This window comes from Chiroxiphia lanceolata, chromosome 25, assembly GCF_009829145.1.
Source record: "Chiroxiphia lanceolata isolate bChiLan1 chromosome 25, bChiLan1.pri, whole genome shotgun sequence".
NCBI classification, from domain to species: domain Eukaryota; kingdom Metazoa; phylum Chordata; class Aves; order Passeriformes; family Pipridae; genus Chiroxiphia; species Chiroxiphia lanceolata.
Window position 1 is genome coordinate 3,835,392 of NC_045661.1, and position 137,260 is coordinate 3,972,651.

At 52.7% G+C, this 137,260-nt stretch overlaps 7 protein-coding genes and 1 long non-coding RNA gene across 17 annotated transcripts; 4 read left to right on the forward strand and 4 right to left on the reverse strand.

Annotated features, from left to right (window-relative positions):
- The first annotated feature begins 12,053 nt into the window (after positions 1 to 12,053).
- WNT2B (Wnt family member 2B) lies at positions 12,054 to 29,580 on the forward strand. The gene is made up of 5 exons (XM_032710341.1): positions 12,054 to 12,252; positions 24,871 to 25,091; positions 26,541 to 26,818; positions 27,232 to 27,496; positions 28,510 to 29,580. The coding sequence occupies exons 1-5, from the start codon at positions 12,089 to 12,091 to the stop codon at positions 28,737 to 28,739; spliced, it is 1,158 nt and encodes a 385-aa protein (XP_032566232.1). The 5' UTR covers positions 12,054 to 12,088; the 3' UTR covers positions 28,740 to 29,580.
- Positions 28,849 to 61,558, reverse strand: ST7L (suppression of tumorigenicity 7 like). Of its 5 annotated transcripts, none has more exons than XM_032710339.1 (16): positions 60,882 to 61,241; positions 59,550 to 59,632; positions 58,262 to 58,421; positions 57,599 to 57,653; positions 57,059 to 57,174; positions 55,104 to 55,182; positions 54,132 to 54,316; positions 53,942 to 54,039; positions 53,431 to 53,545; positions 51,641 to 51,713; positions 50,805 to 50,907; positions 47,319 to 47,469; positions 47,095 to 47,187; positions 43,371 to 43,510; positions 38,115 to 38,184; positions 37,362 to 37,899 (listed from the first exon to the last, which is right to left on the reverse strand). In XM_032710339.1, exons 1-15 carry the CDS (start codon positions 61,072 to 61,074, stop codon positions 38,131 to 38,133), a joined length of 1,698 nt encoding a protein of 565 aa, XP_032566230.1. In that variant the 5' UTR covers positions 61,075 to 61,241; the 3' UTR covers positions 37,362 to 37,899; positions 38,115 to 38,130. The 5 variants fall into 5 exon arrangements, with proteins under 5 accessions (XP_032566229.1, XP_032566228.1, XP_032566227.1 ...); XM_032710340.1 differs by having other exon boundaries at positions 54,162 to 54,316; positions 60,882 to 61,233; XM_032710338.1 differs by lacking the exons at positions 37,362 to 37,899; positions 38,115 to 38,184; positions 60,882 to 61,241 and adding exons at positions 28,849 to 29,117; positions 61,401 to 61,558.
- A 104-nt stretch (positions 61,559 to 61,662) lies between these two features.
- CAPZA1 (capping actin protein of muscle Z-line subunit alpha 1) lies at positions 61,663 to 73,290 on the forward strand. Its single transcript, XM_032710342.1, has 10 exons — positions 61,663 to 61,748; positions 66,354 to 66,417; positions 66,679 to 66,730; positions 67,554 to 67,617; positions 68,893 to 69,099; positions 69,492 to 69,571; positions 69,992 to 70,070; positions 70,563 to 70,634; positions 71,176 to 71,238; positions 71,728 to 73,290. The coding sequence occupies exons 1-10, from the start codon at positions 61,710 to 61,712 to the stop codon at positions 71,866 to 71,868; spliced, it is 861 nt and encodes a 286-aa protein (XP_032566233.1). The 5' UTR covers positions 61,663 to 61,709; the 3' UTR covers positions 71,869 to 73,290.
- Positions 62,657 to 67,538, reverse strand: LOC116798171. Of its 2 annotated transcripts, none has more exons than XR_004360839.1 (3): positions 66,659 to 67,538; positions 65,512 to 65,774; positions 62,657 to 62,978 (listed from the first exon to the last, which is right to left on the reverse strand). It is a non-coding gene; the product is annotated as an uncharacterized LOC116798171 (long non-coding RNA). The 2 variants fall into 2 exon arrangements; XR_004360840.1 differs by lacking the exon at positions 62,657 to 62,978 and adding an exon at positions 65,013 to 65,373.
- Positions 73,291 to 75,401: 2,111 nt separating the features above from the next.
- MOV10 (Mov10 RISC complex RNA helicase) lies at positions 75,402 to 83,006 on the forward strand. Its single transcript, XM_032710333.1, has 22 exons — positions 75,402 to 75,694; positions 76,512 to 76,608; positions 76,704 to 76,840; positions 76,921 to 77,159; positions 77,237 to 77,477; positions 77,711 to 77,833; positions 77,922 to 78,075; positions 78,155 to 78,309; positions 78,432 to 78,608; positions 78,690 to 78,837; positions 78,928 to 79,089; positions 79,184 to 79,287; positions 79,517 to 79,614; positions 79,706 to 79,825; positions 79,913 to 80,015; positions 80,215 to 80,338; positions 80,419 to 80,610; positions 80,735 to 80,809; positions 80,917 to 81,042; positions 81,202 to 81,290; positions 81,429 to 81,550; positions 81,736 to 83,006. Exons 1-21 carry the CDS (start codon positions 75,561 to 75,563, stop codon positions 81,541 to 81,543), a joined length of 2,913 nt encoding a protein of 970 aa, XP_032566224.1. The 5' UTR covers positions 75,402 to 75,560; the 3' UTR covers positions 81,544 to 81,550; positions 81,736 to 83,006.
- A 195-nt stretch (positions 83,007 to 83,201) lies between these two features.
- Positions 83,202 to 93,589, reverse strand: RHOC (ras homolog family member C). 3 transcript variants are annotated; one of them, XM_032710345.1, is made up of 6 exons: positions 93,413 to 93,525; positions 92,073 to 92,145; positions 84,916 to 85,073; positions 84,551 to 84,671; positions 84,104 to 84,234; positions 83,202 to 83,994 (listed from the first exon to the last, which is right to left on the reverse strand). In XM_032710345.1, exons 2-6 carry the CDS (start codon positions 92,077 to 92,079, stop codon positions 83,821 to 83,823), a joined length of 591 nt encoding a protein of 196 aa, XP_032566236.1. In that variant the 5' UTR covers positions 92,080 to 92,145; positions 93,413 to 93,525; the 3' UTR covers positions 83,202 to 83,820. The 3 variants fall into 3 exon arrangements, with proteins under 3 accessions (XP_032566236.1, XP_032566234.1, XP_032566237.1); XM_032710343.1 differs by having other exon boundaries at positions 91,886 to 92,145; XM_032710346.1 differs by lacking the exon at positions 92,073 to 92,145 and having other exon boundaries at positions 93,413 to 93,589.
- A 1,726-nt stretch (positions 93,590 to 95,315) lies between these two features.
- Positions 95,316 to 104,316, reverse strand: PPM1J (protein phosphatase, Mg2+/Mn2+ dependent 1J). 3 transcript variants are annotated; one of them, XM_032710954.1, is made up of 10 exons: positions 104,060 to 104,316; positions 102,680 to 102,806; positions 101,852 to 102,163; positions 101,267 to 101,379; positions 99,643 to 99,727; positions 97,989 to 98,107; positions 97,749 to 97,812; positions 97,466 to 97,573; positions 97,186 to 97,337; positions 95,316 to 96,931 (listed from the first exon to the last, which is right to left on the reverse strand). In XM_032710954.1, the coding sequence occupies exons 1-10, from the start codon at positions 104,314 to 104,316 to the stop codon at positions 96,784 to 96,786; spliced, it is 1,485 nt and encodes a 494-aa protein (XP_032566845.1). In that variant the 3' UTR covers positions 95,316 to 96,783. The 3 variants fall into 3 exon arrangements, with proteins under 3 accessions (XP_032566845.1, XP_032566847.1, XP_032566846.1); XM_032710956.1 differs by lacking the exon at positions 104,060 to 104,316 and adding an exon at positions 103,174 to 103,223 and having other exon boundaries at positions 96,784 to 96,931; XM_032710955.1 differs by lacking the exon at positions 95,316 to 96,931 and adding an exon at positions 96,932 to 97,048.
- A 6,663-nt stretch (positions 104,317 to 110,979) lies between these two features.
- TAFA3 (TAFA chemokine like family member 3) lies at positions 110,980 to 128,970 on the forward strand. The gene is made up of 6 exons (XM_032710593.1): positions 110,980 to 111,077; positions 117,070 to 117,154; positions 117,421 to 117,539; positions 125,208 to 125,357; positions 126,256 to 126,380; positions 127,678 to 128,970. The coding sequence occupies exons 3-6, from the start codon at positions 117,422 to 117,424 to the stop codon at positions 127,687 to 127,689; spliced, it is 405 nt and encodes a 134-aa protein (XP_032566484.1). The 5' UTR covers positions 110,980 to 111,077; positions 117,070 to 117,154; position 117,421; the 3' UTR covers positions 127,690 to 128,970.
- Positions 128,971 to 137,260: the final 8,290 nt, after the last annotated feature.

The window sequence follows — 137,260 nt, forward strand, 5'->3', positions numbered from 1 at the left end:
CTCTCCCCTGGTTTGCTGAGTGGCACTAGAGGGAAGCAGGGGCTGAGGGACAGGGTGACTCGCCGGGAATGAGTCCCTGACCCCCTGCCCGCTGTCCCAGCGCGAGTTCCAGCTCGTGGGACCCCGTGAATCACGAGCCATTAACCTTCTCACAGTGACATCTCCAAAATGCTTCGGGGATAAATTGGTTGCTGGCTGATTTGCAAAGCGTTTAGGCAAAATTATCAGGAGGAGGGCTGGTGGGGAGCCAAGGGCTGGGTCCCGAGGGGGGCTGCATGCTTGTGGGTCACTTGGATGTTTCATCTCATGGCCTTGGAAAGCTCAGCCCAGGTGCTGTGGGCTTCCAGTTGTGCCACCCAGGCGACAGCGTCACTTGCCAGCCAGTAAACATGGCATAACTCTCACCCTCATAAAGGGCTTAAGTGCCCTGGCACTGTTGGATAAACAGGCCCGTGCTGAATGCACACAGCAACTTGGCAGAGGCCCTGGAGGCACCTCAGCATCTCCACAACCCTTATGTGCCCTGAGAGTGGCATCAGAAGGGACACGGAACCCAGTGCCCACTGCAGCCCTGCAAGGCATTGGCAGGCAGGATTCACACAGCCGAGGGGGAATTTGACACCCAGAAAGGGAGGCAGGAAAGACAAAAGCCCTCAGCATGTTTTGCACAGCCACAGCTTCACATATCCCTGCTTTGCCCATAAAACAAAGCAGAGGCCAATGGCACCATCAGCCTCCTCCTGCCCAGCCTGTCCTGGCCCATGTGCAGCTGAAACCTCCATGGCACAGGGGATGGTCCCTCCTGCCACAAAGGAAAAATTATTTCTGGTGTAGCAGGGCTAACCTGGTGTCACCACCTCGGCATCAAGATCTCCCTGTAAGGGATTTCCAGCAAAACCCTCAAATGTGCTCTCTGAACCAGTAATGGATTTTGTTCCAGATTAATAGTAGAGGAAAGCAAAAATGCCTTGCTCTAATGTGGGTTGTGCCTCAAAATTGGGAAGGATTTTGCAAGGGTGTCTAAGGATACCATGTTCCCACCATTATCTTCCCAAGGATGGGCAGCTCTAGGAACACCACACATGCACTTTATCCCCTTCTCTCATATGATACTCTCCCCTTTTTCACTGATTCTTGCAGGTTAAGCTACAGTCCAGCTCCACAGATTGGGTGACCTCATGGCTTGTGCTCAAACAAAACAAATAAATAAAATGAACAAACTCCTCTCTTGCAGCTCCTTCTTGAGCCTAGAGCCAAGTCAGAGCCATTCCAACCATTCCCACCTCTCCACGTGGAAATCCAACCTGCCTGCACAAGGAGCTAGGACTGGGACACAGGGGATGGGGGGAGAGAGGTTCCCATGGAGCCAAACTGGAAGAGACAAGGAAAAATAAACAGGCATCAGTGAGTTGGCAGTGGGGTGCTGGGGGCACACCTCCAGCCCAGGGTGGGGGCAGGAGCTCCTGGGGAGGAACCTGCATCTGTCCCTCATCAACAGCACTGTCAGACCCCACAGGAGACCCCAGGTGGAAAAAAAAAAAGAGCCAAGGTTCCTCGTGCTCACTTAGCTCAAGGAAAAAAAATCTTTCACGAGAGTGTCTCACCATTTCCTTCTGGAGGTGATGTGGCTGTTAGAGGGCTGGGAAGCTGTTGCTGGAAAACCTGAGCAAGGAGGAGAAGTGTCGCCCCAAATTTATTGTATTTACTTTCTCCGGTGTTTTCAGAATTTTTCAGTCTTCAATAGTTTATATTATACACATTTATCAGCTTTCCTCCAGGCTTTTAACCCCGGATTCACTGTCTCAGGTTATAGTGGAAAGTGATGAAATGGGCATTCCTGGCACGTCTGCTTCGGGGGGTGGGTTGTGGCCAAATTTAATCAAATGGCAAAAAGGAACCCAAAACAAGGGCTGCTGCACACTGAAATCTTCAGTGTGTGTCCCTGGCACTGCGGGTTTTCCGTGGATCTCCTCACCTCCTCTCAGATGTGGGACTTAGATGTGAAGTGTGTTTTACTCTCGGTGTATTCCTTATTCATCAACACTGGATTTTGTTCTTTTTTCTTTTTTTCAGGACAGAGATGGACAAAACCACTTTTTTTTTTTCTCAAGAGGCTTGCGAGTAAAATGGCGTATTTTGTAGAAATCTTATTTTTTAAAAAGCATTTACAAGCCTCCGAGAAGCCAAGGCAGCCAGCAGTGATACCAACCCCACCAGACCATGTCCTGCCCGCAAAACCCAGCCACAGCAGGAGGGTGGTGTTCCCCAAAAGAAGGGGAAATCACAGGAGTGAAGGGAGGATGTGGGCAAAAATAGCATTTTAAGCCCGGCAAATGTGTAGGTAACGAGTAAATTAACTCCCTGGCTGCGAAACCATTGAACAGCACAGCCCCGAAAGCGGACAATGGGATCAAAGCCGGGATTTCCCCGGTCTCAATGGAGCGCCCACCGGGAGCTGGGCTCCGTGCCCACCATAGCCCGGGGCACTAAGCTGCTCAGCAAAGTTCAAAGGAGCCCACACAGCCTCGCACAGCTCCCGGGGTGGCACACAATTCCCAGGTTTTCTGGGGGCTTGCTTCCCAAAGGGAGGGGAGCGGGGCTGGCAGCGGGGGCCAGAGACACCCCCGGTGACCCCGGTGCCTGGAGGGGCCGCGGGGCCGCCCCCGCAGCGGGATAATGCTCGCTCCCGCTGGCAGGATTAGCCATATAGCAGGACAGCTGAATCAGACGCTCAGCCCTTAACAGGATTACGCTCCCGGGAGCTCCAATGAAAATACAGACACCCTGCCCATGGAGTGGCCGGGCAGCCCCCCCTCCAGCCCCCCCTCACAGCGGCCCCGGGGTGTGAGAGACACTCGGGGGGGGGGGGGGTTAATGTCATAATAAAGTGTGGGGCTGAGCTCCTCATGGAATCACAGGGAATGGGCTCGGCTCTCCGCCAGCCACCGGGGATTTTACACGGGCAGATAGTGACAGGACAAGGGGGAATAGTTCTAAACTAGAAGAGATTCAGGTTTGATGTTAGGAATAAATTATTTATTATTATGATTATTTATAGAGTGCTGAGGCCCTGGCACAGGTTGCCCAGAGAAGCTGTGGCTGCCCCATCCCTGGAAGTGTCCAAGGCCAGGTTGGATGGGGCTTGGAGCAACCTGGGCTAGTGGAAGGTGTCTCTGCCCGTGGCAGGGGGTGGGTCGAGATGATATTAGAGGCTCCTTCCAACCCAAAGCATTTGAGGATTTCTAAGATTCTATGATTTGGGCTCCCCAGGGTCCATGACAATCCCAGCTTTCCAGCTGCCCCCAGAGCATCTCACCAGGCAGGAGCAGGAGGCTGTGGCACTCTGGCTGTTGGAATGTCTGGATCTGCTCCAGGACCCTGTGCCTCCCAGCAGCACACACTGCTGTCATCTTCCCCACAACACCCAGACTCCTGCTGGAACCTCTCTGAGCCACAGCCAGTGGGTTGCAGCAGGGACAGCACATGGCAGTGCCAGAGGAGCTGGATCCCATCCCAGCAGTGCCAGTGGAGCTGAGATCCCATCCCAGCTGTGCCAGTGGAGCTGGGATCCCATCCCAGCAGTGCAAGTGGAGCTGGGATCCCATCCTAGCAGTGCCACTGGGGTTGGGATCCCATCCCAGCAGTGCCACTGGAGTTGAGGTCCCATCCCAGCTGTGCCAGTGGAGCTGGGATCCCATCCCAGCAGTGCAAGTGGAGCTGGGATCCCATCCTAGCAGTGCCAATGGAGCTGGATCCCATCCCAGCAGTGCCAGAGGAGCTGGGATCCCATCCCAGCAATGCCAGTGGAGCTGGATCCCATCCCAGCATCACCAGGAATGGGTTGGAGCCCACTGGGAGCACCGTGGCTCCTCTTTGGGGCACACACAATGCAGGGTGCTGGGCAGGGAAGGGATGTCCCATCACCAGGTACCACAGCCAGACAGGGCAGGAGAGGAGCTGGCAAGTCTTCTCCACTGCCAGGGCTGACACCCCTGCTACCAAGGCAGGGGTCTTCCAACATTCTCTAGTAACTCTGGATCAAACCCTCCATTTCCATGGTAACACAGACCTTCAGGTGTCCATCCTCAGGGTTGTCACATTCCTCCAGAGAGGCTGGATGCTTCCCGAGCCACACTCCTCACCCACCAGGATTCACTGGATAACCAGGTCAAAAGCAAAGCCCGAATTCAGCTCAGCGAGAGGCCGCTCTCATTACATCTCTATTTCCTTGAACAGCAGATTTCCACCAGGCCAGACATTTTTGGGGAAGCACCAGGCCAAACAGAGCTGTACATTTTCCAGGTTAACAATGATTTTCACCTGCTCCAGTCCGGAATCTCCACAATAGCTCTCGACAGCAGCCCACAGGTTATCAGAGCAAAGGCTGAAAGCACAGCTTGCTGCCCTGACTCCTTGTTGGATTTCAGAGAGGCTGGCAACTGAAAAGCTGATCCAATTTATCCCCAGTTCATTATCCGACATAGCATGACACTGGGACACTTGCAGACATAATCCAGCTTCCTCCTGCCTTGCAAGATGTATTGACCAAAGGCAAGAAAACAGAGCATTAATAGCTCTCTGCTGTGCAGCTGAATCTGGGCAGCAGCAATGAGATTCTTTGGGCTATTTCTATCCAATCTCACACAAGAGTAAATCAGAAGCTTCTACAGACTTCCATTAAATTTCTCCCCATTAATACCAATGTAGCAGAGATCACAATTTGTCCTCTTTTTTTTTTTTCTGCTTTTCTGATATTTTAAAAAATGCTAAAACTCTTCTGCTCCTAGCTGAGCTTAAGATAAAAGTTAACCTCTGAACCACAGCAGCATCTTTCATGTAAGGCACAATGCAGAGAGGGCTTTTTACAGCAGGTTTAGCTCGGTAACGTGTGTTTCAGACAGTATTTGCCCCCATCCTCACCTGGCTCCAGTATGGTTGAAATTGCCCAGAGAAGCATCAGTTGCCCCATCCCTGGAAGTGTCCAAGGCCAGCTTGGATGGGGCTTGGAGCAACCTGGGATAGTGGAAAGTGTCCCTGCCCATGGTAGGGGGTGGAAACAAGGTGATGTTTAAAGTTCCTTCCAACCCAAATCACTCCACAATTCTATGACAAACAAGAGGAGAAAGAGGCCCTGTCCTCTACCCCCTGCCCACCTGAATCACACTTGAGAGACCATATTTTGTCCCTCCCCATGGCCACGGAGTGGCTGCCCTGGGAGATGCCCCGCGGCAGAGTGAGGGCTTTGTAATAACCTGTTATCTGATCTGAGCTCTCTGGCCTTTCCTCCCCGGCAGACAGTCCTTCAAACCCATTCAGGGACGATGAGTCACTGAAGAAGCACTTAAAATCCATCCTGGATGATAAGGTTAGAGCTATGTGCCGTGCATTTCCTGCCCTAGTTTGGAGTTATGCTTGGGCTCTCCGCACTTCCTCGCTTATTCCACCTACTTTCTCCTTCCAAATTCCCGGCCACACCAAGCTGCAAAACCTCAAGCAGCTCAGTGGAGATTCATTGGGACTCAGTGACCACGCTGGGGCTGCAACAGGGAGCAGGCAACCAGGGTGGATCGGGTCTGGGGAGGCACAGCGTCACCTGCTGCAAAGGGCAGAAGGAAAAAACGTGGGAACTTTGACCAGGAAAGCTGCTGCGAGGATGCCACCAGCCCAGGAGCAGCTCCTCGCTCACCCTGGGACCTGGCAGATGGCTCTGGGGTGGCTCAGTCCCTCAGGGCTGCAGAATGGGCTCTCAGCAGAAAAGGAAAGGCAACTCAGAGCTGCTGAGCCAGCTCTGGTCACAGCAAGGGAAGTGGATAGAATAGACTCAGAGAGTCAAAGAGTATCCACAAGGACCATCCAGTCCAACTCCTGGCCCTGCACAGGACACCCCAAAATCCCACCCTGTCCCTCAGAGTGTTGTCCAAACACTCCCTGAGCTCTGGCAGCCTTGGGGCCGTGCCCACTGCCCTGGGGAGTCTGTTCAGTGCCCAACCACCCTCTGGGGGAAGAACCTTTTCCTGAGATCCAACCTAACCCTGCTTTGGCACAGCTCCAGATTTTTCCTCAGGGTCTCTCACTGATCACCAGAGCAGAGATTGGTGCTGCCCCTCCTGAGAAAGCTGCAGACCTCGATGATGTCTGACCTCAGTTTCTCCTCTCCTCCAGCTGCACACACCAACTGAGCTCAGCCACCCCTTGTGCGGCTTCTCCTTCACGCCCTTCACCATCTTCACGTCCCTCCTTTGGATGCTCCCTAACAGCTTTACAATTTTCCTATATTGCGGTGCCCAAAACTGCACACAGGACTCGGGGTGAGGCTGCACAAGCACAGTGGGTCACCCTTGCCCAGGTGGGTCACCTCCACCCAGGAGAAGGTGACCCCGGTGTCCGGGAGCTGAGTGTGGGTTCATGACAACAGCAGTAAATCCTCATCACTGTCAGGCACTTGTCTGACTCACATCTCTGGCTCAGCAGCATCCCCCTCACTATCAGTGGTGTAGGATAAGAAATTTGCCTTACATTAGTGAGGTGATTACTCTGAATACTCAGACACCCGATCGTATTCCTGAGGAAAAGGAAACATAAATCCTTCCTTGCACTGACAGCGACAACCCGCATCCCTAGAGAGGAGAGGGCTAATTAAACCTGGTCATTCCAGCCAAAGCCCAACCAGCATGTTTGTACAAGCCTTGTGGTCAAAGCATGTGCAGGATTTGGCCCTATTTCCCCATTTTCATTAATCACAGGAAAAATTCTCCACTTAGAAACAATGCAAGAGATATACCTGATAGGGGTTTTTTTCCCCCCTTGGCCACTTCCCACTTGGCAGCAGAGATGAAGTTCTGCCTTTGCAAAACATTTTGAAACCTGTTTCTGTTCCAATTCAGAATCACCCACCCCAGAGCTTTCCAGGTTATCTGTAAAAGAAAACCCAGAGAAATGGATGGCTTGAAATGCTTCAACTGATAAACTCGAAATATATTATTTTAACTATAATTTTGGTTTGAGCCATAAAGGAGAAAGAAAATGTTAAAAAACACAGAAAAAAAAGTCATTGGAAATGGGAAAGGTTGTTTTGAAATGGAAGAAACAGAACGTTTTTGTGGCCCTAGGGACCACCTTCCCTCTCTCCCAAAGTTTGACAGAGTTTCACAAAACATTTCAAGTTTGATGTGCTGTGTTTTGGGGGGGGGGGTGGGGATGGGGGAGCTGTTCCTGCTGGGGAGGGTGAGGAGAAACTCCAGGAGCAAAGAAAACAGCTGAAATCTAGACAAAGGTGCAGTGGGACCGGTCCCTCCAGCCGGGCTTTAGTACCCTGGCACTGGTTTAGGTTTGATTTTGGTGCTCCTGAGCCCCGTTCCAGCCGCTCCAGCGACGTCCAGCGGAGGCAGAAGTGTCCCCAAAAGCGGTTACTCCGGGGACGCGGGACGTGTTGCTCCACCCCTGTCAAAACCCACCTCAAACCCCTTCCCCAGGTTATAAATAAAGCAGCCGCTGACCTCGCGGAGATTAATCAGTGGGATGGTGTCTCTGCGTGATGTCACCCCGTGTTTTTCCACAGGCCTGTCGAATTTCAGCGCCGTCTGATCCGCCGATGACAGCCGGGAATCGCGCCTGCCAGACAGCCCCGGGACGGCCGCCGTCGGTGGGAGGGAGAGGGAGCAGCCGAGAGCGGAGCCCGGCAGGATTTATGGCCGGTTTCTCCCCGTCCTGCTCTCCCCGCACACACAATACACAGATGCCTCTGGAGGATGACGGAAACCGGGGCTGCTCGGGTATTTTTAGGTGTTACTGCACCACCTCTGGCCTCCGGGGACTTTTCTGACTAGCGCGGCCGAACCTGGGTGCTCGGGAACATCGGGGCTGCTCTGGGAGGAGCCCGTCGGGCTGGTGGGCAGGGAAGGGAGGGATGGAGCCAGGTCCAAGCTGATGCCACGGTGCAGGGTGGGGTCTCGTGATGGGAAACCAGCTCTTTCCAGAGCACTTTCCTCCGGGAAGGCACAAAAACTGCTGGGTGGAAACCCGGATCTGACATCACAGTTTTAACTTCACTATTTGACCTTTACTTCTGCTCACAGTCAAACCTGCAACATGAACACCTTTCCAGGCTCCTCAGGCAGGAGCTGCTCACCTCCAGCTGGGCACACAAGGAATGGGAAGGATGTCCCCATGCTGTGTGTGCCCACATCTCCACAGAGGCCAAAGGGTTACACACACCACGTGGCTGCCAGGCCAGGCATTGCATGTCCACACAGCAATTCATCAATTAATCTGAGAAGGAACAAAGCAATTAACAGGGGAAGCAGGGGATAGACTAACAAAGCACATGCCTTCGCTCTGCTAACAGGGCTGGCTGGTGCCTGTTTGTTTGGCTCCTGTTTCTATGGTGGTGGGGCCGTAAGGAAGGGTCAATTCATCCTCCTGGTTATTTGTAGCTCTCCAAAATGTATTCTTAGCATCTCAGACCTTGGGGGTATAGCCAGGGGCTAACTGGGGACTGCTTGGCCATTGGGAGACGTGTTCTTTTGGGGAGATAAAAGGCCTTCCTTTCACAGGCAAGTGCTGGAGTTGCCAGGGCTCAGCACTCACCACGCCTTTGCTGGACAAGGTGCAGCTCGCAGAGAGCACTGGGCTCCCGTGGCTGTGATGTCCCAGTGCTGTCCCTCAGCAAGGAACCCCTTACCTGCCCCAGGAAGAGTTCCCCTGCCTGTCTCCAGCCAGCTGGAACTGCTTCTCCTGAGCATCCTTCTTGGCACAGTGGAGAATGTGGGGATCCAGGGCCAGCTCTGCCAGCAGCTGAGCCCCCAGCACGGAGCAGGACACCCTGCCTCAAGCATGGCTCTCTCCTGGGGCTCTGCTGTGTCACCCTGCTGGGTGACAATGTCCAGTACAGTGTCCCCTGCTGTGCTGTGGCTGGAGAGGAAACAAGCCTGACAGAGGTTGAGCCCCCAGAGGCACACAGCCCCCCTCAGGTCCCTTTTCCACAAGTTCAGGAGCTTGACCAAGCTAAAGTCAAAATAAGTTCCCAATCAATGTTTTAACAGGTCTTTGTTGCCCCAGAAAATGGGTTTCCCATGAGGTCAGCCAGCCTGGCACTGAGGGTTATCCCGGGACACTGATTTTTCCCCTTGGGGTTCCAGGCAGCTGTGATTATGCAAAGGCTCCGAGTTATTCCTGGGGCTGCCACGTGAAAGGTGAGCTTCCCAGCAGTGCCCAGCACGGGCATTTTGGAGGCATGGCAGCAATCCCTCTGCCACCTCCGCTCGCTCCACGCGCCTGGCACAGCCCCAGCACCTGTGCCTGCACAATCAAAGCAGGAATCCAACGGGAGGGACAGCTGGAGAGGGAGAGTGACCTCCTGCTCACACTGCCAGAGCGAGCTGGGCTCACGGGGCAGAGCACCCTCACCCACGGGGACATGGCAGGGGCAGGTGAGACCACACTGCCTCTGTGGAAAGATGGGGAGGCTTGTGCAGAGCAGGGGTGGATCTGGTACCCGTCCTTGGCTTGCAAACCCTGCCTGATGGTGCCCGGGACACGCTGCAGGCTGGATGCTGCTTGTGGAGCAGCTTTTTGGGGCAGGGAATGCCATAGACCATCCTCACCTGCGTATTTCCTTACCCTGCTCGTCTCCCAAGGGATAACACCGGCCATGGACCAACCCTCTGGCCCTTGCCACAGCTCTGTGTGTGACACTGACCCTGCAGAGGCTACCCCAACTTCCCAGCATGACCAGCCACCACCTTCAGCACCCAGAGCTGGAGCCACCGACCTGCTAAGAAAATAGAGAGCCCGTTCCTTTGAAGTTAATGAGTCGTGAAAGCCTTTGAAAGCAGAGCCTTGTTTATTTACTCACCACAGCTCACATGGACGAGGCACCCAGACACCCTGAGTGCTGCTAATTTGAATGGAAGATCAAACACCACGAGGCTCTGCCCGGCTGAGCCACAGTCAGAGGAGCAAGGGCTGCCCTGGCCTCCTCACTGCCCAGCACAGGGAGAGCCTGACACAAACCCAGGGGACAGTCCATGAGCTGTCAGTTGGGTTTTATGGAGAAGAGCATTAAGATAAGCCATCAGGTTGACAAGGAAATTCAGCATAGTGGGTGCAGAGCTCTGAAACCCAGCCTGAGCATTTCACTTCAAAATTGAGCTGTGATTCCCCCTGCAGACACTCATCACCCTCCCCTCCCAGGGCTGGCACTGCTGCCTCTTGCCCTCATCCTGAGTTTCACCCTGAGCCAGAGGTCTCCTGCCCAGCACCACGTCACAGCCAAGACCTGCACACCCACATGAACGTGGTGCTTGTCACCTCCCCCCTTCCCTCCCCATCAGAGCAAGAAACAGAGAACTCAGGCTCCTCTCTTTGTGTGAAACAACCCATTAACAGAGCAGAGCCCACGAAATGGCCTCAGCAGAGCCCCCAGCACGCTGCCCGCTAGGTTGGGTCTTCTAAACAAATTCACAGCTTTTCACAGTCTATAAATATCAGCCTTTTCAGTGCCACCACTTCAGGGATAAGCTGTAATGCAATATTCCATGTGGGCTCTCGGACAAAAGGACAGCACCCCACCAGCACCAGCTTTCTGTCACTGCAGTTTTCTGAAGTATAATTGGATTATAACCGAGTGTGAGCTTCTAGTCCCCATTTCTCTCAGGCTGGGGAAGTCGCTCTCTGATCTGAACAACAGGAATGGGAAGGAAAGAGCAGAATGAGGGGAGGGGGCAGCTGAGGGCTCTGGCAATGCGGAAAGGACTCCGGTGGATAATGAGTTTTACAATCCCAGTAAATAATTAGGCATGTTGGGAAAGTGCTGGCAATGAGAGGTTACCCAAATGCCTGCTCACCTCCATGGTGTGGAAGGACCAGCCCCACAGGGCCCACATGGGGAAGAGGCAGCTCCCAGGTAGGGCTGGTCTTCAACAGCTGCCAGCCAACATTTTTAGGGTGATAAAGGAAGGAAAGCTGAGTGTCCAGGGCAGCTCATCCACGTTTTGAAGTCACAGGTGACAGGGGCACACGGAGGTGGGGAGCACTCGCCAAACTGTCACAAAGGGCTGTGCCGGGGCTTGGACACTGACGCCGGGTGGTGACCCTCACTGGGGCCATCACCGTCCCAGGGAGAGCATGTCCATCGTGTCCCACCCCCCAACCAGCTGCCTGCGGGTCCCCGGGCACCTGTGGGGTCTGCACCACCTCCACCCCCTTGCCGAGACCCTCACGGCCGCCCAGCACCGGAGCCACCAGCTCTCTGCAAACCGACCCCCGTGCGCTGCCCACTCCCGCCCGCACCAGAGCCGCGGGCACCGCGACGGGCGGGCACAGCCCCCGACGGGGCGCGGAGCCCCGCGGAGCCCCGCGGAGCGCGGCCCACCCTGCGGTTTCCCACCCTGCAGTGACACCTGGCGGGGGGCGAGCGCGGGCGGAGCCGGCCCCGTGCCCCCGCATCCCCTCATCCCTCATCCCGCATCCCGCCGCGCCGCTGCGCCCCTTCCCCCCGGGCGGGGCCCGACGGGGCGGCCGCGACCCGCGGCTCCGCTGCGCGTCCCCCGCGGGTGCGGGCGCGGCGGTGGGAGCGGCCCCCGGTGCGGGGCGGCGGCGGGGGCAGGAGCCCGGAGGGGGCTGTCCGACGTGCCCTCGGGGAGGCGGGGGTCGGTCCGGCCGGAGCGGCGGCTCCGCGCCTCTGACTCTGCCCAATGAGAGCCCGCAGCACGGCGGGCGCCGGCAATATTTGGCCGCGGCCCCCGCGCTCCCATCCCCAGAGCGCCCTCGCCCTCCGCGCAAGGACCTCCATGGCCCGGCCCGGCCCCGCCGCCGCCCGCCCCGCGCCGCTCGGGGGGCTCCGACCCCGCTGAGCGCCCCGCAGCCCCGCGGGGAGCCCCCCCCGCAGCCCCCCCCGGCCCGGCCCGGCCCGGCCCCGCCGCCCCCCGCAGCAGCATGAGCCTGGGCGCGGGGGCCCAGCCGGGGCTCGCTCAGCAGCGCGGAGCCGGCGGACGCGCCGCGGGGCCGTGACGGGCAGTGCCCCGAGGGAAGTGCGGGCAGGACCCCCCTCCCCGGTCATTTCTCCGTCTGGACCCCGCCCCGGAGAGATATGCTCAGCCCAAACCGCCTGGAAGCGTCTCCTGGGATTGCCGTGGCCCCCGGGCGTGCGGAGTGCGGAGCCTTCCCTCGGACGGCGGGCGCGGCCCCCCGGCTTTGCCTCCCCCTCGTCCTCCTCCTGCTCGCCCTGACGCCCCGCGCCGACTCCTCGTGGTGGTGAGTGAATCCCCGCGACGGCGCCGCCGCCCCGACGGTCCCGGGGCCGCCGCCCGCGGGAGCTGCGCGGGGCGCGGTCGAGGGACGGGGATGGGGATGGGGAAGGAGATGGGGATGGAGACGGAGATAGGGATGAGGAACGGGAACTGGGACAGGATGGGGACGTGGATGGCGATGGGGACGCGGATGGCGATGGGGACGGGAAAGACCGAGCGGCGGTCGGGGCAGCGCCGGCGGGAGCGCAGCGAGCCCCGCCGTGCCGGGGCCGGCGCCCGACGTGCGGCTGTGGGAGCCGGCGGGGACCGGCCGGGGCTGTGCGGGTTCCGTATCTGTCCCCGCGGCTCCACCTGCGCGGTTCCGGCGGCGTCCCGGTGTCCCGGTGTCCGGTGTCCTGGTGTCCCGGTGTCCAGGGTGCCGGTGTCCCGGTGTCTCGGGGCAGCGCGGGGGGAGCGGAGCGGCGGGAGCGGACCTGCGCCGGAGTCGGTGCCGGTGTCGGTGCCGGGTCTTTCCCCGCGGCGCAGCCACCGCAGCACTCCGGGCACCCCGCGCCCCGAAAGTGCCGCCGCCCCTCTCCCGGGGCCGAGACTTGGGGCGGGCACCCTCCGTTCTGTCGGGCGCCGTGACCTCCCTAAAAGCCATCCCTCCCCGGGCACGGCGGGGAGCAGGGTGAGCCCCCCGGTGCGGTTTAGATCGGGGAAGCGGCAGCAGCTCCCAGCTGATCCACCCTGATCCCGCCGGAGTTCCCCCATCCCTACGGGCTGCGATGTTGCCCCGCACACTTGTATTACAGCTCTCGGGAAGCGAAGAAGTTGCTGCTCCCCCTCCTTTGGATAAAGTGGGGCTCTGTAACAGATAGAAATGATGCCACAGAAAATATGAGCCTTCTAGAAATTAAATCTCCTCCTGCCCCGCTTCCTGTAACAATGAAAATTCATGTATGCGGAATGAGAGTAATTAGGAAAACAAGGATGGCAAAGTTTTCCAAGAGAGACCTCGCGCTGCTTCAGTAGTTCAACAACACTGGAGAAAAAAAATAGTTGGCTGCAGAAAAGTTCTCAGTGTCCCCCACCCTATAAAAGTCCTCTCTAATCTTGTGGAAAACACTGTTTTCCACGCCAATCTCATCATCATTAGCAGATCGCGGTGGATGAGGCAGAACTTAATCAAATTCAACCCATCTGCCACTGCAAGGGAACGGTGGTTTCTGGAATTCCTCAGCTACCGTGGAGCACTCTGTGAGGGCCCGGGAGCACTTCACAGTCACGCCGATAGCACAAGTATTCCCGGTGTTCGAGAGCACGTCTGGGCGTGTGGCAATCGTGGCCGGGCTGGCATCCCCTGGGAGAGCGATTCCAGGGTGAGGAAGGCAGATGGAAAAGCTGTGGGGCTGGGAGGGAGCGGGTTGCTCAGGGGATGTGCCTCAGGTAGCCGGTGGCAACCAGACACAAAAGGTGGATGGCGTGAGGAGCAGCTTCTTCCAGAGAGCAGGACAGGCTTTGGGGGGCACATACTGAGCAAAGGAGCAAGAGCCGTGCCATTCCCAACCATGCCCAGAGGAGATCTCCTGCAGCCAGATCAGCCGCGGGGCACCGAGAGAGAAAATGAGTCACTGTTGGGGAGTCTCAGGTTGATACAAGCACTGGCCTGGCTTCCAGAGCCAGCTCTGCCCCCACCCAGCAGGGCAGGTGAAGGCAGGATGGTTTCTGTGGGCAAGGTGAGGTTGCTAAAATCCTAAAAGCTGAGGAAGGAAGGAAGGGACAGTGGAGAAGTTGGATTATCACCATTCTCGAGGAGGCAGGAGAAGGGGAGGCTCCTTAGAGCTGAGGAGTGGGTACCTGGGGTAAATGTGGCCGGAAAAAGAGGAGGGATGGAGCAGTCACAGCATCATCCGAGCTGGGCAGTTCTGGTAACACACGTGGACGCTGCCTGAGGGGTGAGAATTCTTTCTTTAGGAGGAGTGTAAATACCACCCATTTCCCTTGCTGTCGAACCCCACTTCGCCGCGGTCTGCCCTCATTCCAAGCACATGTCGCTTCCCAGCAAGCGGGAGGAAAACCAGCCACGTTTTAAGCCTCGGTAGCTGTGGCTTGTTTGGAGGAAGCTACATTTAGCTCCCACAGCAGTTTGTGTTCTCAGCTTGCAGACAATCCCTGCCTGGCAGCTCGAGGGGAGAGGAGAGCAGGTAGCCCTGGGGTGCTGGGGCAGGGGGGTACCTGGGCAGCCCCCCAACACACCCCTACAGCCGTGGTGCAGCCAGGCACGGTGCCTTTGGATATTTTCAGCAGGGAGAACTGGTCCCAAGGGCCTTAAATATGCTACTTTTAAACCCCCCAAAATCAAAACCTAAATATATTAAACTCTAAAATTCACACTTTCAATCGAACTTTCTCTTCTGTAAAGCAGAAAGTTCCTAAGAAAAGCCTAAACTGAACTGAGCGCTGTTGTGCTGGACGTGTCAGTTCTGACAAAACAGTGTGTTTAGATGAAATTGGGTTTTACTGAAAGTGGTTTCAACCAGCTGTGGTTTGGGAAAAAGTTATTCAGTGATTTGCATAGGTTTCCAAACACATCTTTAGCACCGCTGATATTACAGTAAATACATTTGGTGGTGCATCATCGTTCCCTATTTTAATTATTATTGCCAAATTCTTCTAGGGATTCACACACAATAAACTTGTGGAACTGGCGGAAATGCTTCTCATTTTCAGAGTCAACTTTTTAAGTAGTTTAATAGGAAAAACCGGGTCCCTTCTGATCGCAGTACACGGAAAGGAAATATCAACCAAATGCCTCTTCTAAACAACTGCAAATTATTAATTTTCGGTGACGTCAGGCACGGCTCAACCGCCCCGCAGAAACGCCAGGAATTGGTGAACTCTGGCGTCCAGAAAAGTGGCCGTGGGTGCCTGTGGGTGGCTGTGTGTGGCTGTGCACGTGCTGGGGGCATGGCATGGTGAGACCAGTGTCACAGGGGCAGGAGGGACGGGCTGGGGACACCGTGGTGGTGGCCAGTGCAGTCGTGGCCGCGCTCCCAGGCCGCCGTGACTGAGGGTGAGAGCAGGATGGCCGTGGCCGCGGGGAGCAGCACCCTCGTGTAAACCCTTCCAAAACCCCGAAGTGTTACTTAGCAACAAAATACCAGCTGAAACACAGACAGAAATTAAGAAGGAATGCAACGGGGAAAATCCCTAAATCCCGTTTACACTTGCGGTGCGCCGGGGTGGGGAGAGCAGCGCGGTCCAGGCTGGCAGGGCTGTGCCCCCGGCGCCCTGAGAGAGGCCAACGGGCCCCAAAAGCGGCCTCCGAAATTCCTTCGGAAAGATTTGGGAGAGATTAGACAAATGTTGCTTATAAACATAAACTGTGCAATAAACAAACTTGGTGTAAATAACTAAGTAGAGCTTTACTCGCTGCGGAGAGCCCCGGCGAGCTGCTCTGGTGTGGAAAAGCATCCTAAAACCGAAGGTTTGGTTAAAGAAAAATGTACACAGAGAGAGCCCCGCGCGCCCCCCTGCACCCCACCCTCACACACACGGACACCCCCAGCCCCTGGCGCACCAAGTCCTCGTTAGCTAACTTGTTTATTGCTAACCACAGCCCTTGGAAACTACAAATATTTAATTTCATCTGGCATTGGAACAGATGGGAGGCATCAGGCTCCCAAAGAGATAAAACAAATCTGTGGAAGGAAGACGAGCGCGAGTTTGGGTGCGGGTTGGGGAGCACGTGGGACCACGCGGGGCTGCCCATGGAGTCAGCAGGGTATGGGGGCTCCAAGGGAGCTGCTGAGCTCCAGGGCGTGATGCCCAGACGGGAATTTTGAGGGATGCTCCAGTCCAGAGTCAGGCAGCCACCATGGTCCAGCTGCCTTCCTTGGCCAGGGAAGGAGGAGCGTGTTCGTGGGCATGGAAAACACACAGAGGGCAAACCGTGGAGCAGGAGTGACTGTCATTGCCAGAGCAACCCCTGGACATGGTGTCAAGGCTCTGGCCAAGGGTTTGGCAAGGACACCCCACTGCTGGTGGAGAAGGGGACATTCCCACCACAATGGGATGGCAGGAGTGGTGATCCCACTGCCCTTCTTCTCTGGGGTTTGCCGTGTTTCCATTGTGACACCAGTGCTGGTTCCTGGCCCAGAAGCAGTGGATGGGCACAAGGAGTGATGGAGAAATGGAGCCACACATACATGTGGACAGAGGATATCGGAGAGAGGGGCTCATTTAAACAGGCACCACGCTGAGGTGTGTGGGAGGGGAAATAGCATCAATAGGAATGTTTGAAATTAAGCCAAGGGAAAGACAGCTGCATGGAGGAGCTCCACAGCCCGCCCTGTAACCCTCTGGGGGTGCTGCTGCCTCCCCTCCGTGCCAGTCTCAGCAGGGCAGACACGCAGCAGCCCCAGAGGGCTTCACTAGCAGAGGGTCTCTGAGCCAACGTGGGGGCTCTGAGGGCTGTGTGTCCATAGCTCTGATGCCATCCCGTGCCATGGATGAACCATTCCCTCTGTGCCAGTGCCCTCACTCATTATCCACTCAGTCTGGGCACTGCTGCAGGCAAGATAAGAATCGCAGAATCCCAGAGTGGTTTGGGCTGGAAGGGACCTCAAAGATTATCCAGTTCCAACCCCCCTGCCATGGGCAGGGACAGAGGACAAGGTCTCACCTCAAAGGGGAGAGGATGTGCAGCACTCAGGGCCCGGGGGATCCCCAGGGGTTCACCCCAGCTGTCAGTCTGTTGTTGCAGAGCACTTTGCATGGCAATAAAAGCAGGAGGTCAGTGACCGGGAAGTCTTTATCCCGAGGCGCTCCGCAGCTCCGGCTGTCCGGGCAGCCCTGCTGTGAAAAATAAGTTTTAAAGTAACGTCAGACTGATGGGGAATGAACCCTGTGGCCTTTGCAGCAGCCCTGGTGTTCTCGGTCGGGGTGGGTGGAACAGATGGGTTCTCTCAGTCGCTTCACGCCGCTACAACAATCCCAACCGTGCTGCTCAGTCCGTTTGTCACTGGGGTCATTTTCACCTATAGCAGATCTTTCTTAGGAAGAAGTGCAGAAGGAGAAAAATCCTTCTGCTCTTCCGGACTCGTTAGCTCTGACTGTTACCAACATGGAATTCAGCGGTGCCGTGAGGAGATCTGTGCTGGGCCAGATCCCGTGGAAACACAGCCTCTGCTCGGAGCAGCATCCCAACACACAGGATGTGCCCTGGACAAGAGAACTGGACATCCAGGTTAACCACCAGAGACTCCCCACCTATTAGCAAAGGGCTTTGGGATAAAAAAAAATTGATACTTAAGGATAAAGCATATTTTTGATGAGCAGCTATTATGTATTCATGCATTGCCAAGGATGCCCCGAGGACCAGCTTTCACCCAGCACCGAGTGAAGTTTTGAGACCTCAATTTCCAGGTCACTCTCATGCAAGACACCAACAGCAAACCCTCCCACATCCAGCCAGGGGACAGCAGAGCATGGCACCCATCTGCTCCATCTCCCCTGGACCACAGTGTTTCAGTCCTTCCCACAGAAACCACATCTCACTGACTGCATGGGGGTGCAGGGAAACCAGAGAGAGGGGGCTCCGGCCAGGATCCAAAGGCAGACAACTGGAAAAAGGGAATGCACAAGAAACAGAAAGATAATGGTGCCCAAAATGAAAAATATGTCCCTTGAATGGCACTGGTAGTGGTTCAGCAGGACAACGTTAAAAATTATTCAAGTGAGACTAACGCTCTCAACATGCAGAGTAGTGGCTCTAAGTGAGGAAATTAGGACTATTAATCATTCCAAGGCGTTAACAATTCCAGCAGGCCAGGATGGCCCTGTTCCCAGTGGGGCTTAATAAAATACTCAGGGTTTGTAATACTAAAATAATATCTCAGATGTCTATAGCACCTTGCAACCTGAAGTACTTGGCAGGTGGCTGTAAATTGTCTGCCACAGCCAGGGAGAACAGAGGAAGGAAGGTGCAGCATCCTTGGGAAGTATGCAAAGAACTCGAGGAGGTGAAATGCTGCCAGGTATGCTGGAATTTGCTCTTTATCAGGCAAAGAGGCAGGGATGTTGGATTTGATCCTATCTGCACCTCCAAGAGCTGCCCAGAGCTTTCCAGCCTCCCACCAAAACACGGATTTTGTGTGGACTCAATGGGATGGGAAGAGGACAGAAGCCAAGATAGTTTGGCTTCCAAGTGGATCCTTCAGGACTGTCAAAGCTGCTACAGAGCAATTGGGAGGTGAATCACTTTTCCCAGGGGATGGACTCCAACAGCCTCCGATGCCACCAAGAAGCCAGAGCACGCTCTCATCTCAGCCTCAGGGTCTTGGAGCAGAAGTTGGCAGCAATGAGGCTCTGAGCAAAACCAGCTGAGCCTGAGGAGAGGGGGACTGGGACCCCCAACAGCAGAGCCATCCTCCAGCACTTCTCCAGGAGAGGAGGCTGGAGATGTCCTCAGTGGCACGGTGGGTGGACACAGGCCAGGCTGAAGAGGCACAGCCAGACCAACACAGCCAGACCCTCTCACAGACAAGGGGAACTCCGGGGGTTTTGCAGCACTCGGTTTTCAGACAGACCTAGAGAAATCCCCAAAGCTGAAAACAACGTTGGAGCCTAAACCAGCCTCAGGTTGCCCCTCCCAGGGATGCTTCTGGGAGCAGGCATCATTCACTGTCATGGCACACGTGGGGACAAAAGCAGAAGCAGCACCGAGGGGAACGTCCTGAGCCGGTTCTGAGGCCCTGTTACAGCTCAGCTGATGGCATCAATGGGAGATGTGGAAGAGCTCCAATCTCAGCATTTCTTCCACGTGGTGCTCAGATTATTTGGCTGACTCCTATTAGGCGGGAGAGTGACACGTGCCAGGCAGTTGGTGGCCCTTGGAGGACACCAGGTCAGGACTCACACTGAGCATGGCAGGGACACCACCCAAGTGCTTCACTTACTCTTTGGTTTTGTTTTGTTTTGTTTTTCTGTTTTAAAGCTGGCCTGGTCGGGTTCAGAGCCCCCAAGTGCTGCTCTGCCTCTCTGTACTGCTGTAAGACAAGAGAGTGTTCAGAACCCCCGGGAGGAGCTGACACGGGTGGGGACCCAGGGATTCCAGGTGTCCAGGCTGCCTTACCTGAGCCGAGCACATCCTGCACTAGGTGGGGAGCAGCAGTGCCAGGAAAGGTAAATTCTCCAGCTGAAAAGCCATTCCCTGGGATGTCAGAGCCAAGCCTGCTGCCTGTGCTGAGCCCCTCTGGGCTGGAGGAGCACCCCTTGATGCTGCCGTGCTGACCGGGTTCACGGTGCTGTGTCCGGCCAGAGCCCCTCCTGCCCCTGGGTGCTGCACCTTCCCACTCTCCCGTTCCCTCCCAGCTCCAACACCAAACAGGGAGCTCTGGCAAAGCTGGCAAAGTTTTGGGATCCTCGGGTTTTCACCCATAAACTCTGAATTAACAAGTGACAGCAAAGAAGCCTTCTGTGTGCTGGGGAAGCAGCTCCTTGAGCTCACTGCATCACCAGAGCTGCTTGCATGGACATCCTTCTCCCATGTAAAGCTGTGACAGCGATTTTAGTTAAGCTCAACTTCTATTAATCTAATTTAAAACTGTACCTTTAATGGTGTTGGTGCAACCCCGATTTCCCCACAGTGGGAACTTCCGATGTTTCAGCAGCTGTTTTAATTCAGAGCTCAGAGATGTTGAGATTTTGCCTGAGAATGGCAATTCCAAAAATTTCCCTTTTGAAATCAAGTCGTGCTCAAATAGGCATTGGAATGCCATATGAAATGGTGAAAAACGAAATGTTAGGCACAGCAGCATCTACAATAAGTTTCATTAGGAACTACATTAGGGCACTCACTTATTTCTCAGGAACACCTTGCCATTATGGAGAGCAACAAGAGCAAGCTCTGATTCCATGTAATTTTACCAATTCCCATGACATGCATTCCTTTCTTCAAAACCTCATTTTCTAAGAGACGTTTCCTACCTGATATCTCCCACTGAGTGCAGAACAGTGGCATGGCCCCAGCTCAGCCTGTCCTGGAGGTATCCCAGGTCTATATTGCAGGGTTTTGTTTATATCTAAGGAAAGGGAAACTAAATTCCCTTTGGCAGTGTCCTCCTGCTCTGATCTGTGGAGTTATAGTTCCCTCAGCACCTACCCAGTGGATTTGCTCACTTGGCTGAGACATTTGGGGCTGGCTGGCCTGGGCTGCCACAGAGGTGGCCTTTCTCCAGCAGCAGAAACTCCCATCTGCCTGTTGCTGAGGTGCCTTAGGCTGTGCTCTCCATCTCCCCACTGCTGCACTTACAGAGCTTTGCCTGAGCCTTTTTGGTTTTTCCCATTAACGAGCAAAGCAACGAGGAAGCTGCATACTCCATGTCATGGCCAAAATCACAGTGTAGGGATCCAGAAAGGCTCCAGCCCAGTGAAGGTGGAGAAGGAACGAGGTGTACTGGGAGATGATCTCTGGGACAAGATGCAGCAGATCCCAGGAACTCACAGCCCACATGGAACTGCAGGGATCTCCTCCTAACCCTCAGGGAGCTGTACGAGGAGAACAGACACGGAAAGCTCTGGAACTGTTCCGAGCTCTGTCTGAGCTCAGCCTGGCAGCAGAGCAGAGGGCAGAGACATGACACTGGGGCAGAGCACCCCGCGGAGCCTGCGAGTCCTTCGGGAAGCCGGGCAGGCTCTTGTGGGAAGCACGGGAGCAGCACACATCCAGCACGGAGGCGAGCCGCGGAAGGGGGTTTAGCGCAGCCCGCACGCTGCCAAGTAAATAGATGCGTCTGCCTCTGATTTGCATGTTTATCTTAGAAGCAATTTAGGTTTCTCCTTGTTTACAAGAGCCGAAGTCAGCAGACTCTCCGCAAGAACAACAACGGGGAGCCAGCACGTGACGCTCGTCTCCTGTTCCCTCGAGCATCGGGCGCTCCGCGGGATGTTGGGAAGAGCTCGCTGCAGCTGGATGTGCATCCGTGCAACTTGCAGGGAGGAGGAAGGCTGGCAGGGAGAGGGAGAGGAGGGCTTGACCCCGCAGGCTCCGAAGGCACCTGCCTTGGGAACACAAAATCTCCATCCTCCCTTGTTGCTGCCTCGCGGGAAGGGAGGAAGGCAGGGCGGGAGGTCCCAGTGCTGTGTGTGCAGCACAGCGTGTCCCGCAGCACGGGCGGCTCACACCCGGCTCCTGGCAGCGGAATCCTGGGAGAAAGTGGGAAATACACCCAGCCGGGGACTGCACACCGATCGGCGAGAGGGAATGCTGCAGCATCAGCCAGGCAAAGGCGGCCAGAGGGGTTGTGCCAGCCCCTCACCCCAGCTGGGCAAACAACTCTACGCTTGGCAAGGGCAATGCCAAGGCTTTATGGACCTGCATGAGGAGCTCCCAAGAGGCAGCAGCCCGAGGAACCCCGCTGGAGAGGGTGGAGGATCGTTATCCCCACATGTACTTAATTATCCACTCCCTCCCTCCCTCCCAGCTCCTCCTCACTGCAGCCTGCCCGGGTCTGCCTCTCTCCTCCCAGCCGTGAGCTCCAGGCCTGAGCAGCCACCAGCATCAGGAGCAGCTCCTTCTCACAGTCTTTTCTGAACTCATGCCTTGGGTTTTGGTGCTTTGGGTTTTTTTCAGCTGGAAAAATAGAGATTCCCCTAGAGTACAGCATTGCATAGAAATGTGCCACTTCCAGCACAGCTTCATTCTTTTAAAAACGAGGTTCTGATAAGGCAGCTGGGGACTTCTCAGAACATCCATTGTCTTTCCTACTGCAGTGTTTTTAAAATGTCACAGGCTTTGAGAAATAAAATCGGAAGGGATGCTTTCATCCATCCAAAACAAATGTTTGGGTTTTTTCCCCTCCCAAAACTCTGCTTGGCAGAATTTTCTGATGTTCCCTGTCTCTCTGCATTTTAGAGTAACTGAGCCCAACTGGAGCTTTTCTCAGCAAGCCTTGCCGAGATAACCACAGCCTTCCCGGGACATGGGGGGAATTTTCCCCTTTCTGATGGAATCCTATAGGTACTGCTGTAAATACACTGCTTGTTCTCAGCCACAGGCAAAGGGAGATGCAGCCACCGACCCTGGTGGGTCTGGGACCCACACGGCGGTCGGTGCCCTTCGCCCTGCTCTCCTTCCACTTTCTCCTGCTGATAATGTTTGCTCTGATCTGGGTGTTTGGCAGGAGAATTAAGGAGAAGTAATTAGCTCCCAGTGTGAAAAAGGGAGTGCCTGGTGTTTATCTTGTCTGGAGGGTTTCCCTTGATCTCGGTCTCCCAGGGGATGGTGTTAGTCGGTGCTTTATCCGTCACTCTCCCATCCGGGAGGCAGCTCCTCTACCAGCCCAGAGACCACTGCCCCAGCTCAGGAGCACAGGGGACAGGGTCCCTGCAAGGTCCCTGGTGAGGTGGTCCGTCACAGAACATTTTACCTTCTACAGCTTCCCAAGAAAAGGGGAGCTTTGGCTCTGCTGAACTTCCATCCTGCAACCCGCTGCCTCCTGGCATCTCATCCCTGCCCTTGGCAGCACAGGCAGGGACATGCCAACCACCCCCATCCTTGCTGGGCAGAAGGAATTTCGGGCCAGGTGCCTGGCCACACTTCCCCACAGGACCTCTGCTGCCCTGCTCAAGGCCACCGTACCATTATCCAGCTGGTGGGATGCTCGTCCTCCCTGCCCCACTCACCAGCTGCTCTCACAGCCTGGCACGAGCAAGGCAACAAAATACCCTCAGTTCACATTGCTTGATGAGCTCTTGTTGGCTTTTCTTTCCTAAAAGTTTTCTGCCATGTCCCTGTCCCTCTGCTGCAGGATGAAAGGCTGGTGAGCATGCCTGGGACAATAGTGCTCGCTGCCCCTCTGAGTCTGGGCTCACAAAGCCGTGGGGAGCCGGGTTTATTATCCTCAGCTCCAGCCCGAGATGACCTTGTGCTTCTGCCAGCATTTAAACAAAATATTTTAAAAAGGGGAACAGATCCCGTTGCTTTCTGTGCTCGCAGGGCTTTCCTGAGCTTGGGAGCTCTCTCTGGGGCGGACAGAAGCGATAGAACGTGGCCAGAGAGAGACAATGAAATATTGTCCGAGCTTATTGCTTTTTATTATTATTAAAGGAAGGTTTTTACTTCCAGTCCGGGGGCTAGAAAAAATCTGATTCCCACCCAAACCTCATCCCTTCCAGCCAGAATCCCAGCTCCGTGCTCTGCAGCAAACATCGTCCTCCAGCACAAGCAGCCAGAGGGGCGAGAGGGTGGCGCAGACGGGACCTGACCGGGATGGAAAATTCCACGGTGCTGCCATTGTCCGGGATGGTGCGAGAGTGCGGGGCAGAGCTCAGGGGCCCTCCCCCGTGGCCACAGAAAACTGCCCACGGGGCTCAGCCAGGCTCTGCCAGACTGTTGTTTGTGCATTGTCTTCCTGCTCTGAGCTCCTGCTCTCTCCTGCTGCTGCAGGGGGGGGACAGGGATGCAGGTGGGACGCAGGGATGCAGGTGGGACACAGCCAGGATGGGGGACACAGTTCTCCCAGTTGTGCAACTTCAGGGCATGATCACAAGTGTTCACCAGTGCAGGAGGTGCACAGAGAGGAATCGACAGCTGGGGGATAACAGTGTGAGTGAGGACTGTAGCGACAACATGTGAAGCCTGGTCCTCTTCCTCCTTCTCTACCTGAGCATGGCACAGGTGCCATGGACACTTCCCACGGAGTGCAAGCAGGAGACAGCAGAGCCTGCACCAGCCATCCTGCTGTGCTCAGCAGGGCCAGGCAGGGCTGGGATGTAGGGAAGAGGGTGGGAGGGAGGTTTTGCACATCAGCAAGTTCCTCTGCTGCCACCCCAGGAGCTGACAGAGCCCAGGCTCGTGGGGCTCATCCCAGGACTCGCAGCACTCACAGCTGGCTGTCTCCTGGGGCAGATGTTCTCCACAGACCCCCTGCTCCTTGCCTGCACAGAGCAGAGCTTTGTCCACCCCATTATACTGAACACAAGGACCGAAGGCCAGTGGCTGTGATGGCTCAGCAGTGCCCTGTCCCTGTGTCCTGCCTGTCTGAACCACAGCCCCGGGCAGGTCTCACATGTGCTCTACAGCTTGTCCACACCATGAGGACACTGCAAGGGGGGCACACTGCTGTGGGGGGACACCCTGGGCAGAGTCCAGAGCAGCTGTGACACAGGTAGAAAGGAAAGAGGGGAAAGTGGGCTTCAATATAAGACCCCCGAGCAGGATGAGGACCTGGCATCACTCTTTGTTCAGCCTGGAGGAGACAGAGGTCAGACCTCATCAGGGTCTGCAGCTTCCTCATGAAGGGCAGCTCTGATCTCTGCTCTCTGTGAGCAGTGACAGCACCTGAGGGAATGGCTGGGGCTGTGTCAGGGCAGTTTGGGCTGGATATCAGGAGAAGGTTCTTCTCCCAGAGGGTGGTCGGGCACTGAACAGGCTCCCCAGGGCAGTGGGCACAGCCCCAAGGCTGCCAGAGCTCCAGGAGTGTTTGGACAACGCTCTCAGGGACAGGGTGGGATTTTGGAGTTGTCCTGTGCAGGGCTAGGAGTTGGACTGGATGATCCTCGTGGGTCCCTTCCAGCTCAGGAGAGTCTAAGATCCCCTGCCGGCAGGGCAGTAACGTGGCACTGCTCTCTCCCGCAGGTACATCGGGGCGCTGGGCGCGAGGGTGATCTGCGACAACATCCCCGGGCTGGTGAACAAGCAGCGGCAGCTGTGCCAGAGGTACCCCGACATCATGCAGTCGGTCGGGGAGGGAGCCAAGGAGTGGATCCGGGAGTGCCAGCACCAATTCCGGCACCACCGCTGGAACTGCAGCACCCTGGACCGGGACCACACCGTCTTCGGCCGGGTCATGCTGCGAAGTAGGTTCTGCCCCATCCCCTTCCCACCCTTGGTCTTCCTGGGAGTCTCTCCTCTCGCTGGGCTGCCGTGCCCGGTGGCTTGGATTACTCCCTTAGGAGAGCTTTGCTTTTCCCCGTAAATTAATCAAGCAGTAATGGGAGAAGAGCGCTGCGTTTGGAATAGCTGCACCAGATGAGATGGAGCAGGGGGAGCACTGGGGGAGAAGGGGGAAGGAGGAGACACCTCCGGAGAACAGGCTCATATGTAAACAGTAATGGGATATATAAATATTTGGAGAGCAGGGTTGGCCAGGACTCAGCAATTCACGTGGGAACTGGCTGTTCCCTCGCATGGCAAGGGAGGCAAGGCAGAGCCACGGCTCCAGTCCTCACTTCGGGCTCCAAGGTGGAGGAGGACCATGGATATGGGGCAGGTGCCAGCCTTGAGCAAAGGGCTGGGCACAGCCCCTGCCCAGGAGGGACCGTCCCGCTCCACATGAGGGACAGATACGACACAAGCAGGGATGTACCCAAGGAAAGGTGTGATGGGGACAGGGATGGGGCAGTTCCAGAGCAGGAGCAGCATCAGGGGCTCCAGCTGCCCCTGGGAGGGCTCCGGCAGGGAACGGGCTGCGGGAGCACCGGCACGGGCAGCGGCACTGCGGGACAGATGCTGCTGCATCCTGTGCCGTGCTGGAGCATCCAGCCATGCAGCCTCCAAATCAAAGGCAGCTGGAAGAGCCTTCCCACTCCCAGCTCATATGGAGGACATGTGAGTGCTGTGGAGGGAGTGGGGGCTTGCTCCCAGCTGGCGGGGGGATGGGGTAGCTGCCCATGGGGCGGGCAAGCAGCAGAGCCACAAGCCAGACTCCTGACAAGGACCTGGCTGGGAAGAAGGGGACTGGAATGCCAGGGTGTAGCACTCACCCTGCCGTGCTGCAGCCTGCCTGCTCTCAGCCTCTCCATCCCCACCAGGGCACCTTTCCTCCTGCTCGCATCCTCTCCTGGCAAAGGATGGGGAATGATGAAAGCTCCTCGCCACAGCCCCATCCTGCGAGGCCCAAAGAGAGCTCTGCTGCCTTTGAAGTTGCTTTCAAAGGCTCCTCGAAATGAAGACGAGCATGGTTTTGATTTGCAGCTTCTTTTACAGCGTTATAAAAACAGCTGCGAACTTGAAGCAGAGACATAAAATAGCAGGCGCAAGCTGTGCCACGCGGGGAGAGCCGGGGCTGGCGCCGGCTCCATGCTCTCCATCGCCCCGGGAGGGAGGGAGGTGGCCTTGGCTGAAGGGTGCTGGCTGGTCCTGCAGGCTCAGCACATGTGGGCATGGCTCCTGATAATTCCCCTTGGTCAGAAGGGCACCGGGGACGCCAGCAGTGGGTTTGGCTTGCCCGTGCACAGGATGGGCTGTAGACGCCTGGCACGGCCTGGCGCACTCACTCCCCGTCCCTGCTCCTCTCCCCGCTCCAGGCAGCAGGGAGGCCGCCTTTGTCTACGCCATCTCCTCGGCCGGGGTGGTCTATGCCATCACCCGGGCCTGCAGCCAGGGGGACCTCAAGGTGTGCAGCTGTGACCCGCTCAAGAGGGGCCGCTCCAAGGACGAGCGCGGGGAGTTCGACTGGGGCGGCTGCAGCGACAACATCAACTACGGGATCCGCTTCGCCAAAGCCTTCGTGGACGCCAAGGAGAAGAAGGTGAAGGATGCCCGGGCGCTGATGAACCTGCACAACAACCGCTGTGGGAGGATGGTGAGTGAACCCCCAGTGTTGCACCAGCCATCCCACCTGGACCTTCTGTAGGGAACAGCTTGGGCATAGAAGCAGGACTGTGGTATCCGTGGAGGGCAGGTCCTACTGTGGATGAGGGCTGGATGCTGCCCTGCCTTCCCAGCGCTCCCCTGCACGCTCTGCCCTGGGAATGGCCCCATGGAGGCCCTGCTTACCTTTTCCCCCAGCATTGTGTCCCTGCTGCTGCTGCATCAGTGACCTCCATACACAGCCCCCTCCATACACAGCCCCCTCCACACACAGCCCCCCTCTCCCGTTAGGAGCCCATCCAGCACAGCCAAGAGCTGATAAGCTGCACCAGGGATGAGCAGGCACCGGTGCAATGTCTGGCACCCAGGGTGACCACCAGTCCTCACACATCCCTCTTCCCACAGGCTGTGAAGCGTTTCCTGAAGCTGGAGTGCAAATGCCACGGGGTCAGCGGCTCCTGCACACTAAGGACTTGTTGGCTGGCAATGTCAGATTTTCGAAAAACAGGGGATTACCTAAGGAAGAAATACAACGGGGCCATCCAGGTGACGATGAACCAGGACGGCACCGGCTTCACAGTGGCCAACAAGAACTTCAGGAAGCCCACGAAAACAGATCTGGTGTATTTTGAGAACTCACCTGATTACTGCGTGATGGACAAGTCAGCAGGTAAAACCCAGAGCTCCAGCCATTGCCCAAAAGCAGCTCTTCCTCCCCTCCAGACAGGCCAGAAGCTCCCAGCTAGCCCAGCTTTGGGATCTCAGCTCCCCCAATGAACCCCAACCCTCGGAGAGGGGGGCAGCACCTCACACTTGCACAGGCAGAACTGTGTTTATCCAAAATCCCCAGGCTTTACACCAAAGCCCCAAGCCCCTTAGGCCTCTTGTAATGACGGTAGCTCAGCGTTTCCTCAGAGCCTGCCCCCCGCGGAGCAGAGCTCCCTTGAAGAGGCAATAAAGAGCCTGTTCCGTGCACAGGCTGCCGGCTGCTCCTCAGAACACAGCCCGGGGCTGGGATGGGAGCGGGGGAAGGGGCGTCAGGGCTGCTGGGCTCCTGCAGAGATGATCAATGGTTTCCCAGCCTGGAGCATCCCCGGGTCAGGGGTTGGCAGCAGCCGAAGGGGGCTCGGTGGGGAAGGCAGCACGTGCTCCCACCACCCTCAGCCTGAGCAAAGAGGGCATTCCCAGCTTTGCCAGCTGCAAAGCCTGGCTCAGCAGGCACGCATTGCTCTAGGGGTCCCCGGGCACAGAGGGGCTGTGCAGACCACCTCCCTGTCCCCCACTGCCCTTACACTCTGGCAGCAGTGGGCACGGGGAGGGGGCCATGCAGAGGGTCATAGAATCCCAGAATGGTTGAGGTTGGAAGAGACCTTAAAGATCATCTCTTTCCAACCTCCTGCCACGGGCAGGGACACCAACGCTGCATGCATCCCTGGCTGGGATTGCTGCATCCCATGTCCTTAGAGCACAGTGAGTGCAGACTCCAAAGTGCCCCCGCTGTGACAGAGACGATGGGGTTTCACCACTCAGGCACTCAGACCCAAGGTCCCTATCGCAGATGGGGGTGCCCAGTCTCACCAACACCTGTGGCCGGGGCGGGTGGGGGGAGAAGTGCTGTAACCCGATGGAGAAGGAACCCCCTGACCCCGTGTCCCTCCCTCCTTCCCTCCCTTCCTTCCCCAGGCTCCCTGGGCACGGCGGGCCGCGTGTGCAACAAGCTGTCCCGCGGCACGGACGGGTGCGAGGTGATGTGCTGCGGGCGCGGCTACGACACCACGCGCGTCACCCGCGTCACCAAGTGCGAGTGCAAGTTCCACTGGTGCTGCGCTGTGCGCTGCAAGGAGTGCGAGGACACTGTGGACGTGCACACCTGTAAGGCCCCCAAACGGGCCGAGTGGCTGGACCAGACCTGAGGAGACGGGCGGGAGCACCCCCGGGGGAAGAGTCCGCTGCCACCCACCCTCGCGATTTGTTTGTTTAAACCCCTGTGCCCCGAGGGCCGTGACGTTCTGGGAGCTGTAGTTCGGCTGCATGGCTTTTATTTAATGAATTCCGCGAAGCACTAAGGGAAGGACTGCGTTTCCCAGGAGGTACTGTGGGCCCTTCTGTTTGCTCAGCAAAACTAATCCCCGACCAGGGAGGAGGCTGCAATCCTTGCTTAAGACTGTGAACCTGCAGAGGTTCTCTTTGCAGAGGGACGGTGCGACCGATACGGGCTCGGAGGGCCGACAGTCGGGATGCGATGGCTGAGGAATCCTGCGCCTCCCCAGAGAATCTACGTTGCAGTAAAGCTTCACCAGCAAAAAAAAAAACCCACTAGTTCAGAATAATCCACTCTTGCAAAAGCATTCTTGCTTTTCCTTTTTTTTTTTTTTTTTGCAAGGCCAGAGGAAGGGTGTTGAGAATCCACGAGACAGTTCTGTGATCCCCGCGTTTCCCTCGAGCAGACCCGGCACGCCCCTGACCCCACTGAGCAAGAGCCACCTCTGCACGAGGCTTGTCCCCTTGTCCCCAGCACAGGGGACAAGTGGAGCTGTAAATTGGAACTGAACCTTGGAGGACTGCACAGGGACAAGGGCCACCCCTAAATGCTGGCGGGCACAGAGGGCTTGAGAGAGCAAATGAAACCTGTGAACTTACTGGTAGGTTCTGAAGTCAACGATACAACAGCATCTCTGTAAAACTCACGTGTATGTTGTGTATACTGCTTATTATTTTAAGTCAAAAATTCATTATAAACCTATATCAGAAAAAGATGTTCTTTGCTTTTTGAATTCCTACACACCCAGTCGGGCACTTCCCCAGAGCAATGTTTCTTCCCCCCTGCTGCTTGCAGCTCCCACCATCCCAAAGCACAGACCCCCCTCTCCCAGGAGTTATCTGTAGCTTCCCACAAAGCAGAGGATGGCATCCAGCATCCAAAGCCCCAGGGGAATCCTTCCTCAGCAGCAGCACACCCTAGGACATGTGGCTGCACATCCCTGGCCAGGTTGGACAGGGCTTGGAGCAACCTGGGCTAGTGGAAGGTGTCCCTGCCCAGGGCAGGGGGTGGAATGGGATGAGCTTTAAAGACCCTTCCAACCCAAACCATTCCAATGCTCTCTAGTACTGGGTTGAACAGGAGATGCTAGATAAACTTCCAAACTTTTCCCATTAAAAAAAACCCCAAACCAACCACTCTAAACATAATCATCTAAAACTGAAGCTGATGAGAGGGGGGGGGGGCAGGCAGCTGCAGAGCTGCCAGTAAATACATTACAGGGATCCACCCCTCTGATCTCTAGAAATTCCCTCAATTCTTTTCCCCCAATTTGAGCATTACAAAGATGTCTTGTTTAGTGTACAGATATTTTATAGTCTGGTCAAAAGGTCCCAGTCCACACAAACAGATGTAACGCACAACAGTTGCACCCGCAAATTTAATATCCCCAGGTAAAATAGAAAAATTACCTTCAGCATTGCAATTCCTGAGGCTGAGGATGCTTCTGGCACTTCCCCCCTGCCTAGAGCTGGGCTGCCCATTGCCCCAGGCAGGCTGTGCCTCCTCCCTGAGCCAGAAAAAAAGGGGTGAGTTTTCCTAACATTGCTCAGCATTGTGTTGATGGGCAGGTAAGGATGTTTTGCACACTCAAAGGAAATTTTCATGGACGTTCCAAGCCAACTGGAAAGGCCAAGTCAAAGGGGACATACATCTGTAAATACTTTTTTTTGCTGGGATCTGCTTTATTGCTGCCAGAGGGGCTGTGGGAGCTCTCCAGGGAGGGTTTTCTCCTGGCAGCAGCGAGATGTGTGGGCAGAGGGAGCTGAGCAGGCCTCAACAGCCAAGTCTGGAGGAAGGTCAAAGGAGCAGGATGGGATTAAGGCAAAGAAGATTATGCTGGTCCTAAACCACCCATTGGCTGCTGCACCGAGAGCATCTCTGAACGGGGATTTTACTCAATGGCCCTAGGAAATATTAGTTTAAGTGGGGAGAGAAAACCACTTTGAAAAGTGCTTTGATGGGAACTGCTCAAAGAATTTAAAGAGCCTGCCATGGGCCAGATTAGAGCACCTTCCTCTGTGCCAGACCACCGAGAGTGCTCGTGCAGAAAAGGGACCTTCAGCAGAGCTGCTGCAGAGCCACAGGCAAGCAAAAAGGTGACATTTTAACAGAAGTCTCTTAAAAAGAGTTACAGGAATCCCACCTCCCCACTACCTAATTGTTTCTTACAGAATTAAACCATCTCCCTGCTGAATCCTGTGCTGACAGCACGACAGGGCTGGGCAGCACCTTCCCTGCTCTTGCACTCGAGCTGGTGTTTACCTGGGAGCCTCCTGCTCTTCCCCCAGGCCCTTCCAAGCCCTCTGGAAACTCAGAGACCATTGTCCCATCTCGGCTGTGCTGAGGAATGCTGGCAGGTGAGCGGGAGGTCTGAGCCAGGCCAAAGGCATCCCAAGCCTGCCACAGCCATCAGGCTGATCGACCTGGAAGAGCCCCTCATTTATCTTCATTACTGCTCCACCTACCAGCAATTTACAACAGACTTGAAAAAAATGCTGCCCCCTCAGCCATCAATCCAAGCCTCCCTCCCAGGGCAGGACACTGGGAGGGATCCAGTGCCTGGGGACCTGGGGTCAGCTGTCAACAAACACTTCTTCCTCTGCAGAGGACCCCCGGGAAGTGTCTGCAGCAGATCTGTGGGCCCACCTGATGAATGACACCTTAATCAATGGCTGCTGCCAAAATACATCCTCCCTCTGAGTGCAGATGTTCATATTTTAAACCAAAGAGGGAAACTCCTGAGGACAGGTTGCCTTGGGTTTATTGGCTTCCCCCTTTCCCATGTCATCCCAGAGATGCTGAACTGGATGCCTCCAGTGCTCTGTGGAATAACCACAGCTGAGACAGAAACCCTCCATAGTCCTGTGTCCACCAGCGTGGTGGGACTCCTTGCCTGGCTGCCTTCTCCTGTCACAGCAGTGAATCAGGAGTAAAAACACTTGGAAGCAGGTACCAGTGCTCCAGAAGCACTTGGAGAAGCAACCATGGGCACGGCCTGATGAGCTCGAGTCCACCTGACAGAAGAAGGGAGAGTTTCTCCTGCAAAGGGCTATGCAAGGCTACACTCCCTTATTTATTAACAAGCAATTAGCAAAAAACCCCCCAGCAGAATGGCTGGGAATTGAAATCCACTGGTCAGCCTGAGCAGACTCCCAGTGCTTGTGCAAGATGACATCCCGCTGTGGGCTGAAGGAAATCCAGACTGGTCTGTCTTCCCACAGATGAGCCCCACCGAAGCTCCCCCCAGCACACTCATCCTGGGCAGGCAGCTGTTTTCCATCTCTAAACGTTTCTGAAGGCTGCAGTCTCGTCAGGGAACACTCAGTCCCTCTCACAAGCCCCTCTTAAGTAATCTGCCTGAAATGTGCAGGGAGCCTTTTATGCAAGATCACCTTCTAATTATCCTCCAGTCAAAAGCATGTCCGAACTTAAGGACAAGGAGCAGAATTAATTGCTTAATGAGCTTCTGAATAAATTACTTTCTCTGAAGAAGCTGGACAGGACACACAGGTAGAAGGCACTGGAAACACAGGATCATGTGCAGGGCCAGGAGCTGGACTTTGATGCTGCTTCTGGGTCCAACTCAGGAGATTCTACGATTCTGATTTTCAGTAGATCACAGGAGTGACAACAGGCCTTAACCAAGATGACACCACCATTTTTCTGCATGGATGGTAGTGGCAAGATCCTTAAGTTTTTGAGCCCAGCAAAGCAGAGTGACACCAGTGCCCAGCTACACCCCAATCCCAACACCTCCTGTGGGCCCTTTCTGTTCTCCAGGGGGTTCACAGAGGTGCAAAAGGTGCCTGTGATCAGTGTGATCATGGGGGTCACCTGCTGTTACAGACCCAGCTGGCAGGGACAGATTTACTGGGGCATTTTGACTAGAATTTGCACAGCCTGTCAAAGATCTGTGTGGGAGCTTTCACATCCCGTATTCCCGATGCCGAGTCACGGAGGGCTGCTCCAGCAAGCAGCAGGGGGTCACTGCTCTGGAATCGCAGCCAGTGAGTCAAGGCAGGAGAATGCAACAGTCACATACTGTGTCACTCTGGTTTATAACTGATGAAAGGCCACAGCCAAATTAGAAAAGGAATCAAGAGGTTGTTAAGAGAAGGGTCCGAGCCGACGGGGCCGCGCTGTGATTGCACAATTCAGCGCATCCAGAGTGAAAGGAAAATGTCACTGGCCAGGAATAACCAAAGGAGGAAGATCCCGAAGGAGGAGCACACTCATCGTGGCGGGTGCACCCTCGGTGATGCCGTAAGTGTGGGTGTGTTACCTCGCTCTCCCCAGTGAGCACACTCACCGAGCATCCCACCAAGGAGCACAGCACAGCAACCCAGGCTGGAAACCAGGAAAATTCCAAGCACATGAGCAGCATCCCTGATCCCCGGCTGTCCCTCCAGTGGAAGGGCTGGGGCAGGCAGAGCACACCCCGCCGAGGAGGCTCCAGAAGGGAGGAGGGAGCCAGGAGGCAGAGCTGGAAAATGAAGCTGCCTTTACTCTGTCTCCACCTTTGCTGTAACTTGGGTGAATTCAGAGCACAGAACACCATACACAGAAGCCCCCTGTGAGTGCTGCTGTCACCCTGGCTGATGTACAGAGATGGCAATAGCCCACATGTCACCTCTGCAGCCACCCTAATTAACTGCAGGAGAGGGACAGGAGGAGTCTGTCCCTGTTGGCAGCAACACAGGGCAAACTGGACACTGCTCAGAGGCTGGTAGAGCATGAACTCTGGAGGGGAGGTACTTCCCCCAGAGGGTGGTTGGGCACTGAACAGGCTCCCCAGGGCAGTGGGCACAGCCCCAAACCTGCCAGAGCTCCAGGAGTGTTTGGACAACACCCTCAGGCACAGGGTGGGATTTTGGGGTTGTCCTGTGCAGGGCCAGCAGTTGGACTCGATGATCCCCGTGGATCCCTTCCAGCTCAGGATATTCTGTGATTCCACGAAGCCCCTCTGCCCTTGCTGCCCACAGTGCCCTCTGTGAAGGGCTCAGCACCAGCTCACATGTGCTCCCACCCTCCCTTCCAACACCTCAGCACAGCCTCACGTGGCTCCCAACCACACACCCCATCCATTAGTGTTTGGGAGGTGCAGCTCCCGTCAGAGTCTCATCCCCGAGCAGGGGGAAGGGCAAAGTTAATTTATGTCTGGCTGAGCCCCGTTCGTTTGTCTCCCTTCCCTAAGGGAGTCTGCTCTCATATTTAACCTCTTCATTCTGCTGGCACTGGAGGTGGATGATGCAGCTTGTGGAGAGGTGCAGGCACTTCACTCTCCCCCTCCCCCTGGAATCTTCCTCTCACTTGTGGTCCTTGGGATTCACCCAATGTTTCTCAGGATAAAAAAAAAAAAAAAAGAAAAAAAGAGGACCTCAAGACAAGTATGCATTTAATAAGCAGTGAGACAAATAAGCTCCAGTTATCCCAGCAGAATTACAACACCAGAGAACAATTTTCTGCATTCCTCTGAAGGCCTGAAGGAACCCAATTGCCTGCTCTCAGCCTAAATAGGTACCAGACACCAAGTGCTCCATAAGCAAACAGAGCCCCCAAAGTGCAAAAATGAAATAAGTAAAAAGCTTCACATTACATATAAACCAGCCGTTTGCACCTTGTTATTAATGGTCTTGACTGTGACCTTTAAACCCTGCCTTGCTCAGAGTCATGGATCTACGAGCCTTGGCACCCTCACAACAATTCCAGGACGAGGAGCAGGGAATAAACATGCCTGGCCAGTGCTGGAGAGATGCAGGGAAGGAACTGGCCTGCGACAAACCAGGATGGAGAACCACTCCAGGGCCATCTCCATGTGAATCTGTCCCCATAAACTCAGTGACCAGGGTGTGTGACAGCATGAAAAGTCCTTTGGCCCCATACATACGTGCATATGAGCTACTAACACATGGATCTATCCCAAATTTCAAGGATGAGGGGCTCACAGCATGTAAATAACTGCCAGAGAGCTCATTCCCCAGCATTCTGATGTGGTTCATAAGCCCAGATGACTAGAGTTGCCTTGAGCAGACCCTGTTACCCAGAAATATTTGAGTCTAAACTGCCTCACCTCTGCTTTAAGAATTTTATCATAATAGCACCAGTGAAAGCTGGTAGCACCCACTGTACCACCATGATCCACCAGCTGAAATTCTCCTACATCAAATACCCAACAGCACGCTGATATCAGCTTCCAAACACCTCAAGTCAGACACCAGAAAGTTGTTCCAGTGATGTGTTAAATCATGTTTGTGTTGTCTCTCCAGATGCACATGCAATAAAGTCCTGATCCACAAAGATCTTTACACACTTTTTGTTAAAATCAGTGGTAAGAGGGCAAATTCACACAGGAATTCAGTCACCCAATTGCCTCACAAACAGTAGTTTTACAATGTGTGGTAACACTTCCCCCCTTCCCTCCCTGTCCTTTTTGGAAATTATTTCTGAAGAAGCAAGAGGTTGGCAGGAGGAAAGGCAGAATTCCTCTTCCTGATCAAGAACTAACCTGTCATCACATGGTGAGACACTGCGAGCATCAAAACCCACCCAACAAACCAAACCCACCCCAAACTTGAACCCTGCCTAAATTATCAAAGAGATTATAATTACCCTGGTTTATAAATATACACATTGGCCTCAGGTATAGAAATAAATGCTGATCTTCAAGATTTGACTGAATGAACTGAATGAACTGAAAATCTGACAAGTCTATTAATGCCACACAGAGCCTCATGGAAAGGCTTTTTCCATCCCAATGGCTGTAAGGTCACCACAGTGCATGTTTCCAGGAAATTACATCAATGCTTATCTGCCCTGAGTCATAATTGTAATTTTTTTAATATATATATATACACACACACACATAACTTCATTGAGATGGTATTACTAAGGTATGGGTCAGGTCTAAGTCCCTGCTCCCATGTGGCAAAGAACACTCCTAAAAAGCATGGACAACCCTGCTAGGAAATCATACAGAGCACTCCTCCTTCCTCAAGAATTGCTGGCACTTCTAGAGACAGGAAGATTTTCATTACATAGCCTGCTGCCAGCTCTCCTTTCAGCACAAGCCCATCCCCTTTCTGTTACTGTTATGTCAGGGGAGGACAGTGAGAGAAAGCAGCTCTTGGGATGATACATGGGAGGCAGAGCTTCATTTATAACCCCACACAACTGCTGGAAAAGGTTCAACTTTAAAAAGCATTAGGTTGGTTACCTTATGGGCCCCTGTGGACCAAGAAGTGAAATCACATGAACACAACAGGTCTATTAATCACCACAGTGATTCCAAAGTGAGAAACAGCCCCAGTGACACACATTCAACTGGAAAAAAAAGTTGAGAAAATCACCTACTAGTAGTTAGGTAACTCCAAAAGTATGGGTAGTACCTTTCTGTAGGGCTCCCCTTTTGATTTCTCACTGAATTAAAAGTATTTAACTTGGATTAAAGTCAGTCAACAGACACATAAATGGAGAGCAACAATGGCATTTCTACCTAAACACGTGTGTTTCCCCTCAGCCAGAGTTACAAACAAGCTACACTTACATGAGATGCAGAGGTCACTCTCAGCTTCACAGCACTTGGATTGCAAGGTACAGAAGGATTTGAAAAGAAGAAAAAAATAATTCATTTAATGGTCTTCTTTGTCAAGATGGATTCTAGGTCAACTCAAACTGACCTCATGAAGTAACTGATTGCTTTAGGAACTGTTTCAGAGAACAGAGTAGGCTACAACAAGACTCCTCCATTCACATTCAGAAACTGGAATAATTTACATGACCTTTGAAAGAAGCCATCGAAGTCACAAACCTTCACAGAGATAGTGGAGATCAAGTGTGTTAAGTTATTAGGGGTAAGTGTATGTGTTTATCTGCAAAATGTAAGATGATGGGTTTCCACGTGCCCAGAATTAGCATTTCTCCACAAGCCTCTGCTATTTTTATCACTTCCCCTCTTAAGAAGCCTGGGCTAACGTGACTCTGCTCCCTCACTGCAGAGCAGCAGATCTGCATGGGAAAAAGGAGACATTTTCTCTAATGGGAGAGTGGAAATGAGGTCACACCAATTACCCCAAAGCACTTGGCTGCCACAGCCATCTTTTCACCTCTGCAGTAAACAAACCCTTGGGGCTGGGCTGTACATGAAGCAACTCCTTTGAGGAGTTCTCCACATCTCCCTTCTCCTCAAGTCCTGGTATCAACAACCACAGTACTTCGGACTAACACTTGAAAGTTCAGGTCTCCCCAAAAAAAGCCTCCCATGCAGATATCACAACCACTTTGGGCAGATTCAGAAGCCACCCTGTCTTTCAAAATGCTTTGCCTTGAAGAATAGAAAGTGCACAGTTAAATCTAAAGGAGTAACAACATGAAACAGAGGAGTTTATACAACCATCTCCTTCAGTTATGCAGTAAAACTACCCTTAAGGACAGAGAAGAAAGAAATGTGTTTGCACACTATAATCTATATTAAACAGACGCTTAAGAAGTCAACAAATTCAATGTGTTAAGAAGCAACTTTTTAATAAAGAAAGCAAAATCATACTTTGCTGTTAACAAATATTTTGAAAAAGGCTTATAAAATTAAATCTAAGCCAAGTATCTGGTGCATCTGCAGCTGAGAAGGAAGTATCAATATTCCAAACACCTGTTCAGTTTGTGTACTCTCCTTTCTTACAGAGGAAGTATGAGCTTCCAGTTGTCCAAGTGATTTAGAGAGCAATAAACTATTGCTCAACAAAAACTATTTTCTTAGATGACTATAGACTAAGGCCAAAGAAGAAATTCATATGTTAAGCACCATCAACATGGAAGCCTGTCAAAGATGTCAGTTTGAAGAGCCCAGATTTCTTCCTTGCCTCCCAGGACTGGGGGTCAGCCAACCACCAGGGTGAGGCTCACTAGAATCAAACCAAACTATCACGGAAAACACACTCCAGTCACACTGGAGTTGGTTGATGCCACAGGCTGGGCAGCAGCAGGACCTCAGTGTGTTCCACAGTGAAGCTGAAGGGTGGAAGAAGAATCCCAAAGCACTGGAAGAAAGAGAACACAACAATAAATCAGCTCAGCTTCCAAACCAACTTCCTCCTGTAGGCTCAAAGTATGAACAAAACCCACCCCGTGTCTTCCCCTCAAGGCAACAGAACTGCAATCCCTTCACTGCTGATGACATGAAACAGGCTTGTTGTAAACACTAAGTATTAATGAAGACACACAAAAGAAGGAAAACCCCCTGGAAGCCACTCACCCCTGGCATGGTCCACTCAGCTGGAGGCCAAGACACTGGGAGCACTCACCGGCCACAGCACCCGCAGCACCTGGGCAGAGGCAGGAGGGTTAGGATGGCATTTCTCCATGCCACAACTCTTCCAGCTGCTCAGCACTGTGCCTTCAGGGCTGATCAGACAGGGGAGAAGGGTAGTTATAGAATCACAGAGTGGTTTGGGTTTGGAAGGGACCTTAAAGATCATCTCCTGTCTTGATTTACGGGTCATCGACTCAAACATGTGCAAACTGAACAGCCCATCCACCAAGAGCAGCCCGTGCTTCCAGACAGGATCCATATTCTAGGTGCCATCTAAACAGTTCCAGAAATAAAGATTAGGCTAAAACAAATGCTGCAAGCTCCCCTGCACCTTCTCAACCCATCCCCCCAAGTATTCCCCTGGGACTCGGGTTATCCTCACACAAACCCTCGTTTCGTGAGGCAGCAACGACAGGACTCATTTACTTTGAAGGTTTCACTTTGGCCCTCCTGGCTTCTATCATAACCTCAAATATTACATTAAAAAGGCTTTTAAAACATAACATTCACAGCAGTGCAGGAGCTTTTCCTTGCAGCCAGCTCTTCCCTGCCTGTTTGCGTGTGGCACCTTCCCATTAAGTGCATGAGTTAAGATGTAGATTAGCAAGGCAAGAAACCTTTGCCCTTGGCACCCACACTCAGCTCTGACAGGAAACTTCAGGCTTTTTTTTTTTCCTATCAAGTGTAGAACCACTCATTACACATTGGCAGGGAAGTGCACATCTCCAAACTATACACATTTTCTCTTAGATAAGCAAAAGACTCAAGTGTTTATAAATATGAAAAGTTCAGCAGCTGGCTAAAAACTTAATTCTCCAGTCTCACTTAATGAGCTTTGGGGAAAGTGGTAGGGGGATTTGTTCAGAAAGTAAAGCAGAGTGTCACAGAAAGCAGGACTTGCCAGGCACGGCTCTGCTTTGCCCTATTTTCTGTCCCTAGATGGCTGCTCTGGGCAAAATGGCACAGAAGGTTCTTACGGGGAGCCAGGGAACATTCAGAATGGGAAATGCTTTCTCCTAATCTTGCAATCATAAAAATTAGCCAATTTTTAATTTAAGTCCCATGACTTCTTTCTTTCTTGTGAAAATACCAAGCGATCCATATCAAACCACTTTGGAACATGGACTGTCTTAGGATTTTGTCCAATTCCCTGAACAAGGAAGTTGTTTTCAGTAGGATTCAGCAGGAACACTGCTGCATTATTTTTTCAATAATTTAATATTAACTAATACTGGTCTACTCCAGTAGCATAAGGTTTGGATTTAAGCAATTGGATTGATCTGCTTGGAATTGCCCAGAGAAGCTGTGGTTGCCCCATCCCTGGAAGTGTTCAAGGCCACTTGGTCTTGTGGAAAGTGTCCCTGCCCATGGCAGGGGGTAGAACGGGATGAGCTTTAAGGTCCCTCTCAAGCCAAAGCATTCCATGATTCTATGAAGGTGTGTTGGGTGCTTTCAGGAATCTCTGGGCAGATTGTTTACAGTGCCTGCTGTCACTCTGCATCACTGTGTCCTTGAAAGCAGACTTCTGAGTGTCTTTGTATTCCACAAGGAATTGTGCAACCCCACTTTTGCAAGATGATATACAGCCACCCAATTCTCCACCCATGTAATTAACTAAGAAATAAAAATTCATACTGAATGAAAAAGTAATCAGACCCTTTTGTCTGCAGTTACAACAGAAGTTGTTTTATGTAGCAGTGCTTTTCAGCTTGTTCAGTGAGCTGTACATATAACTGTCATCCCTTTTGTGTGCCTCCTCCCTTCTGTCACTTATTGGGATGAATTTAAGCAGCAACTGCTTGAGAAACAGAGCTGTCTGATGATCAAGAACAGTGTGATTCTCCAAGAGGTCAGAAATCTAGATGACAGAAACAGCAAGGCTGAGCTGTCACCCTCTGGGAGCACTTGCACTGGTCCTGCAGCTCATGAGGATCCTCCACCACCGCCTGTCCCACTGTCCTCACCAGCACCGGCTCAACACGGTGCATCTGCACTTATCAAATCACAGGATGGGCTGGAAGGGACCTTAAACATCATCTAATTCCAACCCCGTGCCGTGGGCAGGACCCTCTCCCACTAGACCAGGTTGCTCAGAACTCCATCCAACCTGGCCTTGGACACTTCCAGGGACGAAGAGTCCACAACCTCTGCGGGCAGCAACCTCTGCGGGCATCTCCTCTAAGTGGATCAGTAAATGCCAAACATCCCAGCACCAGTCCCCAGCACCTGCAAACCACCCCACCTGTGCCAGACACACTGAAAAGCCCCGTGGTGCCAGCCCACAGTGCTGGGAGTGTGGGGGCAGGATCCCTTCCTGCTCTGGAGGGAGCTGGTGCCAGCGCTCGGGGCCCTGCTGGTGCTGGATCCCTCTGTGTACATTGGAACCGGCCAACGCTTCCTTGTGATTTTTGGCCACTCGGAATATTTTTAGCAATTTGCCAAGGTTTACCCCGTGATTTATTGTGGAGGAAACAAACTCAAGCACTAACAAATGAAAGTATGTAAACTGCAGACTTTTCAAGTCAATAGGAAGGTATTCGGCTCCTGAAAGCCCTTCCGAGGCTGGGGGGATTCAACTGCTGGAAAAACAGTTGGATTAAGAAGCAACTGAAATGGAATCCAAGGAGCCACAGCTTGGAGATTTACAGGGAAAAATTCCAGACACAAAAATCTCCAACTGCCTTTCCTAAAATTCTGGAATTTCCAGGAAATCTAGAACAGAATTCGTCGGAAATAAATACATTTTGCATTGCTTTTTCCTAAGGCCAAAGCATTGCAGATAAACCATTCATTACCTCAAATTACTATATTTAATAAGTTAAAACACAGTAAGGTGAAAAATAACAAAATACACAGTAAAATACAACTTAAAAAGCTTAAAGCACTGGAATTACTTGAAGATGTAACACTAGATACAGCAAATAAGAACTGTTTTATTACAGTGAAGGCTGGTGTCTTTAAATAGGAGATAATATTCCATTTTTTTGTATGAAAATTCAACCAGATGCTACTCCTACAGAGCTCCAAAACACAAGAGATAATGTATGAAGTGTTAGCAACCATCACAGCATTATCTATAGTTAAAATATTGAGGCAATCTATTAATTGAATCATGGAATCACAGAATGGTTTGGGTTGGAAGGGACCTTAAAGATGATCTTGTCCCATGTATTTTATTGCCCTGTTGGCATCAAAAAAATAAAATAAAAAGAATTGCCCTGTGGGCAGTAAAATCAGAAGTGTTAGTTTGATGGTGAAGTGCAAGTTTTCTGAATGCTCTTGAAAACATCAGGAATGGGATCAAAAGTACAATCATGCAATAATTAGAATAAGGAAGAATTTTAGTCATTAGAGTATGACTGGGAGTAAACATTAAAATCAGCTAAAATAGCCAAATACTTGAAGGTGGTATTTTCTTCTCAGCTGTCAATCTTAAGAAATTAATACAGAATTCACCTCTTGCCTGATGATCTCAGTACAAAATTTCCACTTTTGCCAGTATTAAACTAGGACAGAGTGGCAAGAACCCCTCTGTCTGTGCCTCCCACCACTGTGACCTGGCTGGGGAAGGATGTGACAATGTGCCTCTTGATCATTTCAGCTGAACAGACACTATCCATCCCTTCCTATAGAAAACAAACCAAAGAAACACCCTGCCAAATGACCAAACTCTGGGAGTTTTCCCCCACACAACACACTTGGACATGTCACTTGACATCCAAACTGCCATTCTGCAAAGCCAACTCACTCATACAAAGTCCTTTTTCTTTTTTTTTTTTTGTGGTTCAAGAAACCCAGCAGAGAGAACTTCACCAAGCAATTCTTTGTTAGCATAACATTTGACCTTGTATCTCTTTGGAAATCATACAACTTTGCTAATGCAGCCCTTCCAGAATTAATCAAGCAGATAGTTAGCCCCTAGTCACCATGAACCCAGCCAATTATGAGCAGCACTGAAATTTGTCACTGGCATGTCCAACTACATTTTCCAACATAAAGATCAACAGAACTGGGTGGAAATGAGACCCCACTCTCAGACCTGCATGACTTGGACACTAGACTGGGCTCACTAGCAAAGCCAAGGCTTTTAGGAGCAAAGTATTCTTAAAATAAAGGGCTTTCCTCCTGGGTCTCCATTACCTGCTGCATTAAACCAGCCAGGAAGCAAATGCCTTTCACCCTCTATTTTGACTAGCAAAGCTACAATAAATGATTCACTGAGAGTTCACAGCTCTTTATTTGCCACTCTGCTCTACTGCATGAGATCTGCAGTTCAATCAAGGCCAAACCTACTGTGTGGATTACTTTGGGAAGCTGCCTGTGCAGTTTGTCCCTCAGCTTCCAGAGTCCAGGGAGAGATGACAAGGTTACAACCAGCAGATGTTAACAGAAGTAAGGAAGAGAAACCCTAAAAAGAGCAGGGCAGAGAGAGGGAGAAAGAGATGGGCACAGAAGACACCCATAGGAACAGACATATTTAAGATATGGCTCATTTAAGATACATATTTAAGATATGACATATTTAAGATACAAGCTCAACAACTGACACATTTAAAGCATCACAGATTATTGCCATCATCAAGTCCAATTTCTATCCCTGAACAGGTACTTAAATGACAGAACTGTGGTCACTGAGCACATTCTCCACCTAGTAACTGGAAACAGATGAGATATAAAAATACTGAAAGGTAAGTGACAGCCAAACTCACTTGTGACCCTGCTCTGAAGTTAGCAGTTACTTTACCTGTTCTCATCTGTTCCACTCACATCATGCTATGGGTTTCCAATGCTCACAAGAGACCTGTTTTTCCTGCAGCCCAGCCTGCATTTCACTCCCTTCTCAAAATCTCCAGTCAACACGTTTATTTTTGAGCCTCTCCCACTGCAGTCTTCCACTTCTTTGAGGACAAAATCCATCCTCAACACAGTGCTCTGGGGCAAAACTTCTCTGGTGCTGAAATGCTGCTCTCTCACCCTAACAGTGCAAATGAAAGCCACGGGATGTTGTAGTAAACAGTTCATCTTGTTGTCAAAACAGCCATTTTGCCCAAATCTCAACACCTGTCACTACCAAGGTTCTTAAAGAAGCAGATAAAATAATTCATGCCCCACAAACACGAGACTGACTAGAGGCTGCTCCACCCCAGACACCAAAATTGCCAGAAATCCCCCAGGATAGCTAAGCAAGGCAGTACTTACAGCTTTAGCCAAAATGACCATCAGCTCAGGGAACTGGTGGGTGAGCAGGGCCAGCATGGCTGAAAAGGAGCACAGGCCTGCTGTGAAATGGATGAAAAAGGGAAGTTCCTTCTGGGGGTAAACGGAGACCTCGTGAAATGCTGAAAGGAAAAAATGGAGAATGTTGGCACTGGACAGTCAAAGAAGGTGTTCTGAACTATTTATAGTCCTGTAACCCAGCTCTGGACCTTCAGAAGGAAGAAGTGTGGACTCAAGACTTGTGCAGCACATCTTAGGTCCCTGTACTTAAACTCTTACCCTCCTCAAAAATTTTCTATTTGTCTTCACTGCTAGTAGTTATTACACCTGTGTCTTCATTATTAACAGTTATTACACCTTTATCTTCATTTTTAAGTTATTACATCTGTCTTCATTTTTAACAGTTATTGCACCTTTATCTTCATTTTTAAGTTATTGCACCTTTGTCTTCATAATTAACAGTTATTGCACCTTTATCTTCATTTTTAAGTTATTGCACCTTTGTCTTCATAATTAACAGTTATTGCACCTTTATCTTCATTTTTAAGTTATTGCACCTTTGTCTTCATAATTAACAGTTATTGCACCTTTGTCTTCATAATTAACAGTTATTGCACCTTTATCTTCATTTTTAAGTTACTGCACCTTTGCCTTCATTATTAACAGTTATTGCACCTTTATCTTCATTTTTAACAGTTATTGCACCTTTGCCTTCATTATTAACAGTTATTGCACCTTTATCTTCATTTTTAAGTTATTGCACCTTTGTCTTCATTATTAACAGTTATTGCACCTTTATCTTCATTATTAACAGTTATTGCACCTTTGCCTTCATTATTAAGTTATTACACCTGTCTTCATTTTTAAGTTATTGCACCTTTGCCTTCATTATTAAGTTATTACACCTGTCTTCATTTTTAAGTTATTGCACCTTTGCCTTCATTATTAACAGTTATTGCACCTTTGCCTTCATTATTAACAGTTATTGCACCTTTATCTTCATTTTTAAGTTATTGCACCTTTATCTTCATTATTAACAGTTATTGCACCTTTGCCTTCATTATTAACAGTTATTGCACCTTTATCTTCATTTTTAAGTTATTGCACCTTTATCTTCATTATTAACAGTTATTGCACCTTTGCCTTCATTATTAACAGTTATTGCACCTTTATCTTCATTTTTAAGTTATTGCACCTTTATCTTCATTATTAACAGTTATTGCACCTTTGCCTTCATTATTAAGTTATTACACCTCTCTCTTCATTATTAATAATTATTACACCTGTGTCTTCATTATTAATAGTTATTACACCTTTATCTTCATTATTAATATTCTCTTTCCAGTTTTTTTTTTCACTTGGGCCTTTATTTTCAAAGCAGGCTCAGTTTTTGGTGCACAGTCTTTTAACAGGACAGAGGGAAGTAAAACTCACAAGCTGTTCAAAATTACCCAGAGCAATTAAAACAATTCTGGAGCAGTAATCCTGTCACCCTGAAGGGAACAGCACATCTCCCCACCCTGGGAGAAGCTGAGCAAGTACAAAACCACCAGCATGTTGTACATACAAGGGAGCTGCTTAATACTTCTCCAGGATTTCTGGTTGTAGGCTACAGTAAATTTGCTCAGAGCAGCTGACAGAGCAGACCCCAAAGAAAACAGCCCCAGGACTGGGTTATAAATTCTGCACATAGCAGCTCCTTGCAGTTTCCAATCTGTGGTAACCAAATCCAAAGCAGGTGATTAGCCCAGGCTAAGGGTGGCATGTGGAGCTTTCAGCACTCACAACACTACTACTGGTCACCAGCTGAGGACCTGCTCGGTGAATTTGCAATTACTGGCTTTAAAAACCTGCAGCTCTGACTCCCATCCAATGATTTGAGAGGGTTTTTAAATGAAAAGAAACAGAACAAAACAAAACAAAAGTTTCTCTAACAATATGTAATCATGAAAGGGCTGCACTTCTCGACAGGCTGTTTTTAAAATCTAACAAACCCCTCAAATTTTAAAGCCAGAAGCAAGTCCAGTTGTATTCTTTTTAAACTGAAGGTTGAAGGGGAAGAAGACACACTTTACCCTCCCAGCTTCTGGTTTTGAATGCTGGTACATGAAAGCATCATTAGAAAACAAGCCCAGCAGAAGTGCCTTTGTGCTACTGCAAATGGCAAAGTGCTTGGGGTTTCTTTTGCTTTTAAATGATATGATTTTGGAGCACAATGAAGTAGAACATTTGGAGATCCATGAATAACACCCATCAGAGATGTTAATGTTATTCAGAGATTCCTACTACCTAAAAACTCACCTCATTTTTAAAGCACGGAGCAATATAATTTAGGAAAGGTCCCAACATAACTTAGGAAAGTGTTAAAAAAAAGGAATAATTTATTTTTTTTTTTGCACTGGCTTTTCCTACACTGGGAAATTTAAACCAAATCCAAAATAGGTAAGGACAACCCAAGACAACTCCACACATTCACAGCCATTTGAGAGTTGTTACTCACAGACCAATCCAGGATTTCTGAATCCTTGATTTGGACAACGTTATTTTAAATAGATAAATTTAAAAAAATTAAGTGTCAAGACTTCTCGGGGAAGTAGTGCAATAAAAGTGTTAAGATGATTTTATTTATGGGTAGTTTTATATTTAAAACATAACAGGAATGCGTGAGTGATCCTGTTGAAATATCTGCATGTGTTGGGGTTTAATTATGCTGGGAAGTCTACAATTTAGGGTTAGTTGCTAACCAAGGAATTCCTTGTGCAATATCCTGCATAAGTGAGAAATGAGTAATTTAAAGCAGTCTGGGGGCAAATTTAAATTACACATTTTAAATATAACTTCAGGCTTTTAAATAGAAACACGTATGTGCACTTTTCCTTTCCACAGCTGTGGGCTCTGTGGGTCTGCTGGGGCTTTTGCAGTAGCTCTTTCCAGTCCCAGGGGAATTGTGTACAAGTTCAGCCCCAAAGGATTTCTATTAAGATGTACAATTAAGAGTCCAATTCTACTCTAAATTAATGGTATTTTCCTAAATATGATGAGCACAGGGTGTAGTGATTTAGTTTATTTGCCTCACTCAAAGGAAAAAAAACCAACCATGAAGGGTCATAATTGCACAAAATAACCTTGAAGCAATGAGCAGCTGGGCAAGACCTACTTTTCAGCATCAAATATTAGTGCAAATCCACAGATATATATGGATAAAAAGTTCCAGGAGGCATCCAGCAGACAAATATGGACCAATGACTTAATGACAGAAATACAGACTATAGAAATAATGACTACAGATTAACCAAGGATTCTCTTTAAGGTCACAGACAGGTTCTGATGGATACCCAAAAGCAGGACTGGAACCATGCACTGATTCTTTGCTACAACAGGAGTCAAATCCATGACTTCCCTCCAAAGTATGTAGAAAAAAATGGTCCATTTTGTTGTTCTCAAAGCTGGCCAGCCTCAGTCTGGATGTCCCACACACAGATTTGATCTCTGAAGGATTTAGGCTATTACAGCATCAAGCTGACATTTACCACACACACACGTCAAGTGCTTCAGGATCTTTTGGGAGGGACATCAACAAATAGCTGAATCCCCTTCACAGGAAGCTCCAACTAAAAAAATCACAGTAAGGTAAATACAGAATACCACAAACTGAACATGTCCTTAGCTTGTGTTTTATTATCATTACTGCTTAGAAACCACTTACTTGGCAACAGTTCTCTGTCTGCAGTTTCGGTGCAGCTCGGGTAGGGATAGAAGAGATGTCCTTTCTCCAGTGGGTATGGGATCATCCTAAATGCTGCAAAAAGAGTGGGACATCAGATCTGTATTTAACCAGCTTCTCACAAAGAGAACCAATTGTGTTTGAGGGGAATAAAAGCACACAGATTAGTCTACTGTACAGCAAACAATAAAAGGAGAGATACTTACTGCCCTCCCACGTGCAGTGCAGCAGATTTAGAGCCCCTTCTATCCTCTTCCAGTGCTGGAGGTGAAAAAAAGCATAGGCTACTGCCTCGCTGTCCCCTCGCTTCAGAATGTGCTCTGGAGGCAGCACTAAGCTCTTCATTTCTAGTAAATACTGAAAGGACAAATGCAGAGCACATTTGGTTACGTGGAACACACCAAACCCTTTAACTGTGAAATGGAAGTGACCGATGGAGGCACGAGCTGAGCAAATCCCAGGTGGAGGAAACGGCCCAACCCTGACCCAGAGCAGCCAGGATTGGGAAGGGAAAAGCAGCAAAACACACTCCTGTCTTCAACAACCTTAAATTGGGACTTTCACATATTAAAAAAAAAAAAAAAAAACCAAAACACAAACAACAAGAAAAAAATACAGCTTCAGTAAGGCAAAATAAAAATACATTCTTGTGGAACAGACATAAGTAGAATGCTGCAGGTGCAATACCAATGAGGGACAAATTTAGGCTGATAAAAAACCCCAAACCAACGGTATTTTTGCTCATTATTTCATCACTGAACGTTTCAGTGCAGGAGGCTGAGGATTTGTTAGCCCTCAAGTATGAGCAGCAAACCCAAAGTGTCAGTGTGCTAAACCAAAGGAAGAATAATAAACCAAAACCAGGGAAAAAAACCTTCTTTTAATGTGGTTTTACTGGGCTACCACAAAGCATCTCTGATTTCAGATTTTTTCAATTTCAGCTTTCTCCCTCCATCAGCAGAATATCTGATGCTCAGAAGGGTCAAAGAACCCAGGGATTAATCATTTCCCATTTCCTTTGCAACACAGGACGTGCAATTTTTTTCAGTGCACCAGGTTTTTATCGTGGCACATTAAAAAAAAAAAAAAAAAGCCAGGTATTCATTTGAACTCAGGTTTTAAAAACAGATGAGTAATTTTTACAAGAATGAAAAGACAGCTTCAGCTCTAGTATTTACCTGTGGGTTGTCCTCTCCTACCACACAGTGTCTCATCCAATAACAGCCAAAGTTAATCCACACCTTTGATCAACGTGGCAATTCCTTGGGGTGTCCCCCAAAGTGTAAGAATGCAGCAAACTCACCGATTTATTTCAGCAGATGCCACAAACTATGAGATTATTTACTAATCCAGTTTGAGGACTTAACTTTTCCCATTCAGATTCTTCAAGGAATGTAGGAGGGGTTGTGCCCCAGCCAAATAAAGCACATTTACTGCCTGGCTAGGTTCTTCTCTCAGTGCCTTGGGCCTGCACTCTGGAGGGTAATATTCTTGCTAATCCCCTCTAATCCTCTTCAATTTTTTTTTCTTTTTTTAATTTTTTTTTTTAACACAGTAAAGGATCACTGGCACACAGGGCTGCTGTGGGAAAATGGTCTCAAATATCTGACCCCTGACCTGACTCCTCCTGCTCTCCACAGTGCCCACTTTTCCATTGTGCTGACTGGGAATATAAACCCAGCAGTGGTGGGGAAGCCCCACTGCAAGTATTGCCACAACACAGCAATGCTCAGCTCCAGGCTTTGGCTCTCTCTGAGCCCATGCTACCACATAAACAGAGAAATTCCACAGTCTGGCAGGTTTTCATGTCCATGTTTAAGCATAAAACAGGCAAGGTGTCTCAGTGCTCAAAGTATCTTGGGGTTTTGAAGTCTTTATACACTATAAAAATCTCTGAGATATTCAAAATAGGATTGGAAAAGGTTGCTTCCTCCAGCACCAAAGTGCAGTTTCGGATCCCTAACTGGAAATGGTTTAAGAGGACCAGTTTTCCAGCTGGTTCTAACTTTCCAAACAAACCCCAGCCTTGTAAAAGCAGAACTGGGAACAAAGAGAAACAAACCTTATTTTATTTTCCTTATGCAAAATGATGTTATGTGCAAAGACAACCATCAGCTCCAAGAACAAAGGGATTTCTACTTTACACACTCATTTATTTTTAGTCCACGGGACAGGACAGGGTGCAAATTCAAAAATCAGATTTTCTTCCCCACTGTGACCCACTGGGTGAGTTACTTCATTTGTCTGTGCCCTTGTTCACTTGTTTGCTTTGACCATGAGCATTTCAGAGCTCTAGGCAGCCTGGATCAATAAAATTCTGCCCTGTCATCCAATAAATTGGTTTTTCAAGGCAATATTGCAATTTAAAAAAAAAAAAAAAAAGGCTGGACAGATCCACAATTAGAAGAGAAGATGAAATTACTGAAACCTGGAAACAGCTTCCATGCTGCTCTGCAGACCATATTTTGCTAAGAGCCTGTTTGAAATGATCCCTAACTTCTTTAAAAAGGTACATGAGGCTCCTGAAACAAGGGGAGGACACCCCAACTAAAAGAACTTCTCGATAATGATAATGCTTTATAATCTTCTGCCCCTCAAGGCAGGGGCTAAAGGAAAAAAAAAAAAATCTGTCTGAGACTGTCTGAAATGAACTTGCCCTGCTCTTGATCAGTCATGCAAAGAAGCAGCAATTTCTCCCAGCAATTAGCTCTCCCTGTGCACATTCTATTGGATTGGACAGGCAGACAGAAGGGAGCAGTCACATCATTCCAGCCTTCACAGCTCCAGCCACTGGGGCTCCAGCATCATTTGCAGAGGATTAGGCCCAGCACTGAGCCAACCTCCTGCATTCAAGGGTTCACACTGAACCCAGCACCAGCCCTGGGACAGTAAAAGAAAAAAAAAAGGCACTGCAAGGTTTTATTTTCACCCCTGGAATCTGTGCTTTGGCTGCTTCAGGTGATGCCAGATATTAAACACAGCCTGGGGTGGTACAGACTCTGCATCTTGTTTAGACATTTAAGTGACTGTAGAGCTCTCAGGAACTGTGGAGCCCATGCTTGGAAGCAGAGCAGAGTCAAGGTTTTTTGGAATACTAGAGTGGTTATTGTCTGGAGAACTTAATTTGGCTTCAGGGACTTGGAATGAGATGATCTTTAAGGTCCCTTCCAAGCCAAACCATTCTGTGATTCTGTGACTTTAAATACCTACATTTATTAATGCCTACAAAATCAATTAATGCCTAAAGCTCTGAAATGCTCATAGTCAAAGCAAACAAGTTAACAAGGGCACAGATAAAGGAAGTAACTCACCCAGTGGGTCACAGTGGGGAAGAAAATAATACCCTTACAGAATAAAGGGCCTTCAGTAATACCTCACTGGTATACAACTCATTTTCCAATGAGTTAGGGAATTCCAAGTTAAATTTTTTGTGCAAAAACCCCTCTTTTAACATCATCTATTGCAAAAAAAAAAAAAAAAACCAACAAAAAAACCCACCTAATTCTGGCCACCAAATATTTATGATATAAATAACAATGCATTTAACAACTCCAAGGCTGGAGTTACAACCAGTTTCAAGAAAACATGGGGCTGGAGTTATAACCAGTTCCAATAACAAAATGATATTATAACATGGTATTTTTTTTAGAATACAATCAAAGTGGTCCAATAGAAAATAAAATACTCTTTACCTTTGGAACATGAGGGTTAAATTCCACAGCTCTGTGAATTGCTTCCACAGCATTAATTTCTGCTGTACTGAGCCCTCTTTTGGAGGCAGTTTCTGGGGAGAACCTGAAGGGAAAAAACCCCACATTGAACAAAAGTAATAAATAATAAACCCTAAGCAGGTGTTTATTTGCACTGGTGAGCTTGGAGATCGTTAAGAAATTGGCTGATTTATCAAGAAGGATTAACAAATCCTTCTAGGAGAAAAATGTGCATGTTAATTCAGGTACCTTGACTGTCCCTCCATGCCCATGTGACACAGGTATGTTTGAAATTTGATGTCAACCATGTCAGGTGAGTGCCTAAATTTTCCCCTCACTGTTACAGCATCACCTGCTGGACCCAGCTTTCCACAGACCAGAACCACAGTGAAATGCCAGCACCAACTACCACAAACATCCTGCACCCACCCCAAAAAAATGGTGAAAATCCCAAGCAAGGCACTGAAAACAGAACCTTCATAAAAGCACTTGGCCAACATGTGGGCTCTTGAAAAACACCCTCACCTGTACTAACTTTGTGGATGTTTGAAAGGAGCTTTAAATCACATTTAATTACACACACATTTATGTGTATATATAAACACACTGAACTTGCTCTTAAAAATGTAACTGCTACATATTTAGGTATGAGCAGGGGTGTAGAAGAGATGAAAAAAATTAAAATAATCTTGAATGGAAGCAAAGATTTCTTTGCAGATTAGAAGTAACTTTAAAACATAAAAGATTTAGACCTTTTTACTTCATATTTTACAGAAGATCAGCAACAAACAGCTGTTTTCACACACATGGTTGCTTACCTTTCTGAAACAGCTCTGGCTTTTAGCAGGGCTGCTGTGTAACATATTGCTGCTGATTTGGGAAGACTGATATCTATGATAAAATAAAATAATTAAGCTGTAAGATTCTAAGGCAAGACAAACATTTTAAACCCACACCCTCTGAGCTTAAAGATTTTTCCTCGGGCACATGAGACAATGAATGTAACACCTGGAACATTTCAGCTGTGATTAAAAACTCTGAATTTCTTTGCACAGCCAGTCTCAGATTGAAAACTCAGTATTTAGGTGGTAAAGCATCATTTTTTTTTCTTCTAAATGTACCAAGAAACTAAAACTGAATTGAGAAATACATATATAAATACACATTTCAAATCAGATTATATTTCCTGGGCTAACCCACAAAGGTTTAAAACAAGCTTCTAATCTTTCACCTAATTTTGCAACTGTACATCAGCACAGAGTTTTACACAACACTGAGAGGCTGACTAGGAGCTGACCAAAAAAACCCAAAACAAATGACACTACAGACAGGTAGACAAATTTTAACAAAACCCCAATTTCCGCTCTTTTCCAGTTCCACGGGGAAAAATTCTATTAGTTGGAGCTTTGTGGGATATCTGAAGCCAAGTTTGAGCTGACAATTACAGATTAGAAGGTTAGCACTCCACAGCACAAGTTTACTTTAAAAGCAGACAAAGTCTGGGGTCTAATTCCCAAGTACCATGTTGTGTATAGTCAGATGGCTCTTGCTTTCTTTGTAAATCCCATCCTGGGCTTGTCCATCACTTACTACAAGTCTGGCTGTCGTGTCAAGCAAAACACAGGGGTGCTGCAGAGAGTTTGAAGCTCATATTCACTTTTCCAGATGCTCAGGGGGAAAGAAAAACATCAGCAACTCTTTCTTAAGAAAGTGTCACAGTTGCTGATGTTCGCAGAGAGAAGCACAAATGGTTGTGATAAATTAAGGAGGATCCACACAGAGGAATGTGGATGATCAGGAACAGGAGCAGGGTGTCATGCTGGCTACACACAACAGGCACAGGGATTGGGGAGAAAATATCCTACTTTTGATTCCCTGAGGCAATAAAGAACAGACACAGGAGAGGAAAAAAAAACACAACAGCTTCTGGGAATGGCTGTCATAAAATATTGCTCCACCCTGAAGGTGATTTAAGGGCCAGCTCTGACAGCAGTACTTTGTACCTCATGATGTGGGCACTGTGTAGGTGACAAAACCTCCAGGACAATAAAAAAATAAGTATATGTTTTACTAACCTTTATCTAGACTTGCACAACCCCTGAAATATATTAGCTGAGGTGGAAAGTGAAAGCAAACTACACTGTTTAATGCCCACCACTAATCTCTGGCAAGCAGCATGTCTGCACACTGCTGATCTCTGAGGAGCAACTTCAGTGTTACAGGGGCCAAGCCTGGAAGATGACAAAGGAAAATTCCCTTTTCCATCTTATTTACATCAGTTACTTACAGGGCTGTGTGCTGGCTGAAAAAGGCTGATGAATTTAGGGATGTAAAAGAGATTAATTAAAATAATCCTCGAATCAAAGCAAAGATTGCTTTACAGATTAGAAGTAACTTAAAAGCATAAAAAGGAATTTGGATGCAACTTAGCTTGCCTAAATTTGACCTCAGCAGTCAAAAGAAACACTTGACCTGCACTCAGGAAGCATCTATTTGTTACTGGTGGAGGGAATCTGGTCACCCAGCTGAGATCATGAGCAAACAACTTGCCCACCTCATTTTTACTCTCATCCAAAAACACCCACATTTCCCAACAGCCACCACTTACCATCATACTTGGCTAAAACTGCCTGGACATCTGCATAAGCCTGTAACTCCAGCAGTGCCTCCAGGAGGTTTTCATGGATATTCAGCATGCTGAGAAGTGGAAACTCTTTCATCAGCTGCAAATCAGGAAAGAGAAATGAATTACACACAGAACTGCAGTTGAATCCCTGAAATAGTTAACAGAAATCAGTACAATAATTCAGGATTTTTCTATGTTCTGTTCTTTTAGTGCTAGAAGCTGGCAGGGAAGCAGCATGAAAAGAACTGCATAATTCCATAAGATTGTGGAATGGTTTGGTTTGGAAGGGACTTTAAGGCTCATCTTGTTCCAACCCCTGCCATGGGACACCTTCCACTAGACCAGGCTGCATCCAGCCATGATGTGCAAGTCTCATTGGAAAATAATTCAGTTAAATTAATTATGAGGCCTAGAAAGGAACTTGAAACCATCAATTTGGACGGTGTGACTGAAAACAATAGTTGCTCACTTTTTTTTTTTTACTTTTACTTACATCTCTCATCATTTTTACTGCTTCCCTTATTCTCCCAAGCTTCCTGGCACACATTGCTAGTCTCCTCTTCACATAGACCAATACATTGGTGTCTCTTCCTGATGACAAAGACAAAAAATATTAGTCTATCAAGTCCCAATCCTTACCTCTCCTAACTTTACCTCAGTTTTACATTTCTGCTCACACAAACCCAAGAGTTTATGGGATTCCAAGTCCTTACTCAGCTGTGCTTCGTGCTGGGGGCTCTGGGAATGGCAGTTCTGAGACTTTCTGTAAATCATTTCTCCTGCTTTCAGAGCCTGCTTGAAATACTTCTCAGCATCCACAATTGTTGTTGCTTCTTCCTCAGCCAGGAGAACATATGCAGTGGCACAACTGAAATAAGAGAAAAACCTACTAGTTATTCTGAGGGATGAAGTTTAGTATCTTTACTAAGTGCTAGAAGCATTAAAAATGGGCAGGTTTCACTTATGTTTAAGATCTAAGCGTTAACAATAATAAAGTACCAAAATATTGACTTCAGTTAAAAGGGTAAGTGTGGGAAAAACAGAAACCTTTTTCATCTTACAGAAAAAAAAAAATCTTCTCCAAAAACATATTTGGAGAAAAGCAGCGAGTTAAATTATTTTCCTTGAAATTGTAAAAATGGTCTGTAACTGTCTGGAAAGGGGTTTTTTGTGTTTGGTTTGCTTTTCCAAACCCAGGTTTTAAAGTTTTTTACCAGACAACATAACAAAATGGATCACAATAGTGGGTGAAATTGGTTTGTGCTATAGGAGTATTTTTAAATGCCTTGCAGCAGTGGCATCTGTGAACTCCAAATACAGTTCTACCACTGTGCCACCTCTGAGATACAGGATCTCACGTTCAATTTAGGCTGTTCCACGTCTGAACAGAATTTCTCATTTGCTACTGCTGTTGATACAAAGATTTAAAAATATATTTCCCAAGAAAAGTGAAGCACAAAAGCCATTTTTAATAGAACAGCTCAATACTTCAGTGTCACTGCCCCATGTGCAACTCTCAGTCACAGGAATTGCTCTTAAGCTACTCAGAACTTTGCTAAAAGTGAATTATGAGATGAAGAAACTGCTAATGTGCTCAGTATTCCTCCACTTGGTCTTTCCCACAAGAAATACAGCAGCTGAATTTCTAAACTTACTCATTGTTCAACTCCAGAGCTTGATATGCTGCTTTAATCCGGGCCTGAGGGTTCCTCTCTCGCCAGGCTTTCTGCATAACTGTTGGAAAAACATGGAAAACATGGAAAGGCTGGTGAGAGACACCTGGGAAACACCTGGGAGCCAGTGGAGGCCACACTGCTCGATAATTAACATCCATTTCCATGCTGGAAATTCCCATTTGCCGTATGACTGTTACAAGGAAGAGCAAACAAGTGTTTTAATTCCAGCCTGTTTCTCCCACAAGCATCAAACTCTTGCAACAGCTCTTTACACCCCAAATTTAGTCTAAGAAAGCAACACCACCAGGAAGATTCTTCACTGACCATTTCAGAACTCCTACACAGAGCACAAAGACAGCTTACATAACCAGGCAGATGTACAATTTCTAAACTGCTACAGATTTTTGGAAACATTTCCCAAGACTTGTTGAAAGCTTGGCAGGAGCAATTGTTAAACACAGGTTCTTGCACGGACCTGCACAGAATTTTAATTTAAGCTTTCAAACAGAACTTCAAAGAAAACAAGTGATGGAGTAAGGGGTGTCTTGCACAGGTAGAGCTTCACACTTGAATGTTAAGTTGTGCAGAGAAGCTGTGGCTTCCCATCCCTGGAAGTGTCCAAGGCCAGCTTGGATGGGGCTTGGAGCAACCTGGAATAGTGGAAGGTGTTCCTGCCCATGGCAGGGGGTGAAACAAGATGATCTGTAAGGTCCCTTCCAACCCAAACCATTCTGGAATTCTATTCAGAAAACTGTCAGATCATAAAGGGTTAAACAATTCCTTTTTAAATTTACAAACCATATTTGAGTGGCATCACACAGCAAAGCCAATTCAAGTTATACTGTAATAATTTATCACCTAATTAGAAAGTATTCTAGGAAACAATTGAAAAGGCTGAAATTTATTCAAAAGTGTCGTTTGATTTACAGCTTGAATTCAAAATTATTTCAGTGCAATGACTCTAAACCCCTCCCCACTATGTTTCCAATTGGGAAAAATGAAAAACACAGACTGAAAACCAACTTTTAGCAGAAGAAAAACAACACTCTCAGAGCTACCATTTTCCATGCAAAACTAAGTAACTTTCACACTGAAAAACCTCCAAAACCTTACATTCATGGAGTTCCATATCTGGCCTATCTCAAGGACGATAAGAAAACCAAAGAATCTATACATGTTTCTTTTGGAACAAACCCTTCTGCTGTCCAGCAAGAATAACGTGGAAAAATGTTTGAGTTTTTCATTTGGAAACAAAATATTAGTCTTGGCTTAGCAAGCGAGACAATACACTCCCTTTTGTGAAATAAAAACACATCGTTCATATCAAGCTTGTCACAGGAGGCTGACAAGGAACACTTCCAGAACGTGACAAACTGACAATAATTCACACCCACACTGACAATAACCAGGTAAAGAACATTTGCTGCACTAAACATGTGGAACACAAGGAAAAAAAAAAAATAATTCTGGAGACTGCAGTGTTCATTGCTAAGGTTCAAATGAGAGCATATTTTGGCTGTTGGGAATACAACCCAGGTTTGTGGTATTGTGTTGATTATTGGAAATGGGTGAGATGTTAAAATACAGGATCCTGACAGGCTTAAAGTTGTAGAGAATGCACAGGGTGAGAAAACATCTTGTCACTAAATTTCACTGAATTCACTAAAGACTAAGTTTCAAGGCCAGGTTGGACAGGGCTTGGGATCACCCTGGTCTAGAGGAAGGTTTCCCTGCCCCTGGCAGGGGGGGAACCTTGATCACCTTTTAATTTCCCTTCCAACCCAAACCATTCCATGATTCTGTACGTCTATTAAACCTCTTCAGCAGTTGAGAAAGGCTGTAATCTCACAAAATATTTGACATGAAAGCTTGATCTATGCTCAAGTTCATTAAAAACACCCACTTTGCACTCTCCCCCCCCACAACACCGGTACCTGTATCTGAAGGCCGGAGGGCATCTGTGTCACAGGTGAAAAAGTTCTGATGGTCCTGAGCTGACAAATTCATGTCATAGTAAGTAAGAGGCTCCTTCCCAGTCACCCACATGTACCTTTAATAGGAGAAATTTCAGTAAGAGGCAGGTTATAAAGGTTTAAAGGTTGTAAAGTTGTAGGCAAGTTGGGAACTGGCTTCCTAGGAAGCAGCTTTTGCAATGAAAGAACACAAGGAGACTTGCAGTACAGCCATAATAATAAAAGAGAATTTAGAGTCAGAATCTCAACCTCTGAATAAAGTTTTTCTCCTACTTTACTCTCACAAGAAATACAGTTACAGTAATATTTGCATTCTTACCATTGACACTGCCAAAGACTGGCTTGGTGCCTTTTAAACACAGGATTGGCATCAATCACCCCTATAATCTTGCAGGTCTCCAGCTGTCTCCTGACATTACCAGTGCAAGTTCTGTGAACAAGTCATGTGCATGGCCCCAATTAATTTTAAAGAGATGCAATGGAAAGTAAGATAATTAATACCTGCTATACTCTGCCCCTCGGAAAAGATTGAGTGGATTTCGCCACACTTTGCACTCTGGGGAGTAAAAAAATAAAAGTACTTTTTAAATGAAGAGCACAGGAAATATTACCTTGACTTTGAAATGCAGTAATGAAATACAGTTTTGCTTTCAAAAGCTGCTTTCATGTTATTGTTATACCACTTGAGCATGATCATATAATATTCTTCATAAACTTCTGCTATTAAAAATATAAATTTATATAAAAGGTTATAGATGTACATATATTTTTTTATATATAATATTTATATGGAGAGATTTTTTTTGCTCCCCAGCATTGCTGGGGTACAAAAGCACATGGTGGGAAGATTAAACACTGCCATGTACACTCATGCAATGTTTATCTTGCACATATTTAGAATAGCAAATAATTAATGTTACTGAAACAATTTTAGCTAAATGTGTAAGATATTCCCTAAATATTTTAATAAAGAATGGTTTAGAGCAAAGATACATTATTATTCAGGGGGTTTTACCATTATTAATAAAACACTTTATAAGATGTAGGCTTTTTTTATTCTTCACAAGCACTAATGCAGAGCCAAAGCCACTAAAAGCCAGTTCAGGTGAAGCAGCCACCTTGAAGCTTAGGGAAAGCTGCTGGGATACATCAGGAATCAATCACCTGGCATGTTCTGCCTGCTGGTGTCACTGTCCCCTGCTGAGAAGGCTGCTGGGGGTGGGGGGCTGTTCTCTGCCCCCCCAATGAGGGGCCTCAGATGGCTCACAGAAACCTGCTCGATGAAGGACGTGCCGTATTTTCGGAAGTGCCACCACTCAAACACCTGTCACAGGGGAAAAAAAAGCACCAGAAACTCCCTCAGGTGACACCCTTGCAGCAAACAGGGGAGATAAGAGTGTCCACAGTGAGTAAATCCCCCTGCAAATCCACTAGAGATGGAACTTTTGTCTCCACACAAAGTAGCACTAATGATCTGGCTTGGCCTGGCTTGTCATGCAGGATCAGCCACAGAACATGAAAGAGACTGAAAGAAACTTGTAAAATTTTAGCCAAACATCTGTTCCTCCCCCTCCAGGTCACTGGGGTAACTCATAAACCCCTTCAGTAGTGCCTGTGTAGGGAAACTGGCAACAGAGGCAAAAAACCCTTAGATTCTCTTTATCTGGTGAGGATTTATCAGTCCTACCTGCAGCACCAAATTTGTACTGGGTGTAGTTTTTTTTCATTTCACAAAAATAACCTAAAAGAATAAACCATAGAATCACAGAATGGTTGTGTTGGAAGGGACCTTAAAGCCCAAATCATAGAATCATAGAATGGTTGTGTTGGAAGGGACATTAAAGCCCAAATCATAGAATCATAGAATGGTTGTGTTGGAAGGGACATTAAAGCCCAAATCATAGAATCATAGAATGGTTGTGTTGGAAGGGACATTAAAGCCCACCTCATTCCAGCTCCTTCCACTAGACCAGGTTGCTCAGAAATCTGTTAAAACAGACTTTGCACATCCTGGTAATTAGGTTTAATTGATGAGAACAGACATTTTCTTTAGCTTTTAATACTGAAAATAAAGATTAACCCAAAAAATGTATATGCAGTGCCATGGTCTGCACGAGGGTCAGATGATTGTGGTGTGCCTGCCCATGGCAGGAGGTGGATCAAGATGAGCTTTAAGGTTCCTTCTAACTCAAACCACTCTGGGATTCTATATTTATTTTTATATAGAATATATACGTATTCTAACTTATTCTAATATATATTTTAAGTTATTTCCTCAGACTTACCCCAACACACAAAGCAAAAGAGTAGTTAGAATTCATCAGAGAAGATACTAAACAAGTTCCTTCCCAGCCCAAAGGCACCCTCTAGAGTCAGATACTCATTCCCTTTACCCCTCACAAAATAATCTGAGGTGCTAAAGTTGTTTAGGAAAAAAAAATTAACTACTTACAAATATCAGCCCAGATATAAAGGACGAAGTCACTGTAAGGGCAAAGTAGAATTTTGGAGTCAAAGTGCTTAAGAACACGGTCACTGTTAAGAGAAACAAAAAAAAAAAGACTTAGCAAGCAGAACTGAAAAAGAGAAATAGCTTTTTATTAAATATATAATATACTATAGCCCTAATAGCTTCATAACACTATTTTGTTAGAGAATCCTTGCCATATATTATTTTCTGTTTGTAACCATCTCTGACAGTCAATTAGGTTTTATACCCAATCCAAAAAAAAAGCATTGTACATTTTTAGGCAAAGCAGCTTATGGTCTTACCCGTAATGTGGCTGGTGGACCAGAACAAGCTAATTTAATGTACTATTTCACTTTAACCTAAGACAAAAACAGGTTGTTTTGATGCCAGTTTATATTCAGTGCTAAGAATATACACTTTCCACAGACCTCTCCCTCCTGCTATCAACAGCACAGGGCAGGGAATGCAATTATTTAGTGGTTTGGACCCAAACTGCACATCAGCTTTGTCACCTGCCACCACCCCAGGCTGGTGGGAGGAGGGAGGGACAGGGGTGACCAGGGCAGGGCTCCAGCCTGACAGAACCCTCCTGGCTGGTCCCAGTGCCCTGGGGCTGCCCATCCCAGAGCCTGCTGTGTCCCAGCCCCAGGGCTGGGTGATGTGCTCTGTGTGTCACTGCAGGAGGCCAGGATGTGCCACAGGCCCGTGGGCACTGCTGGGACAGAACCTCAAAACCACTGAGATCACCGAGCCCAACCTGTGCTTGATCCCCACCTTGTCCCCCAGCCCAGAGCACTGAGGGCCACATCCAGTCCTTCCTTGGACACCTCCAGGGGTGGGGATTCCACCACCTCGCTGGGCAGCCCCTTCCGAGGCCTGAACACCCTTTCCATGGAGAAATACCTCCTGATGTCCAACCTGAACTTCCCCAGCACAGCTGGAGGCTGTTCCCTCTCCTCCTGTCCCTTGTTCCCCGGGAGCAGAGCCCGACACCCCCCAGCTCCCCTCTCCTGTCAGGGAGTTGCAGAGAGCGAGAAGGTCCCCCCTGAGCCTCCTTTTCTCCAGGCTGAGCCCCCCCAGCTCCCTCAGCCGCTCCTGGTGTTCCAGCCCCTTCCCCAGCTCCGTTCCCTTCCCTGGACACGCTCCAGCCCCTCAACGTCCAGAGGGCCCAGAACAGGACGCAGCACTCGCAGTGCGGCCCCACCAGCGCCCAGCACAGGGTGACAATCACCGCCCTACTGCTGACACATCCCGGGACGCCCCGCCCGCACCCCCGGCCCCACAGCGGGGTCCCGCCTCCCCCCAGCCCCTCACCGGCGGCCAGGCCGTCCCGCAGCCGCAGCGGCACCCGCAGCACCGCGTACAGGAGCCCGAGCCCCGCGGCCACGGCCAGGAGCCCGCGGGCCCAGGGAGCCGCCGCCCGCCGCCTCAGCTGCTCCCAGCGCCTCAGCGCCGCGGCAGCCCCGGGGCACGGCGGACCCCGGCCGCTCCCGCCGCTCTCCGCCATCGCCAACGACCGGGCACGCCGGGACAGGGGCGGAGCGGCCGCCGGGGCGGAGCTCCGGCGCGGGGAGGCTGCTAGCGGAGCCCGTCAGTGCTCAGAGCGGGCTCGGGGCGCGCACCGAGCGGTGCCCACACAACAGCGAGACCTCCCCGGGGGTTCTGGGGCGCGGCGGCTCCGCCACGACCGCGCTGCCAGTCACGGGCGGCCGCGCCCGCTCTTGTGATGGCGGCCGCGCGGCGTCTGCCCGCAGATAAGATGGCGCCGCCCGCGCTTCCGGCCCCCTGCCCTCAGCCATCGCCGCCAACGGGATGACCGGGGCGGGAGCCCACCAGTGCTACTGCGCCTTCGCATCCCCTACGTGACCAGCGGGAGCCTCAGAGACTCCAGGATGCGACAGCTCTGCCACTGCCGCGCTCCCGGTCCGGCGTGAACCCGCCCGCTTCCATGATGGCGGCCGCGCGGCATCTGCCCGCAGCTAAGATGGCGCTGCCCGGGTCAGCGCTCCCTGAACCCGCCAGCTCTAATGATGGCGGCCGCGCGGCGTCTGCCCGCAGTTAAGATGGCGGCAGGCGCGCTCCCGGCTGGCCGGGCGGCGCTCCCGGCATGCACCGCGCGGGGCCGGGCCCGGAGCTGCCAAGATGGCGGATCTGGAGGAGCGGGTGTCGGATGAGGAGAAGGTAAAGGCGGGGGCCGGCGGCCGCTCCGCTCTGGGCCGGCAGCGCCGCCCTCGGGAAAACAACGCGTGGGTAACGGCGGGGAGGCTCCCCCGGAGCCTCCGGGCCGGGCTGTGGCTGCCTCAAGGCGGGCCCCCGAGACCGCCGGGCCGCCGCTGCCCGGGTGAGGGACTGGCCGCGGGTCGGCTGTTTGTTACCAGAGCAGCGCTTTGCGTTTTATTTTCCTCTTTGCGTTTCCATTTCCTCGTTTCCCGGGTGCAGCTGAGGCGCCTCGGCGCGGCTTTGCGAGTGAAAACGAACACGGCCTCAGGCTGTGCCGGGGGAGGGTCAGGTTGGACATCAGGAGGAATTTCTCCCTGGAAGGGGTGCTCAGGCACTGGAAGGGGCTGCCCAGGGAGGTGGTGGAGTCCCCAGCCCTGGAGGTGTCCAAGGAAGGACTGGACGTGGCCCTCCGTGCTCTGGGCTGGGATCGGGCACAGGGTGGACTCGGTGATCCTGGAGATCGTTTCCAACCTAATCGATTCTTTGAGATTGTATTTTCTGAGCTTCGTTTCCCAAATCAGCGAAGTTCCCGGCGTGTCCGAGGTGCTGTGCGACCCCTTCGCTTCCTAAACACCCTCAGAGGGTGTCTGGGCGTTTTCTGCTCCCTCAGCTGCCGGCGGGAGCTTTGATGTAGATCCTGCAAATTGCACGGGATGGAAAGGACTAAGCAGAACCAAAGAGAGCCGTAATTATTTTAGGAAAGGGGGAAATGAGCAGATTGTTCCTCTTGTGGAGGAATGCGGGGAAATTACTGTCTGTGAGCAGCGCTGGGCTTTGTGTAACAAACGAGGAGGTCACGTTTTCTGCCAGGTAACACCAGTTACCTGCAAACAGTAGTTAAAAAATCCACTGTTGCACTTTTTTACATCATAAAAGCGTTATATTTAGTTTCTTAACGTTCAGGAGGAGCTATTCAGGCTGCTGGATCTTCCAGGATCATCTGAGTCTGGAGCCTTGCTTTCATTTTTCCCTTGAACTGCCAATTTTAGCTTTAATACAGTGACATTCATTGTGAAACAAGCAGAGCTTTAAAGGTCCAGTTCATCCTTCAGTCAGGATTTTTGATGATGTTGTTTGAAATAAGTATTCCAGAGCAGAATTGACGTGGTCTTTGTAGCAACTGAGACCTTGATTCAATTCCAAGTGGCTCCACGCCTTGCAAAGGTAGAAAAGGACATCTTAAGGGAGGATCTGAAAGAGAAACAAGCAGCCAAGATTGACTGTAGAGTCCATTTTGTGATTATTCAGATGAGTCTAGAAGTTTCATTTTCTAAGTGTGAGTTTGCCAGTGCTTTAAAGCGAAAAAAAAAAAGGCAAAAAAAATAAAAAATAAATAAATAATAAAAAAAAAAACAGTAGAGCAACAAAATTAATTCATTCAATGCTCCAAACCTCACTTCTTTATTCTCTGTGGGCATATTTTAGGTAAGAGATTCATTTCTCAGCCAGGCTGGGAGAGCTGGGGGGGGTTCACCTGGAGAAGAGAAGGCTCCAAGGAGACCTGAGAGCCCCTTCCAGGGCCTAAAGGGGCTCCAGGAGAGCTGGAGAGGGTCTTGGACAAGGGATAGAGGGACAGGACAAGGGGGAATGGCTTCCCACTGCCAGAAGGCAGGGTTAGATGGGATATTGGGAAGAAATTCTTCCTTGTGAGGGTGGTGAGGGGCTGGGATGGAATTCCCAGAGAAGCCCCTGGATCCCTGGAAGTGTCCAAGGCCAGGTTGGATGAGGCTTGGAGCAACCTGGGCTAGTGGGAGGTGTCCCTGCCAATGGTAGGGGGCGGGATGAGATGATCCTTAAAATCCCTTCCAACCCAAACCATTCCAGGACTCCACGATTTTAGTTGCAATCAACCCCGTTGCTCAAGTTCACCCCGCTGCTGTTTTGACAGTTTGAACTGATGGCTGAGCAACTTCCCTCAGCCTTTTCCCCATTTTAGAAGCAGGAAGTTCCTGTTTCAGCCTGAAATGGCACCTGAAACAGCCCCGGGGGCAGGAAATGGGGCAGGTTGCAGAAAGTCTTATTTTGGTGCTTCTGCAGGGGAACATCCTGACACCTCCCTGCTGCAAACCAGCTCTGAAACCCAACAGCCGTGCAAGGGCTTCACATTTCAAACTGATCACTCCCCACCCAGCCTGTTTCCTGCACCCCACTCCTGATTTCAAGAGTTGCACTGAAATGGTTTGTGTTTTATTGCTCCATGAGAGAGGCAGGGCGGGGGATAATTATCCAAGTGAACACTTGCAACCTTTGCTTTGTTCAGAACTGGGGTTGTAGCAGCACCTGATTGAAGTGTAGAGGCCTTTCTGTGTTGATTTGATTTTTTTTCTCAAACTTCCAAGTGAGAGAATTTGTGGAAGACTAAAAATCTCTTCTGTAACACTTGCCTTTTTTTTTTTTCCTGTTTGTTGCTTCTTTTTCCCACAAGGATTTTCTTACAAGAATCCACTGACCTAAAACTCAACCTGTTAAAACACTGACCCCTTTTACAAGGGTTTCATGTTCTGCAACCACAGCATTATTGCATAAATTTGTAAGATACTAAATTTTATGGCTTTTAGGAGCCTTATAAAGGAATATATGGAGAAATAAAAGGGAATCTGTTCATCCAGGGAGTTAATTTGTTCATCCAGTGCATGGCATGAGTGGTAGATATTTGTGAGAGCTCCAGCACAGTGATACCCTGTGCTGTACTTACACTTGCACTGCCTCAGAAAAGCACAGGGTGTCATTTCAGAAATCTTTTTTAGGGCTGGCTCTGAGCAAAGCCCACAGAGGATACAGAGCAGCAGGGTCCCTGTTAATTACTGCCAGGCTGTCTTCATCACCACCCAAATTCCTGACTAAAAATTGACAATATTATGGCAGCAGTGTGTCCTCATTGCAGCTCTTTAAATAGTGGAAGCTTTCAAACAGTGAGAGCTCCATTTTTAGAATTGCTGTACATTTACCAACCGGAAACCAGAAAATTAAGAGGAAAAAAATTGGTTTGACATTCTGTACCGTATCAATTACACAAGTTACTGTCTGTCTAATCTTTTCTTTGTATTGCTTAATTACCTCAGGCACAAAAGAATGTATCTATTTTTTGAAATAGATGCTAATTTGGAAGACGATCTATTTTTATCTGAAGCTCAGTCCAGTTAAGGCAGAGTTGTCACTTGATCCTGCTGGAATAAGGCAATTACCCTTTGTTTGGAAAGGTGTTTATTTCCCTCCACGTCTTGCTTTAAATCATTATGTGACAAACAATACAAACAGCAATTTCTACTTGAAACGGGGGGGGGGACTGTTGAGAGAAGTGAGTTATTTCCAGCTCTGGCAATAACTCAGCTGAAGCAATTGGATGCACAGGGAGAATCCTTTGTTTTGCTGCTCAAAATGAAAAGTAGAAAGTAATCAGAGTGGTAATGAGCAGCTCTGCAGTCCCTTTCAATAAATGTCTCGTTGGGTGGGAGAGGCTCATTGCTCAGCTTTGTTACTGAGCTTATCAGAGGAAATGTGACGTTTTTATTATTCTAAGGGAGAGGTTTAATTTTGTGACATTTCCTGTTTCATTTCTTCCAGGATGTTTCTATTCCCTTCGGTCCTGTAAAAGCCATAAAAGATTTGATAATGAAAACCATAAACTCTTACTAATTCCAATGGAATCAATACATGGCCCACCTAAATTCTAACAGTGCAAGACATGTATATTGGATTTCCAAACACAGTGGGGGTTTGTTACCTTTTTTAGAAGAGAATGGATTTTTCCTTCCCAGCCTCAAAGTTTCTGGACATTCAGAGTTGGCCTTTTCAGTTATTTATTGTGTCACTCCCAGTTCCACATGCCTGAATTCTTCCACTGCCCTGCCAGTTCATGGCTGGACTGCAGCAAAGCTGCGAGGATGCTCCATTTCCAGAGGGATCAGCTTCTCCCTCACACACTGTTTCCTGTGGAGCAGTGACTTCTGCAGCCAGGGCTCAGCAAAAACAGGTTGCCTCAATGACCTGCAACATGTGTCAGACACTCCTCTGTTGTGCTGGAGTTACAGTTTCACTTTTACTACCCTGGTTCCTGGTTCTTTTTAAGCCCCGGTATTCGGGTGTCTGGTTACTGGCAAGGATCAGGAAAAAACATCCACGCACAAAGAGTGGCTGGCCAGCATTCATAGTCCCTAAACAGGTCAGGACTGTGCAGGTTGGACAGTTCACGTTTCTACAGGTGCCCCTGTGAAGTTTGCAACTTGCTGAGTACATTTGGAATTATTATTACACTAAAAAAAATTCTGATCTTCACAGAAAAGCAGAATGGCTTGGGTTGGAAGGGACCTCAAAGCTCATCCAGTTCCACCCCCTGCCATGGGCAGGGACACCTTCCACTCTCCAGGTTGCTCCAAGCCCCGTCCTTGAACAGTCTTATGAGACTGTTTTTGTTTTGGCAACACATGCCCAGATTTCTCCCTACATCTGGCACCTTTTATCACTGTCAGAGCTGGTTTTGTTGGTGAATTGCTCGAGCCTGTATGAACTCAGTGAATCAACTCAGTACATTATCTTGTCTTTAATTGCTTTTCTGCTCCACTGTAGGTGCGTATAGCTGCAAAATTCATCACTCATGCACCCCCTGGGGAGTTCAATGAAGTATTCAATGGTAAGTAAATAAGGAAAAAATGATCTGTGGTGGTTTTTCATGTTTTATCTATTACAAAAATCTAAGGCTGCGTCACACTACGCTGCTTTTAAGGTTAAGAGGTGGCTAGGAAAAACATGCTGTCATCCTGGACTACATCTCCTTAATGAAGTGATTTAATCATTTCAGTGTTTGCCTTTGTACAGTTGAAAATGAAATGCATAAAGAGAAACATTTGATCAAAACAAATCCAATAACCCACCTGAACCCTCTCTTCCTCAGATGTCCGGTTATTGCTCAACAATGACAATCTTCTCAGGGAAGGAGCAGCACAGTAAGTCCTAAAATTTCAAACACAAGTCAAATTACCATCAGATATTCTTATGTTTTCTTGCACCCATCATTCTGTGACAAAGAAGGCCATTTGCTGTATTGAGAGCAATCCTCTGTACTTCCTTACCACACCTCCAACAAAATACATAATGAAAGGTGTGGATGATTCTTTTTAAAAGCCCTGAATTGGGATTTGTGCTGTATAAAACTGACAGGAAGGCACCCTGCCAAAAAGTTTAACTCTGCTGCAGCAGCAGTGTCTGCTCATGATTTGTAAAGCAAGTGAAGCCTGAAATACTGAGTAATCCATAGCCTAAATTTAGAGAAAGAACTGCCCTCAATAAAAAGCTTTCAGAAGACCTTGTTTACTTCCACAGCCTCATCAGGAGATGCTTAAAGATTACACACACAAGCTTTTTGATGCTAAGATTTGACTTCAAGCTAGGTGACATGTCAGTCAACAGGTCTTTACATAAGAAAATTGTTGTAAATATTAGTCTGCTGGTTTGTTTACCTTGCTGCTGTCTGAATTGTAGCTGGGGTGTTCCTGTTTTGCCTTGGCTTGCTCACATTCCCCCAGGCTTCCTGCTGTTCTACTTTTGAACTCTGTACTTTCCTGGTCATCACTAAACAAACCCTGCCTTTAGACCTGGGCTTTATAGCTATCAACAATAAAAGGTGTTGAAAATCCTTTGAGAGTGCTTGTGTGTGCATTATTTGCCCAATTAGGCTGAAATTTCACGTCCTGTAATCACAGAACGTTCTTAATTCTCGAGTCAGAATAAATGTACAGCTAAAGTTCCTGTTCTTTTAACCCTCCACAGTGCATTTGCACAGTACAACATGGATCAGTTCACTCCAGTGAAGATAGAAGGGTATGAGGATCAGGTAAGGGGAAGCTTTGTGCACCTGAGGTTTCTGTTGCTGCACTCTGCAAAAGCAATAAAAATGTTGTTTCATCAAGAGGTTGACTCACAGCTCCACATCAGCAGCAGCTGACTCACTCCTTCTGCTCACAAGGTACCACCTCTCCCCCTTCCCACACACATCATTATATTACCAACCTTTCTTCTCTAAGAACAAAGCATAGGTTAAATGTTCTCTTAAAGTCCTGCCTGATACTACTTAATAACTCCAATTCATTATTCCTTAGAGCTCCATGCTGAAGTCCCTGGAATTCTACTTAGAGTATGAATGATTAAAGATTACTGTCTATTTAAAGCTAACTTCCAAATCCTTATGTTGCTACTTGCTTACAGTTCCTCCTGACAGTTGATAGTAGATTCTTAATAGTTTGATTGATTTTCTGCATTTTTAATCCATTCCCAGCTACCCTAAAAAACAAGGTGTGTCTTTGATGATACCAAAGCACTGATTTGGTAAAATGATTATACCTAATACCATCCAATCTGTACCAGCAAAACAATTTTCCTTTGTTATCCTTTTTTTTTGGGAACAAGCAGCAAGGCACAGAGAAGCCAGAAAGCTGCCTGACCATCTGTTGTGTTCTCTGAGCCAAGCTCTGACCCAGCTTTTCTGGTGTCCCAGATATTCATGAGAGGCAGATATTTTTAAGAGGGCTGTCCATAGAAATAGCTCTGACAAGAGAAAGTTACAGTAGAACCTGCAAAGAAACCCAGCAAACCCCAATAAAATCAATATTTGGGAAGTCAGAGAATTATGGTGAATAAGAGAGAGGAGAGGGAAGATACAGTGCCTTGTGCTTTTTCAGAAGTAGCCACATCTATGTACCCTTCTTGATCAAAAGGAGAACTATTGCAACATGGAGCATGGCAATAAATGGTAAATTCCAGATTAAAATTCTTCGTTTCCTTTAGAAATTGAGAAGGAGAACAGCAAAAATAACTTTAAAAGCAAAACCACCTGCTTATATTGTAAGGATGCCCAACTTTAAGCTAAAAATATTCATTATTATAATACTGCACTTAGTCTTCTGACCCAGAACTGGCTGTATTAGTGTGAAAAGCAGAGAGTTACCTTCAACCTCACTACAATTACTGCTAGTTGAAATTATCACTGAAAATCTCTCTCTTTATGCAGTATTACAGAATCTATGGAAACATTGATACCCAAATAGGGAAAAACGCAAAATAACACATTTGTAGCGGCCTAAATGTATCTTCATTTCACTTCCTTTTACAGGTCTTAATCACAGAACATGGTGATCTGGGCAATGGCAGATTTTTAGACCCAAGAAACAAACTTTCCTTTAAGTTTGATCATTTAAGGAAAGAAGCAAGTGACCCCCAGCCTGAGGACACGGAGTCGGGTTTAAAGCAGTGGAGAGATGCCTGTGACAGTGCCCTGAGAGCCTACGTGAAAGATCATTATCCCAACGGCTTCTGTACTGTTGAGTATCCATCTTGTTCCCCTGAAAGTTCATTTCTCTGTGTCAGTCAGTCCTGGAGTGGGCTCTGGGCTGGGCAGAGCTGTTGGAATTCTCCATCCTCACTGGTGTTTTGGCTGCCTTTGGAATGACAAGTTCCAAAGAGGGTGCAAGTATCTTGGCACACACAGGGTGTTAAAGATGCATTAGACCTTCTTTTTCATGCTCACCACTGCCAAGCACCTTCACACCTGCAGGGAATGAAATACCTGCCAGTGGAGGTGTTGGACAGTGTAATTAGTGATACATGTTCCTATGAGGTACCACAACAGCCGCCTCCACCACGCTGCAGAACAGAGAATAAGGCTGGCTTTCCTCAGCTCTTGGGCCTTTTTAACTCTTTTTCTAAATGCAGGTTTATGGTAAATCTATAGATGGGCAGCAGACAATTATTGCCTGTATCGAGAGCCACCAGTTCCAGCCCAAAAACTTCTGGTAAGACAACTTCAATGCAGTGTGTTTTCTTCCTTTGCTAGTCCCCAAACCAACCCATCCCCTAGGTCTGACACAGTCTGAAGGGCAGGTGTTCTTGGGCTTCCCAAGAAGTTCTTCTCCTTCTGTAGTCTTGTTTTCCTTGCAGCCCCCTTGGCACTTGCCAAAACCCTTCATGTCACCTATCCAGAGGGAGAGCAGAGCTGGATAGATCCCCCTTTCCATGTTCCAGAGCACAAGCACACTGGAGCTGCTCTGTACTGAAGCTGCTTTGTGCTCAGCTGCCCTTCACAAATTTAACTCAGTGCCACGTAGAGCACTGTACTATTGGTCCTAAGACAACACCAGAAACAACTTGTTGGTTTGGTTCTTTTTGCTGTTAGAGGTTTTGGGGAATAGTTTTCATGCTTTGATTGTTTTTAGGAACGGGCGCTGGAGATCAGAATGGAAGTTCACCATCACACCACCGACAGCTCAAGTGGCTGCAGTGCTCAAAATCCAGGTGAGCTGCTCTTCCTGGCAATAACAGGAGAAGCTGCATTGTGCTTCTCTTACACAGATGCATTCAGCTCAGAATGAGATGCTGAAATGCAGCAGAGATGTCCTTCTCAGGTCAGGAGCTATTAAAGTATTCGAGAAATTAATTCTTAAATCTAATGTTTCAGACATAGTCTGCCATCTGGCCTGTGGTTTATTCTGTAGCATTACCCCACAGGCCTCCAACTGTCCTTCAGTTTATAGGGCTAAAACCTCTACCTTGAATCTTTTATAATTGCTCTTATCTCAACTCTAGGCGTTTACTGCATTAACATAATCTTGAACAAAGTCTTGACAAAGAATGAAACCTTTTAGAAAATCCATCCTGCTTTTAGTCTCCACGTAAGCAGAGAAGTCTGGCACAACGCTCTGTTGTGCCATTCTGGTAGCATTTTGGGGGCTCCAGGGATTGTGGAGTGAGGGGTCATGATAACCTGCCTTCTGTCTCTTGGTCCAGGTCCATTACTATGAAGATGGCAACGTCCAGCTGGTTAGTCATAAAGACATCCAGGACTCTGTACAGGTGTCAGTAAGTGTGCTAAAAGTTTTTCTTATGCTAAGCAGCTATTTTATTCCTTAAGCAGCTCACAAAGCATACACTGCTGTGACTGCATTCTCTTGGCTTTGAAGTAATTTTAGGGTGAATAGTCAGTGCAGTGTTTAGAATCACATGGGAATCCCAGTTTGACCTTATTAGAAAGGTTACAAGTTTGGGTTAAAGAGGACAGAATATGCTTTTCTACCACCGTGCAAGGGAAAGGAACAGTAAGAGACATACACTAAGGGAAATTAAGAAAGTTCTGTAGTACAGTAGAGGGAGCAACAGCTGCAAAATCCCTTTTGTACCACAAAGATCCACTTCCCTTTTGCTCACTAGGGTGCAGCCCTGTTCCAGTTTGGAGCACAGGCCCTACCCAGTGTGTAGCAAGTGAAAGGAGCCCAGCTACGAACACAAGCTGCTGGTGTTACCCACTTCATCTGTACTCAGCCTGTCCCTTGAGAGGAAATCTACTGGGTAGCTTTTGTGGATTGCTTTTAAACATAGGAAAATGTATTCTTCTCCTTTGCAGAGTGATGTCCAGACTGCTAAGGAGTTTATTAAGATAATAGAAAATGCAGAAAATGAGTACCAGGTAAGATCACTGGTGGTTAAATAAACCATGGAATCATATCAGTCTCCCTTTACTGCTAATGGAAAACCAACCTCTAATTCTGCTTCTGGCTGAATCTGGTGTGGACTAAGAATTAGTCAGAAAAGGACCAGTAGTAGTAGTTATTTTGAAGGGTTACAAGCAATGCCTGGAACAAGCATGGGAGGGGAGTGGGTGAGTCAAAGTATTTTCCATTGTGACAGTTAAAAATACCAAAGAGGAAATTTATGCCACAGCTTTTTACATTGTCCCAGCCTGTGTGCAAGGTGACTCGAGAGAGATAAGGCAGTGAAACACCTAAGGAGGTGCTGTTCAGTCACCCTTTTGCTTTCACACACGCTGGTGACTGCATTATTAATTTAGTTAATAGTGTGCCTTCACCTTCTAGGAAGGGGTTTGTGGCTTTACCACTGAGTTGTGCTTTCTCAGAGTATCTTGTGACTGCCCTGACCCAAGTGCTTGCCCTTGCAGACAGCAATCAGTGAGAACTACCAGACCATGTCAGACACCACTTTCAAAGCCTTACGCCGGCAGCTGCCCGTCACCCGCACCAAGATCGACTGGAACAAAATCCTCAGCTACAAGATTGGCAAGGAAATGCAGAATGCCTAAGGCAGGGAGGTTCTGTGAAATGGTGGTGTGCAAAAAAAAAAAAAAGAAAAAAAAAAACCAACAAAACAAACGTGGTCCTATGCCAAGTTAGGTGGTTCCTAAACCAGAGCAGCATTTTTTTTAGGGCTTTCAAAGTTAACAGGTTTTCTAGCCTCAGAGGGAACTGTGGAACAAATAGAGTTGTCTTTGTGTTTTGTGTTTCCTGCCACGTAAACTTCCTGTTGTAATGCATTTAATAGGTCATTTTAATTCAGCCAGTCGTGGCTCCGAGGTATAGCTGTTTTCAATCACTGGTTGGAAAACTTCCTAGCTGGAAAAGCCCTATTGTAACCCCCAGAGGAGGGTGCAGAGCATTCCCTCACCTGTATTACACCACTCCAGGTACTCCAGTGAGTCTGTCAAACCTGCCAACAGCTCACAAACGCTGCAAGACACAGTAAATGCAAGACAGTGAGTCCTTGTGTATCCTTATTCCCAACCTCCACGAAGCAGAAGGCCTGCAGGCTTAGATTTTACTGTATAAAATAAGTTTACAGGATCCTTTACAGAACTCCCTATTCACCCAGCTCTTCCAGGGATGTATTTTTTTGTTGTTGTTTTTTACTCTGAAAAATCCATGTTCCCTAAAAGTGAACATCTCTGCTCTCCCCTCTCTCGTGTCCTTACGGTTACCAAACATCTGCATTTTTACAGAACAAGTTCCTGTGTTCACTCACTGCTGGTCCACAAGGACCTGGATAGTGATTAAAAATGCAAGTGTCTACAGAATAATAGGTATGTTGTGCTTTAATGCTTTGTGGCAGGTTCATAGATTTGTATCACAGGTGTATGGATGGATAGTGTACAAACTAAATAAACTTGCACCAAAGTGAGAGAAAAAAAAAAATCCTTTCCCTTTTGTCTCAGTTGTGGCCAGTTTCTTGTCATACTTAGAGGGGATTTTGGAATGAATCTCTTCTACATGCTTGCTATGTGTTACTGTTTGGGGTTTTTCCCTGTAACATCAAGACTAGGAGTCCTACAAGTTTGTCTGAAGGGGAGGTTGAAGAGACATATATGCCTTTCTCAGAGCTCAGAACATGGATTCACTGCAAAATTAACCCCCTTTGGTGAATTCCCTTCGCTTTTGTTTGCACTTTTGTTATCACTGGGCTGCCTTGCAGGTCCTGGTTTTTAAACTGGCTCATGTCTTCCCGTTTTTAAATACACAAAGGAAGGGGTTGGGAAGAGAGGGATGGGGCTGCCTGTGCATCACACCTCAGGTTTTGCACAGTAATACCACAAAATAAGTGTGTCTATCCTTTGTGAGTTTTGTCTAAATAAAATATATTTGTATTTGCTGTTGAGACTGACCATTCATCCCTCAGGCATCCTCTGTATCAACTAGTCTAGTGCAAATACACTGGTCTTTGTTTAAAGCCATTTGTGTCTGTTCTTTCGTGGTCTCACTTCTGCTGGTGCCTGGTGAAGGCAGATGGAGAGGTGACTGCCTGAAGGCAGGAAAGTGGTGGAGTCACCATCCCTGGAACGGTTCAAAAATGTGTGGATGTGGCACCTGAGGGCATGGTTTAGTGGTCAACATGGTGTGATCTTAAAGGTGTTTTCCAGCCTTAACGGTTCCATGATTAAGGAGGGGTGGTGTCACTCCAAACCCGGGGGGTGATGCTCCCACCCTGCTACACAGACATGGCCACTGGAGGGCTGAGAGCTTCCAAATTGAAATAAAAACAGTCACAGAGCTCTAACGAAGCACCTCACCCTGGAAAACGACAGCAGACGTCATTCCACTCATCGTCTGTGCGTAACTGTAACACCTCCCTCAGCTTAGGAAACGCTCCTGGTTGGATCCTACCCGGGACAAAGCGGGGCTGTGCTGGAGGGCTGGAAAATGCCCTGCACGGAGCCACTCAAGGACAGTCTGTGGGAGAGGGTCCCTCCCTGCGGCAGCACCCGGGGAGATGAAAGGCTGTGTGTGCCAGTGCCTCACGTGCTGGGGCTGTGGCCGTGGATCCATCCAGGAAATCGCTGCAGCAATTCCAAGAATGTGGGGCTGAAGCCAGGGCCCAAGATAAGGCTGTTCACACAACACAGCTTTTATCAGCCTCAAGGCTAGTCTTCTCCTGCTCCTTAGTTACACTGAAAGTCGTTCTCTGCCCTTATTGTTCCAGCCTTAAGAGCTGCAATAATGAGAGTTTCTATCTCTCTGTCCTTCTCCAAATCTTCAGCTAATCGTTCTTTAGGCTGGCTCGGTCCCTGCCTGTCTCCTGGCCCCTATCTCCCACCAGGGTCTCAATAGCAGACTCAGCTATCTCAGTCCCACTTCCAACCCTTATTTCTCCCTTGGAAAAGCAGTGCTTGACATGTCTGACCACCCCTGGGGCACCAAGCAAGTGCCAGCCCAGGGCTGTCACATGCCCAGAGGGATTGTAACCCTGAAAGCAGTTGTCTCCTGGAGACCAGAGACTTCAGCAGAGACCAAGGCAGCTCCAGAACAGTGAATATCCTGGTCTGGCTCTGCTCTGGCTCTTCCAGGTCAAAGCCTGACCCCAGAAGAATCACAGCGGGCACTGCAGCTTAACTGATCCAAGGAAGGCAAAGCTGGCCCTGCCCAGGGCCACAGGATGGGTCCTGCCAGCCCTGAGAGCAGCCAGGCTCCCCTTCTGCCCACCTGGAAAGAGTTTTCCTCTCTGTTTACAAGACCAAAACTTAAAGCTCCAACATTCTGCCTGACAGACTTGCAAGCAATTCCTCCAAAGGCAGTGCCCCGTTTCTCAAGCCTCAGAGCCCTCCTGCAGCCAGTGAGGGGCCCTACACCGTCACAGCCTCCCAGCAACCTCAGGACAGTGGCAGGGCATTGGCAGAACTTGGGATGGAGGAAAAGACCCTGAGCTAAGGAAGAAAGAACAGGAGACTTACCCAGCACCCTTGGGCCACAGAGAGGCAAAAAGCAGCACCCAGGCAGCACCATGAGCAGCCCCAGGGGCTTGGGGTGTCTTATAGCAGCAGCTCAGCGACCACCACCGTCACCAGGCAGGCTGGAGGTGAGAGCACAGGAGACCGGAGGCAGATTTCCTCTTTATAGAGCAGCTGGAGCTCTGGGAGCCCCCCGTCCCTCCCCCTGGATCCATGGATGCGACACACCTGGGCACCTCCCCGCCCCGAGGGCAGCACAGGTGGGGGCCGGCAGCGTTTGCTGCCCACCCTGGGGGCAAACACTGCTGGGGGGCTGCAGGGGTGGGGTGACAGCCAGCCCCCACCTTTGACACTGCACAGCCCGGGCTGGGCACCTGCCCGTCACTTCTGGGGTCACCTTGCGACGGGGGGGATGCGTCCCCTCGGGCTCCCGGGCGGGTCAGCCCCCGGCACAGCCCCTCCTCACCCAGCCAGGGCAATCCCCGCGGCCGGACCCCTCCGTGGGGCGCGGGGCGATGCTGCGGGACAGGAGGCGCCGGGCGGGAGCCGCCCCCACGATCCCTCCCCATCTCCCCCCCCCGGTCTGGGCGGGCGGTCCCGAGGGCTCACGGCCCCTTTCGGTTTCGTTTCTCCCTGAACAAGCCCCGGTGAGCCCAGCCCAGCCCAGCCCAGCCCAGCTCTGCTTAACCTGGCGCAGGTCGACACGGCACGGCACAGCTCGGCACAGCTCGGCACACCTTGGCACAGCTCGGCACAGCTCGGCACAGCTCTGCTCGACCATGCCGCGGTTCAGAGTGGCTGAGGCCAGGCAGTGGGGGGATCAGTTCGTGCAGTTCCTGCAGGAGACGGGCCGGGAGCAGGAGTGTCAGCGGGAAACTCTGCGGAGTATCTACAACCTCGAGTTCCGGGGCAGGTGAGAGCCAGACCCGGGCAGTTGGGACGGTCCCCCTGGCCAGCACCTCCCGTTCCCCCCCAGCAGCGTTGCCCAGTGCCTGGCCACTGTTACTGGTCCTCAGCAGCCCCCAAGCCCCTCCGTGTTGCCACAGCCCTGCTGGGATGATCCCAGCTCTGTGGGACCCCCAGCAGCTGCCTGGGCAAGGCCTTGGATACCCACTGCCCTCCACAGTGCCCACCTGACCCTGCTGACCCCGCTCACACTGACCCTTGTGCAACATCACCGCTGTTAATCATTGGCAAAGCTGGGGCTCAGGGCACTGGTGGGCTGCAGGGTGGGCCCCGGGCTGCAGGAGGAGGTACCTGAGGAGTCATCACTGCTGGGAGTGCAGTGGCTGTGCCTTAGAGGAGCCCCCATCTGTGCCACCTCAACCCCTGGGGCTGTGCAGGGGGCTGACCCCTCTGGGTGGCATCTTCTGTCAAGGATCTGGGGACAGGGAGAAGTCCCTGCCCTGCTGCTGCTTGAGCACTGGCAGGGGCGGGGACAGGGCCTGCATGGCTGGCAGGGCCAGGCAGTGATGCCGTGGCACAGCTGGCATGGCCATGGCACAGCATGGAGTTGCTGGGGCAGCCTGCAGGGGTCTAAGATTTGCACGGGCCAGTGGGAAGCCCAAGTCCTTCTCCCTCTCCTGGCACAGAGGAGACCACTGAGAGCTCCCTCACTGCAGCCTCATTGCCCTGCTTCACCTTCCCTCTTGCCTCCCCTCAGCTGCCCGTGCCCCTGCCTGTGTCCTACCACGCTCTGTCCCTCACAAACCTCTCCCTTGTCTCTGCAGGACTGACACAAGGACTCCCAACTTCTCCTGCACTTTGAATGCCCTGAGGGTGACCCATCGGGCGCTGGTGCGGGGGCAGGTGGTGCAACTCAAGACGGTGAGAGAGGCCCCTGGCTGGGGCAATGCCCACGGGGACTGGCTCCACGGGACCCCCGGCAGGACCCCGGGGCTGACGGTGGCTGCTCCTCGCAGGTAAAGAGGCGCGTGGTGGTGGCAGACCAGTACCGGAGACCCAGAGCGGATGCACAGACATCACAGCCCACCTCTGCCTCGGGGCAGCAGCAGCCCAGCTCCACTCCACAGACGCCCCGGAGCTACGCCCAGCTGCGGTATGACCGACAGCACCCTGCCCTGGAGAGCCCCCAAACCCCCTCCCCGGCTGGCAAAGCCTGACCCTCCCTCCCCGCAGCGCCGAGCTCATCAGCGGGAAGCACGGCGTGGAGATCGTCTCGGAGTACGACCAGGGCAACGGGGAGATCCGCTTCCCGGTGGAGCGGGGCAGGCCCCGGACGGTCCCCGTGGAGGTGCAGAACCGCGGGACGCAGGAGGTGACGCTGCGGCGGGTCCAGCCACGCTACCAGTCACCGGCGCTCTCCTTCAGCGACGAGCAAGGGGTGACACAGGGACAGTCCCTGGTGCTCCACCCGGGTAGGGTCCCGTCCTGCCCCATCCCCTGCCCCGCTGGAGGGGCTGCAGGACCCAACGCTCCCCTGTCGGCCCCACAGGTGGCAGGTACCCCATCCACGTGCGGTGCCTCACCTCCTGCAACGGGCACTTCCCCGTCGTGCTGGTGTTTGAGTTCACCAAGGAGCCCAACGAGCCCTTCAGCATCTCACGCTACGTCGCTGCCGTCGCCCAGAGCCAGCTGGCCAAGGACCTGGGGCCCTCGGCACCTTACCAGCCTTACCAGGCCAACCTCCAGCGCCCTGTCACCGTCATCACCGAGGAAGGCATCCCCCCCGACAGGTATGTGGCAGAGTCACCTGCTGCCATCCCGAGCAGAGGGGCCCAGCCTGTTCTCCAGCCAGAACAAGGCTCAGCTCCTTGGGACCGAGCTGTCTGGCACCCCAGGAAAGTACTTCATCCCTGTGCAATGGCTGGTGACAGCAGGCTGGGGACACTCTGCCTGTTGGGATGGTTGTGGCCCAGGGGGAGCCTGGCCCTGCAGTCCCTGCAGCACTGCTGTCCCCTCCACCCAGCTCCCTGAGAAACGAACTGGAGAGGGAACTCCCTCTGGGCACCTACCAATACCCAAAGAACCTCAAGGACACGATCCTGCTCGGACCCAGCACCAGTGCCAGCTCCAACTGGGCTACCATGAGGTGAGTACCAAGGGTTGGGGGCAATGCCAAGCTGCCCCCCCAGAGCCAAGGTGCCTCTGGGACACAGTGACATCCCTGCTGCCCACAGCTCGCTGCTGGAAGCACCTCTGCAGGCTGACAACTACCAGCAGAAGTTCCAGCTGCTGCTGTACCTGGAGGAGATCCAGATGGAGGTGGACATCCGGCGCTACGACATGCAGGACGTGACCATGGTGCAGGAGAGGGGGCTGCTGGTCCTCGACGTGCGTAGGGGAATCCAGGGGGGTGGGAGGAGTGCTGGGGCTCCCGTGGGTCTGGCATCACAGCAGCCCTTTGGTGCAGGTGCCCGGCGTGGCCGAGAACCGCCCGTCCGTGCTGAGGGGTGACCACCTCTTTGCCAACCTGAGCAGCGAGCGGGACCATTCCCCGCTCCTCCAGTACAAGGGCTACGTGCACGACGTGGAGCTGGATAGGGTCAAGCTGGGCTTCTCCCCCAAGTGAGTGATGTCCGGCCTCAGCAGCCCCACTCGGAGGTGCTGGAGGCCGGGAGCCACTTGGGAAGGGCCGGGAGGGCGTGGGGGGAGCGACCGCCTGCCCTGCTCACACCACTCCTTCCCAGGATGCTGAGTAAGTTTGTGAAGAACCTGAAGTTCGACGTGACCTTCACCTTCAGCCGGCTGCCTCTGCAGGTCCAGCACCGGGCTGTCGTCCTGGCCATGCGCCACGGCTTGTCCAGCCTCCTCTTCCCCTCCGCCTCCTGCCACATGTCCCTCTTCCCAGGCCCCTTCCAGCCGCGGTGAGTCCCCAGTTCCGTGGGCCGGGAGGGTCCGAGGGGATGGAGGGGGCGGACCCGGCAGCGCAGCCTCTGCTCCCACAGGTGGTTCGACCGCAAACTGCAGGCGAACGAGGAGCAGTGCAGGGCCGTGACCCACATCGTGATGGGGATGTCCCGACCGGCCCCCTACCTCATCTTCGGCCCCCCCGGCACCGGCAAGACGGTCACTGTGGTGGAGGCCATCAAGCAGGTGAGCGGCCGGTGCCCAGGTCCAGCCCCGGGCATTGCTGCTGAAACTGGCATGTGGAGCTCAGTGCTGTCACCTCCTCCTGCCACCCAGGTGTGGACGTGCTTCAAGGATGCCCGGATCTTGGCCTGTGCCCCTTCCAACAGCGCCGCAGACCTGCTGTGCCAGCGCCTCATCACGGACATCCCCCCTCGGAATGTCTACAGGCTCATCGCCAGCTCCAGGAACTACAGGGAGGTGCCCGCTGATATCAGGGTAGGTCCCTGCCCCTCCAGCCCTGCATCCTGCCAGCACACCTGGGCTGGCAGCCCCCAGGAGAGCTGGACCTCACCCAATGCCTGCATTCCAGCCCTGCTGCAACTGGGACGATGAGCAGAGCAGCTACGTGTACCCGAGCAAGGAGTACCTGGGGCGCTACCGGATCCTCGTCACCACGCTGGTGACAGCAGGAAGGTCAGAGGAGCTGGGATTGTCCCCAGTACCCCAAGGGGCTGGACCCAGGGGCTGCCTTGCAGCCAGGCAGTGAGGGCAGCCCCTCAGGGATTCAGTGGGGAGAAGTGGAGGAGGGCAGGCAGCAGGGGGGACCTCTCCTCTGCAGGAGGATGAGGATGAAGGGGAGGGGAGGAAGGATGGCCAGGTGGGGCAGGGGTGCTGAGGCAGCCCCATTCCACCTCTCCTCCAGGCTGGTGTCAGCCAACTTCCCCCCTGGGTATTTCTCCCACGTCTTCATCGATGAGTGTGGCCACGCGGTAGAGCCGGAGAGTGTGGTCGCCATTGCCGGTGAGTGGTGCCCAGCTGCTGCCTGGGGGACCAGCATCTCTGCACGACCCGGGGTCCCCCCTGCCCCCCACTGAGCTCTCCCTGTTCCCAGGGCTCCTGACTCCCATGGACCAGAAGACCAACCCCACTGGGGGGCAGCTGGTGCTGGCAGGAGACCCCAAGCAGCTGGGCCCTGTCCTGACCTCCCCGCTGGCCACGGAGCACGGCTTGGGTGAGTGGGGAGAGGGGTGGGAGTGCTGCTGGAGCCAGGGGGGGCCAAGCAGCCTTACAGGGAGCCATGGGATCTTACTGGGCACAGGCACCTCGCTGCTGGAGAGGCTGATGCTGCACAACCCCCTGTACCAGAAGTCCAGTGAAGGATACGACCCACAGTTTGTCACCAAACTGCTCTGGAACTACAGGTAGGGACAGGGATGGTGCAGGCAGGGGTGAGGCTGCTCTGTGACCACAGCCCCATCCAGGATCTGTACGTCCCCCTCAGAGCCTCGTAGTGCCCCAGCTGATGTGGGAGATGGGAGTGTACCTGCTGTCCTGCACAGTGCCTGGGAGGGTGCTGGGCCCACGTGGCACCCACCCTGGTCACCATCCTGCCTCTTCCAGGTCCCACGAGGCCATCCTGAAGATCCCCAACGAGCTCTTCTATGACAGCGAGCTGAAGGCGTGCGAGAGTGATGGACTGGATGTCCGGAATTTCTATTGCAACTGGGAGGAACTTCCCAAACAAGTGAGGGGGGGCAGCAGGGAGGGGGCTGGGGGAAGCCCCGAGGAGCAGGCAGAGCAGAGACAAACGTTTTCCACCCTCAGGGCTTCCCCATAATCTTCCACGGGGTTTGTGGGGAAGACCAGAGAGAGGAGAAGAGCCCCTCGTTCTTCAACACAGCCGAAATCGAGGTGCTGGTCGACTACCTCAAGAAGCTGCTGCAGAGCCAGGGCAAGAAGGGCTGTCCCACTGTGTCCCCCAAGGAGATCGGCATCATCTCTCCCTACAGGAAGCAGGTGAGGGGCACAGCTCTGCAGGCAGGGCATGGGCAGAGACCTCCCCAGGGGACAGGGGTCACTGGAATGGGATGGGCAAGAATGGCTCTGTGGTGGCTGGACTTTGCCACGTGCCTCCCCCCAGGTGGAAAAGATTCGGAGAGCCATCACCTCCCTGGACCCTGTCCTGAAGAGGCTGGCAGACATCAGCCAGCTGAAGGTAAGTCCCGGGCATGGAGAGGAGCCCACCCTGCTGTGGGAGGAGGCAGCCCTGCCAGCCCCAGCCTGGGGGTGCTCCCAGCCCCTCACCTGCTGTCCCCGCCCCAGGTGGGCTCCGTGGAGGAGTTCCAGGGCCAGGAGCGGCGCGTGATCCTCATCTCCACCGTGCGCAGCTACAGCGCGTACCTGCAGTTCGACAGGACCTTCAGGCTGGGCTTCCTCAAGAACCCCAAGGTACTTCACTGCCCCGAGCAGACCCTTCTGCCCCCTGGTTCCCACAGGCAGGCAGGGCTGCTCTGGGTGCTCAGTGCCACACAGCAGAGCTGCCTGCACCGAGGTGGGGCTGCGAGAGGTGCTGCAGCCAGGTGACACCCCTGGGCCTGTCCTCTGCAGAGGCTCAACGTGGCCCTCACCAGGGCCAAGGCTCTGCTGATCGTGGTGGGCAACCCGGCTGTGCTCAGCAAGGACGAGCACTGGCACAGGTGAGCTGTTCCTGGCCCCTGCCACAGACTCTTGTCACCGGTGCCTGCTCTTCCCTGCTGCTGGCAACACACCAGTGCCAGGGAGCAGCAGGGCCAGTGCCACCTCCTGCCCACTCTCCCCTGGCTCTGTGCCCGCAGGTTCCTCATGTACTGCAAGGAAGAGGGTGGCTACACAGGACTCCCCTACGAGGGTGAGGGCACAGAGCAGGACAGACTCGTTGCCGACCTCCAGGGGCTGAGGCTCAACATTTAACACCCAGGTGAGCAGGGCTGGCAGCTGCCAGCGCCCTGGGGCACCAGCACAGCCAGGGTTAGGGTTAGAGGCACTGACTGGGAGGCTTCTCCTGCCCCAAATGTGACAGGGCTTAGGAGGGGTCCTCACTTAGGGGTTGCTTGTCCCTACCCTCAACTCGGGGGCCAGTTCTGCCATGAGGTTTCTCTGCAGGAAACCTACGTGGGAAAGGAGGAGAAGCCCTATGAAGCTCCAGCCCCCTCAGCCTGTCCCCTGGCCTGCAGCAGCCCTTGCACTCCCCCTGTCTCTGTGCATCCCTGCAGAGTTGGGGCTGAACCCACCGGACCAGAGGATACTGCCAAGCCTTTCCTGTCAGCCAGGAACCCTGGCACAGACCACAGGGCAGCCCCCTCCCCTTATGGAGTGGGACCACCCCAGGACTGGACTGGGACCATTCTCCATTTTAACCAGCTTTTGACACAGCTGTGGCAAAACAATTCTCTGTGACTGGTCTCACTGTTCAGTGAAAGGCTTAAGCCTTCAAAGAGCATCACTGGGTGCACAGGGGAGCCCAGTGCTGCTGTGGTGGGTGACTGGGGCAGGCAGGGACCTGGCCAGCCACAGCGTGGCTCAGCTCCTAACTGGGCAGCTGCCTGGCTTGAGAGCTGGCATGGCTGGGCAGGCACTTTGTTTCCCTGGAATAAATATTTACAGAAAAACGGTCTCGAGTCTGGGGCTCTGCCACAATGACAGGGCTGCTGGAGCAGGGACAGGCTCGCTGCAGCCCTGTCCTGACCTGCTCCAGAGCCAGGATGGCTCCAGCAGTGACAGCAGTGCCCATCATCCAGGGACTGGGTACAGCTGGGAAGCTCCTGCCCAGCCCTTCCCACATAAACTGCTTCCTGGCTCTTATCTGAAACGAGAGCCAGGCCTAAAAGAGTTAACTGAGGTCTCTTGCTCTGCTGAGAAAGCCCCCCCAACACCTGTCTGTGTTGCTAAGACTTGTTCTGTTCTGCTTACTGGACCTAAACCTAATCATAAGAAGAATGCTAGAAACAGTATACAATCAACCCAGAGGTTATAAATTAAGACAAGGTAGACATTTGAATAGGAGAAAAGGGCTTAGAGCCAAGGGTTTCTGCAAGCTTCAGTAGCTGGGACATTAACAATAGAAAGGTAAGAAGGTCAAAGTGAGAGAGAAGAGAAAAAGACCCCCAATTTGAGGTGGAAGGCTGGAATGACCACCAAAACTCAGCACCAAGAGAAGAATCTGGAAAGCACCTCCCTAAGCTCCGCCCAGGCCCCGCCTATTATTAATATGCATGATTAGATGTTGTTATCATATGACTATATATGTAATCATGTATGTAGACTGTTATAAATACCTTAATTTTGCACTGGTGCCTTTGAGCAAGCTTGACCAGCGCTAGCTGGCTTGCTCCCAACGTTGAATAAATAAACACCTTGCTACTTGTAGATAAAAAGTCTAGGAGCAGTTCATCACCCTGAAGTTGCCAAGCACACTGTGCTGAGTCCTGATGCTGCAGCAGCAGCTGGAGCAAGAGGAGCTGTGGGACGAGCAGGTCCCCACCCTGCAGCACGTGGCCTCTGTCCCCAGGCAGGAGCCTGGAGCAGCAAGGGGCTCAAAGGAGATCCGGAAGGATGCCACGCAAGCGGAGTTACAATTACTAAAATACCAGTTTGCATTTATTCTCCCAATTACACAGTTCAGTTTACTGGTGCCAAGTCCATGAAGGAGGCAGACTCGAAGGCGGCGATACCGGCAGGGCTGGGCACACATCCCGGGAGCAGAGCACTCCTGGCAGCAGCTGAGCCCGGCTCTAAACACAGACAGGGCTAAAGCTGCTCAGGCAAGTCTGTCTAACGCTGGTGTGTGCTGCCTGCACGGCAGGGGGAGCAGGCAGAGCACCTCGAGGGCCCAGCACACCCCACACACGAGGCTGTCGGCACCTCCAGCTTCTGCAGCACCTGCCCGGAGCTGGGGAGGGAGGCTGAATACCACGGCAATCCCCATGGGAAAGGCAAAACCAGGGAAATCAGTACAAAACGGGGCGACACGGGGAGCGACACAAACACCCGGCCCTCGGAGAGCAGCGGGTGCTGAAGGCACTGGCCCCTCGTGGCCCCGGAATCCCGCAGGGACACCCCGCGGGCTCGGGTGGCAGCTCCGGTGCAGAGGGTTCAGGGCAGGTACCGGCACCTCGAGGTCCCATTTGGCTGCCAGTGCTCCCTCCCCGGGCAGGGCAGGCAGTGCTGGCGCAGGGGCCGGGGGGCTGCTCAGAGCAGCGGGCAGGCTCTGCGCTTCTTGTTCTTGCGGACCTGCAGGCCGGCCCGGGTGGCCATCTCGAACACCTCCCGCACCCCTTCCTTCGTCTTGGCCGAGCACTCCAGGTACCCGAAGGCGTTGATCCTGTTGGCCATATCCCTCCCCTCCTCTGGCTTCACCGGCTCCTAAGGAAGCAGGAAAAAGAGGGTTTGGAAACATTCCCCTCGGGGCACCCGGCCCTTTGCACCAGGACCCAGCACAGGCAGAGGAGGCAGGACCCGGGGCTGTCCCCACCTGCTTCATCTTGGCCAGCTCCCGCCGCGTGTGCTCGTCGTTCCGCAGGTCCTTCTTGTTCCCCACCAGGATGATGGGCACGTTGGGGCAGAAGTGCTTCACCTCCGGCGTCCATTTCTCAGGGATGTTCTCTGCAACCAGCACATGTGGGATCCCATGAGTTGAGGGGCTGCTCTTCCCCAGCCTCCCCGCAGGGACCAGCCCCGGGGCTTTTTGCCATAGCAAGCAGGGAGAGCTTGCCCTCTCACAGCATCCTCCTCTCCCACCACCTCCACCCAGCCAGCAAGTTCCCAGCATTTTCCTGGAGTGCACACCAAGCCAGGGGATGAAGGGGAAGCTGTGGCAGCCCCAACAGGCAGAACAGAGGCTTCTCGGACCGCGGGGGGTTCAGCAGCAGCACCCAGTCCTGTGGGAGCCTCAGGTCCCCCGTCACTCCCTGGTCCCTACCGAGGCTGTCCGGGCTGTCGATGGAAAAGCACATGAGGATAACGTCTGTGTCCGGGTACGAGAGGGGCCTCAGCCTGTCATAGTCCTCCTGTCCTGCCGTGTCCCACAGGGCCAGTTCCACCTGGGAGGGGAGAGGGATAATGGCTCAGCAGCTCTGCAGGCCAGGAGTGACAGATTTATCTTCCTCAGGTATAGCTGTAGCCTTCCTCAGACTGGGGCAGGTTCAAGGTGACCCAGAAAGGCGGGAGCCGAGCGGCTCCGATCCACATGGACCAGCCCTGGTGGCAGCACTGGGTGGTGGCACTGCCAGAGTGGGACTGTGGGAGCAAGGGGAATGATGAGCAAGGAATGATGATGGCTCTTACCTGCTTCCCATCTACCTCTATGTCAGCAATGTAGTTCTCGAACACGGTGGGCACGTAGACCTCGGGGAACTGGTCCTTGCTGAACACGATCAGCAGACACGTCTTCCCGCAGGCACCGTCTCCCACGATCACCAGCTTCTTCCTGATGGCTGCCATCGCTGTGGGGACAGGAGCAGGGGAGTGGGGTAGAGCACCACAGGCAGTCCATGCTCCCAGCCCCCCCGAGTCCTGTGCACGATGCCCAGGGAGGTACCAGACACAGACGCCTGGGCACATCCCACTGGGAACAGCCAGTGATGGCCCCCACCAGCTCCTGCACACACCAGCTCATGGGCACTGCAAGAACTGGCCTGACTGGAACCACTTACACCCAGCACTGCTGCTGTGGCTGGGAGAACCATCCCAGTGATGTCCCAGCCGTGGCAGTGCTGGTGGCTGCACACAGGGACCTTGAGTGAGGTGACAGACTGCTCTGCCTTACCCACCCCATGGGGAACCCACCCCCCCAGCCATCCAACCCTCCCTGGGCTTTGCTGTGCTGCCACCCAGGTAAACAGGGTTTCAGACAACCTTGGAGTGCCACGAACACGCTGGGTTTATTTTAGATTATGAATTCCTCAGGGCAGGAACTGTGCTCCAGGTCTCACCCAGGCGCGCTCACCGGCTCCCAAATAATCCGATCAGCAGCTGGAACGCGCCAGGCTGAGCTCCTGGAGGTCCAGGCAAGCAGGACCTGTGTGCCTGGCACCCAGCACCGGGCTGGCCCCGTCCCAGCCTGTCTGACAAAGGAGCCTTTGCCACGGAACCAAGAGAGCCGACGCTGGCACCGGCGGCGGGAGAAGCTGCCAGGTATCCCTCGGCAAACACAGGCAAAACCCAGGCAGAGAGGGTGGCTTTCTGCCCCAAGGGAAAAGGATGCAGCCCTGCAAGGAAAGCTATGCCTTTGCATCCCTCGGTTTCAAAAGGAGATTACAGAGGAGCCTGGGAATCGTCCAGGACAATGCCACAAAACGCCTGGCACAGCATCTGAATGAGGCATGAGAAAATCATCCGTGGTGGGATCACATCCCTCCCAGCCTTGGGACCAAAATCTCTTTCCCATCCCCGGCTTCCCAGACGCCTCAGTTCTAAGAGCCTGACCCACTCCTTAAGTGCCTTTGGCACATCACCAGCTCCCTGTCCCAGAAGAGATCCCAGGAATGATGCAAGCTGACAGCTCAGGGTTTAATCCCTGAAAATTCACACTGCTCTGGGGGAAACTACAGGTGGCAAGAAAACTGCTCCTGAAGGCAGGGACGTGCCACATCCCTCCACCAACCCTGTCCCTCTCCACACCCCCTGCCTGGGCAACAGGATGGGAAGAGTCTGGGATGCTGGGAGCCTTGGGAAGATTCAGGGGAAAGAACCCTGTGGGAAGGCCACACACACCGATGGAACTGCAAGTGGATCACACTGGGATCATCCCAGGATCACGCTGGGATCGCCCTGGGAAGGCCAGGACATCATAAGCCTGGCATTTAACCAGAGCATTGAGCTGAGCCTTAAGGAAGGTCAGGCATCTGTCCCCACCCGGGTGACCACACCCACACCCTGAGCCAACAGAAAAGGGAGGAAAAGGGGAAAAACCCCAGTCTGGCCACACTGTAATTAGCAGCAAATGAAGGATCAAGAGGTGAGCCCGAGCAGCTGGGCCACATTCCAAAGGCAGGCTGCAGAGCTCTTCTCTCCCATGGCATGCCTGGCAGGTCACCCCTGGCACACGAAGCCTGGGGACCACCCCAGTCTCACAAATCAAACTGCCCAATGGTTTGGGCAAAAGAGAGACAGTTTTCACCCAAATCCAGGCCAGGCCCTGCTGGTAGCCGTGGATCTTTGCAGGTTCCAAGCACTTTGGCTCACAAGCCGAGGCACGAATGGTTTGTGGCTGCTGAGTGCTGTGAACTGTTAATAGAAATAGAAGGCTGGCACTTGTAAGGTGAGAAGAGAGAGGATCAAGGGCTGCATCCGGCAGGATCCAGCCCTCCTCAGCCAGGAGCTTGGGGGTCAGGCACACATCCCAGTGGAGCAGCATGTCCACAGAAAGAGTGAGCACGTTTGTGCAACACTGAAGCTGGAGAAAAAAATAAAAGGTGCCCCAAAGGGTCCCTTCTTGGGACCATGGGCACTTTTTAGGGAGGCAGCAGCTGAGCAGGAAGGGGGAACAGCTCCTATCCCTATTCCTTGTGCCCTCCTGCTCCTGCCTGTGCCAGCTGGGCCAGGGACACCCACTGTCCCAGCAGGGACTGCCAGCCAGGAGCTCATCCCAAGGAGGCACAGAGTTTGTGTTATGGAGGCAGATACAAAGGCTGGAGGAGTCTGATGGCTCCTGCCCGTTTGAGGAGGACAATATATCCCTGGGGACACAGAAATGCATCATCCTTAGAATCACAGAGTCATTAAGGTTGGAAAAGACCTCCAAGGTCATTAAGTCTGACCCTTGTCGCAAATCATGCTTCTCATCCTCCTTCCAAGCAGCATGTCCAGAGTGGGAGAAAAGGAGAGCTCAGGGGTAAAAAAGTCTGTTTACTCAGACAGGAAGCTCCTTCGCCCGCAGCAAAACATGATTTGCTGCTTTGCGACTCCCTATCTCCAAGAGGGATGGAGGAGGAACAGCAGTTTGGGCTGTGCCATTATCTCACCCACAGCACAGCACAGACGACACATCTGCAGCAGGAGGAGCAGCAGATGCCCAAGGAGACAAACACCCGCTCCCAGACAGACACCAGGACCTGCCTGTGCCCAGTCTGCAGACACTGGACAGAAACCAAAACCAACCAGAGCGGCACCACTCCTGCCCAAATGCTGCCCTGCCCGGCCAGGGGGACGGCAGGGGCTCCGAACTGAGCAGAGCCACTGCCCCCAGAGCTCCTTCCCACGGCCTCCCTCGGCCTCCCTGACCTGGGACGGCTCCGGCCCCGGCGGCTCCCGCGCCCGGCGTGATGCCGAGCGGTGACTCAGAGGGCAGAGGCACCGTCCCCACCCAAAATCTCAGCACAACTCATTCCATTACTCACGAGAGCCGTCCAGAAATAGCCCATTACTAATCCCGAGCTGGCGCGCAAAGGGGAGCAGGGCAAGGAGGCTCGGAGGGCTGCGAGCCCCAGGGGGCCGGCTGGGTGCCCCCATCCATGCCCTGCAGCCAGCAGCTGGCACGGCACCAGCACCAGAGGCCAGCAGCACTCTGCTCCAGGAGAGAGGAGCTCCTCTGCCAGGGGATGCTCTGCAGCTCAGCAGGATGAGGCCAGTCCCAGGGATGAGGAGTCTGATGCAAAGGCTTTTGCACTGTTCCCAGATGATGGACAGATATGAGTAGTAAACATGAAGACAGTTTCATGAAGACAAACAGGGCAATCCCAAGCACAGATGCAGGAGAATGGATGGAGAGCAGCCCTGAGGAGAAGGACTTGGGTGTGCTGGTGGATGAGAAGTTCAACATGACCTAGAAATGTGCATTGATAGCCCTGAACCCCTCCTGTGCCCTGGGCTGATCCCACAGCGTGGGCAGCAGGGGAGGGGGGATTCTGCCCCTCTGCCCAGCTCGGGTGAGACCCCACCTGCAGAGCTGCCTCCAGCCCCGGGAAACAACATCAGGAGGATGTGGAGCTGTTGGAGCAAGTCCAGAGGAGGACACAGAGATACCCCAAGGGCTGGAGCCCCTCTGCTCTGGAGCCAGGCTGGGAGAGCTGGGGGTGTTCACCTGGAGAAGAGAAGGCTCCAGGGAGACCTGAGAGCCCCTTCCAGGGTCTAAAGGGGCTCCAGGAGAGCTGGAGAGGGACTTGGGACAAGGGATGGAGGGACAGGATAAGGGGGAATGGCTTCCCACTGCCAGAGGGCAGGGCTAAATGGGATATTGGGAAAAAATTCTTCCCTGTGAGGGTGGTGAGGCCCTGGCACAGGTTGCCCAGAGAAGCTGTGGCTGCCCCTGGATCCCTGGAAGTGTCCAAGGCCAGGTTGGATGGGGCTTGGAGCAACCTGGGCTAGAGGAGGGTGTCCCTGCCCAAAGCAGGGGGCAGGATGGGATGAGCTTTAAGGTCTGTTCCAACACAAACTGTTGTGTGTTCCATGAGAATTTTAGGACAGTTTTACTACAACTGCCATCAGCCCAAACGATTAAAAGCACACAGTCACCCTCAACGAGCCATGGAAATTCAGATTTTAAACTCTGCCAAGTGCCAGCCACCCCCAGTTACAGCCGAGGCTGCCCAGCCACGCTGGCAACCCAACCCAGCCCAGCAGCACCCGCAGCCCTCGGGTGTGAGCAGCACCCTCAGGGCCCCACTGGAGATGCCTCCTGCTCATCCATGGAGACAACAAAAGGGAGCAGCAACCGTGGGCCAGCATCTCCCAGTGCCAAACCCCGCAGGGCCCCTGTGCCCATCCCTGCACCCGCTGCTGTGGGCAGGCTGGGGCCACGCTGGGGTGGCTGTGGGTTTAGTCTGTGCCATTGCTGCCAGCACCAGCCTAATCCTGAGCAGGCAAAGAGCTGCAACATGACCCCAAATTGCTCTGTTCTACTTTCCAAGCAGCTATTCTAAAGCCATCACCATAAAATCAGCCAGGCTCCAGGGCAGCCCTTGTGTTATTGGCCTCTCCCAGCTTCGTGCCTCAAAATGTGAAGTTCCTGCTGAGCAGGAAATGGGGAATTCCTCTGGCAGCAGGATGTGTCCATCACCCAGTGTCTGCTAAAGGATCTCAGGAATTGCAGGGAAAGATGTTAATGCTTCGAAGGACCCCAACCAGGGACAGAAATCTTTCAACAAACCTCCTGAGCCGGGCTTGAGTTCCCAGAGGTAACAGAAGGGTTTTGTTCTAATGCAGAAATTCCCAAGCACTGCTGACAGCCCCACCCCGGCCAGACCTGTCCCACCAGGAATCACAGCCCTGGCTGGAGGCACATCCCAAGGCCTGGGCAGGGCTGGGGGGGACAGAGCTGTGCTGGGAGCAGCCCCTTCACAGTCCCCATGCAAGGGACACTCCCTTTGCAGGGACACCCCCAGTGCTGCCAACGTGGCAGGGCCAGCTCTCCACAGCCCCCAGACCTGGCAAATCTCCCTCTCCAAACAAACCCTGCTCACCCAGAAGAGTGGAGCCAGGAGGAGGGCAAAGCCTTTGGGCAGTGCCCATGTGGCCACCAGCATTGCCCCCAGATCACTTTTTGGCCAGAGATGGGAGAACAGATCTAGGGCTCGTGTTCCTGCCTTGCAGAGCTGCCACCAAGCATCTCCTCACTCTTCTGCCCCAGCAACTCTGGCTGCTCCCCTTGGATGGGAGGTTCAGGGAACACCCAGCCCGTGGCACAAAGCCCCATCACCCCAGTGCCACACCACAATACAACTGCAGAAGGAAAACCACCTCCTTGGCCAGCCCGAGATATTCCTGGTGCTGCTGTGCCTTCAGCTCTGCTAAACTTTTCATCAGTTTAACAAATAAAAGCATCCAAGTGCTGGGCTGGAGTGATTTGACTCTTGTTTAGGACCAGGCTGGGTGAACACAGCACAGACCAGGCTCAAGGCTGGGTTATGAGACGAGGCTCACAACTGGATTTCAAAACCACACACCTTCGGTTCGGGCTGTGCAGCTGTGAACAGACAGGACCCTCAGCAGCTCCCAGCACCCAGAGGGAACACAGGAAAGGTTTCCTCCCCAGCATAGCCAAGGACAGGCTGTCTCCACCTCTCAACAAGTCCGTGTGTGTGCACAGAGCTGCTGCGAGTGCCAGGGGAGGGCACCTCGGGACAGGACCCTGAGAGGTGCCAGCAGGCAAACAAGAGTCACTTTGGTCAGCTCCAGGCCTCCATGGACACTGCCACAGCCCTGGGGATGGGGCACTGGTGGGGAACCCCCTCCAGAATCCCCCTGGGAGCAGCTCCTGCTCCACCAACAGCTCTGACCAGCACAGTGACAGCCACAGCTGTCTCCAAGATAAAGTCATGGGAAGGGGACTGGAGGTGTTTGGGGACAGGATGACAGCAGCACACAGGCCACTGGCACACATGCTCTGCAGGGTTGTTTCACAACAGAAACGGCTTTAGCTGGCTGGACTCACTGGTGCAATGAGAAAGTAAGTAAACTTCCAAAATAAAACCCGACAGGAATGGCCACCGAGGAGAATTTCGTTTGCTGAGACACCTAAACCATGGCCAAGGTAGCACAGGGCAAGTGTCCTGGCAGTGTCACAGGTACCAGAGGGACTCTTACACAGAATCATAGAATCATTAAGGTTAAAAAGCAGAAAAAAGTCCCCAAAAGGGCTGGAAGCAAAGAGCAATGCCAAAGGGAAACACAATGGGCAGAGCTCAGGCTCCCGGGCAGATCACAGCTCGAGGCGACCCAAGTGGTGCTGATTTTGGCACAGCAGCATCTGCAGTTTCACACCCACCCAGCCCCGAGTTTGTGCAGCACAGACCAGCCCCCAGGCAGCCAACAGCCATCACTGACACCCAGAGCACACCCACAGCCACCAGCACCCGCTGCTCCGAGCCTCCCATCCCGCCTGCCATCCCGCCTGCCTCCACTGCCAGAACTGCCCGGCGCCGAGGAAAATGTCTGTATTTACCACTGGGAGAGCTGCCTGAAACCTTCCTCAGACCTCTGGACTTCCCGTATCCAAACGACGAGCGATCATCAAAACAGGAGCTCAACTCAGTGCTCGAGTTTAGACCTTACCCGTTTTTTTGGGTGGGGGCTATTCTGTGGGCATGACCAGGCAGGCTGGGCTTTACCACACGCTCCAGTGGCCAAGGGTGACTGTGCGGACCCAGATTTGGGACAGAGCGCCCAGGCTGGCTCGTTCTCATGGCTAAACCCCACAAAAAAACCATCCACAAGCAAAACAGAGGAAGGGACTTGGAACAGAAGAATTCAAAAGCCTAAACAAAGCTCAAACCGCAAAGCGCTTGAGCTTTGTGGGGAGAAGCTGCCTGCCCCTTACCTCCTTTTCCAAAGGACATCATGCCATGTTCTTATTTTACCTCCCGCGGAAGCGACAGCCTTCCCAGCCTCCCGGCAGCACAAGTGTCTTGTGGAAAGCTCCAAATAACACGCCACAATCTCAGAGGGTGCCTGTGCAACGCCTGACTGCCCCAGCGCCGATCAATATTTGCTAATACATTCCTTACTTTTCATGTCAATACGCCTCTCCAGTGCAAACGGCAAGTTGGGAGGTGAGCCTGGTTAAACGCTCCCGACAACCTGTTGGAAGACAGTGACTTGGCTTATTTTCCACTTAAATGCTTCCCCGGAGAAGCCGTAGCTGTCAGGAACACGGATTCAAGCTAAAGCCCGTTAAAACCTCGCTCGGGCTCTACCTGGGAGCTGAGGAGGAGGAGCTGGACACAAATCGAAACTGTTTGGACCCCAAAAGCACTTGGCGAAATAGAAACAAAATGCAACTGGTCTCCGGGACACGCAGCCAGCCAAACCGCTACCTCCCGGCTCCGGTTTCCTGACCGGAACACTTTCCCAGGGATGTGAGCCCGGGCGGGGGCTCAGCCGGGCCCCGGCTCCCAGCCGGCTCCCCACGCAGATGCAGCCCGGGGGATCACTCTGCCCTTCTCACGGGGGTGTTGAGAGGCTGAGGCTGGATTTAGGGGGGGTTGGCGGCCGCTGGGAGACTTGGCTGCCAGACTTTCAGCGCTGGAAAGGGCCGCGCAGTCATGCTTTTGGAATGCTCCCCTGCTCCTAAGACATTACACAATTATTTCCCCTCCCCGCAAGCCCCCCTAATATAAATGTTTAAGAATGAGCTCAGCAGCGAGCAAAGGGAACTTTTTTCCTTTTTCTGAAGAAAACACGAAGCGGCAGCTCCGTGAGCAAGGCCGTGCATGGGGACACTGCTGGAGCGGGGGCTGTGGGGAAGGATGTGGGATGTGGCAGCAGCCCCGGGGCTCTCACCCTGGGTCGGTCACTGCCTGGGGGACCAACCGCAAGTTGGGACCCACAGCCCGAGGCCACCCTCCAGGGACAACCCACAGAGCCCGCAGTACAGCTGACCCACCCCTGCCCACACCCAGGGCCCCCCGCCCCATCCCGGGCACACCCACCCCGCCCTGTCCCGCTGCACCCCACCCAGCCCGGCTGGGGCACCCACCCCTGTGTCCCGCTCCCCCAGCAGTGCCCGGACGGCACCCAGCATTGACCCCACACCCCACCAGTAACTCCACACTTCAGTTCCCCCTGACCGCAGTAACCCCAGACCCCACACCTTACCAGTACCAGCAACCTCACACCTCAATTCCTACAAAACCCCACCAGCAACCCCAAACCTCAGCTGTCCCAGACTCCGCCAGTAACTCAGACCACATCACCACCAGTAATTCCAGACCCCAGTTCCCCTAGACCGCAGCTCTGCCCCCACTTCTTACCGGTACCCCCACACCCCACCAGCATCCCCACTCCCCAGTTGCCCCCCCGCACCCCCATCAGCGCCCTCGCCGCTCCGCTCCCCCGGACCCCGCACCTCTCTCCGCCGCTGCCCCGTCCCGCTCCCGGTGTCGGTCCCAGCTCCAGCTCCCGCTCCCGTCCCGGCTCCTCCGAGCAGCGCCGGGCACCGCCCCGTCCGGGGCCACCCGCGAGGGCGGAGCGGGAGCGCTGGGCTGTGCCGAGCCGGGCTGGGCTGTGCCGAGCCGGGCTGGGCTGTGCCGAGCTCCGCCGAGCCCCTTCCCAGTGCTACCCCCCGCCCGCCTCCGGGACACCTCGGACCCGCCGCTGTTTCCCCGCAGAGCCCCCGGGGGGGTTTCTCCCTATTCAGGTGGGGAGGGCACGACCCCAACTGCCCGAAGGAGCAGAGCTGCTGCCCTCAAACCCCCCCTGTGCCAGGCAGCACCAACAGCAAAGACCACCCGTGCTTTACCCCTCAGCCAGGGGTCCCCCACCATCAGAGCCCAAGCCCCAAACCATCCGCTGTCGGAGCATCACTCAAGGGGACGCCTTTCCCCCCATGAGCATTGTCTTCTTTCCAACCTAAGCAGGGATCCCCTGCTATTGGAGCACCCCTCGAGGACATGCCTTACCCCCATATTATTTTCTTTGCCCCCCTAAGCTGGAGATCAATCCCCAAACCACCTGCCATCAGAGTGCTGCTCAAGGGGACCCCTTCTCCCCATGAGAGCAGCACCACTTGAAGAGACACCTTCCCCCCTCTGTGCCTTATTTGTGGCAGCCCCCCAGAGGCAGTGCCAGCCAGTTTGCTCTGCCAGGGAAGGCTGATCCCAGCAGGCACCAGCAGCCAAACCCCATCACAGCCCTCTCACATCCATCCCCAGGTGCTGTCCAGGAACCCCCTCACTCCTCGAGGGACACCCCCCTTCCCACCATGACAGACACAGAGGTGGCTGAAGGTCGAGCCCTGTCCCCAGGGTCTCTGTCCCCTCCACTGGGGCACTGGCAGAGGGGGCTGTGACATGTCAGGCCCCGCATTGAGGTGACCCCAGTGCTGCTGGCCAGGGCTCTGGCTCCCCATGCCCACCAGAGTTTGTCAGGAAGGAGCTGCTCCCCCCCCAACATCCCAGCTGCAGGGCAGAGTCTCTGTCCCTGAGCCAGGGAGAGGCAGCCCCAGGGGCCTGGCCCATACCCAGGCTCATAAACTGCTGCTATTTTAAGGACTTGAAGACAATTTTTCTTAATTTATCAAGCCCCAGGCCAGGAGCTGGTTCCAAAGGAAATGTTTCCTTAGTAAAAAAGGGAACCACAGAGGAAGCTTTAAATGCAGCCTCTGCCTCCTTGCCTTATCCAGCAGCTCTCAGGCAGTGACCTGGAAAAGCAGAGCCAGTTCTCAGCCACCAGCACGAAAAGCATCGTGCCAGGGGAACAGGGCTGTGCAAACAAGAGTGGAGGGAGCATCAGGAGCACCAGGGGTACTGGATGGCTGTCAGAGGGATGTGAAGCAGCAGGGATGCTTCCAGCAGGCAGCCCACCCTCGAGGCAGAGATAGCTGCTGCTGGAGTGCCTGAACTCCCAGAGAGGGACAGTCACATTCCTGGGAGCCTCGACCTGCCAGGTTGTGCCTCCATCCACAGCCCACCCTGCTCCCTCCCCCACAGACAGGAAAACCATCATCCTTTCCATCCCTCCATTCCCTGTGTAATGTTCCCATTCCCACCAGACTGGCCATGGCCACTGCCTCCCAGCCAGAGCCAGGGAGCTGAGAAGCCCCAGGCAGCACCACACAGAGACTGGCGACAGAAGGACACTCCATGGGCTCTGACCAGTGCCAAGGGCAGAGGGACAGCAGCTCACATGGCTCTGCCTGGGCCTATTTGCCTGCCTACATAAATTAATCAGAGCTAATTGGCTTTTAGGTAAGTCTTCTTTGCAGGAGCTCTGCATAGAAAGACTTTGGAGCGGGGACTGCAAGTGGCAAAACCTTTATTTAAACACACAGTGCTACGCAAGGACAGGCTCCTGGCCCCGGTACCACTCCCTGCTCCCTTCAGCATGGATGCCAACAGGTTCAAATCTCACTGGATCACTTCCACCTCCCATTAAGTGCACCCAGTTTATTTACATCTCACTGGTTACAGGAGACAAACATTCATCGGAGGTGACACCTTACAAGAGCTGTCCGTGCCCAGTGACAGGACACAAACTCCCGGTGCCACAGAGCCTTTGCCAAACAAGGAACCATGGCCCAGCTCTTCCCACCTCCACGCTGCCAGGATGGGACAATCCCTCACAGTTTGGGAGGATAAAACACTCTGCAGAGGTGCGGGAAATGGATGCCCCGGGGGGAGATCTGTGTGATGCAAAGATCCTGCGCAGAGATCAACTGCTCCCGCTCCGCCCTACAACAGTTTTGAGATTATTAAGAAAGGGAGGGAGCTGTCTGCCCCCACCCTGGTCACACCAAGCTGCTTTTATTGTGGGTTCCCAGCCCCGGGCTAAGCAGATCCACAGCGCGCAGTTAAGCTGTTAAGCTCGCCTGAATAGGGCTGCTCTGTGTGCGGCTGCTAATTCAGAACCACTCAAAAATATGGACATACATTCATAGACTCCCCACACCAAGAAAGGATTTAGATGCTTTCCAGCTCAGCTCTCCAGTCAATACATAACTGGCTCTAGAAGCACAGCAGTGATCCAAGGCATGGGAAGGTGGGGGGGGGCAGAACCTGTGGCACAGCCAGTGCCAGTGCAATGGCTCATCCCTCTCCGGGGCTCTGGGTGCACGGCAGGGCTTGGTCACTGCTCCATCCTCCCAAACCAGAGACTGAGACAAGGTATGTGACTGGAACAGAGGTGTGAGGGGTTGGAAATTGGGAGCACAAAGCTGGGATGGCCATGGTGGGGCTCACTCACCGCCACACCACCCCCAATTGGATTTGTGCTGGGCTGAGCATCACCCAGCTGCCAGTGGGGCTTCACCCTCATCCACATCCCATCCAAGCCCCAGTGCCCAGCCCCAACAGCAGCTTCAGTGTCCCAAGGTCACAGGGCAGGGGACAGGAGGTGACTGCAGCAGGTACAAGTGCTCCACCAGCCCCACAGCCATCACACAGGGCTGGAACCAGCACAGCCAGGGCGAGGGGCAAAGAACACGCTGAGGACTCAGGGAGCCTTCAGACTTTTCACAGCATTGAGAAAGTAGCAGCACAAAAACATCCCTCAACCCCAGTCTTCACTCTCCATCCAAGGCCTCTCCACCTCCACCTGGGGCTGGGATGCAAGCAGGTGGAGGGGATGCTCTGGACAGGGGCACAGACTGAGGCTCCAGGTTTCTTACTCTTCTCGTGGTCGGCTCAGGAAAAAAGTGCTTGAGGGAGAGGTGGCCCTGAGGCAGTGCCAGTGTCCCGTTCACCTCCACCCAGGCAAGGCGAGCCCCGGGCTCTCCGGGCATCACGTGTAGTTGCCCGGGCCACCCAGAGGGATCACGAAGACGGAGATGTCATCGCCAGAGCCCAGCTTGTCGTTGGCCAGCCGCCAGCCCCGCTCCTTCAGCACCCCCCGGGACCGCACCACCAGCTCCTGGGCCACCATGGTGTACCTGGGGGCACAGCAGAGCACGGCTCAGCAGCCACCCCAGAGCCCCTGATGCAGCGTCCTGGCAAGGAAGGAGAAGCTGGAGCAGCTCGAGGGGCAGGGAAGGGTCCCTTGGAGAGATCTGAGCTCAGACAGGCACATCCAGGGGAGCACTGCGTGTGTGGAGCCCAGAAGGATGCACGGCCACAACACTGCTCCGAAGAGCCAGGCCAAGGGGAGGTGTTGGAATGCTCATCCCCCTGCCCGCTCACAGCTCACCTGCAGGGGTCGTTGGGCTCGTAGCTCGTCAGCACCTCCATCACCACACCAGCCACCTCCTTGTCGTTGGTGACATCCCAGAGCCCGTCGGTGCCCAGGACCAGAACGTCGTCGGGGCAGTGCTCGTACTGTGTGAGGTCGTAAACCCTGACCTGGCAAGCAGTGGGGCAAGATGGGAGGGTGAGGGGCAGAGAGGCAGAGGAGGCTCCCACTGCACTGGGCACACCATGGATCTGTCAGGCTGCTGCAGGAACCCCTGGGTGCTGGAAGCCAGGCTTACCTCCGGGAAGCAGGACAGGAAAGGCTTGATGTGGATGTTGGAGCTGAACACCTTGAGGTCGTGGTCTCCCAGGCCCCGTGTGACCCCGATTGTGGCCATCATCCGAGCCTGCAGGACGTTGGAATCAAAAGAGAACTTTGTTTCATCTCCACCTCCATTCCCAGCTGAGAACTGGTGGCATTGGAGCGATGGCAGCACTACCAAAACCAAGCCTGAAACCCCCAAATCACTGAGGGCAGGTGGGAAGCAACACCCACCCCCAACTCCTGCCACAGCACTTCACCTTTTTGCCTTCCCCGTAGATAAGTGGAAACTTCAGGTCATCCTCTTCTATCTTTTTGTAAGCCCTGGTTAAAACAAGCCAAAGACAAGGTGTCAGCAAGTGAAGGCTTCCAGCACCTCCCCTGCTTGCTCAGGGCCTGGGCACCCAGCATGCCAGAGCCTCCTGCCCTGTGGAATGGGATGCTGGAGCTGGGCAGCCACCTCAGCAGGACCCCAGTGCCACCAGCGGATTGGGGGTTACCAGCCATTCATGTTCTGGTCCCTGTACAGCATCTTCTTCCCCAGCTCCTTGGGCTGGATCCTGCGGGGGAACTCCAGGTGGGTGAATTCCTTCCCCAGCAGCTCAGGCCTCAGCAGTGCCTGTGGGAAGAAGGGGCAGCTCAGCCTTGGGGCTGGGAGAGTGGGATCTGTGGATCCAGCTCTGCCCAGACGTGGGACCCACCAGCCCACTGGGACCTCAGCTTTGCCATTCCACGGTGGAATCCTCTGCTCTGAAGCAACTTTAACAGGTGCTGATAAAGCAGCTTCAAACCACCCACCTGTGCTCACCCAAAGGGAGTGGAGCAGTCCCCGGGGCTGGGGACAGCCGTGCCAGCACCCAGCAAAAAGGTGAAGCTTTTGCAAAGAAGGTGAAGTTTTGGCAAATAAGGATCTCCAGAAGGAACCAAAACCTAGCAAATTCCAGGAGAAGCTGGAATTTGCCCAGGAGGAGCCACAGCTGCAAACCCCCCAGGATGCCAGGCTCAGCACAGGGCATGGCACTCGCCAAGGAAAAGAGGGATGGGTCTTTTCCAAACCAGTGTCCCGGCTGCAGCCATGAAAAGGGACAAAGAGCAGCACAGAGCCCTTTCCATGGCAGCCCCAAGCCCTCCTGGAGCACAGCGTGCAGGGGACCAGGAACAGGGAGAGCTGGAAAATGCAGATGGGGAAAGAAAGAGCCAAAAGAGAGGAGGAGATCCTTTGGGAAGACGGCGTGGAGGGGGTTTGGTGCAGAGGCATGGAGACCCCCATCCCACTCCAGAGGAGCCCTGACCACAGCCTGGGCATCATGTGGCAGAGCACCATGTGCCTGTCCCCAGCCTGTGCCCTGCCCCTCACAGCCAGCTGGAGAGGATCCCACTCACACCAGTTTCCTCCTCTTGGTCATTCAAAAATAGATTCAAGAAAAAACGCCTCAGTGTTTTTCCAAGTACGTTGCAAGCCAGGAAATCACATCCAGCAAGACCTTCTCCAACACAAACGCCTCCTCCCCTCTGCTGCCCTCAGAGAGGTCTTTATAACCTTAAAAAGTCTCCCTGGGTGGCACTGGAGGGTTTGTCCAGGACAGGGACAGGGAGCAAGCCAGAAACCCGCTGGCACACGTCAGCTCTGACTCCTCAGGGAGCAGCCAGGGAAGAAAGTAGGACTCAGCAGGAGCACTGTGACTCCTGTGACCGTGGGAGGGGGTACAGCGGGTGGAGGGAGCAGAGCCACACTCCTCCTGGTCACAGCAGCTCGGGCAGGGGATGCTCCCTGTCCCCTGGGCAGGAGCAGGGCAAGATGGACCAAACTGGCTCCATGTGACCGTCCCGATCCGGCCCCACGCCAAAAGCCCGGGATCTCCAGCTCCTGGCTAGGCCAGGCTTGCAGTCACAGCCCCTCACACTGACCCTGCAGCAAACCAGGGCTCTGCCAGCCACGAGATGCCCCCATGCCAGCTCCCTGCATCCCAGAGCCTCTCCTCATCCCAGTGAGCAGGCTGGGATGGATAAATGCCATCAGCAGGTCCCAGCCACGGGGCTCCTTTAGCTCCAGGGCCCCACCATGGCAGCAGCCCAGCAGGCAGAGTGGGGGGGCTGGGAAGGGACCAGGAGGTGGTTCAGCAGGAATGAGGTTAAAAGAAAGGTCTTTCTTACTAAAAACTGCAGCCTCTGCCTCTCTGTCTCTGGAGTAAACTCCCTGGACATTGGAATGATTTCCCCGTTACGGATGATAATGGCCCTGCAATGAAACATGGAAGGATGAGATTAGAGAGGAGAAGAGGAGACATGGTGGGGAGCTGAGCCCAGCCCTCAAGGGCTGATCCCAAGAGTGGTGCAACCCCTCGCCCTGCTCTGCCTGCCCTCTTCCCAGCCTGAGCTGGGAGCTGCTTCCTGGCTCCAGTGTCCCCCTGGGCAGGGCATGGCATCCCTCCCCCCTGCACAGGACAGGGGCAGGGAGGAAGGGAAAATGGGAGAGAAGCATGGGGCAGAGGGGAATGAAGCAGAGCAAACCAAAGGACAGGATATGGTCAGAGAAGGAGCAGCACAAAGGTGGGGCACCCTCCTTTTGTGGTGCTGCCCCTCCAGCACACGGGAGGGGCAGAAATCACCTGTAGCAGGACGTGGGTGCACATGTCTCACCCACACTGCACTGTCACTCACTGCTGGGGCTGCTCTGATGGTTTGATGTGTTAAAATAACATAAAAGTCTGATTATGAGATGTTTCTGGATATCGTGGGGGGCTCGAGGATCTGTCCCACCTGCTGTCCCAGCTCTGGCAGTGTCTGATGCCCGAGGAGAGAACACAGACCCTCGCCCAGAAGCACAGTTACAGCCTCAGGACCCCATGCACGCTGCCATCCTGCACAGCTGGTGCCTGTCTGCTGCTGCCATGGAGGGGGCCTGCACCCAAAAGCAGAGGCATGAAGGATCTCCTTGTCCTCTGTCCCAGAGCTGGAAGCACGTCCAGCCTCAGAAAACCGACCAGAGCTTGTATTTGCTGGCCTGACACTGCTGAGGACAAGGTAACCTGCAGTAAATACCCAGAGAAGCTGTGGATTCCCCCTCCCTGGGAGTGTTCGAGGCCAGGTTGGACAGGGCTTGGAGCAACCTGGTCTAGTTTAAGGTCCCTTCCAACCCAACCCATTCTGTGATCCTGTGATTAATACAGGGCAATTCAAACCAGCTTCACCCTCACCATAAGGTGGACCTGCCTTCCTGCCACTGCCTGGGGATATGAGCACACCCAGGTGTGTAACCCACTCCAGGAAATGCACGTGGCAGTCAAAATTCTTGAGCTCCCAGCTCCCACTTCACTTGTCTGCACACAGATTTGCATGCCCTTCTCCCAAAACAGGTCACTGGTGTGACATGTGCCCTAAAACGACTTCTTGCAGATTTTTGAAAGCTTTGCTGAGGGTAATTTTCACTCCCCAGCTTGCAGCCTGGGTCAGCACCAGCAGCAGGGGCTGTGGTGTGATCCAGAGCCATCTGGGAAAGCAGACAGGATGCTGTTGGGAAGGAAGGGAGCAAGTCCCAGATTTTGGGAGGTGATTCTGCAGCCCTACCTGTGCACCAGGCAAACACAGAGATCACATCAGGGCACATTGTCCCCAAGGCATGCAGCAGGCTCTGCCCAGCCCTGCCACCTCTGCCCTCCCCAAGGCAGGGATGGAGGTGGGTGCTCCTCACCAGCCAGGCCTCCAGCACCACCCTGCTCTACCAGAGTGCTCCCCAATCACCAGGAGAAAGGTGAGGGCTGCCCTGGGGGGGCTGTACCTGCTGTCACCAGCGTTGGCCACGTAGAACTTGCCCATGAGGTAGATGGCAGCCAGGGCACAGCAGCCCCCAGCGAGGTGCTGGGCCCCCCGCTCCCGCTCGATCTGGTCGTCCTGTGGAGACAGAGAGTGGCTGCAGGCAGGGTGGGTGGGGGGCCTCAAATAATACCAACTGCTCCAGCAGCAGCTCAGCTCCAGATGGGGAGCAGCAGCCAGCCAGGGTATGTTTCTGCACAGAGCTCAGGGGTGGATGTAGGGTTTGGGGCGGTCAGGGGTCCCATGAGGCAGCTGGGAATGTGACTTCACTGGGGCAGTGGAGTGGGCAAGAAAGAGCAAGACAAGAGGGGAACAGGAGGGACTGCTGGAACAAAGTGCAACAAAACCCTCAGCACCCACACAGGCCTGGGCTCCAAAGCCTCTGCGTCCTGAACCCCCAAAATATGGGGCGTCACAGTGCCCTCTCCAAGACCATCCCTCCAGCCCCCTCCTCGCTCCAGAGCTGCCTTTTGCCAGAGGGGACAAGCTGATGCAGACACAGACAGCAAAGGGATGCCCTGGACGACCCCCCCAGGCAGAGGTTCCTCACCATGTGCTTGAAGGCGTTCTCAATGGCGCCGATCACCAGGCTCTCGTGGGACACGGCTTTCTCCAGGTGAAACCGTGGCACAGCATCGTTGGGGACCTCCCCGTCATCCTCTGCGACTGACACCCGGGTTGGATCCCCAGGGCCATGTGGGAGGCAGATGGGAGGAGGGGAGGGGTCCTGTAGGATGTCCACGAGGTCCCGGAGCTGCTCACAGATGTGCACGTGGAGCTTCTCAGATGCCATGACAGCAGCACCACTGCCTGCATGGCCGTCAAACAGGGCCCAGTAGTGGAAATAAAAACCCTTCCTGCCCTGCAGGGAGAAGAGGGAAGGTTAAACAAGCCTGGGAGGAAGCAGATGGGACGGGGAATTCAGAGCAGCTGGGGCCACCAGCTGACAGTGACACAAGGCCCTGCCTCGGTCTCGCAGGTCCCAGAGCGGGCAGGAGCAACGTGGGCAGCTGACCAAGGGTGTCTGGGCATGGCTGGTCCCTGGCTGGAGCCCAGCCCTGCATCAGACACCTCGTTCTGCCAGCAGCACTCCTCCAGCAGCCAGCTCCTCCAGAGGGGAGGCACCGCGGGGCCACCACTGCAGCCACCTCTGCAGCCCCCCGGGGCACGTGGGCCAGTGGTTTCCCTGGGCCAGCCAGCCCTGGGGCAGTCCCATGGGGATGGAGGATGGTAGAAGCTGGCAGGGAGCAGGGGCAGCCAGTCTGGGAACCAAGGGAACCCCCAGGGCACACATATCCCCACATGCTCCATCCCGTGCCCTGCTGCCGGGCACCCTCCCTGTCGCGTCCCTGCCTGGCCACACCTCCGCGGCTCTCACCCCGTCCAGCTCCCCGCCGCCCTCCCGGGACATCAGCCGGCCCCTCGGGCTGGGCCTCCTCTCCACAAACACCACCTCGCAGCACGCCTGGTCCTCATTGTGCTGGCTCTTCCCTGCATTTATCACCCTGCCGGGAGGAAACAAGGTGTAAAGGCTCTTTCTTTTCACATCATGTTCCAGCAAAGGTCACCCCGTAGCATCTCATCCCCCCCCAACCCTCCACTCGTGCCCCCGTGTCCCTGGGGATGCTCTCCACAGGTGCTCCTGTCCTGTCCCAGCTGTCCCAGAGCAGTTGTGTGGGTTGATCTGGGGCCAGCAGCAGTACTGGGTCCCACCCACAGCGGGGTCCAGGGAGGAGCAGTTGTCTGGGCACCCACCAAGGGAGGTGACCAAAAACAAGCTGTGTTTGCTGCCACAAGCAGTTGCCCAAAAACCTGAACCAGCCTCACACACACTCCCCCATCCAGGACTCATGGGCAGGATCACAGCCTCACCCACATCCCATCTCTTCTAGGGAGGGAGCAGGGACCTCTGGGAAGGAGGGGAGAAGGTGACGATGACGAAACCAGCAGGACTTTTGCAAAGAGATTCACACTGACTTTTCCCAGCCTGTGCTGACACAGCAGATTCAGGTCTAGATTGCAGAACCTGCTCAAGGGAGGAAGCTGTAAATATGCACAACAGGGTGACTGTGCTTAGGGCACAGACTTTTCAAGTAGTTTGCAGAAAGAAGTCTTGGGAGACCGAAAAGGGTAGTTTTTGCTCTGGGTACTCCTACCCCAGTATCTCCTGGGGCAAATTAACATCTCAAAAAGCTCTCCAGGGTATCGGGAAGATCAGCTTAAGGAAGGGGTGCAGGACTGGGCTGACAGCACTGAGCGGCAAAAGCCCTCAAACCCTGACCTTCCCCACCTGCTTTCTGTTAGGGGTGAAACTCGCAGCGAGTGAAAGGAGGAGAGAATCAGACCCTTGAAGGGGAAGTCGCAATCAGTCCCTCTCCCAAGGGAAAGGCCCCAGCTCCCTGCTCCCCCTCGAGTCCTGCCAGAGCCGCCGCAGCTCCTTCGCCCTCGGTGTCAGTTCCCCATCGGTGACACCGCGCGTTGCGCGAAAAGTGCAGAAAACAGAAAAGGACAGAAGAGTCCTGAACCACCCCCCCCGGGGGATGGGTGAGAGCACAGCGCCCCGCCGATGCTCTCCCACCGCGGGCATCCACAGCGCTGCTGGAAAAGGGACACACACAGCTCACCGCGCGTCGCGACCCACTTTTGTCCCCAGGGCCCCCGCTCCGGTGCCGAGCGGTGCCACCTCGCCCTCCTCGGGCTGCAAACCGCCTCCGGTGCCGCTCCCAGTCCCAGTCCCGCTCCCAGTCCCGGTCCTTACTCGGCGTATCCCGTCCTCCAGGGCAGGCGGCGGCGGCCGTCGCGGGGGCTCTGCACGGCCCGCCCGGTGTGATCGTCGGCGCGGCGCAGCTCCTCGGGCGTCAGCTGGAGGAAGGCCGGCCGGCAGAACGCGGCCGCGGGCGGCGATGCCCCGCTCCCGGCCCCGCCGCCCCGGGGCTCGGCGGGGGGCTGCGCGCCCGCCCCCGCGCCCAGCCCCGCCGCCAGCTGCGCCACGGCGGCGCGCACCCGCAGCAGCATCCCGAGCCGAGCGGGGCCAAACCGAGCCCAGCGGGGCCGAGCCGAGCCCGCCGCCCCGCCCCGCCTCCCGCCCCGCCGCGGTGCGGTGCGGTGCGGTGCGGGGGGGGGGGGACACCAGGCGCGGCAGCTCAGCGCCGCAGCGCGTACGCGCATCGCCCGCCGTCATCCCGCAGTCGGGAGGGGGGAGAGCCCTCCCGGGGAATGACACCCGCCCCCGCCGTTATCCCGCAGTCGGGAGGGGGGAGAGCCCTCCCGGGGAATGGAATGATCCCCCTCCGCCGTTATCCCACAGCCGGGAGGGGAGAGAGCCCTCCCGGGGAATGGAATGATCCCCCTCCGCCGTTATCCCACAGCCGGGAGGAGGGAGAGCCCTCCTGGGGAATGGAATGATCCCCCTCCGCCGTTATCCCACAGCCGGGAGGAGGGAGAGCCCTCCTGGAGAATGGAATGATCCCTCTCCGCCGTTATCCCGCAGCCGAGAAGAGGGCGAGCGGGACACACACACACCCCCCGCCTCTACCCCTCAGCAGGCGGAGAACGAGAGAACGAGCCCTCCCTGGGAATCCCCCCGCCGTTTTCCCGCAGCCGGGAGGAGGTCGAGCCCTCCCTGGGAATGACTCCCACGCCGTTATTCCGCAGCCGGGCGGAGGGCGAGCTCCCCCCGGGGAGGGACCGGGCATCCCGCTGGAAGCACCGGGGACACGAGCCATCGCTGCGCAGCAAAGGCTCCGGGAAAGTCTTTTTTTCCCGGCTGGAGGTGCGGCTGCGGGGGCACAGGCTCGCCCTGCCCACGCGTGGCTGGCTCCCCTCGCAGGTGGGTTTCCCGGCTGGATCGTCCCAGGGCTCCCGCAGAGCCACCTACTCCGGTACAACATCCCCGTCCAGCGCCGGGCGCTTTGTCACCCCCCCTGCGCTCATCAGCCCACGCGCGGCCATGCCGGGCTATTAATAACCAGCAGCCTGCGGAGGAGCGGGGAGGTACCGTGAGAGGGCTCAGAGCTGAACCTCTCCCTCCCTCCCTTTCACCCAGGATGCTGCGCTCCAGCGTGAGCAGGATGCGGATTTAGCTGACCCAGAACAACACATCCTCCCTGGCTGGGAGGGGAAGAGCCGGCAGCGTAAACACCATCGCTCTCACAGCCTGACCTCAGCACCTCCCTGCCTTCTGGGCTCCTGTGACAGCAAAAAAAAAAAAAAAAAAACCTGCTGAAAAAACTCAGTACTTGCCTGCTCTAAAGTAAAATTGAGGCTGTTTCTTACACTTTGTGTGCCCCAGTGCTCTGAGCACCACAGAGGAACCACTTATTCCTGTCCACGCAGGGCTTTTGCACTGTAAGTTCTGAGCAGAAGCAGCTCTGTTGAGCCCTCTAGGCTTTAGCCATCTTCAGCCAGAGCTCTTCAAACTGTACCAGACTATTAGGATCACACTGTAGAAGTTGTTCAGTACTCCCTGTATTCCCATCTTCTAATCCCAAACTTTAAGGTCTTCAGTACCCTTTTAAGCTCTTTCTGAACCCTTCAGGACCTGAAGGGGGTGGTGTTGGAACTAGGTGACCTTTAAAGTCCCTTCCAACACGACCTCTCCAGTCTGAGGCCAGCAGCCCTCTGCTGCCTCTCCAGCAGCCCTGAGTCCTTTCCTCAGCTCCTTCCCCCTCATCCCCATCTTGCTGCTGGTTACACAGGGAAGCTCTCAGATACTCTGAGTGCACTAATTCTTGTGTTATTAAGGCTGAAAATCATGGGATTCTCCGGGGAATGTGTCTCCCCTCTGTGGGACCACCAATCTGCCCTGTCCTGCTGAGTCACCAGGATGCTTTCCTTGGAAAGAAGGAAATGGCAGTTTCCAGAATGACTTCTCTGACCCTGTTTGATATTTGTTGTTTCCGTTACACTGAGCACGAACTGAGAGAATGGTCTGACATGTAAACACTCTGCAGGAAGCCTCCCTGAAACAATGCAGTGCTAACAACTGTTTTCCAAGAAAGAGGGCTCCGTTTCCTCCTATTCATCTTACCTGCCAGCTCCATGTGAAGGTTCCTCCTTGTCTGTGAGGCTGGTGCTCCCCTTCACAAGGCTGCCTGGCACAAGGCCTGGGGATGCAGATGACTGAGTCAGACTAAGAGTGTGGGGAGACCAGTGCCAGTAAATGACCACTTTGGATGCCAGCAGCTCTGCCCTTCGCTCTTCCCATCCCTCTGGGAGTCCTGCCTGGGATGCTCATGCTTCCCATGCCAGCCCATCTCACCCTGCCTCCCTGAACAGGGAGGTTCAGGCACTCACTTTACATGGGCACAGCTCCAAGTGATCCTTCAATAGCACTGTTTCAGCAGCAACACTCCTCAAGTGGCTGCAAAGCCAGGGAGACTTTCTCCTGCAGCCCCCAGAGCTGGTGGGATTCCTCAGGCTGATCTAAATCCGAGGATTCTCTGTAGCTCAGCATCATCTGAGCGTTTCTGATGGACCTGGACGTGGGTATTTCCTCCTCTTCTTCAGCCAATGCCTCCCTGCCCCACAGCTCCAGGGGGAGCAGGAATTCCCATATTCTCCCTTCCCTCCTTAACAGCTGAGGGTTTGCCTATGCAGAAGGGAGGAGATGTAAGGTTATGACATCATCTTTGCTTCTGGACCAAGCCTCGTGAAAACGGATAATGAAAATAACTCCTTTTAATTTCTGCGGGGGAACTGGAGGAACAATTTTCCAAAGCCCCCTTTAAATGAAAAGCTTTATTTCAAAGAAGCAGGGATTTAAATTACTTTCAGAAACCCATTTTCTTTGAGAAGAGCAGCCCTTCTGCTGCTTCTACCTGTGTCTGGGCAGGGCAAGAGGAGCTGAGCTGAGCAGGGCAGCAGCCACGTGTCCATGGGGAGCACTGGCACCAGTGCCAGTAATCACCTGCCAGCCTGCTGCCATGGTAAACAGTGATTTAAAAACTACTAACACAGGAATTAGTCTTAAGTTATGCTGTTTTGCTTAATTTCTCATGCAACTGCTTAGCATTGGAAAAGCCTTTCTAAGTTTCATCCTTCATCTATGTTGCTGAGCCCAAAAGGAGGTAGGATGGAGCCAAGGATATTTCTTTGTGGAAGAATGACATGTTGGTGGCATTTAAGGCAGAACAGAAGTAAATTAAACATCTAGATCATAAAAGTACCAGAGGATGTTTTAAAACGGGCTCTTTGCAGCAGTGCATTAGTTGACTGTACAGCCTGACTGTGTAATGAGCAATATATTAATTTATAATTAGTGTAATACAGTGAAGCTCAGCAAATAGCTCTGTGCACTCTGGATAATTCATCAGCAGAAGAAGCAGCTCTTAATGGTTTCCAAGGTTTGCCTGTCCCCTGTAATTGGGAAGTTCGGAATTTATTGTTATTTCTTTGAAGGGATAATTTGATTGCAGCCACACATCTTTATTCCCTGTCTGCTTCTGCTGGAGTGCAGAGAAGCCTTTGGAGCGTTGCTGCTCCGGGTACTGTGTGACCTCTCTGCAGGTAATGCCTCAGTGTTTTGCAGAGCAGATGACCTGGATTTGGTGCAGATTCCCAGAGGGTTTTACCCTCTGCTCTCCCTGCTGCAGAGCAGAGGGAGGGCGGCACGTTAACCTCCTTGGATCATTTGGCTTTTCCTCCTCTGCTGCTTCAAAATCTTCCGTACCCCTTGCACATCTCCCAGGGGATCTTCATTCTTAATTCTGCTCTCAAAGTCTTCAGGAGCTCCTGGTCCCATATAACATCACCTGACAGTAGAAATACAGAAGGACAATAATAAGTGTGTGATAACAAGGCTATTCAGAATTTGTGGAGCCTTTGGGGAACTTATTTTTCAGGTGGTGAGCTCAGACCCACATCTTGGAGGGTGAAAGGAGCAGGACTGCTCCCTGCCTGTGCAGCAGTGCCCAGGCTCCTGGGAGATCCTCCCTCCTGGGCTGCCGTGTTGGCAGGCTGGGAATCTGCACTGAAATTCCCTGTTGTCAGCAGAGTCTTCTGAAAAGGGAACAAAACCCTCAGAGCTGGGTGCTTGGTGCTGAGACAGCCTGGAGGCGCCGGGGCCTCCTCAGAGGAAGGGGGTAAATAAACCTGAACCTGAATTCAGAGCCCCACTGAAAAGAGGGCGTGATAAAATGTCAGTTCTGATTTTTCTCACTTTAATAAAATAATTTGGATGCCTCTGCCTATTAGCAGCTGCAGATAAGTTGATTGCACTGAGGATTTGAAGTCTTCTGGTGTGTCCACCTGCTTTTGCATAACCATCTGCCCCAAACACTTGCCTTGTACCCCAAGCCCCAATCCATGAGTTTTCTTCATCTGGAGGGCACAGAAGGGTTCCAGGCATGTGACAGACACCTGGTCTAAGGGGAAACGATTTCTTGCATGGGAGCAGGATCCCTCACTAAGGATTCATCAGGAACCATTGCTGAGATTTTCTAGTGATGTTCCTTTCCTTGCCAAATTTATCTTTTCATGGTTACTAAAAACTTGGGTCCCTCCATCCTTGAAATCACAGCCAGAGAAGAGAGTGAGGCTGAAGGCTGCTGCTGGACACTCAGTAGGAAGTCAGGATGATGAGGAGGAGGAATTACTGTGTTTACTTCCTGCAGAATTTAAATTAAACCAGTTTTACTGAAGTCTTAATTCTTCCCCTGCATTTAAATGCTGTGATCTGGAAAGCAGCAAGTTTGTATTTCTATATCATTGCATCAATAAAGAGCTGGGGTTTTGTAGGCTTCCTTAATAAATAATCTGGCCTAATTTAATTGGAATTTGGCTGGTGTGAAAAATAGTTTTGATTGCATTTGCTCTTGATCATTCCACTAAAACTTTGTGATGTGAAAGTAGCGTGTTTGTATTTACTTATCACAGCACTAGAGACCTGAATTGGCAGCCTCTCGATCAAATTACCTGATGAATATAAACAGCAGATTTAATTTAGTTTCGTATTGATTTTTGTCATTATTATTAAAACCCTCTGATCTGAAAAATGAGATGCTTGTATTTCCTTAATATCTTATTACTGGGGCTTGGGTTAATCTTGTAGAGCTTTTCCTTTTTTCTTTTGAGCAACCAAGTCTAACTAATTGGAATTCAACATATGGCAATTTTGACTCTATAAAAGGGGAAAAAGGAGCTCGGTTTCTTTAGATAAAACAGCAAAGGAACCTAATCTTTTCATGGGCTGGGGTCCTCTCCCCTGGATCCCTGTGTGCATTTCGGGGTGATTATTCCCCTGGGGAAGAAGTCAAGGCTGTGGGTCCCCCAGGGGGGACCTCAAGGCATCTACCTGGGCATGGGGTGGCAATGCCAGGAGGGACAGTGCCCAGGGGAGGCTGCCAGGGGCTTGAACACGGCCAGGGCTCTCAGCAGAGTCCTTTCTAAGGGCTGCTTTCCTGGGAAGGGAGGGGGGCTGCACAAAGGCTTCAGGGATCCCATGGAAAGCAAATGGCTGGGAGATTTGCAAACTGCCCACGTGTGATTTGTCTGAACAGCTGCCGTTGATCTGTAACTCAGATTGGCCTTGGAAATCATTCCGTGCTTCCAGCTGAGTGGTGGGTTGGAAGGTCCAGGAGTAAGCAGTGAGCTGTCTTCAGAAACCAAAGGCTTTCATCCATGTGCAGATGGGTTTGAACAAAGCAAAGAAAATGAGAGTATGTAACTCCAGCCTCTGCCTCAGCTGTCTTGAGGCTGCTGGTCTAACTCCTGGCAGCAATTGTGAAAATTCAACCTTTGCTCTTGCTGTTTGTTGGCGTTTTAAAGCCTGTTGCTGCCTGTTGTGACCGGAGCCGTGTGAGCTGTGTCCTGGGGGGCGCCGGGAGGGGTTTGCTGGCCCGGCCTGGAGCTGCTCTGGGGAAGGAAGTGGCCCAGTTGGGACGTTGGGGTCCCCAGTGTCAGAGCGAGTCTCCTGCAGAGCCACAGCCAGGTATTTCAGCAGTCCTTGGTTCCAGGGAAACTGTGAGTTTTGGTGGGTTGACACCAAAGTCAGGCTCCCCCTCGAGGAGGAGAGGGCTGCAAGAGTCCGTCCATCTGTCCGTCCATCCCCACGCCATTCAGTACCCCCGTAGTTTCTGGGTAAATGAGCTCTGACCAGGCTCATGCTTTCAGAGTGCCACAGGAGCAGGGCCAGCAGTCAGTCAGTCAATCTGTCTGTCTGTGTGTCTGTCTGTCCACCCGTCCGTCCATCCCCGCACCACCCCGTGCCCCTCGTTGCTCACAGGGCCAGCATCACCCCGTGATTTTTTTTCCGGTAAATTCTCTCTCTGTCTGCCCGTTCCTCCCCTCCCCGGCCGCCTTGACGGGCACCGGGGCTGACCGGGGCGGGGCAGCCGCCCTTGCAGGCGGGGGCGGTGGCGGCTGGGAGCGCAGCCGGTGCCGGTGCCAGCCCGGGCATCGCGGGGCCGGTCCCGGGGGCGGCGGCAGCAGCCGGTGCCGGTGCCGGGCAGGGATTGCGGGGCCGGTCCCGGGGCGGCGGCAGCAGCCGGTGCCGGTGCCGGGCGAGGATCGCGGGGCCGGTCCCGGGGCGGCGGCAGCAGCAGGCGGCGCTGCGCCCCTTCTCGCCGGCACCGGGGCCGCCGGGCTCCGCTCGGCTCCGCGCCCGCCGCCCCCGCCCAGCCCCGCACAGCCCCGCGCCGCCGCCGCCGCCGCCGCCGCCCGGCGATGCCCGCGGCCCCCGGGCGCACCGGCCCGCGGAGGCGGCGCTGACCCGGCGGAGCGGCCCCCCGGCCATGGGCAGCGGCGACCCCGGCCCGCACCGAGGGCAGCACCGGCAGGTACGTGCGGAAAGTTTGGGGAAGGGGAGCGCGAAGGGACCCCCGGGGCGGCTCCCGCCGCGCTGCCGAACGCCGTCGGGGCCCCGCGCCCCGGCCCGGTGCCGCTCCGAGGGGACGCTGAGCCCCGGAGAGGGAGCCGGGGTCGGGGGAGCCGCCGGAATCGGTGTTGCCAGCGGGCAGCGGAGGCACCTCGGTGCCGGTTCGGGGCTCCCGGCTCGGCCCGGCCGCCGCACGTCGCTGCCCGGTCCCCGACTGCCCCGGTCCCGTGTCGCCTCCCGGGGCTCCCCGTAGCCCGTGCGGGGCTCGGAAGGGTCCCCGCGGTGAGTTTCTCGCGGCCGGCGCTGCCCTGAGCCCCGAGCCCCGTTAGCGTTGGCTCCGGCAGCAGCGGCGCCCCCGGTCCCTGCCCGCCCTGTGGCGGGGGATCTGCCGCGGAGGGGGCTCGGACCCGGCGGGGCCCGGTCCGACCACTGGCTGCGGGGGTGGGCTTTGACCAGGGGGGCTGTTTGCCCCGATGAAACGGTTCTGCCCACCCTGCGAAATCGCTCGCCGTTCTGAGAGGCGAAACACCGCTGGAGAGACCCCAAGCTCTGCAGCCAAAGATGCTCCTTCTCCCTGGAAGGGACCGTGAATCCCAACCGCTGCTGCCTTCGGTGCAAGCTGTCTGTGTGACCAAAGCCTCGGGCAGGACAGAATGGGATGGTGGCTTCCATCTTCCTCTGCTTCCTTCCTCTCTGCCACAGCTCCTCTAGTCCATTGCCCGGCTGGAGTGGGGAAGGGGCGCTGGGGTTCTGCTGCCTCGTGGGGTGGCTCGAGGGGCACAGGATGGGCACAGGATAGGTCCCCCTCACCCACGAGTGGAGGCTCAACGGCCCAGAGGAGAGTGTGAGCTGTGCCAGTCCCATTCTGGAGTGGGGCACGAGTTGGTCCATGCAGTGGTGCCGGGCAGGGAAGCAGGAGTCTCCTCCTCCTGCCCGTTAGCCATCCCTTTTGCTGCAGTGTGAGGCTTGGGGGGCTGTTCAGTGTGTGGGTGCTCTTACCCTGAGAGAGCTGATCTGCACTGGGGCACCCACACCCCAGCAAGGAGCCTGCACAGGTGAGATGTTGTAACTCCTGGGGAACAATCCTGGCACTGGACGAAGCAGAGGTTCTGGCTTTCAGCAGAGCTGACCTTCAAGATGCCAGTGGCAGTGGCGTGGTGGGATCCACTGAGTGAGGGAGCAGGAACAGGCCCGTGCTTGGGTGGAATTAAAAACTCTTCCGCTCACCTTGGCTGGGAAGGAAATGCTGCAGACGCTGGAGGAATGAGCAAGAAGCTGGAAATAAATCAGCGTGGAGAAGAGGATGAGAGAGCACATTTGGGGGAAGGAGTCCTCTGCCTCTCTTTGTGCTCCCCTGACACCTCTTTGCCTGGCCAGAGGGTACGTGCTTCCTGCTGCCCTCACAAACACAGCTGTGGGGCTGGACTGCTGTCAGTGTGACCTGAGTAAGAGCTAAAATGAAGTGTGCAAAACGACTTGGCTCAACCTGGAGCTCCGGGGCTGGGCCAGGCTCCCCTGCAGTGGGGTTTTCCTTTCGGGGAGGAGCAGTACAGCCTTTGGGCAGCTCAGAGCATGGCAGGGTGTGGGAGATGCTCCCATCAGTGGTGCTCCAAGGGGCCATCCAGCTCCCTCAGCGCTCCCCCAGCTCTGTGACCATGGGAGCTCCAACTTCCCAGCTCTGCCTCTAACGGAGCATCCTCAGCGCTGCAGAGGGAGCAGGGATTGAGCCAGGCTGCTGACCATACCAGAGCCTGTGCTGTGCCTTCCCAGGTGTTTCCTTGCTTGTCAGGATCTTCCAAGGAGGCACCAGATTCCCTGAAAACCCAGCAGCCTCTCCACACCACTGCCTTGGGCTGTTGTGCAGCCACGGAGCTGTGCCTGGGGGTGAGGGAAGGACACGTTCCCTTGGGCAGCACCTGCAGACACGGAGCAGGCAGAGAGCTCTGGGGGTCCAGCCCTTCTTTTGCGTGGAGGGATCAGCCACTGCTGTCCTGAGGTTTTCCAGCTATGGACAGGGATGCTCAGGGTGGTCCCAGGCTGGGTGTGCAGCCTGTCCCCATGTCCTGCCCAGTGGGACATTTGCTTCAGGGAAATACTAAAATAAAATCCCCCTCTCCAATGGGCAGCATAACATCCCCAGTGGTGTGGGAGGATTTCTGTGCCCATGGGCTCTGGCCAGGTTTTCCTTTCTGCTCTGTGGCCGGGGTGTGGAGCTGCCTGGCACTGCCGACCTTCAGGTTGTGCTCTGTTGGGTCAAAGCTTCAAACAAAGGTGCCCAAGTTCCAAGAAATGCTGAAACAGCAGGAGTATGGAAATAGCTCTCGGAAAACTGGCAGGACTGCAGGGCCAGAGGTGCACAGAGGTTGACAGGGTTGGGGCTGCAGCAAGGAGGGTTCGTGTCACTCGGTACAGAACCCGGCCAATGCAGCAGCCTCCCCCACCTCTCTCGTTCTTCTTTTTGGGTGGAATTCTGCCTTCTCTAATTATTCAGCTCACATGGACCTTTGCAAACAATGCTCCAGACCGGCAGGACTTGGAGCATAATTTGGCATGACAGAGTCCCTCATTAGCACCGTGGGGCGCGGGCTGTGCTCCAGCGAGCTGCGCACGGAGCAGTCCTGGCTGGGGGGTGGCAGTTCCACGTGTGGATTTAATGAAGGAAGAGGAAAAAATCCAGAGGTGCTGTGACAGGTGGAATGGTCAGGGTCTGGGAGGACAGCATGGAGCTGCTCCCAGGATGTCTCTGTGTTGGGAGACCTCAGTATGTCTCCGGTGTGGGTGGTTGCCTGTGCCCACGTGTGCCCATGGGGAGGGACACTGGCCTACACAAAGGAAATATCATCTCTTGCCACCCTGGTTACAGCTGAGTTTGATCTTCTGAGAGATTTGGGCACTTGGTAGTTACCTCAGGCCCCAGCTCAGACCTGCAAGGCAAAATCATCTAAAAAATCTTAATGAAAAATCCCACAAAATTCCAAACGGAACGTAACAGAATGGAGAATATTGATACTTTCAATCAAAATTAAGTGCTTTGACGTGCCAGAACACCGCTCTTCATTTCAAACTGACACTCCAGGCTGAAAAATTTCAAGTCAGACCAAACATTTGTAGTTGGAATCTCACGACGCCGGGGGTTGACAACTGTCAAAACAGCAGTTTCTGCGGAGATGTGTTTTCTGACGGGAGTTTGGGCATGAGTGGGAGCCCTGAGTGCCTGTGCCAGGGTGGAACACCGGGATGGCACCTCTCAGCCTCGTGTTCCCCTGAGCCCCCTGCGCTCTCCCGGCCGCCGGAGCGGCTCCTTCCTCTCAGCGCGGCAGCTTCCCTTTGGAATGTGCTGTGGACAGTGCAGGCTGCATTATTGATAACGTGATTTATTTATGCTTCCTTGGCTACAACAAACAGCTCAGCCTTTCCGAGCTAAATATAGTTTGCTCTGGGAGCGTGTCCCTGTCCTGTGTGGGATGGGAGCAGCCAGAGGGGCGCTTGGTTTTTGTCCGGCTGAGAGGTTTAGGGATATCCCCTGGAGACCTCACGTGGCCTGGAGGGTCCCATGGAGCCAGGCTCTCCAGAGGGGCTCTGGTGTGGGCTGTGGGGCTCGGGGCTGTGCTCTCTGCATGAAGGGGCAGCCAGAGCTGGAGCAGCAGCCAGGAGAGCGGGGTGTCCTGGTGTGAGCCCGGCTCCTCTGCTGAAAGGCACGTGGGGTGTTCGTCGGGGACTCGCCGCCACAAGAAATGCAGAGGCTGGCTGGCAGCCCTCACATCTGGGCTGCCAGATGTGCCCCAGGGTGGGGCAGGACAGCTGTGTGCACATCCCAGCTGGGGCACAGCTCCTCCCTGATGCAGCGTGGCCGGGGGGGTGCCCACAGGGTGAGGGGACACATGCCCTGATCCCGGCTGGATGCAGCGGAGCTGCCTCTGGATTCACATGGAGGGCTGAGCAGCTCCAGGAGAGCTGTTTACTTTGTCATTGAGCAAATAGTGCACACTTTAAGCTGGCATCAATATTTACACAGTAGGCTGTTGTGTCTCCAAAGGAACTCCAACAGTGCTGGCTGTTGTGTGATCCCCTCTGAGAAGCCTCATGCAGAGAAGACTCTGCTGGAGTGCAGGAGATCACCTAAATATGGGTTTACCTGAGGGAGTCTCACAGTCTCATCACATCACCTCAAGGTTTTCTTGCATATTGACCCATCCTGGGTTCATTCTGGCAACGGAGGGGCTGGAGCAGGATCAGTCCCTTGTCACCCAGTGGGCAGGGATGGAGCCAGGACAGTGAGCAAGATGCTCCCAGCCACTCTCCCGTTTGCTCCTGGCCAAGCTGACCATCCCACAGCATTAATTAGGAACATTTCCTTACCTCTAAATTCTTTTTTAGCATAAAATATGTTTTTTTGCCAAAATACCTTTCCTTTTTTTTTTTCTGGGCAAATGTCAGCATTTTTGATGACATTTTCAGATTATTTTTTTTTCCAGATGGGAGAATCAAAGAGGAAAATATCACTTTAAATCAACAATTTAGAATGAAGCATTTTTCATTTTGAAATGTCAGTTTAAAACAGGACAATTCATTTTGAAATGCTTCAAAACAAGAAATGCCCTTTTTACCACCTCGAATCACTTTGTTTTGATTAAAAATGTCAGCGCTTTGTGTTCTGGCTCTTCATTAGAGCTACTGTTTCACTGTCTCGTGGTCCAGAGTGGATAGAAATTTAGAAGATGGTTCAAAAATGAAGATTTCTTCCCTCAGAGGTGTGGGTTTGTCTGCTGCACTGCTAGAACCCTGTGCTGCCCGTGGAGGGGACCGTGGGTGCGAGGTTGGCAGGGCAGGGGCTGCTGGTCCTGGCAGCTCTCCCCAGGCTGAGCATCATCCCCTTCATGTTATGAGTTATGCTCCAGCACTAAAGTTTTATGGAGGACTCAGTTTGCTCTGGACCTGGTTAGATCCCAGCAGGTAATAACCAAGGCCACGAGGTCACCACGTCACTTGGCAGACGCCGAGCGGTGACGTCGCTGTCAAGTGCTTCTGCCTGTGGAGCCCCAGAGCTGTTCCCACCTGCAGGGCTGTGGCTGTAAATAGTGCAGAAAACATATTTAGAGCAGTCGACAGTAAAATACCAACTCTTTGGGGATTTACATTTTTCCCTAAGGGCTCCAAATGATGTAAAACTCGGCTCCTTCCCGGCGCGCCCTGTGTGGGGTGGGAGGGGGTGCCTGTGCAGCGCCCTGGTGTGCACAGAGGTGCCAAGGGAGGTTGTTGGTGTGCCCAGAGGTAATGGATGCAGTGTGAGTGTGTGGTTGCATGCACTTGGCAGCTGTGCTGAGAGGAGGAGCAGCCCCAGAAGAAGATAATGTGCTGGGAGAGGAGAGCACTGGGCTGCAGGTTCTGGAGCTGCTGCGGGCTGTGTGTATCCAACCAGGCATCAGCTGCCCTATTTCTCAGATCCCTGAGTGGTGCTGACCCCAGGAGATCCAGCATGATCAGTCCATCCATCTGTCTGTCAGCAAGTGGTTTGCAAGTGCCAAACCTTGGGCATCACTGCAAGGGACCTGGGTGACACGAGGGCAGTGGGGGTGTGTAACCACGCACGGAAAAGGCGGAGCCTGGAACTGCTCGCTGCTGATTTTACTCTGGCTCTTCCCACACACTCGGGGTCTGTGTGGAGTGTTTGTCATCTGCGTTAATAACCTACTACAAAGGGCCTGATTTTGTGCTTTCAGCAGGAAAAACCTGGAGCAGCTCTGCTGCAGTGGATGGGTCCTGCTGCTGCTGTTCAGAGGGGCGAGCAGGGGTAGGGGCTGGGCTCCTGAGAGATTTTAGGGTGTGTGATGGCCACCCAAGAGTGTGTTTGTTGAAGGCTGGTCAAGCCTAAGGTGTCCCCAGCCACTCCCAGGGACACAGTGGCTCACGCTGACAGCAAGTATCACTGCCCATGTCCTTCTTTCTCCTTTCAGATGCGCTGATGTCTGCCCCTGGCCAAGACCTGACCCACCTGAGGTTGGCAGATGCGCAGACGTGAGCGTGAATCCCCAGTAAAAGGTAACTATCACTCGCCTGTGCTACTGCTGGTGGGGTTTCTTTCTCTCCTGCTGCAGTGGCCTGGGCTGCTGATGAAATCTGAGCCCACTTGAGGGTGGTGGGTGAATCCCTTCCTCTCCCAGGGTTGTGTCCCCACAGCCAGGACACCCCAGTCCCTGCATGTTCAGTGGCTGCACCGCTGTGTGCATCAGCATTGGTGAGTGGGGCTGCACCTCCCAGCCCTCCTCACCCCTCTTCCTCCACATATCTCTTCTTCTTTTCGGTAGAATGAGTGAGAGAGACATACAGAGCCTGAGCAAATGGGTTTTCGTGCTCACTCTCTGCCTTACCACACTGTGGGGACGACTGACACTGGCCTCCACCCATCATCACAGAAGCCATTCAGGTAGGGGAACGACGTGGGATTTGCCCTTGGAGTGCCTGTGTGTGCAGGAAACTCCCTGGGCTGCTCCTTGGAGACAGGCAGGAGCATGGAGCCACGGGCCAGTAAAGTTGCTCCTCGGAGTTAGAACATGTGGATACCCAACATGAGGCATTTAAAACCTGTGGCTTGGTGAGTCTGGCTGGTCTGAGGAGTGAATTGCTTCATGTCTGTAGCAAAATCTGAGACACACAGGATGACCCGTGGGTACCTCTGATACATCTGTGTATTCAAGTGATTACTGAGTAGTTCTTGGTCTGTGAGCTGGGGATGTAAATCTTTCCGAGTTGCAATGAAAGTCACAAACCCCACTTGTTATGCAATGGACACTCTCCACCTCAGGCTTTTGTTAGAAATACAAATTTTCATCCCCCTGGTTGCAAAGATCATCTTGAAAGATGGAACAAGTATAAAGTGATGTAGGACTGAAAGTCTTGCTGGAAAGCATCGTCTTGGCTCTGGAATGTTCATTTGCTATTCCCAGCTGTGGATCTGAGATTCTCCCTCTGTGTGTGTGTGTTGGAATGCTCCTCTCTGCCATGGATGTGACTTTTTGGAGGGGTTGTGTGAACCCATGGCTGATGTTTGTGTCTGGAGAAGGGAAGCAGCTGAGGAGTCGTGCTCAGCCCTTTGTGCCCATCCTGCCTGGTGCAGGAGGCTGATGGGCCATGCCAGGGTGGTGACCCAGTGGTCCAGGGCTGGAGATTCCTTGGGTGCATGGTGGGAGGACGTGTGGGTGGGTGGGCACTGGTGTTACTGGTGCTACTGGTGTTAGTGGCAGGGCTGTGCAGTTGGGCAGCAGAGACAAACACTTGGAATGATCCTGGGGCACCTGCTGTCTGCCTCTTGTGCCTCTGTCTGGAAAGGGCATTTAAGGGTTAATTTGAAACCACTCGTGCTCTTGATTGACCCCACACCTAACCCTGTCCTATTTCTGTCATTTTTGCCTGACAGTTAAAGCAGTTCTAATCCTGTAATCCCCAACCACGTTGTTTAAAACCAAAACGCCTCTTCCAGAGTGACTCCCTCATCCACCCAGGCAGCAGATACCTGCCTTTCCCTCCTCCTAACCCCAGATGCCCCATCCCTGGAAGTGTTCAAGGCCAGGTTGGACAGGGCTCTGAACAACCTGGTCTAGTGGAAGGTGTCCCTGCCCATGGCAGGGAGTGGAACAAGATGAGGTTTAATGCCCCTTCCAACTCAAACCATTCTGTGATTCTGATGTGGGAAAAACTAATTTTATTTTTGGGATGACTTTACAGCACTGGCTCAGGACTCCCTGGGATACAGGCATTGCTGACAGCCAGGTGTTCACCCAACCTGCCCAATCCCAGTGCCAGAGAATCCCACTCCACCACGGGATCAATTTGCAGGGAGCTGCTTCTTCAGGGAAGAGTCAGACCTGGCATTAATAAAGCAGCAACTCACCCAGGTTTGAAGTGCAGATGCCCAAGTGTACTGCTGGGGTGTGAATTATGTATAAATCTCACTCGTCCATGAACAGCCAGGCTCAGGGACTCACGTGCCAGCAGGCAGAGAGCTGGGGAATTTTCACTCACACAGACTTAACCACAGTGGACCAAACCCTGTACTTTTTATTCAGGAAAATTCTAATCCACAGCAAAGAGAGCAGACCAGGAGCAAGCACTTGAAATTTTGACCCCACTCTGTGTCTGTATGAACATGGTTTCTCTCTGCCCATCCTGCTTTCCTGGCACTGTAAGAACCTTCTGTGGCTGCCTCCTCTCCTGGGCTGTGTTTCCACGAGCTCAAACCAGGAATTCTTTCTCTGCTTGCCAAATTCATGGCCTTTCTTTTCCTGTTTGTTTTATTTTCTTTTCCTGTGCTTTTGCTTCATTTGGGACAGTTTTTGGAGAATGTTATGTTTGAAACACACTTCCATAATGCTGCATCCTCGGTGGCAGTGACATTTGTGTCCAAGGAAGCTGCAGTTCTGTTTCTGTGTGGAATTCTGTGTCACCAATGCCTGAGACCCCCAGAGTCAGAGGTGCTGATGGACACACACATCAAGTGCTTTCAGCCCATTAGAGCATTGACTTTATTCACAGCTAAAACCACTTAAAATGAGCAATAATAGAGGAAGGGCTTTAATTGTTACCACAAGGTTTCAGAGGCCAGAAAACTTATGAATTTCTTGAACAGAGAGCCCACCTGCAGACCCTCTGTTTGCCACCACATTTGGGCTGTGGCAGTAAGGTCTGATCGTAGAATCGTGGAATACCCTGAGTTGGAAGAGACCCACAGGCATCAAGTCCAACTCTTGGCCCTGCACAGGACAGCCTCAAAATCACACCGTGTGCCTGAGACCCCCTGAGCCCACCCAGCACGTGGGGATGCTGCTGTGCCCAAGCAGAGCGGTGCTTCCTGGGGAGTGTGGTTGGGTTTAAAGAGCCACATGAACCAAGCACTGTCATTTGGAAATGGAATAGGAGACTCCTCAGTGAGGAATGATTCACCAGCAGTTTAATCCCCCCGTGTAACGTGGCGAGGTCTCTGTGATGAGCAAGGCTGGGATGTCTGGCTCCAGCACTTCCTACTAAACCCCTCTAAAACTGATAATCAAAGTGCTGTCTTTGCTTTTATCCATGCTCATTGCTCAACCTGGAGCAGAAGTAAAGGCATTTAGTCAGCTTTTGGGAAATGAGGTTTTCTGGATGAAAGAAGAGCACCAGTTTCTGATGAGGTTGTAAGAGGGATTTACTGGTCAGCACTGCTAGGAGGGAAGGCAGCAGCTCTGTGGCTTTTGCTTATGAGATGCTTCACTTGGAGAAGCCTTGGTTCCTCTGTCCCATGCAGCCCTAACATGAAGGTGGAATATTGTCCTAATTCACCCTTTCTAGACAAGGTGGGTGTGGGAGCATCGTTCAGCACCAGGGGGATGGGTGGTTGTGTGTTGGGAGCTGCATCCCCAGCTGCAGGGTGTCCCTGTCACACAATGTCAGAACACTCTCAGCTGTTCTCAACACAGCCCAGGAGTTTGGGTTTCTGCTTGCAAGTGTGATGGCATGTGCATGAGCAGTTCATGGATGTGCACACACTCACACATGTGAGGACAGAGTGTGACGTGCAGTCTCGAGGTGACAAGAGTGAAAAAATCCCAACAGAAATGTGGTGATAATGAGCGATAAAAACAAGGCTGCTTCTCTCCAAAGCCCTCTTAAATAATACATGCATCTAAGGCAGTAGTGATTTTAAGGCTTTAATTATTTAGTGAATATTAGTAGTGGAGTTGTTGCAGGGTGCGGAGCACAGATCACTCACACCGCTGGCTGCCCGGGTCCACCCATGATCTGCTCCACTCCTGGTGCCCCCAGGGCTGTGCCACCCTTGAGCAGAGCCCACCAGGGACAGGATCCTCTGCCTCCCTCCAGGTCCTGCCTCTCCCTGCTGCTCAGCCCCACCTGGGACACCCAAACCCCTTTAACAGCATTTCAGTGCCCAGGAGAACCATATCATAGAATCACAGAATGGTTTGGGTTGGAAGGGACATGAAAGTTCATATTGTTCCATCCCCTGCCATGGGCAGGGACACTTTCCACTATCCCAGGTTGCTCCAAGCCCTGTCCAACCTGGCCTTGGACACTTCCAGGAGGAGGGGGTTTGACACAGGGGTTTGGGCATTGCCTGGCACTCACATGCATCCAACTTCTCTTCATTTTGCAGCTCTCTACCAGCAAGCAGAGCAGTGTTTTAGACTGAACATGTGGAGCTGTGCCCACGCTCCCTGAGACACTCAAAATGTGTCATTTCAGGTTATGCCATAAAAACCCATGTTCTGCTGCTCACTTAAAGGTCAGCCAGAGTAGGACACCATTTTTATTTTATTTTTGCATGCAGGATTCAAAAGCCCTGCGCTCTTACAATTCTTTTATGGTTCCATGAGATAAGGTGGGTTTTTTTCTAAAAATGGTTCCGGTGGGGAAATACCAGTTAAATGGGAGGGAGAAGTGTGCCAGAAGCTCTGGAACTTATCCCAGGCTCTCTGGGGGTTTCCTGCTGTTGGTGTTAAACACACCATCCATCTGATGTGCGTTTTGTTCCAAGTTTCCTGCTGCTCGGCAAAAGGAGAGGCAGCTGCAGGGAGCTCTGGAGCCCATGGATCGCGCTGCACGTGGGCTCAGCCCCTCTGCTTGTGCTTCCCGGGCGTGGGACATGAAAGCCCAGCGTGGCAGGGAAGCCCTCGGCGCTGCTCTCCTGCTGGAATCCCTCGGCACGGGGCTGCTCAGCCCCTCTGCAGCGAGGAGACAGCAGCGTCTCTTGCTGACATCCCGGGAATCACCACGTCTGAGGCAGAGGGAGCTGCCGCCTCCCAAACCCCTGAGCCCGCTCGGCTGTCGGGGTCCGCGGCGCTGCGGGCGAGGGGCAGGAAAGCGGGTGAATCTGGTGTGTAGGAGCTGGGGTGATTTGTGCCAGGTGGGATGGCTCTTCCCACGGGAATGTCACCCCTGCTCAAATGCCTGGGAAAGGGATGCACCGGGAGGGGTCTGGGCACCGGGCAAACTTCCAGTGTCACTGTGCCCCAGGGCAGGATGTCGGATGCTCACAAGACAGTGGAAAGGACAATGGTTTTAAACTAAAAGATGAGAGATTTACAGTAGATATTAGGAAGAAATTCTTCCCTGTGAAGGTGGGGAGGCCCTGGCACAGGTTGCCCAGAGAAGCTGTGGCTGCCCCATCCCTGGAAGTGTCCAAGGCCAGGTTGGACAGGGCTTGGAGCAACTGGGATAGAGGAAGATGTCCCTGCCCATGGCAGGGGGTGGAATGAGATGAGCTTTAGTGTCCCTTCCAATCCAAACCATTTTGTGATTCTACAATTCCAAGACCTTTAAGCAGATGGAAGTGTTTCATGGCCTGAGAGAGGGATGGCTCCTGGAGCTGTGTGCTGCTCCCCCAGCTCTGCCATCGGTAGTGCCCTTGCTGTGGGGCTGTGCATGCCCCAGGGAGGCTGTAGAGCTGTGCCAGTGGGCTGTGGGGCTGTGCCAGGGCAATGGGGTGCCTGCCCCAGGCAGGGTGCTCTGTGTAGGCAGCTCTTCCCTGGCAGAGGCTTCAAGCCTGCGAGTCTGGCACCACCATGCCCTGTGCTCAGCCAGCTGCAGTGAGGCAGAGGAGAGGAAAATTTCTCTTTATCTCTGAGCTGCACCTTTTTGAGCAAATTAAAAGGGCTTTGGCACGTTGGCAAACTCCTATTGCATGGCTGTAATGAGCGATTTCTCAGTTCTGCCTGGCTCTCCCTCAGCTGAACCTTTTTAAATTAGCTGAAAATGAGCAGCCGGAGAGCAGGAGTGTGAGGGAGCAGAGGGGTCGCCTGGGCAGTCCTCCTGGGAAGAGCTCTGCTAATGAAGCTTTTCTAAAAACCAGTCAAAACCACAACTCCGTGTGAGCGCTGAGGCTGGAGGGTGTAAAACCCCCTGGTGGGGTGTGCAGGGTGGGACAGTGACTCCTTGTGGTCCCGGACCACAGCGTGGTGGGAATGTGGGCTCACAGGCAGCCGAAGCCAAGGATCTCTGTTTCTACCTCAGATTATTTGAAAAAGCCCATGAAGCATAAAACCAGAGCATAACAGTCACGTTTGTTCATTAATGAGTTGCTTTCCTTCTCGCTTCCACCGAGGTCTACCATTTCTGCATGCAAAAAGAATGGAATTTATTATTAAAGCTGAGTTGTTATGGCATTTCAAAGGGAAGATAAAATTTATGGCCAGAGATGCTATTACAAAATATTCCAGGATAGATAATTGTGTAATTATTATGGGCATAAATGAAAGCGATGGTGCATTAAAAGCAAATGACCGTGAAATAACAATAAATAAAGAAAATTAAAGCTGTGGTGATTGCGTGGCCTGTCCTGCCCGTGTGCTGGGGGGTGCAGGGCACAGAGGTGTGTCTGGGGGCAGCTCCTCACATCCTGCCCTTCGTCTCCCATCTGGCACTTGGACACGGTGGGAACAGGAGAAGGGCAAGGAACGCTTTGGCTGGAAGCTGGCACAGCTATTGTAAGCCAGGAGGTTGCACTTGGACAATCATTTCCCAGCAGGGATTTGAAAACGTGGCTGCAAGGCAAAGGGATTTCCTTCAGCACCACGGGGAGAGATCCCATTTCCCTCAGCTTTCCCTGGGGAGGTGAAGTGTCTGCATTCCAAAAGCTCCTGGAAGCCGGGCAGTGTTTGCTGGTGAGCACAGGGATGTGATGGGCACCCACGGGGGCACTTGCTGTGACACAGGTCAGCTGCCCCTGGTCCCCCTCACTTCATGTGGCTGAGACCCCCAGCAGGACCCTCCAACAGTGGCCAGGGGTGAAGCTGAGGCTGGATGGACAGGTTGAGGCTGGCAAACACAGGATGGGTCAGAGTGACTGCTGGAGCTGAGTGTGCTGGGAGAGGGCAGAGAGTGGGCTTGAGCTCACCAGTACCTGTGCCAGCAGCACCAGCATCAGGACACTTCACTCTTCCAGTGCCCATTAAGCAGGATCTGCAGGGGTCTCTGGGGTCATGGGAATGAAGCCTCTCCATCCCTGTTTGGCTGATTTGCATTGTGCCTGCGTGGGCCTTGCCTGTCCTGCCTGCACCCCTTCCCAAGCCTTTCCTCCAGTGGCTCTCCTGGGGGCTCATGCCTGCACTCTGGGATGTGGAAGGTGTCCTGAGGGTGTGGAGCAGCCAGGTCTGACACCCTGACACCTGTTCACCTTCGTTCATTTTGGGATGCCACGCTGCAGGGATGCAGCTTCCCTGTCCTCCACCCAGCCTGGCTCCCGCTGGCTGCGGAATAAAACCCTGTTCCTGGTGACCCAGGGGATGTCCCTGCCTGGCTCTGCACTGCTCCTCCAGCGCTCATTAAGCAGGACCTGCAGGGATCTCTGGGGTCATGGGAATGAAATCTCTCCAGCCCTGTTTAGCTGATTTGCATTGTGCCTGTGTGGGCCATTACCCAGCCAAGGCATTGATTCGTGATGCTGACCGGCTCAGAGGTGATCAGCCAGCTCAGTAGTTTTCTTTCTTCCTTAATATTTTGATGGCAGTGGGAGGGGGAGCAGCAGAGCAGCCTGGGTTGCTGATGAACACCGTGACATTTGTCTGTCACTGCAGGGTAGAAACACCATCCTGATCCTTCCTCCTCCACCCAGAGGATGGTGGGTGATGATCAGACAGAGGTGTTGGTTGTAGTTGGAGGGTCAGAGGTGGTGGTGCTCTGCTTGAAGCCAAAAGCAGCACAACACACCATCCCCCCTTGTAGAGCAAAGTGCATCTCATTATCAGCTGCAATTAGCTAACGTGCTCATTAGTTTCAATAAAGCTCTTGGCTCGGCTGTGGCAAGAGGGGATGAATTTTGGTGGGTAAGGGTGGGTGTGAGGGCTGTTAGGAGTGAGAGCTCAGATGCAGGAGGTGTGGGGCAGGACCAGTGCTTCTCCTTAGGGGTGGGCTGGGGAGATGCTGTGCCCAGTGCCTGTATGTCACCAGCAGCCCCAGGGAGATTCCAGAGGCTGGGACAGCACTGCCCACGCCGGTCTCTCCCGGTGCCTCAGTCATGGCACGCACTGGCAGAGCTGCCTGGGGGGTGGGCAGGAGGTGTCCTGGGGTCTCCAGGGCCTGACAGTGGCTGTTTCTCCTCCCTCAGTGCACGTGGAGCCCGGCACGTGTGAGGTGATCGCAGCTCACCGGTGCTGCAACAAGAACAAGATCGAGGAGCGCTCCCAGACAGTGAAATGCTCCTGCTTCCCGGGGCAGGTGGCAGGGACCACACGGGCAGCTCCCTCCTGCGTGGATGGTGAGTACCCCATGGCCACAGCCCCATCCCATGCAACTCCTGACTGCATCCTCCTAGACTGTCAGGCTGCTGTGGAGCTTCCGTGGCACTGGGATTAACAGATGGGACCTGCCCAGGGATCCTTCAGCAGAGCACTGGGGAAGAGGGAGCATCTTGGAGACATTCTCTGTTGGTGTGGCTGTGTTGCCTCAGGCTGTGTGCTGTGGGGAGGGTTATGGTGCTCCAGGATCACTGCACTGGGACCAGGCACTGCAGCATCGATCCCTGCACGTCTCCTCACTGTGCTGCCACAGCCAGAGGCAGGGATGTGACTCCAGCTGTGCAGCACCATCACCTGCGAGGAGCACTAAGCAAAACTCGAGCTGTGTATGTTTTATTGAATGCCATCACGTGCCATCACCGTCAGGAGCAGCAGCAGCCCCTGCCAGGATGGTATTGACCTGGTGCCCTGTGAGTGCACTTGTGTGCAACACCAGGAATGACAGGATGAGTTGACAGGGAAGGCTTTTGTTGTCCCCAACAGCTCAGGTGTACTTATTCCCAAATATAGGGGAGCCCGCTCTGGGTGGAGGCATGAATTGCAAGAGCCTGACAGACCAGAGTGGCAGAAGACAGTCCCTTTGCTCTGTAGGAGGAACCTAAATTGGGTTTTTGAACAGCACTGCCCTCACTGGGAGTGAGGACAGGGCTTTTTACCTGGGGTGGTGAGAGAAAACAGGGTGTTCCCGAGGCAGGTGGAGCAGTTGGGTCAGGCAAGGCCAGGAGGTGACGAGAAGCTCCTTGACCAAGGCTCCTCGAGAGAGAGGGGCTGCACCTCCTGCAGTCACCCAAAGCTGGGCAGGGCTGGCCCCCCACACCCCGGGTCACAGCCCAGCCACTGACCCCTCCTCTCCCCCAGCCTCCATCGTGCTGCAGAAGTGGTGGTGCCAGATGGAGCCGTGCCTGGACGGGGAGGAGTGCAAGGTGCTGCCCGACCTCTCGGGCTGGAGCTGCAGCAGCGGCAACAAGGTGAAGACGACCAAGGTACGTCCCAGGCAGGTGGGGGGGGAGCCTGGCTGTGCCTTCCCCAGCCTGGGGCAACCAAAACCCAGGAAAGCACCCCCAGAAGAGTTCTCTGTGGGAGAGCTGTGGCTCCTCCAGGGCAGGCACTGTTTGGTGTGGGTGCAAAGCAGAGCAGAGGATCTGGGCTGTGTGGTTGTCACCAGTGCTGGAGGGGCTGGGGGAGCTCCCACAGCCCTGAGTGGTTCCCACAGCTTTGCCAATTCATAATTCCCACTGGGAAGCTCGGTGAGGAGGATGTTGGGTGCCTCGGCCCCTGATCAGACATATGGGGGTGTCTCCACCATCCCAGGGTGTCCTGGTTGCTCCCCAGCACCTCCCACTGCTCCGGGGCAACACATTGCTCATCCCACCCCAGTGGCACAGCCCTGAATCCGTCCCCACTCCCTGTCTGAGGCAATCATCTGTGACAGAGCACTACATGATTATTATTTTCATGGCTTGCTGAATGCCCCAAAGAACAAGGTGTAATTAAAATTTTATCAAACTCATTAGTAATTACATATATGCCATGGTTAATCAGTTGCATAATTTTGTAATCATTGTTCCTAGTGTTGAGTGTAATTATTCCTTATGCTTTCGTTTTCCTCGCCCCACATCCCCTGCCATAAAATTATTGTATTAAGCAATGTTGAGGTTTTTTTCATTACTGCTATTATTTTATTGCACAGAAAGCACTTTCATGCTCAAGTGTTTTTATGGGCATCCAAGAAGGTTCCTCCAGCCCCGTGCATCCATCACTGACCAGTAACTGCAGCAATACATTGAGCTTGTTGTCTTTTTCCCATTTTACTGTTGTTTGGTTGGTTTCCCCCAACTGTTAACATAGCCCAAAGCCTCTGCTCTGGATTTGCTGCCCTGGGCTCCCACTGGGACCATTCCTGGTCCACTCTGGAGCTTCTGCTCTCGTCCCTCATCCAGCAGAGCCCTCCATGGCCATCCTCCCATCACCCCTTTTGGGTCCCTTGTCCTCCCTTAGGGAGGCAGCGGTTTGGAAACGCAGACCTGTGTTTTCAAAGGGACTTTGGGTGATTTCAGTGACTTTGGAATGGTGCCAAGGGGCTGGATTTGCACCTTACAGTCCCCTCTGCAGCCAGAACACGGGGCGCGCAAACAATCCGTAAGGTGACATTTGGAACGACCACCCCGCTAAATGAACGTAAAGATCAAATCTTATTTTCACCTCTTAAGGCTGTTTGGTGGTAATTCTTGGGTGGGGAGCCAGCTGGATGTGTTGGGTGACTTCTCCTGCTCTCCACAGGTCACTCGATAGCCCCCGTGCAGCGCGGCAGGGACTGACCAGCCTCGGCGTGGGTCCTGGTGCTCCTGTGAGCAGCAGGACGTGTCCTGGTGCCTGTGGAGGTGGGATGATCCAGGGCTGCCATCCTGTGCCCGCTGGCAGGACCGTGACAGGTACCACCAGATCAGAGCGTCCGCTGAGCCCCGGCTGCCCCAGGGGCTGCAGGCAGGGACCCCAGCACAGCTGCCAGACTCCTGTCACTCCACGGTCCCCTCCTCCTCTGTGGACACGTTCACCAACCAAGAAACGGGCTTGTTCTCCAATCCTCTTAAATCAAATACTCCAGCCATGTAAGAGCTGTTGACCATACGGGGACAGACAGGGCAGCAGGCCCCCAAAATGGGCTTTATTCCGAATAGCTGAAATCATTGCTGTGAGTCGCCTTTCCCCATCTCCCAAGATGCTGAATCCGAGTTGCTGGCAGGAATTGGGAAGTCAATGGTTGTGTGAGATCCTCCTCCACGTGGCTCCCAGCTCCTGGCCTGGGGGGTTCCCAGGAGCAGGCCCTGAGCTCCAGCCTGGTCCCAAGTCACTGGGGACTGCTCTGCCCTCGGAGCACTGGGCTTTCCCTGCCCCTCCACCTGCCTGTGGCAGACGTGGCAGTGTGGCCAGGGGGGGTGTGACACCCCGTCAGTACCCTGGGGATGGTGAGACGTATCCATGGCGCATGCTGCTGGTTTCTCCTTCCTCGGTAATTGCATTAATCAGGCTGCAAATTTAATGTTTTCCACCGTGCAAGTCCCAGGCACCGAGTTTCTGCTTGTGTTTGCAATCGAATTCCGGAGTCGTGTGCGGGGGAGCCCTCTCTGCCTGCAGATGCCCAGCCAGGGCCCCAGACCCAGCCAGGTTTTATTGCATTAATCCAAAATAAAGGAAAATGTACCATCTCCCGGCCCTGAGCTCGTGACCTTCTCCAGGACACACCGTTTCCCGTGGTGCAGCAGCTCGAGGGGGAGAGGACACGAGCTCTGTGCCTCCAGTGTCAGCAGGGCTGGGGACCCCGGGACTGTGGGGTGTGGGGACATCACCTCCAGCCCTGATCTGTGGCCCATGCAGGGACAAGCTGGCTCGGGAGGGGCTGGAGCTGTTGTGGGAGGCCATGGCACTGCCAGGGTCACTGGTGTGTGGTGCAGCCTCCTGGCACGGGTGGGACTCGTTATTGGGACGTTTTTGTAACGGGGTATGTAGTACCCGCTCCAGATGTGATGTATATACCAGAATGTGAAATAATAAATTCATTTTAATCTCTGCAAAGGATCTTTTCACTCAGCACCTAAGGGAGGCTCTGAGAGTGCTTCTCATGCCAACTGGATCTGAGGCAGAGGTGCTGGGGACTCTGCCCTGCCTGTTCCAATCCCAACCAGTTCATGCAAGGGTGGCTCTGGAGAAGAGCTGGCAGCCTGTTGTGGCCAGCAAAATTAGGTTATAGTGATCCTAGAGAAAAGAGCATTAATTTCTCCAGGATGATCTGCTGAGAGCTTCTCTCGTCCTGCCCCTTCTCCTTGGTGTGGCAGCTCCCACTGCTGCAGTGCCACGTCCCCACAGATGCCACCCCTACCCAGGCCCAGACTGTGTTTGTGAGGTCCCCACCTGGAGTCCCGTCCCTTCCAAGAACCCAGGCTGTTGAATGCAGAGTGGAAATCTGTTATTTCCAGTAGCAAACACCGGGCTGCAGCTGGGAGCATCAATGCTTGGCTGAGCATTTCCATAGTTGGCTCATAATGTGAAGGATCCACTCTGCGGAAGCGTCGAGCGTGACTCCTACATTGATATAGAAACATTTTATTGCCTGCATAATAGCCACCCTCAACGCTTATTTTTCACTTACTGCAATCCAGAGTTTAGTGAGGAAATAGCCCCTTGGTGTCTCTGCTGAGTGCTGACCTCGCTGCTATCACGCCATCAGAGTACACAAATAAGGAAAATCGCTGCTCCCCTCCTGGCAGGTAAATGCTTTTCAGAGGAAAGCGCTGCAGCCTGCAGGACTGCTGGGGTTCTCTCTGGCTCCTGAGCAGCCAGGGAAGGAAGCTGCTGCCACAGCTCCTGGTCCTCCACCTTTCCACTCTGTATTTTCAATGCTTGCCTTTGGACAAACAGGCAGAACATTCCTAGACGGATTATTAAGCCGAGGAAGAGGGTGATGGGGGTGGGAGCATCCCTTTGCACAATGCCCTGCCTTTGCTCTCTCGGTGGGACAGTGCCACCCACGTGGTCCCCAGCTACCTCACACATCCCTTCTCTCCACACTGCTGAGCCCTGAAGGACAGAACAAGCCCCTGTGGCTCCATCAGCAGCTTGGAGTCCCCAAGATCGCAGCCCAGAATCCCAGATCCACCCTGCCCACATCCCTATCTTCCTGGGGAAGTCTTGTGCCAAGCTCTGTCTTGGCACACAAGTGCAGTAGCTGATGGGGAGCTTGCACAGACACGATTTGAAGTCGCCCAAGGGGTGATTAGTCAGAGGAAACTGTCACAGTTAACGTGCTTTCAATATCATCTCCCTGGGTATTATAATTACACCCCATTCAATTAGTCTTCGGGGAAAAAAAAGGCTTTTGTATTAAGGTTTGGTGGAGAATTATTAGAGAGTGAATTAAAAGACAAGGATTCCATTTTACTTCACAATAATAAGGGCATAATGTATAAAATACCCCAAAATTACAAGCTGACTAAATTTAGAGCTGTGCCAGGAGGTGAAATGAAAGGTAAAATGAAACCCTTTGAGCAGCCACGGTGTGCAGTACAAGGGGGGGGGGGGATTATCAGAGAAATAAGATGGAAACATAATTAACCACCCAGCATTATGCTGAAAGATGGTAAATTGCAATGGGAGACAAAATTAGGTGAAATTGCAGAGCAGGCTCATTTATTTCTGCTTTATAAATCAGTGCTACCTGTTGGCAGTGATGCCAAGCCATTCCAGAGCTGGAGCTTTCCAAGGGATGCTGCTGGTGGAGCCCTCACCTTGTCTGGGCTGGGCTGTGCTCGCCTGGACAGTGAACTCTGTGTCACTGTGGGAGAAGGTGAGGCCCCCAAGAGTCAAGTCCTTGGTGCCTTTTCCCTTGCCCAGTCATGGTGCATTCAGGCCAGATCTGGTCTGTCTCCTTCCCCAAAAGCTGGTTCCCTTTCCCTGATGTTTTTCTGCTCCAACTGGTGCCACCCTTGTGACTTCTGCCAGTGCTGCTCCTCTGCCACCTTGCTGGGAACCTGCTGTCAGTGGCCTCTTGCACCAACGAGCTGAACAGCCCAGTTTGGGGCTGGAGGAACATTTTCTTTCAGTGGAGTTAAATTTCCTCCTCTCAGGCTTAATTGGCTCCTGTTCCCTGTAACCTCTGCCTTCTCCATCCTCCTGCCCTCGCTCCGCTTGCTCCTCTCTGCCCATTTGCTTTATTGCTGCTTTTCGGCGAATTCAAACAAGGAAAAGCATTTTGTCTTTCCCAGAAGCAGCAAGATTTTTTCGCTAGAACCACCTCAGCTATGAAAAAACATCCCTGAGCAGCTCCCATGGTGTATTTAGGAATACAGAAACCCAGAATTGGCTTAGCAGATGAGAAGTAGAGTCCATCTCATCCAGCTGTGGGATTCACACAGGAGGCAGGTGCAGGGGGCTGTTCTGGCACTTGTGTTTGGACATGAGCACGTGGGACAGGATTTTTCTACTTTGCCAACACTTTTCACAAAGAAATTTTATTTTTTTTTCCCTCTGTCATGTTTGTAAGTAGATATATCCCTGTTCTGGAGCTGTGAAGCAAATGGCTCCAGCATCCAGACACACTGCCCCATCCTGCCAGCACTTGGGGCAGAAACCAACAGCAGCCACAGCCCCACTGCCAGGATATGGGAACACAGGGCCATGAGCACCTTCCCCATTGCCCTGGATGCTGTGGGACTCCATTAGAGTCACCAAGATAAAAATACAACAGCACAGTGTCTGCTCTGGTTCATACTCTGTGATGGGGCTGTTTGAAGCATTAGATGGCTCTTCCAAAAACACGTCCTCATGTTTTATTCAAATGTGCATTTGTGGAGATGTTCTTAAGGGAAATGAATAAAATATTCATTCAGATGCTACCGTGCAATAAAAGCAGAGTCAGGGCAGGAACCACTGCTGGGGGTCAGGGCAGAGCTGGCCCTGCTGCAGGCAGCCCGAATCCTGCTGGGCCCCAGGAGGATCCCTGGGGACCACAGAGTCACTGAATACCCTGAGCTGGAAGGGAGGAGTATCGAGTCCAGCTCCTGGCCCTGCACAGGACACCCCCAAGAATCCCACCATATGCCTGGTGTGGATGAGGGTCAGTGACCCTCACTGCCACCCACTCTAGAGACTCCAGCCCTGTGCAGCAGCTCTGGCACAGCCCTCCCTGCCCTCCCCTGCTCCATCTGGCCCTGGAGCAGCCAGTGCTGAACAGGGTGGGGAGGTCCTGGCACAGGTTGCCCAGAGAAGCTGTGGCTGCCCCAGCCCTGGAAGTGTTCAGGGCCAGGTTGGACAGGGCTTGGAACAGCCTAGGAGGTGTCCCTGCCCAGCCTGGGGACCACTGCAGAGGTGGCACTGCACCAGGGAGCAGTGCCCATGTCCCATCTTGCTGCAGGCAAAGTCCTATCCTTGACTCCCATCCCGAGCTGGCAGGAAAATTCAGGAGTCCCAAGACCCACATGTCCTTCCTCTCTATCTCCAGATCTGGATCCCCACACATTTGGCAAAGCCATATCATAGAATCATAGAATCATTGAATCACTGAATCATTGAATCATTGAATCATTGAATCATGCTCTCACCTTCCCAGGACAAAGGCATATGGAGATGAGGGGCTGCACGGACATGGGATCATCCTGGGCAGGCTCTGCTTGCTGCCTGCATAAGGGATTAAATAGAGGCTCATTTTTATAAAGTGATTTCTAGCCTTGTTTCCCTGCTGGGAGGGGGGCTACAGTGGCCACAGCAGAAACAGAGCCCTTGGCTGGGGCAGAGCAGAGAGGGAGGATGCAATTTAATTTGTGCATTTCCCAGCTTGTTGTTAATCTCCCGACCTACTGCTGGTATTTGATTTCCATAGCTTTGCTCCATAATAAAGGGATTAGCCTGGACCACAGGTCTGCTCTGATGCTCATCTGCTGGGGATTACTGAGATATTCTGCAGTTAGTTAATGGGTCAAATAGGCAAAAATGAAAATATGCGTATGGTTTTGTTGGCATTTGCAGGAGCACTTCAGTCTGTGATCCAGCACTGGCTCTCGTGGCACTTCAGCATCCCCTGCTCCCTGTCTCATGGAAATCCTAGTCCCCTGCTCCCTGTCTCACAAGGATTCCAATCCCCTCTTCTCTGTTTCATGAGGGCCCTGATCCTCTGCTCCCTGTCTCATGGAAATCCCAATCCCCTGCTCCCTGTCTCACAGGGGTCCCAAACTCCCTGCTCCCTTTCTCATGGGGATCCTGATCCCTTGTTTCCCCTCTCATGGGGATCCTGATCCCTTGTTCCCTTTCTCATGGGGATCCTGATCCCTTGTTCCCTGTCTCGTGGGGATCCTGATCCCTTGTTCCCTGTCTCATGGGGGTCCTGATCCTCTGCCCCATCTCACAGGGTTTCCAGTCCCCTGTCCTCTGTCTCACAGGGTTTCCAATCCCCTGTCCTCTGTCCTACAGGGGTCCTGACCCGCTGTTCCCTGTTTCATGGGGGTCCCAATCCCCTGCTCCCTGTCTTCCAGGGATCCCAACCCCCCATCCCTGTCTCACAGTGTTCCCAGTCCCTTGTTCCCTGTCTTGCAGAGGTCTCAGTCCCCTTTTCTCTGTCTCCTACAGGTCCCAATCCCCTGCTCTCAGGCTCAGACCCCCAGAGACAGGAGCCCCAGCCCCTCTCCAGGGTGGGGCTGACAGTGGCAGTGCTGAGCATGGTCAGGAGGTGCCTTGGGATGGGCATAAAAATCCCTGCAAAGTGTGGTTTGAGTTTTTCCTGCACGCCTCAGTGGCACCAGAGGTTAATATAATATTAGCAGGCTGACCTGGATATGAGTAAGTCAGACACCCCTAATAAATGCCTGCTAACTGAGAACACGGACAAATTAGCACATGCTCCATTTCCTTCTAATGATGTGCTTTACTCTGGTCTCAGCCTCCCCACGTGTGCCAGGCTGTGCCTGGAGTCCTGTGGAGAAGGACTGGCCACCTCCCTCCACAGTGCTCTGAGCCCAGCCTGGTCCTCTGAGCCACCAGGAGTGAGATCCTACAGGCAGAGAGATGCATAATTGATTTATTGGTAACATGATACAGTGCACGGAGCCAGGATCAAGTAACGATCCCATTAAATACTCGTGGATGTATTCATATTAGTGAGCTCTAAGCCAATCAATTATTTAAATACACTGGGAATCATGTCCTGTGATTATTAAAGGGGCTGAGATCATGTTCATTTATAACAATAATAAATATTGTGGATATTCAGTTCCGTAAGAAAACGATTCAGTGAGTTGTGAAATCCTTGCAGGAGCTGTGAGGCTGGGAGGATATGAATATGGATCAATGGGATTATTACACACACACACCAGCACCAAGGGACAAAATTAGAGTGTTTAAAATTCCCTGCAAAGACAAAATGTAGAATATGAAAACTTTTGCAATCATTTATAATAATAAAATTTTGATTAGAAAGGCAGGACCACGCATAAATTACTTCATCCGCCCTCTGGGCCAAACAGTGTGTTGAATCCATGGATTCAGTTGGGAATATTTCGGCTTTGCAGAGAATTTTGGCTTTGCAGCCGACACAGGGGTGCCCAATCCATCCAGAATGCAGGTGGGTGACAGGGCTGAGTGGTGGGCACTGACAGAGTGTCTGGATGCACAAAATTAACTGGAGGAAGAGGAGGAGGAGGAAGAGGAGGAGGAGACAATGACCCCCTGGTGAGGGGTGTCTTTCTTATCCATCGGGAACGTGCGTGACCATGCCAAGGATGGGAATCTTCCTCCAGGGCTTTCTGCTCTTACATAGCAGGCAAATCAGAATATAAATTATTTAAGCAGACAGAAGATAATTAACTCTAATCAATCTGGACTCTGCCCAGGTTATAGCTCTGCAACAGCATTAATCTCACTAATTACTTAATATTACTAACACAGTTTTCAATGAGTTCAACAATGCGTTCAGTGAATCCAGCACTGAGTAATAGATGTAAAGTGATTGATTCTGAGTTGAAAAGCCCTGTGGTACTGCAAATCTGACCATTTTATTAATCAAATTATCACTTTTTGGGCATTGAAGAAGCAGCAGCTCAGTCTCGCGGGGAAATTTTTCATTCTGCTGATGGGTTATTCTGGGATTGCATTAGAGGGTGTTATTCAAGAACATTAAGAAAGAAGAATTTAGACTAACTAACGGGATCTCTGGTAAATAGTTATTTAGATTATGGGGTGAGCATTGAGGTTAAAAGCCTGGTTTTGATTGAGGAATTGGAGCACATGTCTGGGGGTGATCCACCTTGTCAGCAGGATCCATCCAGGCCTTTGGCTGGGAACAGAAGTCCTTGGCAATGCTTTTTGTCCCTTTAATGGTTCCTCTGCTCGTGCCTTGGGCTCTGTTCAGTGCCACCTGGCCTGGCATGGCCTTCTGAGCACCAGCACCCATCGCTGTGAGGTGCAGCTCCCGGTGGGGCTGGGCTGCACAAACCCTGGTGACGTGCAGGAGAGGAGGGGAGGTGCCCAGCCCGGCTGAACCAACCCCTCACTTAACACCAGCCAACGTTTCTGAACCCACCAGACAACCCAGTGCGTTATTTCCCAGTCATTCCTCTGTGCAAGTCACAGAAACCCAGGGAAATGAAAAGGTGAGAACACATTATTGATTAATTACTTAGTCATCTCCGAGAGGTTATTGAGCCCAGCTGTGACTTTGACAAATTACTCCTCAATTTTCATGACTGATACACAACTTGATTAATGCAGTTTTACGATGCTCCTGTCAGAGGGTGACACGGAGTCTGACTCCAGTTCCTGGCAAAAGGCAAGGGTGCCATGTTCTCAGCACCTGGTGGCATTTTCAAATGGTCAGCCAAGAAATAATTAAGTGATGTGATATTTTGTGTTGAAAGGAGCCGTGGGTTAATAATTCGAGCTGAAGGTGGAATATCAACGTTATCTGATCACACTGACAAGTGAGCTGGTGCCCTCAGCACGTGGGGTGTCTGAACACTGAGCTGACCAACAGCAGTGTTGGGTGGCCAAGGACAAGGAGCTCTTGGGGCATTTCCCAGCCTGCAGTGCCCTGCCACAGGCAGGACCCCAGCAGACCCCCTCACACCCCATCTCTGCCTCTCTCTGGGCTGATACCACCCCTGGGAAAATGCAGGAGTGCCCTGTGGCTCTCTGGGGTCTGGTCAATATTTGGTTAATATTTGGCTTTGTCTTTTCCACCCCCCCTTTGAATTGGAAGCCTCAAACAGCAGAACCCAGGAGGTGTTATCAGGGCAAACCTCCCATTTCCACAAGGAAATGCCGTTAAAATCCTGTGCAAGAAATGGGAAGATTAACCACCTGTGGCTGTGGTGCCTGGCAGTTCCCACCTGCAGCATCCCTCACTTTAAATCCTCAAAGGCAGCACCTGTGGAGCTGGTGGGGAGGACAGGCTGTGTCTCTGACAAATAGCACTGGGGATAACAGGGAGCTCTGGATGCTGCAAAAGGCCATTCTTACAGACCAGAAGGCAAGTGGCCCCATAAAGAAGGATTTCACACTATTTAAACAATAAAATCCCCACTGGCTGCCTGGGGAAAATAGCCTTTTACTGTGGAAAAAGGTGATTTGACAATGGTGACTGCCAGGCACCGTCCCAGTAAAGGCTCATTGCAGAGGGAAAAGCCAGAGGAGCCCGTGTCGTAGCGGTGCTTCACAGGCATTTTTACTTGTCTGTGGCACATCCCTGCCTCAGAGCTGGGACGTGGAGGTGCTGGGAATGAAAGAGAAGCAGCAAATCTGCCTCCCCTGGGACTGGGAGGGGTGTCCCTTACCCTGCTCCCAGCCCCTCCTGCCCTGGGCTGGCTGTTCCCTGGTCCCCATCACTCGGTGGGACGGGCAGGGCTGGGTGCTCGGGGTCCTGTTGCCAGTGCTCAGGCAGGTGGGTCCGTGTCTCCCTGGACAGAGCTGATGTTTGATGCCACAGTTACCGCTTCCAAATCGATGTTCCTGGAAGTGTCCATCCCTCATTCCCCCCCCCCCCCACTGGTTTTCTCTCCTCGATAATCAATATTTTGCTTTTTAAACAAACTGGCTGTTTGCTCCACTGAGAACTGTTTCCCCCAGTTCCCCTCAGTGCTCCAGGTGTGTTACATGTTTAACAAGCCTCGTGCTCTGCACTTTTCCCCCTGAGTCCATGTGGAGAGGGTTTTTCCTGCTGCTTGTGCTCACCATGAGGTTGCTGACAAGGTGCTGATGTGGCCACTCACACTGGTGCAAGTTGTTTCTGCACCTCCAGCACCCTCCTGTTAATGCCTGTTCCATTTGAGACCTCACCAGGAGAAACAGTGCCTGGAGACAGGAATCTGGGATGATGCACAGGGAA

Excerpts from the sequence above, each read along its gene's own strand:
- MOV10 (XM_032710333.1), top strand. The coding sequence starts at position 75,561 with ATGCCGCGGTTCAGAGTGGCTGAGGCCAGGCAGTGGGGGGATCAGTTC. Across the intron at positions 76,609-76,703 it reads AGGTGGTGCAACTCAAGACG|GTAAAGAGGCGCGTGGTGGT; the intron begins GTGAGAGAGGCC and ends TGCTCCTCGCAG. Across the intron at positions 79,288-79,516 it reads ACGCTGGTGACAGCAGGAAG|GCTGGTGTCAGCCAACTTCC; the intron begins GTCAGAGGAGCT and ends CCTCTCCTCCAG.
- CAPZA1 (XM_032710342.1), top strand. The coding sequence starts at position 61,710 with ATGGCGGATCTGGAGGAGCGGGTGTCGGATGAGGAGAAG. Across the intron at positions 67,618-68,892 it reads TAGAAGGGTATGAGGATCAG|GTCTTAATCACAGAACATGG; the intron begins GTAAGGGGAAGC and ends TTCCTTTTACAG. Across the intron at positions 71,239-71,727 it reads ATGCAGAAAATGAGTACCAG|ACAGCAATCAGTGAGAACTA; the intron begins GTAAGATCACTG and ends TTGCCCTTGCAG.
- TAFA3 (XM_032710593.1), top strand. The coding sequence starts at position 117,422 with ATGAGTGAGAGAGACATACAGAGCCTGAGCAAATGGGTTTTCGTGCTC. Across the intron at positions 117,540-125,207 it reads TCATCACAGAAGCCATTCAG|TGCACGTGGAGCCCGGCACG; the intron begins GTAGGGGAACGA and ends CTCCTCCCTCAG. Across the intron at positions 125,358-126,255 it reads AGCTCCCTCCTGCGTGGATG|CCTCCATCGTGCTGCAGAAG; the intron begins GTGAGTACCCCA and ends CCTCTCCCCCAG.
- RHOC (XM_032710343.1), bottom strand. The coding sequence starts at position 91,907 with ATGATGTCCTTTGGAAAAGGAG. Across the intron at positions 85,074-91,885 it reads GATGTCCTTTGGAAAAGGAG|CGATGGCAGCCATCAGGAAG; the intron begins GTAAGGGGCAGG and ends CTGTCCCCACAG. Across the intron at positions 84,235-84,550 it reads CGACAGCCCGGACAGCCTCG|AGAACATCCCTGAGAAATGG; the intron begins GTAGGGACCAGG and ends TGCTGGTTGCAG.
- ST7L (XM_032710336.1), bottom strand. The coding sequence starts at position 61,074 with ATGGCGGAGAGCGGCGGGAGCGGCCGGGGTCCGCCGTGCCCCGGGGCT. Across the intron at positions 55,183-57,058 it reads CCTCCGGCCTTCAGATACAG|TTATGCAGAAAGCCTGGCGA; the intron begins GTACCGGTGTTG and ends TTTTTCCAACAG. Across the intron at positions 43,511-47,094 it reads AGACAGAGAACTGTTGCCAA|CATTTCACGAGGTCTCCGTT; the intron begins GTAAGTGGTTTC and ends TTTTCCTTTCAG.
- PPM1J (XM_032710954.1), bottom strand. The coding sequence starts at position 104,316 with ATGCTGCTGCGGGTGCGCGCCGCCGTGGCGCAGCTGGCGGCGGGGCTG. Across the intron at positions 102,164-102,679 it reads GCGGCGGGGAGCTGGACGGG|GGCAGGAAGGGTTTTTATTT; the intron begins GTGAGAGCCGCG and ends TTCTCCCTGCAG. Across the intron at positions 97,338-97,465 it reads TCCTGTCCTGCTTCCCGGAG|GTCAGGGTTTACGACCTCAC; the intron begins GTAAGCCTGGCT and ends ACTGCTTGCCAG.
- WNT2B (XM_032710341.1), top strand. The coding sequence starts at position 12,089 with ATGCTCAGCCCAAACCGCCTGGAAGCGTCTCCTGGGATTGCCGTGGCC. Across the intron at positions 12,253-24,870 it reads CGCGCCGACTCCTCGTGGTG|GTACATCGGGGCGCTGGGCG; the intron begins GTGAGTGAATCC and ends TCTCTCCCGCAG. Across the intron at positions 27,497-28,509 it reads CGTGATGGACAAGTCAGCAG|GCTCCCTGGGCACGGCGGGC; the intron begins GTAAAACCCAGA and ends TTCCTTCCCCAG.